The following is a 144179-nucleotide window of genomic DNA, read 5'->3' as shown; positions in this document are numbered from 1 at the left end:
GGCTGATTTCTTATCAGAAACCATGGAGGCCAGAAGACAGTGGTATGATATATTTAAGATACTGCAAGAGAAAAACTACCAGATAAGAATCTTATATCTGGAAAGACTGTCTTTCAAAAATGAGGGTGAGTTTAGAATATTCACAGAGAAACAAAAACAGAGAGTTTGTCAACAAGAGATTAGCTTTACAGGAAACACTAAAGGGTGTGCTACATCCTGAAAAGAAATGACAGGAGAGAGAGGCTTGTAAGAGAGACTAAAAATGAAAATATAGAATATATCAGTAAAAGTAACTAAGAGTGTCAAAAGAGTGGTAAAAAAAATATATGACAGATAAAACCCAAAGATCAAAATGGGTGAAGTAAGAGCTGCCTTTACAGTAATAGCTTTGAATGTTAATGGATTAAACTCCCCGATCAAAAGACATAGACTGGAGGAATGGATAAGAAAATATGAGCCATGTATATACTGTCTACAAGAGAGTCACCTTAGACCCAAGGATGCCAATAGATTGAAAGCAGAAGAATGGAAAAAGATATTCCATGCATGCAGTAACCAAAAAAAAAGCTGTAGTGCCTATACTTATATCAGATGAAAGACTTTAAAAGCAAAACTGTTATTAGAGACAAGGAAAAACATAATATATTAATAAAAGGGGCAATTTACAAGGGAGAAATAACAATCATAAATATATGCACACTTAGCCAGGATGCCCAAAATTACATGAGGCATATACTGGCAAAACTGAAGGGAGGGAAGTGGATATGGTTCAACTGATAGAGCACCCACCTACCATATAGAAGGTCCAGAGTTCAAACCCAGGGCCTCCTGGCCCATGTGGTGAGCTGGCCTATGCGCAGTGCTGCTGCACACAAGGAGTGCCATGTCACACAGAGGTGCCCCATGCATAGGGAGCCCCACGTGCAAAGAGTGCACCCCATAAAGAGAGCCACACCATGCAAAAAAAAACCACAGCCTGCCTAGGAGTGGTGCCACACACACGAAGAGCTGACACAGCAAGATGATGCGACAAAAAGAGACACAGATTCCTGGTGCTGCTGAGAATGCAAGCAGACAAAGAAGAATACACATCAAATGGACACAGAGAGCAGACAACTGGGGGGGAAAGATAGAGAAATAAATCAAAATAAAATCTAAAAAAAAAACTGAAGGGAGAAATAAATCTCTCTACAATAATAGTTGGAGATTTCAATATACCACTTTCAGCATTGAATAGAACATCTGGGCAGAAGATCAATAAAGAAACAGAGAGCTTGAAAAATATGATAAATGGCCTAAACCTAACAGAAATACACAGGACACTGCCCCCAAAAAACAACAGGATATACATTCTTCTAAAGTGCTTGTGTATCTTTTTCCAGGATAGACCACATTTTGGGTCACATAGCAGATCTCAGTAAATTCAACAAGATCAAAATTATACTAAACACTTTCTCTGATCATAATGGAATAAAGTTGGAAATCAAGAGGCAGAAAAAGAGGAAATTCACAAATATATTGGAGATTAAATAACACATTCAATCAATGGATCAAAGAAGAAATTGAGAGAGAAATCAATAAATATCTCAAGACGAATGAAAAAGAGAACACAGCATAGCAGAACTATAGGATGCAGTGAAGGTAGAGCTGAGAGGGAAATTTATAGCCCTCAATGCTTACATTAAAAAAAAAAGAAAGAACTAAAATCAATGACCTAACTATACAACTGGAGAAATTAGAAAAAGAACAGTAAACGATTCCCAAGGTAAGCAGAAGGAATGAAATAACAAAGATCCAAGCAGAAATAAATGAAATTGAAAACAAGAAAAAGAATAGAGAATTAACAAAAACAAAAGTTGTTTCTTCAAGAAGATTAACAAATTTGACAAACCCTTAGCAAGATTGACTAAGAAAAAAGGAGAAAAAATACAAATAAATAAAATTTTAAAATGAAAAAGAGGACATTACTACTGACCCTACAAAATAAAAGGTATCATAAGTGGATACTATGAACAGCTGCATGTGAACAAACGAGACAATGTAGATGAAACAGAAAATTCCTGGGAACGTACAAACAAACTTCAGTGGCCTTGAAAGAATAGAAGACCTCAATAAACCAATCTCAAGTAAAGAGATTGAAACAATCTTCAAACTACTACCAAAAATTAATGTGCAAGACCAGATGGTTCCACAGGTGAGTTTTACCATGCATTCAAAGAAGAATTTAATACCAATCTTACTCAAACTCTTCCAAAAAATTCAATAAGAAGAAACTCTACCAAACTCTTTCTATGAAGCCAATATCACCCTAATATTAAAACCAGATGAAGATATTACAAAAAAAGAAAATTACAGACTCATATCCCTAAAGAATACAAATGCAAAAATCCTTGATTCCAACAACACATTAAAAGAATCATTCATCATGGTCCAATGGGTTTTATTTAAAAAATGCAGGAGTGTTTCAACACAAGAAAATCAGTCATTATAATACGCCACATTAATAAATCAAAGAAGAAAAATCACATGATTCTATTGATTGAAACAGAAAAGGCATTTGACAAAATACAGAATACTTTCTTGATAAAAGTAATGCAAAAGATAGGAATTGAAGGAAACTTTCTCAACATGATAAAGGCCATATATGAAAAAGCCATAGCTGATGTACTCAATGGTGAAAGAATGAAAGCTTTCTGGTTGAGTTCAGGAACAAGACGAGGATGCCCACTGTTACCACTATTGTCAGTATAGTGCTAAAGGCTCTAGCTAGAGCAATCAGGCAAGAAAAATAAAGAAAATGCATCCATACCAGAAAGGAAGAAGTAAAACTTTTGCTATTCACAGATGGAATACCTAGAAAGTCCCAAAAAAAATCTACAAAAAAACTCTTAGTTCTAAAAAACAATTTCAACAGAGTGGCAAGATATAAGATCAGTATGCTAAAAATCAGTAGTGTTTCTATACACTTGTATGATCTGAGGAGGAAGTCAGGAGAAATTTTCATTTACGGTAATGACTAAAAGAATCAAATATTTAGGAATGAACTTAACCAAGGATGTAAGAAAACTTCTATTCTGGAAACTAAAATGCATTGCTAAAAGAAATCAAAAAAGACCAAAATAAATGGAAGAACATCCCATGCTCATGAATTGGAAGACTAAATATCATTAAGATGTCAATTCTACCTAAATTGATATACAGATTCAAAGCAATCCCAATAAAAATTCCACAGGCATTTTTTAAACAAATGGAAAACACAATTATCAAATATCTTGGAAGGGTAAGGGGCCCTGAATAGCCAGAAATATCTTGAAAAGGAAGAGTGAAGTTGGAAGACTCTCATATCTGGACTTTAAGTCATGCTACCTAGCAATAGTGGTAAAAAAAAAAAAAAAAACAGCATTGTATTGGAATAAAGATGGACACATAGATGTATGGAACTGAAATGATAGCTCAGAAACAGACCTTCACCTCTATGGTAAAGTGATTTTTGCCAAGACTGTCAAACCCACCCAGCTGGACCAGAACTTGATATCCATATCCAAAAGAAAGAAGGATGGCCCCTATTGCACACCTTATATAAAAATTAACACAAAATGGATAAAGACCTAAATATAAAAGCTAGAATCATAAAACTCCTAGAAGAAAATGTCAGAAAACATCTTCAAGACCTGGTGGTAGGTGATGAATTCTTAAACTTTACACCCAAAGCATGAACAATGAAGGAAAACAATGGATAGTTGGGGCCTTTCTCAAACTTAATTTTTGTGATTCAAAGGACTTCATCAAGAAGGTTAAAAGACAGCACACACAATGGGAGAAAATATTTGGAAACCACATATCTGATAAAGGTTTGGTTTCCATTCTATTTGAAGAGATCATACAACTCACCAATAAAAGAGCAAGAAATCCAATTTAAATTTTATTATAGAAGTTGTGGGTTTACAGAAAAATCATGCATAAAATACAGGATTCCCATACACCACCCTAATAGTAACACCTTGCCTTGGTGTGGTACATTTGTTACAACTGATTAAAGAATGTGCACTAATCTTAAGTGTACACCTTAATAACTTTAAAAAAAAAAAAACTTTATAGACCTGGGTAAATAATACCTAATTCAGGATATACAATATTTCTAGTACCTCATAAGATTCTCTCACCCCATCCCAATCTATCATACACTGTCTCAAGTTAGTCAATATTCTCATCTCTGTCAACACTGATTTGTTCTGGAACTTACAAATTTGTGTTGCCTTCTTTCATGCACAATATCTTTGATATTTATCTATGTCATTGCATGTATTGGCAGTTTCTTTCTTATAGTTTTTTTTTGTATTTTATTGTATAAACATGCCAAAATGCATTTATTCACTCTTCTTTTGATGAGCATTTGGGCTGTTGCCAGTTTTTAAAAAAATATATAGATTTTACAGATACATATTAATAAAGCATACAATTCATCCAAAGTGTACAATCAATGGTATTTGATTGTAATCACATAGTTGAGCATTCATCACTTCAGTCATTATTAGAGCATTTTTATCATTTCAATAATAATAATAATAATAAACAAAAATCAGACAAGCAAGAAAATTCCTCACCTCTCAATCTCTCTATGCTTTCCCCACTGTACATAGGTGCTGTTTCTGGCTATTCTATCCAAACTGTATAATCAGTGGCTTTTAGTAGAATCACAATGTTGTACATTCATCATCTCAAAAATTTTAGAACAATTTCATTAATCCAAAAAGAAAGACTCTACACCCCTTAGCATTCCTTCTTCAGTCCTACATAACCACTAATTTCATTTCATCTTTATAAATTGATTTATATTTACATTTTATATAAATGGAATCATACAATACATACTACTTTATGTCTGGTCTCTTTCACTTAGTATGGTTTTTTTGGCCTGACTTAACATTTTATAGTATTAATTTATTTTTGTTCAGCTTCAAAGAAAAATGGTCTTACATATGCAATTCTATCCATATTCATATTTCACATAATATGTTTAGCTCATGATAGGGCAATCATACAGTATTTTTCCTTTTGTGTCTGACTTGCTTCACTCAACATAATGTCCTCCAGGTTCATCCATGTTGTCATATGTTTCACTACTTCCTTTTTTTTACTGCTGCATAATATTCCCTCGTGTATATATTCCACAATTTGTTTATCCATTTATCAGCTGATGGATATCTGCGTTGTTTCCAGCTTTTGGCTGTTGTGAATAATGCTGCTAAGAACATCTGTGTGCAGATATCTATTTGTGTCACTGCTCTCAGTTTTTCTGGGATATACCTAGCAATGGTATTGCCAATTCCCATTTATCTGTTTTTTTCTTTTTGTGGTTCGTGCTTTAGATGTAAGGTTTAAGAAACTGTTACCTACCATAAGATCTTGAAGATGTTTTCCTACATTTTCTTCTATGAGTTTTATAGTTGTTGCCTTTATATTTAGGCCCTTGATCCATTTTGAGTTAATTTTTCTATAAGGTATGAGATAGGGGTCTTCTTTCTTTCTTTTGCATATGGGTATACAGTTCTCCCAGGACTATTTGAATAGAATCTTCTGGCAAAACTGGGAAGGTTTGACTGCCTCATCAAAAATCACTTGACTGTTGATGTGAGGGTCAATTTCTCAAATAGGTGCTATTGGTCCATATGTCGGTCTTTATGCCAGTACCATGCTGTTTTTACAACCGTAGCTAAGTACTATGATTTAAAGTCTGGAAATGAGCCCTCCATCTTCATTCTTTTTTGTAAAGATCTTTTTGGCTGTTTGGGGACCCTTTTCCTAGGAGTTAAAATTGAAGCTCTAACTGCACATCTGTAGGAACTAGAAAAAGTACAGCAAACTAATCCCAAACTAAGCCAAAAAAAAAAAAAAAAAGAAATAGTAAAGATCAGAGCAGAAATGAATGAAATCAAGAACAAAAAAATAATCAGCAGAATATCCCTGTCTACATAAAATAACATGACTTTAAAATGCTGTTTGACCTAATGTAAGGGGGAAATGGAAAGGAGAAATGAGTTTATATGGCTACGAGTCTCTAAAAAAGAGTCTGGAGGCTGTCAGAAGGATTGCCCTTATGCACAACTGAGCAGAGTCTAAGAGACAGATAAAGTAGATACAACCCCCAGGTATTGGTTCCTTTGAGGGCTAAAGAGATCCATGGGTGCTATGGTCATGGCAGATGGGGTTAACTGCCATGTCAGATGGCCCTTCTTTGGAGCTGGTGTTTATGCGTGATGAATCTGGACTCAGATGGGATCTCTCTTCATAAGACTTTCATGCTACTGTGCTGGAGTTGTAGTTGGTGTTGGGGTTTAAGATATATTTAGGGGATCTGAATCTCTGGACTGACAATGTGATAGCCAGGCCCTGAGCCTCAACAGACTCCAGCACCTACAATCTGATTTATTGGACTCATCTCACTCAGCTAAGATGGAGTTGAAGAAGGACAATCACCACACCATGGAGCCTAGAGTGCCTACAACTGAAAGCGGGAGGATTGCATCCAGTATCCATGTGGAATCTGAGCCTCCTCTTGACATAGAGGTGCAATGGACACAACCAATCCAAGGTCCACAGAGAAAAGGTGGCATTGGAGTGGGAAAAGTGGACATGGTGGCTAATGGGTATGGGGAATGGCAGGAAGAGACGAGATGTGGAGGCGTCTTTGGGACTTGGAGCTGCCCTGGATGGTGCTTCAGGGGCAATCACTGGACATTGTAAATCCTCACAGGGCCCACTGGATGGAATGGGGGAGAGTATGGGCCATGATGTGGACCATTGACCATGAGGTGCAGAGGTGCCCAGAGATGTACTTACCAAATGCAATGGATGTGTCATGATGATGGGAATGAGTGTTGCTGGGGGGGGGAGTGGTGGGGTGGGGGTGGTGGGGTTGAATGGGTCCTCATATATTTTTTTTAATGTAATATTTTTACAGAATAAAAAAAAAAAAAGAACAAAAAAATAACAATCAACAAAACCAAGTTGGTTCTTTGAGAAGATCAACATAATTGACAAACCCTTAGCTAGACTGACACACAAAAAAAAACAGAGAAGAGGCAAATAAATAAAATCAGAAATGAGAAGGGGACATCACACTGGCCCCACAGAAATAAGAGCAATGATAAGAGGATACTCTGAACAACTGGATGCCAAAAAAAAAAAAAACTAGACAATGTAGAGGAGATGGACAAATGCCTAGAAACACACAAACCACCTACACTGACCCTGGAAGAAAGAGAAGACCTCCACAAACCGATCACAAGTAAAGAGATTGAAACAGTCTCAAAATCTCCCAAAGATGAAAAGCCCAGGACCAGATGGCTTCACAGTTGACTTTTACCAATCACTCAAAGATGATCTAATACCAATCTTTTTCAATCTCTTCCCAAAAAATTGAACAGGGTGGAACACGACCAAACTCATTCCATGAAGCCAAAATCACCCTAATACCAAAACCAGATAACAATACTACAGAAAAAAAAAGAAAAAAAACACCAATATCTCTAAAGACGATAGATGCAAAAATCCTCAGCAAAACACTTGCAAACAGAATCCAAACTCACATTAAAAGAATTATACATCACAATTAGGTGGGTTTTATCCCAGGTACGCAAGGGTAGTTCAACACAAGAAAATCAATTAGTATGATAAACCACATTGATAAATTGAAGAAGAAAAGCACATGATCCTCTCAATTGATGCAGAAAAGGCATTTGACAAAATACAGCACCCTTTCTTGATAAAAAACTCCAAAAAGATAGGAATAGAAGGAAGCTTTCTCAATATGGTAAAGTGCATGTATGAAAAACCTACAGCTAGTATAGTACTCAATGGTGAAAGACTGAAGTTTTTCCCGCTGTGATCAAGAACAAGACAAGGAGGTCCACTGTCACCACTGTTATTCAAAGTTCTATCTAGAGTAATTAGGCTAGATAAAGAAATAAAAAGCACCTAAGTAGGAAAGGAAGAAGTAAAATTTTCATTATTTGCTGATAATATGATCCTATATCTAGAACCTCCTGGAAAATCCACAACAAAGCTACTATAACTAATAGACAAGTTCAGCAAAGTGGAGGGATACAAGATTAATATGCAAAAATAATAGCATTTCTATACACTACTGATGTGCAATCTGAGGAAGAAATCAGAAAAAAATTCCATTTATGATAGCAACTAAAACAATCAAATATTTAGGAATAAACGTAACCAAGGACATAAAGGACCTGTATTCAGAAAACTACTAAACATTGTTAAAAGAAACTGAAGAAGACTTAAATAAATGAAAAGGCATTGCATGTTCATGGATTAGAAGACTAGATGTTGTTAAGAGGGCAATTCTACCCAAGTTGATTTACAGATTCAATGCAATCCCAATAAAAATCCCAACAGCCTTTTTTGCAGAAGTGGAAAAACAATCATCAAATGTATTTGGAAGGGTAAGGGTCCCCAAATAACTAAATATTTTTTTTAAGGTTACAGATAGGCAGTAGGACCTTGTGGAGCCCTGTCTGGCCCCTTCACCACCCCCCCTTTGTATTTTCGATTTGTTACCCCACTTTTTCTTCCTAAAGGATCTGAAAGGCAAATGCATAAAATGCAATGATAAATCAATAGTTTGGGGCTTATAATATATAAATATGTAATTTGTAAGAACTACATAAAGATGGTGGGACAAAGGTATATAGGAACATAATTTATGTATGCTAATAAAGCTGTTAAGATGGTATCAGAGCAAACAAGACTGTTACAGATTTAGGTTGTTACATTTAAAATCCATGGTAACCACCAAGAAAATAACAGAGAATATGCAAACTCACAGAGGAAGAAAGTATAATACAGGTTATTACTCTTACCAGGGGTGGGGGACAAGGGCAATGGGGAATTAATGCAAAATTAGTGTAGGGTTTCTGCTTGGGGTGAAGGGAAATTTCTAGAATGGGTTGTGATGAGGATACTGCCACATTGTGAACATGATTAATATCAGAGTGGTTATGCTTGCAAGACGTGGGGACTGGAAGATTTATGTTGTATATAAGTTTCCATAATTTTTTAAATGGTAAACTAAAGAAATAATTATAATTAAATGCAATACATGATCCTGGAAGGCATCCAGTAACATCAAAAGGACATTATATCAATGTTAAATTTCTTGAACTCAATAACTGCACTTAAGTGATTCCATAAGTGAATATCTTTGTTTGCAGGAAATTTACAGGGAAGTATTATGTGTTCAAGAATTATGATATGTACAACCTTCTGTCAAATGTTCAGAAAATGAATGACAGGTAGATGGGTGGATAGATAGATGATAGATAGATAGATAGATAGATAGATAGATAGATAGATAGATAGATAGATAGATAGATAGATACTGCAATGGTGGCAAAATGTTAAAATTGGTGAGGTCTGGGTATCTGGGGGTGGAGGTTGGGGTACGTTGAAGTTCTCTATATGAGGTTTTTATTATTTTTGCAACTGTCCTGTAAGTTTGAAATTATTTCAAAATAAAAAGTTGAAAAAAAAAACACTAAAGGGAGCAGATGAGGCTCATGAGGTTGAGCGCCTGCTTCCCACATAGGAGGTTCAGGATTTAATCCCTGACCCCAGTACCTCAAAAACTGAGGAGGTTCAACAACAGCAGATCAGCACAACATAAAATAATAAAGAAAACTCTTAAGACTAGAAAATAATTATTTCAGATGAAAGTCTGGAAATGTAACAAGGAATGAAGAGTCCTGAAAAGAGTAAATATGAGGAGAAACACAAAACAATTCAACTATTCCTAACATTAATTATAATATCTTATGGGATTTATAACATATATAGAAGTAAAATATTATGAGTAAAGGGATTTAAACCATTATTAGGCTAGTGCAGTGTTGGGATATGGTTAAAGTATTAATTTGAGATACAGACTATAATAAATGAAGCATGCATATTTTTATCACCTGAAAAATTACCTAAGAGTGTATAACTTAAAATCTACTTATTTAACTAAATCTATGAATAAAAATGCTTGAATAATCCAAAAGAAAACAAGAAAGAAGGAATAAAGGAAAAAAGAACAGAAAGAGAAAAATAGAAAACAGTCCATCAACAAACTATGAATAAAAATGCTTGAATAATCCAAAAGAAAACAAGAAAGAAGGAATAAAGGAAAAAAGAACAGAAAGAGAAAAATAGAAAACAGTCCATCAACAAAAATTTAAAGATATCAATAGTGTGGAGAAAACACTCCCAGAAAGTGTAAACAATGTACATTTTAAGCATTTTCTACTTTTCCCAATGAAAACCCTTTTCCGGAAAACAAGTGCTATGGAAAGCTACACAATCATCTCACCATTGATTTTTGTTGATTTTTTTTTAGATTTATTTTCATTTATTTCTTTCCCTCCCGCCCCCGCTCCCGCTCCCGCTCCCGCTGTCTGTTCTCTGTGTCCATTTGCTGCGTTTTCTTCTTTTTGTCCACTTCTGTTATTGTCAGTGGCATGGGAATCTGTGTTTCTTTTTTTGTTTTGTCATCTCTCCATGAGTGCAGCGCCATTCCTGGGCAGGCTGCACTTTCTTTTGCACTGGGTGGCTCTCCTTACGAGGCGCACTCCTTGTGCATGGGGCTCCCCTACATGGGGGGCACCCCTTGCGTACATCAGCACCGCACGTTGGCCAGCTCCACACGGGTCAAGGAGGCCCGGGGTTTGAACCACGGACCTCCCATGTGGTAGACAGATGCCCTATCCACTGGGCCAAGTCTGCGTCCCTCACCATTGCTTTTTTAAGACATTCTTTATAGCTTCTCTCTGAGGGCCCGTTTACCCTAAACCATAGGAAAACTGGAGTAGAAGAAAAGATGCTACACCCAGGGCTCTTGAGAGTTACAAATCAGCCCAAGGGAGGATTGAAGACCTCACAATAATCTCCAAAATGCAACTTTAATTATGCCCCTTGAGAGTCTCAACACACTCCCTTATCCTTCCTTCATCTGTACCCACTTTTTGAAATCTCATGAGATTTCTACTCCAGTGCTTTCAGCTATGGGGCAGCAAAAGTAATAAGTGTATAAAACACATCCAAGAAACGTTCTCTGCTGGGTCAGAGAGGTGAAAGTTCCAGGTATCTGGCGATAATTGAGGTCTATTATGTGGCCCTTGATGACAACCCCAAACTGTCAATTGAGGCCTACACCACAGGGTCTGATTATAAAGCCGTGCTTCTTTCCCCAGCTAGCACTACTACCAACAGAAATATTCTATTGCTCTAACTGTTGCTTTTGAGCTCCTCAGGAAGGAAGAAAAGAGTTTTAGTAGTTGGCTTTGTATATTCTGTGATTCTCAGGGTTCAGATCCCTAGGATTTGCTCCTTGTAAGGGAAAGAAAGACATTAATGAGATACAGACTCTTTGTTCCCAGTTCTACGCACACTTAGTCCTATCATGAAGGGTAAGTAACTTTTCTACTTATCTCACCTTCACTGGGTTTTTCTAAGACATCCACACATACATGTCAGCTCCAATGGAATCCTTTTTTAATAATGATATATTTTTAAATCTTTTGTGTGTTTTGTGTTTCTGGATATGCGTTTTCATCAGCAATATCCTCCCAAAACATAAGTTATGTTGTAATGGGCTGATGATTCCAATGCTCAGCTACCCAGATATTCCGCAGATTATGAACCCCTTAAACTTTCTTGCCTAAAAACTCACAAATAAATGCTTCATTATTCATAAACTGGATAAATTACATACTTCGGTATTAGAAGACTGTTTAGTGTGGTGCTTAATAATTCACTTTCTACAATGTTCCAGTTAAATATAACATATTCCCTGTTACTTTTATGAGTATCCCAGGTAATGTAATGACCTTCCTTTAATCATTTATTTTCTGCATCTTGAATTGTGAACACGACTGTGGTTTGTTTTTTTTAATCTTCTTCCTTTATATCAGCTCAAACTGTATGTCTTTAAGTGCTGGAATATACAAGAAGGTTGGTAAAAACAAATCTGAGCAATCAGAGAGTCCACCGCCCATACCTTTGCGTGTGATACAGTGGAACTTTTTCGTTCAGTCTGTTAGGTTCACGTAAAACCGGTTTTTCATTTAGGTTTAAAAGTGATTATGCTAAATATTATCTGAGTTACTATGTAATCATATATGTTAATAGCAGCATTATTAATGCTAACAGCTACAAATTTTTTTCAGATACTAGTATATTCTAGGCACCAGCCTAAGCATATGTATTTAACACTATTTTCACAAGAGCTCTGTAAGAGAAGAATTAATTTGCCCATGGGAAAACAGTACATCACACAGTATTTGAACCCAAATGAGTTTTTTATCATTTATTTTCCTTTAATATATGATAGAACTGCTGAGTAAAGGACTACTGAATTGAGTCCATCAGTTGTGAACCCAACCCAGGTCTTGTATGTCATATCATAGATTGACAGAGTGAATATTCTCTTTCTTTCTCACCAAACCATATGCTTTCTTTCCTTCTACAACTACATTTTCAATTATTTCTAAAGGGCAGCCCATTTTTTTCTACGTTATATGTGTGATTGCTATACACCACTACTCAACCAACCAATGAAGGAAAGCTTTTACTTCAGTCTTTTTTGAGCTCTATACAGACTTGAGAAACATTTGGGAAAGAAAATCAATGGAATTGATTGATTGCATATGGGAGGTGATAGAATTAGAAGGTACCTCAAATGACTTTCGAGTTTCTGGCTTTAACAAACTGCTAAATAGATTGGTGAATGGAGAGTCAGCCATTCACCAAAAAGCAAGTACAAAAGGGACAGTCCTTGCCAAGGGAAAGACGGAATAAGAAGATGAAATACTGAGCAGAATGGGGATTTTAGAGTTGAAAATTCAAAAGAGGGTAAATGATTGGAGAGGCTTACATTTAGAGAGGACGCTCAAGGATGATAGAGATATGTCGCCCATACTATGGAAATATTAAACAGGAAATTTACCTTATCTGTAATAGGGTTTTGCCTTGCTAGTTTCATTTATGAAAGGTACCAAAAGTATATCTAAAAGCATTACCATCAAAAACTAGGGTGTTCTAGAATAAATAATCATTAATTTTTTTAGTCATTATAAGTTCACTTTATGGGTTATATGTACTAAGATATATGATAGTTATGTTATAGTATTGATTATAATAGCAAAACATTGATAACAATCTAAATCCATCATTAGGGATTCATTAAATCTATAGAATAGAGAACAATTAGCCATCAAATTGATTTTTATTTTTTATTAAAGAAGTTGAAGGTTTACAGAAAAATCATGCATGAAGCACAGATATCCCGTATACCACCCTATTATTAACACCTTGCATTAATGTGGTACATTTGTTACAATTGATGAAAAAACATTTTCATAATTGTACTATTAACTATAGCATCATCCACTGTTTGTGTTGCTCAGTCCTATGGGTGTTTTTTTTAAATTCTAGTAATATGTACACAACCAAAATTTCTGTTAACTACGTTCACATTATCGTGTTATCCTCACAATGCAGGCACAGAATTGATTTTATAGAGCTATATTTTTGATTAACAAAACTGGTTATAAAACTGCATTTTGAAAAATGTTATTTTTTAAAGAAAAGAGGAAAGTCATACTACAACGAGTTAAAAATTGTTTTCTATGGGAGATAGGATTATTTTTTGTTTTATTTTGTCCATTTCTTTATTTTTGATGTTCTTAATTGTCCAAAAAAAGGTGTTTCTATTTTGAAATACTAAATTTTAATCATTTAGCATTCACAAATTGAAATAAGCCATAAGCATTTTAGATCATTTAAAATTTTATACTGAATAACAATAATTAATAAATATCCTGACATTTGGATGAGGCATGTTGAATATCTTTTACATACATATTTTGTGTAATAACAAAATGAAAGAAAATAAAATATCATTTGTGCTAAGCAAGAAGAGCTGGCCTTTCACTCTGTAAGCCAAACTCAGTACGTAAATGCATTACCTTCCCCCCAATGTGGGACATGACTCCTGGGGATGAGCCTCCCTAGCACCACGAGATTACTACCAATCATTAACTGGAGAAGCAACTAGAAAGAGACCTCAAATGAAAGGGTAAACTCAGACCAGCAGAATATCTCAGCTTACATGCTGAATCAAGTGTTAAAAACTGCTCTTTGACCTTGAATAAAAGGGGGAAATGGCAAAGACAAATGAGGTGATATGGCTAAGAGTCTTCCAAAAAGAGTCAGGAGGTCATCAGAGAGGTCGTGCTTACGCACACCTCAGCAGGACCCCAGAAAAAGTCAAAATAGATATAACCCTAGGTACTGGTTCTCCTGAAGCCTATGGAGATCCATATAGTCATGGCAGATGGATTTGAGATCTGTGCCATGTCAGAAGGCCTTACTTTGGAATTTATGCTCCTGAGTGTGATGGAGCTGGACTCAGATATGACTTTTCTACACATGCCTCCTCTGTCACTTTTACTGAACCTGTGGTTGGCACTAGGGATGGTCCATATTCAGGAGACTTGAATCTCTGGACTGCCCATGTGCCAGCTGGGTCCTGAGCCTCAGCAGAGTGGCAACTCCTACTCTCTGGTTAGTTGGTCTTACCCAGGTCAGCTAACAGGGAGGTGAAGATGGTCAACCACCACACCAGGGAATCAAGAGTGCCTACAACTGTAAGCAGAGGAATTGCATCTATCCTCCATGTGGAATCTAAGCCCCATCTTGATCTAGAGATGGAATGGACATCGCCATCCCAGGGTCCACAGAATGGAGGAATAAAATATGGACTAGAGTGGACTTAACTGATATTCTACTATAAAACTATTGTGATGAGTAATAGAATAAATTTTTGCAAGGAGATGGAGAAAGTGGCTACAGTAGTTGCTGAGGGCAGGGAGAGGGTAGAAGAGATGTGATGTAGGGGCATTTTTGGGATTTTGAGTTGCCTTAATGATACTGCAGGGTCAGATGCTGGACTTTATATATCCTGCCATAACCCACTGAATGTACTGGGGGAGAGTGTGAAGTACAGGGTAAACTATTATCTGCGTAGTGCAGCAGTGCCCCAAAATGTGTTCACTGAGTGCAATGAGGGTGCCACAATGATGAGGGAGGTTGTTGGTGTGGGAGGAGTGGGGGGGGGGGCTATAGAGGAACCTCATATTTTTTAGTGTAATTTTTTTTGTGTTGTATATATCTTCAAAACAATACAATTTATAAAAATGATGTGGGGAGTAGGTTATATGGGAACCCCTTTATGTTTTTTGTTTATGTTTTTTAATCTAACATTCCTTGTGATCTATTAATTTTTTAAAAATTAAAAAATAAATAAAAATAAATTTTAAAAAAGAACTGGCCTTTAATGACATTTAGAGATATACTATCTTTGTTTACTTATTGGTTTGCTGTTTGTTTTTTGATAATTAACCTTTCTGAGGTTATTATCAGTTTTCTGCAGGTGGCATTGCAGTCAGAAAAGTGGAAACCTATCATCTGCAATATGTGGATAGCACAAAAATGAATTCTTGTAAGTAGTTGAATCATATTTTTTGAAACAAGTTGTTTTTAATGAAAGGTTTTTGATAAAATGATTTAAAACACTGCATTTGTGGAGATTCAAATTAGGAGTTGACAAATTAGGAGCTGACAAATTTGTGGAGTTGACAAATTAGGAGAGTTTAAAACAAAAACTTTAAGTAAAGTTAATTCAAAGAATATTCCAATTTAGCTATTAACTCTCTAATATCCAGAAAAATATTATTATGACGTTCATTTTGGTTTTTATGCTGAGACTTATACTTCATTAATATGATATGAGAGAAAATAATTCTGATGCGAACGAACCAGAGAAACAAGTGAATAATGGCCATTCACAGCTCTACAGATGCCAAAATAAGTCAAGTACTTTCTATTTGGTAAAAGACAAAAATTTTTTTTAAATATCCCTAATTCTTATCCAAAAAGTTAGCTCAGACTAAAAGCTATTCTATCAGAAATAAAAAACAATGGATGGGGAAAATATATACAAACTGAAAACCGCTTTGCTTCCTTTAACAGAAGTGAGAAAGAAAGACTGTTTTGAGCTTTCAAATTTCAAAGGGATTTTTTACCTAACCATTGTTATATCGGTATATACCCAAGTAAAATAAAGGTTCTACTGTTATGAACCCAAATTTACTGAAATTTAGTATCAGTAGGATCATAGATAGTTGGAAGTTAAATAAGAGCAAGGAGACAATGGGTGGGTTCCAAACTAATTGCCAAATGGCCAACATGAGAATCTTGCATAAGGTTCCTACAGATTTCTCAGGAAGCAAAACAATTTACATAATGGTTTTCTCTGTCTTCCCTGCAGCACTAGCATTCATGAACAATTCAGAGACAAGCACTGTGACCGCCTTTGTCCTCCTAGGCTTCCCTGGTTGTCATGAGATGCAAATTTTCCTCTTCTCATTGTTCTTTGGAGTCTATATATTTACTATGATGGGAAATGGGACCATTGTCTGTGCTGTGAAATGGGATCAACAGCTCCATACTCCAATGTATATTCTCCTAGGGAATTTTGCTTTCCTTGAAATTTGGTACATTACCTCCACTGTGCCCAGTATGCTGGTAAATTTCCTATCAGAGACAAAAACCATCCCTTTTGTTGGCTGTTTCCTGCAGTTCTATTTTTTTACTTCCATTGGCACAACTGAAGCATATTTCCTCTGTATAATGGCATATGATCGCTACCTTGCAATCTGCCGTCCATTGCACTACCCAACCATCATGACCCCAAGATTCTGCTATATCCTGATGTCTCTTTGCTGGGTGCTTGGGTTCCTTAGTTACTCTGTCTCCACTGTGCAACTCTCTCAATTACCTTTCTGCGGTCCCAATATCATCGATCACTATTTGTGTGACATGGAACCATTAATGGCTTTGTCCTGTGCCCCAGCTCCTGTCACTGAGATCGTCTTCTATATCCTGAGCTCCCTTATTATCATCCTCACTCTTCTGTACATCCTTGGATCCTATACCCTTCTACTAATAGCTGTGTTAAAAGTCCCTTCAGCAGCTGGCCGAAGGAAGGCCTTTTCCACCTGCGGATCACATTTGACAGTGGTATGTTTATTCTTTGGAGCCCTCTTAGCAATGTATGTGAGCCCCACATCTGATAACCCAGCTGCAACTCAGAAGATTATAACTTTATTCTATTCTGTAGTGACTCCCTTCTTAAACCCCATGATTTATAGCTTACGAAACAAGGACATGAAGGCTGCATTGAAGAAAGTCTTGAGGATAGAATGAGCATAAAGTAATTGACATGAGACCAAGCAGACCACTGTCCATACATAAAGGCTCAATTAAGAAAGACTTGACTTTCTGCTGCTATTTCTCTAATGTATACTTTATCTTTTTTGTCTTTTTTTTAATGTTACATTTAAAAATTATGAGGTCCCCATATACCCTGCACCCCCTTCACCCCACTCCTTCCCCCATAACAACAACCTCCTCCATCATCATGAGACATTCATTGCATTTGAGAATACATCTCTGAGCACCGCTGTACCTCATTGTCAATGGTCCACATCATAGCCCACACTCTGCCACTGTCCATCCAGTGGGCCATGGGAGGACATATAATGTCTGGTAACTGTTCCTGCAGCACCACCCAGGACAACTCCAAGTCCCAAAAATGCCCCCACATCACATCTCTTCCTCCCACTCCCTACCCCCAGCAGCCACCATGACCACTTTCTCCACACCAATGCCACATTTTCTTCAATTACTAATCACAATATCTAGTGTATACTTTAAAGAAGATCTTTTCTCACTGGAGTCCTTCACTAATTCCTCAACTAATCTAGCAGAGCAAATTATAACCTAATCATGTCACATTCCAAATGTAACAACTACATGTTCAACATGGGTAACTCCAGTAAAAAGTCATATGAGGGCATAATATCTGTGATTTCTTACACTTAGTTTTTATTACTGGGGAATGGGAGTCAAAAGTAGAAGAATAGTTTTCCCAGATCATTGGTATACTCAAGACATTGGTATATTCAAGACATTTCTTAAGACAAGCCAATATTTTTAAAAGTGAATAAAGAATTGATTTTAAATGCCTAATGGATACAAGCCTGAAGGATTTAGTAACTGAACAACTGTCTTTTATTCTTGATGGTTGAGAGTCTTCCAGACCAGAGACAGACTGAACATTTCATGCTTATATGCATGTTAAATGTTTTAACATTAGGTAAAAGTAGTCATTCTTTCACTCAACAAATATTTATTGAGAACCTACTATGTTCTAGGCCTTCTTCTAAGCACTAGAGATGCACAGTGACCAAAACATTCAAGAACCACTACCGACATGGAGTTTACATTCTAGTGGGGAAAGACAAACAACAAACAGATAAATAAATATATACAGCATGTGCAAGGGTGGGTAGTGCCAGGGAGAAAGGAGGAAAAGGATAGGAAATATAGGAGAGAGGGATGAAATTTTTAAATAGGGTAATCGGAAAGTATACACAGAGGAGGCAACATTTAAGCAAATACGTGAAGAAGATGGAGTATATCATGTAAACACCTGAGGAAACTGCATTCCAAGCAGAGGGAATCTAAAAGATCCTGAGACAGGAGTGTATTCAAGTAGTAGTAAGGATGTTGGATGGGTTGGAGTAGAGAGGATAAGTGGAAGAGTATTGGAGATGAAATCCAAGAGAGTGAACAGGGGACCAGACTGTGTAGAGTCTTGTAAAACATTCTAAGAACTTATATTTCTGCGTGAGACTGTTGGAGGGATTTGAGCAGAGGAATAACATAATCATATCTACATTATACAAAATACAACCCCTGACTGTGTTCCCAAGAATAGACTGCAAGTGGACAGTGGTTGAAACCAAAAACCAGTTAGGAAGTTACTATGGGATTGAGTCCGAGATGGAACCCATATAAGATCTTTACCTTGCACACATATATTAGCATTCTATTTTACTATTATTTTTACTGTTAAATTGACTAAGCCCAAATATCCTGCTAGTAGGATTATGCAGTATATAAAAAATCATAGAAGATGAACATAATGTAATAATTTTACTATTTAAATATATTTTACTTTAAGTCCACTAAAATTGCAACATGGAACTGTGCAATTAGGATGGATTTCAAACAGAAATTTGATATGAATAAAGCTTTTGTGTGTATATTGTTCGCATTTAACCAGATGTATTTGTGTGCCTGAGCAATAAATCCAATTGAATACCCTCTCCATTATTCCTATCATTTTTTAAAATCATGTGACCCATACACATGGGATTTCTGACTATGATGAGTTCTACTGTAGAAAAATCCTGGATGACACTGACCCAGATGTTGAGTAGTTCCTAAAGACTCTGCCTACTGTTCAAGAAGTTTCCATCTGATGCAGGTTGAAGCCAGGCACAGTAACATAGTCTTCAGCAATAATCTAAATGTAAAAGTTAGATATAAATATATAATAGAGTTGTCTAATTTTGCTTTTTCTACAAAATAAGCTCTGTTAGAATAGTAGTATGAAACATATTTTAAAAGCATTGCAACATTTGAAGTTCTACCCTTTCATTCTTCTTGTCCTACATAGATAATTATTATGATGTAGTGTGATTTAAGAGCGTCAACGAGGGCGGTGGACTTGGCCCAGTGGTTAGGGCGTCCGTCTACCACATGGGAGGTCTGCAGTTCAAACCTCGGGCCTCCTTGACCGTGTGGAGCCGGCCCATGCGCAGCGCTGATGCGCACAAGGAGTGCCCTGCCATGCAGGGTGCCCCCCCCCCTACGCTCAAGGAGTGCACCCTGTAAGGAGAGCCGCCCAGCGTGAAAGAAAGTGCAACCTGTCCAGAAATGGTGCCTCACACACGGAGAGCTGACACAACAAGATGACACAACAGAGAGAAACACAGATTCCTGTGCCTCTGACAATAGCAGAAGCGGACAAAGAAGCCATAGCAAATAGACATAGAGAACAGACAACCTGGGTGGGGTGGGGAATAAATAAATAAATAAATCTTTAAAAAAAAAAAGAGTGTCAAGGAGAGATTCCTAACTACCTATTATCTTTCTTAAAATCATCATGGAAACATCATTCCTGAATTACAACTTCCTTCCGTAGGGTCTGAGAGGACTTTCCACGCCTCTACCTATCCAGTCCCTCCAGATGCTTAAATCTGTCCTACTTTTTCAAATACCTACATCTTAATCTCACATATCATCACATGTAACTCAGCTCTAAATGCCATCCCTACAAATATCATTCTTAACCTTCTCTCCATACCACGATCAACTGATTCCTCATCCTACTAAAATCCTTCCCAAACTCTGAAGCCTGCTTCAAACACACCCATTCTTAACCCAAACTCTAATTCTCTATCATCTACCACAGCAGTTCAGGTGCATCGAAATACCTAAGTTTGTTTAAACAGATTGTTGAGCCCCACCCCCAGAATTTCTGATGTAGTAGGTCAGGGTGGGGCCTGAGAACACACATTTCTAACAAGTTCTCGACTGATGTGAATAACTGCTGGTGCAGGGACTGCATTGTGAAAACCTGCTCTCTTCTTACACAGCCTCACGTCTCAAATAGACTACGCCTGATACGTGAGTTCTTGCTATGATTGCATTCATCTCCACCTCAGGTTCTCCAGCTCATACTTGCTCTCCTTTTCCTGATATCATTGAAAGAATTTCCCACCTCTGAACCATTTAGAGTGTCAAACTGTCATTTTCTCTAGTATTGGATCACGTCAGTCTACAGCATTACAATCTACATTTATAGACTAATTTTTTTTCAAACATATGAGTACAAGCTACATTCAAAATTGAAAAAGGAGATCCTTTATTTTATGTTGAATATAACAATATATAAGCTATGTATAGATAAAGAGGTTGTTTGGGGTTTTTGGGGTTTTTTTTTTCAATTTAAGTGCTTATTAGATAACCACCAAGAATGAAGCAAATTTATTTTGGAGAAAACACACACACACACACACACACACACTCTCTCTCTTCCCTTTTTTCCTCTCTCTCCCCCTCTCCCTCTCTTTCTCTCTCTTTTCCCCTATCTCAATCCCCCACCAGGCAGATAAGTTCCTTGGAGGAATGATAGCTTTACAAAGAAAAGTTTTCAAACCACTGGGGGAAATATACACAAATACAAATAAGATTAGATATATGCACAGGATGTCTGCACCTAGAAGTAGTTATCTCCCAAGGAGCACAGTAGGGAACTATGGATTCTATTCAAGGGAGACTTGTAAACTGTTAATAATCACTGACACGGAAAACACATTTCATTTGATTCAGAGTACTAAAGACTCTATACTTTATGGAAGCAAGTCTCTGGAGCCACAACTAATGCTCCCTGTCCACAACTCAGCTTTTAGATTGTATAAATGAGGAGAGTCTTGTGGCTGGAGTTTCTCTCACATCTTCTTAGAGCCAGAAATGCCACCAGGTTTGTAAGAAGAATCTATATGCATCAGTGTGATAACTGCTCATGTGCACCTGCTGCTCTAATAGAGCATGCTGGCTTTTCCGTGAATCTGCTCATTCTTTGTCCTTTTCTCTTTTATAGAAAAACAGTGTCGTGTTCTGCAGTTCTCTTCTCCCAACATGCTTCTAAGAAGGGCTCAGGGTGATATATTCACATTTAGGGACCACTCTCCTATCACAGGACTCCCACAACACATGTCATTTAGGCAAGGTGGTGCTCTTATGTCTTGGACATATTATATTTCAAGACCACTAAATTTCTTTCAATTAGAATGTTCCTGGAGTCTTGTATCACTTAGGTTTTAATGTTGCTTCAATGAAGTTTTAATTAGTAGAATATCCTTCAGCAAGAGCAATTAAGGCAAGCCATTCTTATTTTTTCAGAGTTCTTGGGCAAGTAGCATGTGGAAACTAAGCAAGATGTAGGCCAACAGAATCTCTTGACCTTTGGATTTCTCTACAGATCAAATATAAATAAATCCATAAATATTTAAAAGAAAAAGAACCCTTTTCCTTATGAATTAAAAAAGTGATTGCTATTACCTGGGCAAGCAGCTTAAATTCCCACCAAGTGGTGGGGGTTATCAAGTCGGATCCGGCTCCCACATCAGGTCATACACAATGGATTGCCCTGGCTCATTGTTGCTCCCCTTCTTCCCAACTGCCCAGACATACTATCACTTGAGGTGAATAGAAAACTGAAAGAGGTGAATTTAAATTTACCATTTGAGTTACTAATAAATGTACTTTGGAAGTGGGGGCAGTAAAAATGGGTGCTGCGAGGTTTCAGATTATCTGTGAAGTTCACTTATCCACCTGTACTCTATAGATATTTAAGATTTCACTGAAGCACAAATCATGTCGACAAGATCTTGTATATCACGAAATCGAGTGACCAGTTGGAAGTCAAGACTCATGAAATCTGGCTCAAGGTCAAGGACTATAAATTAGGATTATATTCCCATTCTTGGTGCCAAGAACTGACAGGTGAGAACGGTAAGTTCATTCAGGTCTCACGTCTCTGTCTACTATCAGAAAAGACCAAAATATCCATTTCATACTCTCCTCGCTATATGTATTAATATGTTATTCTCACTGAAAAAATATTATTTTTTTCATGCCCACAGCATACAATTGGGCATGCTATGAAACACACAGCTCCCTGAAGCCCCATTCTCATGGATTCATGACCGTCCAGATGTGAGTGGCAGCCCTAATCATTTTTACAAACCATAGGTTCTGAAAGGGGAGGAATTATATTTTTCATATTCACCATTGTATCCTAGAAATTAGCATTCTACTAGGAATATAATGAACAGTATTCTGTTTTGTTTTTTAAAGATTCATTTTTTATTTATTTATCTCCCCTTTCCCCCCCTGTTATCTGCTCTCTATGTCCATTCACTGTGTGTTCTTCTGTGTCCACATGCATTATCCAGTGGCACCTTGCTGCGTCACCTCTCTGTGTGTGTGGCACCACTCCTGGAACCACATCCACTTCCCCTGTTTTTTTTTTTAGAGAAACCTTTTCTCATCGTTCTAAAATCATTGTTAATTCAAATATTCAAGTAACCTTGGCAATAAAATGTTTATCCTCTGATTTGCTCCAGATTTGATCAAGTACTTACCCTCTGAAGACTGTGTAAATGGCATAAGGATGGAATATTGTGAGTATCTTAATAATGACATTAATAAATAATATGGTCAATTATCCTACTTTTAAAGACATCATTTGCTAAATTTAAAATATTCAAGATGGTTTTCACAGTCAAATATACTGAATTGTAACTGAAAAATGTTAAGATGTAGAAATCAGTCTTGACCAATAATTTCAAGAAAATTGTAAGCAAAATATTCAAGTTAATGCTGTCTCAACTCCTCACTCAGACAATAGTGCAAAGAACTTTCTGGTCTCTGCACATCCTCAGGGAACTCCACTACTTGTCATTTAATTTAAGTAGGAGCAAGATGATGAAGGGAACATTTAGAATTTAGGGCTTAATTCCTAGCAAAAATGTAGGTACATAATATTCTATATACTAGAGAAAATTATTTATCCAGCAGCAAAACACCAGGGTACCGCAGGTGACCAGCCATGACTGTGGAAGAGTGCAGCTTGTGGGAAAACAGGCCAGGGAAGACCATGGCCCACAAAAGAAATTATTTGTAAGGGACATAACAGCCGTCTTCAGTTATTTAAACCTTTCCCCTCTCCCATGAAAAAGGAATTAGACTTTATTTTATGCAGCTACAAAGGAAAGTTCCAGAATCAATTAGGGAGACAGATTTGCTCAACTGAGGAAGCACTTTGAAAGAACCAGGGCTCCTAAACAAGGAAATAGGCTGTAATATTCAGAAAATCTAAATGCCACCTGAGAGGTATGATCTAGAGGAAACTAGATAGGTGGTTTACAGACCATTTTACATAACGATTAGGGTTCTGCAACATCTCCTTGGAAGCAGCGAAAACAAAAGGGGCTCAATGCTCCTACCAACTCCATTCTCACCTGTTTCTCATTGGGTTTCTACGAATGAACCTCTTACTAAGAAGCCAATTTAACAACTATTTTTCTTTCAGATTTATACTCACTTTTGAGTCAAAGTAAAATAATATGTCCGAAGTTTATACTTGTATGTAGGGTATCAAGAAGGCAGTGATTCTACCATTCTTCGATCTACTGAGATGAAACTTTCTGAAACTTAAGGTTATGGGAACATTTGAAATGAAGTGATGCTTGTTCCAAACCATTCTATGATTGTGCCGGTCTATTTAGGAGTTACCAGCTTTGCATATTTAGGTAAACTCCTTACCCTCTCTGAGCTTCAGTTTTCTTACTAGTAAAATGAAAAAAAAAAAAAAAAAGATAAGTCACATCTTCCCTACAGGTCAAAGCATCATTGGGAGGACCAAATGAGAAAATGTATGTGAAAATATGAAATTTTTAAAGAAATTTGTTAGTAAAACCTACACATGTTTATTATTATTCATTCCTTGGTCACTTCTGTTCCTTTAATAGCTTTGGAACCCCAGAACAGAACCATGCATATTGTGACTGAGTTTGTCCTTCTGGGTTTCCCTGGTCAAAGAGAGCTGCAGAATGTCCTCTTCTCATTAATCCTGATGGTCTACCTCCTGACCCTTTTGGGGAATGGAGCTATTGTCTGTGCAGTGAAATGGGACAGGCATCTCCACACACCCATGTACATCCTCTTGGGAAATTTCGCCTTCCTAGAGATCTGGTACATTTCCTCCACTGTCCCAAACTTGCTGGTCAACATCCTCTCTGAGACTAAGACCATCTCCTTCTCTGGTTGCTTCACTCAGTTTTACTTCTTCTTCTCTCTGGGTACAACTGAGTGTTTCTTCTTATCAGTTATGGCCTATGATCGGTACCTAGCCATCTGCCGCCCACTTCATTACCCCTCCATCATGACTGGACAGTTCTGTGTGAGCCTGGTCTGTATTTGCTGGGTGAGTGGATTTCTCTGCTATCCAGTCCCCATTGTTCTGATCTCCCAACTTCCCTTCTGTGGACCCAACATTATTGACCATATTGTGTGTGACCCAGGCCCATTATTTGCACTGGCCTGTGTCCATGCTCCTTCCACTGAGCTTATCTGTTACACCATCAACTCCATGATTATCTTTGGGCCCTTCCTCTCCATTTTGGGATCTTATACTATGGTTCTCAGAGCTGTGCTTCGTATTCCCTCTCGTGCTGGTCGAACTAAAGCTTTCTCCACATGTGGGTCTCACCTAATGGTGGTGTCTCTATTCTATGGAACACTTATGGTGATGTATGTGAGCCCAACATCAGGGAACCCAGCAGGGATGCAGAAGATCGTTACTTTGATATACTCAGCAGTGACTCCATTCTTAAATCCTCTCATCTATAGTCTCCGAAACAAGGACATGAAAGATGCCCTAAAGAAAGTTCTAGGATTAATAATTAGCCAAAACTGAGATATCATTGAAAGAAAAGGCTGAATTAGTCACTTCTGACCTTCATTATTTATAATAACAATAGAGAATGTCTTCAGTAAGTTCTGGTTCCCACTTAAGTGGAGGGAGATAATTATCTTTTAGCGTTCCTTAACAGTTCATGTTCAGTTCATTGATGATAAATGTTCAATAAATTATTTTAAGTATGCATGGCATCACTGAGTAATTATATGGGGTTGTTATACATATATATTCTTTCCTTGTGATGGATCTTTGCTGGATTTAATCTTGGCTGATGGAAGTAATCAACAGCACGTGTACCTGAAGCCTCAAGAAGGAGAATTCTTCTGAATTCAGAAAATAAGTATTCCTTAAAATAATAGGTCAAAGTGCCTCAAAAAAAAAAAAAAAAAAAAAAACTAGTAATGGACATCTTTCATTAGAGGCTGTCTTTCACACCAAAAACTGAGTGTGCTTCCTGCCTCTATCATTTAGAAATGACACACAAAGTCTTCTTTCTGCCATTCAGTCCTTTCTCAATAGACATCTCCATTCAGTCTTCTATTCTACTCATCTACTATATAAGCCCTATTGTGCATGATAACCAGTCTTTGTTTCTTATCCCAAACATATTTATTCACTTCCTCTGACCATGTCCTATTGCCCTGCCTATCTACTGAAGCATGTCTTCATCATACCTCAACCTTTTCTCTGAGATGATACCTGATATCTCCCTGAATTCTCCTTTCCCTGAAACCCCAGAGCAACTTGTCTTTATCCTTACTTTTGCACTTATTTATATATTATTTTGTAGGGATGCTCAGCTGTTCTTTAATAGCAAGACTAAAACTTAAATATCTTTTGTCTCCTCCTCAACGCTCAAATCAGGGCAATATACATAACAGGCACAAACCAAATAGCGATCATATAAATTGATTAACAAGGATGCTGGCCTTAGATAACATAAAACTAGACAAGTATATATCTGAATTCCTCTATGTATTTTCTAGTCCTGCAAGTTATTTAGGAAGAATATAGCCCTATAAATGAACATTAATTTATTTTTCATATACACTTAATTGGATGCTGACTGCAGTGGAAACTTTTTACATGATCCTGGTACCTCCAGGAGAAGAGAACTTAATAAGTCATATTTGAATTTGTCCATGGGAATGGGGGAATCTAAAATAGATTTGTCAAGGGAAAATATTCAGCAGTGAAAAGAATAACATAAAAGCAGGTAGGTGTAGCTCAGGGCTTTGAGTGCCTGCTTCCCATGTATGACATCCTAGGTTCATTCCCTGGTACCTCAAAAAAAAAAAAAAAACCTAATACTCAATTCTACTATATTCAACCTTTTACTGATTCTTTTTTGTAAGATTTATTTATTTTATTTTATTTTTATTCCCTCCCTGCCCCCCCCCCCCCGTTGTCTGTTCTCTGTATCTATTTGCTGCATGTTCTTCTTTTGTCTGCTTCTGTTGTTGTCAGTGGCATGGGAATCTGTGTTTCTTTTTGTTGCGTCATCTTGTGTCAGCTCTCTGTGTGTGTGGTGCCATTCTTGGGCAGGCTGAACTTTCTTTCATGCTGGGCAGCTCTCCTTACGGGGCGCACTCCTTGTGCATGGGGCTCCCCTACGCGGGGACACCCCTGCGTGGCACGGCACTCTGTACACATCAGCACTGCACATGGGCCAGCTCCACATGGGTCAAGGAGGCCCAGGGTTTGAACCGCGGACCTCCCATGTGGTAGACAGACACCCTAACCACTGGGCCAAGTCGGCTTCCCTGATTCCTAACTGGCTATGGAAATATACCTTGGATTATAAACTATGTGTGGGTGCAACCTATATCTTCTAAATCAATAATAATCTCCCAAGTGCTTGGCTCATACTGGTTCTTCAAAAGAAGCTTAATTATTATTGTGATACATGTGGCAAAATTCTACTAGACTGCTGATTTAACATGATAGTTGAAGCAAAGTTTTACTTCTGATGGGGTATTGACCCATCCCTTGGAGACTTACAGTACTTATGAATTGCAGACAAAAATGAAAATTCACTTTAAGTATACTAGCCCCAGACTGAGTTCTATATTCCATATATCTTAGGAATATTTTAAAATCTATAATAATTTACAACTAATATAATGTTATAAAAAATTGATAAGCTTTACTAATTCCTGAGTCCTACCTATCTGATTCTTGTAGGTTGCTGCTAACTAAATGCTACATATAAACAGAGATTACTTCTATGTTCCCAGACATGAAAATTGCTGTCTGCCTTTTTAATGATAGTCCACTTCCACAGAACAGAAACATATGCGAAATTAATTTTGGTAGGGAGGATTTTAAGCTGTGTCTGACAATGAAAACCAACTGAAACTAAAAGCAAATGCATCAGACTGCAACCATGTATTCATTCTTAAAAAGAACCCCCTTTTTCGGTAGTCCATGAGACCTCTCACACAGTTCTTTCCTACATGTGTCAGGAAATATACAGAGCTCCATTCTCTCCAAGTCAACTTGAAATACAGAATAACAATGCCCTAGACATATTTTATTCATATACAGCAGTTTCTGTTTCAGCCGCAGAGTAACATGTGCCTCTCAGAAGACTATGGGGCAAAGTTCCAGTTAGAAAAATATTCAAAAAAGATTATGCCTAGTACAAATTCCATGTTTGTGGCTAAACCTCATGCTGAAACAGGAAGGCCATCAGCTAAGAGACCAATCAACATAAAATGAGAATAGACCCGTCTAGTTTTGGCATACCGGGAATGAAATTATGAGTGTGAACAGGATAGGCTTGCCAGGTGCTAGATGATGAAATGCTCTACCACAGTTTTTTAAACCTTTTCACCAAAGCTCATTTGACACATTCATTTGGAAGCAATATTTCTTTGAAATTCAAAGCTTTATTTTAAAAGTTGTACTTTCTACCCTATGGCATATACATATCTGACATATATAAAATTATCTTCTCTAAGTAGAATTGATACTTCAGGAAGACATTTAACTGGGCATTTTTAACTCTCCCATGGCAAAAACCACATACTCTTTTTGAGAAGTGCAAGCTTAAAAGGGCTATGAGGTCTTCCCAGAGCTAATGTAGCCCATTATTTTTAATAATCTCCGGGGGTTATTTTGTCAAAAAGTCAATAAAACCCCTAAGCAAGAAGTAAGAAGGTCCCTAGGGAAAGCATGGAAAATTACATGATCATGTGAAGAGAGACCCAGTAATCTTCAACAGTGGCTAAAATGAAGCATAAATTAAGACTAGATTCTAGTTTCAACACACTCTGTGGAAAATAAGCTACCAGAATCTCAGGATGCAAGGGAAGTGAAATAAGCCATGCACAGAGTTCTCACATAGGGTTTCACATTAGAGACCAGGAAGCCAGCGACGATCTCCATGATCCTTCTCAGGATTCTCTCCAGGCTGACCTAGGGAAGCTTCATAGTGTGTCGGAGAACACTGTCTCTGATAAGTTTTGCCGTTGATATACACCACAGATGGGCTTATTCACTTGTACATTTGTTCATTCAATATGCTTAAGATCTCGAGCATCAAAGATTATTGGTTTCCCTTTTCAGCTCAAGGAAAACAACCAAAAAAAATCTGTTTTTTTAAAGATTTATTTTTTATTTTATTTCTCTCCCCTTCCCCCCTCACTTGTCTGTTTTCTGTGTCCATTCACTGTGTGTTCTTTTGTGTCCGCTTACATTCTTGCCAGTGGCACCAGGAATCTGTGTCTCTTTTTTGTTGCATGTGTGCAGCGCCACTCCTGGGCAGGCTGCAATTTTTTTGCACAGAGTGGCTCTCCTTGTGGGGTGCACTCCTTGTTCGTGGGGCTCCCCTACACAAGGGACACCCCTGTGTGGAACAGCACTCCTTGCATTAGCACTGCGCGTGGGCAATGACCAGGAGGCCCTGGGTTTGAACCCTGGACTTCTCAAGTGGTAGGCAGATGCTCTATCAGTTGAGCCAAATCCGCTTCCCTCTCTCAGTGTGTTTAAATCTCCATGGAACTCACATTCTCTAAAATAAGTACACTAAATGGTGCCAAAGTCATTCATGGATTTTCCCCTTCTCAGGGAATGGCTAAGGTCACAGGAATCATCTGACTCTTGTAGAGTTTTGAGCCAAAGAATATGACACTAGCTCTACCCACTTGGACTGAAACCAAGAGAAAAATGGGACTTTAGGGGGCGTCTCCCTCCATTTCCCCTTCTTTGTTCATTTCATTACTCGTTTGCACCTTTAGAAGTAGCAGGAAAAAAATAAGAAAGGATGAAATCAAATCTGTCTGCCTGAGTACTAAGATCTTACATAGTTTAGTAGTAAATATATTGGGAAATGCTTCCTACAATTATGTTTGAAATTATCTGTGAAATTAATTTATCATGCTTTCCCAAGGCTAATAGTTTTTCTGCAAAGTTTTTTTATATCAACCAGAGAAGACTATAACTCAAATATATGGAACTTAGTCTTCTGCATTTTGGGTCCAAGTCTGTGAATCTGAACAGTCATAGTTGCTTCCTACTCTTTAGTTTCAGGGATAAGGGGTTACCCTATATATCATATTTTCTAGTCTTGTTAAAAAGAGGAGTCTCTTCCTTGGAAAGACAGAGAATATGTAGAGTCCCACCATGAACAATTTTTTCATGATTTCAAACAACAATGACCATTGATGCAGGTTATTTTACCTCTTCATAATCACCTTAGTTTTAAACAAAAATTTTAAATGATCAATCCAATCATTCCATTTCCTTCTTTTCTTTGTTTTCTGTCCACAAGTCTACAATCTGCTTTGAAATGATCAGCTCAGTAGAAAGATTATATTTGTTTCTAGATATATAGATTCAGTTTACTTTATGCATTACTAATTTGGTGAGACTGCAACAGCTGCATCATTATACACATACTTATCTTATTTAATATAACCTTTCCAAAAAGCAGGTTTTACTCAATTTTATTACAGTCAGAAAGTACTATTATATAGTCTTTATTCACTACAGAAACTATTAAATTAAACCTACTCAATAAATACTCCACTTCCATGACAAAGCATTTTTAGGCAAATTCTTCTCATATCAATCAAAACATCTTATTACAAATTTTCTGGAGATTCCATTATGTTAGAGCTATTGTGCTCTTCTCTATGACTTGTATGTGATTCTTAAAAAGATCTCTTCTTTGGTTGTGGTATGGTAAAGGGCTCAATGACAAATTTTGGAATGTGGATGAATAATGTTTCTTTGAAAATACCATCTTTGATTCTCTTGTATTCTGCTATTTTGTCCATTTGAAGACTATATTTTAAGGGGACTAAAGCAAAATTTTCCAAATAGTGAATTTGAAGGGAAACTTGTAGCAGCTGCAGTAAGAAGAGTTTTAGAACAGAAACACTTGGTGACTGTAATTTCTTCCCCAATACATCATATATGTTATATTCATCTTTAATGATACAGCTTTCTAAATGTATATGAAGGATGATAAATTAGCATGCAATGTTAATAACCAGACTTTGGGGAGTGAAAAATATTCACTTTATTAATTGCTAAAATCAAAAGAATGTCAAGTTGTAAATTGGTTGGAGTACAATTTAAATGTCTTTAAATGAAAAATAAAAACAAAATACATAGAGTTTTATAATCTGAATAACCTTATTGATTTTCTTCTATCACTAAAAAAAAATAGGTACAAATAAATTCTCCTAATATAAGCAGCTCCAAGAAAGAAAGAACCTGAAATAATGTGAAAGCACAAATAATTCAAACCTGTAAAAAAAAACCAAAAAACCTCAAACATGCATTTTTTAGAAAATGATGGCATATGTGTCTCACACTCTGAAATGAATAGCACTAGTACTTACTATATATGAAAAACTTTTACTGAAAAATTACATAAAAGATAAATCATTTTACTCTATTTCAAAATTTCTTTATATCAAAAGAAGATGAAATTTAAATAATTTTGTACACTGCCACAGAAAACTCAAATAGACTAGACTTGTATAATTACAAAGAATCAGGGCCAAAGGACTCGTTCAGAATAGAGCAGGATTTGTTCAAGACTTGTTTCAGAATATCCAATACATTTGCCTTCATGAATCAAACTTGCTGTTTCAAGAAGAGCTTCAGGATACCTCAACAGTAAAGTAAATTGTTATTATCTATCTATCTCTCTTTCCACAGTCCTGGGCCATGAATAAGTCAGGGATATCTACTGTGACAGTTTGTCTTGTTGGGCTTTCCTCATCCCTGGAAAATGCCAGTCATCCTTTTCTCAATGATTTTGTTGGTGTACATATTGACTTTGACTGGCAATATGGCCATCATTTGTGCAGTGAAGTGGGACCACTGATTCCATATTCCTATATATATTGTACATGCTCTTGGCCAATTTCTCCTTCCTAGAGATCTTGTATGTGACCTGCACTGTCCCCAACATGCTGGTCAATTTTCTTTCCAAAGCCAAGACCATCTCCTTCTGTGGCTGCTTCACTCAGTTCTACTTCTTTTCCCTGGGTACAACTGAATGCTTCTACCTCTGTGTAATGGCATACGATCGGTGCCTAGCTATCTGTCACCCCCTGCACTATTTCTTCATCATGACTAGGCAGCTCTGTGGAATTCTGGTATCACTTTGTTGGCTCATTGGTTTCCTTGGACATTCAGTTCCCATTTTTTTCATTTCCCAACTACCCTTCTGCAGTCCCAACATCACTGATCACTTCATGTGTGATGTGGATCCACTGATGACCCCACCCTGTGCTTCCACACTCATCATAGAGCATGTATTCCATTTTGTGAGGTCTTTTATCATCATTCTCACCATTTTGTATATCCTTGGGCCTTATATCCTGGTGCTCAGAGCTGTGCATCAAGTACCTTCATCAGCTGGTCAGAGAAAGCCCTTCTCTACCTGTGGATCCCACTTAGTTGTGGTGTCTCTGTTCTATGGAGCCATCATGGTGATGTATGTGAGCCCCACATCTGGCAATTCAGTTGCTATGCAGAAAATCATCACACTGATATACTCTGTAGTGACACCAGGCTTAAACCCCCTCATCTATAGCCTACACAACAAGGACATGAAATATGCTCTTCATCATGTCCTTTGTGGAGTGAGAATTATTCAGTACTTATGAATAGGTTGTCTATAAATGAATTACTCTATATTTTTCCATGAATGGGAAAATAATCCCTTCTTTCAATCAAAACTGACTCAACTTTATTCATAATGATCACAGTTCTTTTTATCCATGGTTGGATTTTTATATTTTATTTTTGGTTTGTTTATAATTACCTGTATCATAAGAGTGTGAGTGAGGGAAGTGGATGTGGCTTAAGTGATCGAGCTCCCGCCTACCACATAGGAGTTCCCTGGTTTGGTTCACAGTGCCTCCTAAGGAAGACAGCAAGCTGGCACAACAGATGGGTGTGGCAAGCTGACACAACAAGAGGCAAGAAGAAAAAACATAATGAGAGACACAACAAAGCAGGGAGCAGAGTTTCCCAGTGCCTCATAAAGAAGACAACAAGCTGATATGACTGGAAAGCAGCAAGTTGACACAAGAAGATGACACAACAAGAGACACATGAAGAAAAACATAATGTGAGACACAACAAAGCAGGGAGCAGAGGTGGCTCAAGGGATGAGGTACCTCCCTCCCACATCAGAGGTCCCACGTTCAGTTCCTGGTGCCTCCTAAAGAAACAAGGCAGATGAACAGTATACACAGCAAGTGCAAACAACAAGGGGGTGAGAGAAATAAATAAGTAAAATAAATCTTTTTTTTTTTTAATTAAAAATAAGAGTGAGAAGGGCATACAGAGGTTCCAAGAATGGCAGATTTGGTAGTAAACTGTAGTTCTATTCTGTTTGAAGGGCTGGGCCTCCTAAACCCTCATCACATCACCATCTTCCACTACAATGTCAATCTCCCTCACGTCCCAGAGGTCCCTCATCTGGCCAGGCTGCCAATGAAGAATTTAGCCCCTAACACTTTTTATAATGTCCAGCGGATCTATCAAGGACATATTAATACCAAGGGCTTCCCCACTGGATGGAGTTCTCATTGTTATCAATCGTTTCCTGTTGCAATGGGACCTTCTAAGTGTAAAAACAGCTTCACCTCATCTGCACCAAGCCATCAGTCCTTTTGTGCAAAGCAAAACTAGTCAAGCAACTTATCTTTTTTTTTATTCTCTTCTAGTTTCAGAAATGTGTTTCTATGGAAAAAAGATAGACCTCCAATACATAGTAAAAATAACTCTTAAAATTCTTAGTATTTACTTCTACGAGGTTTTTACTTTTTCAAGTGAATCTCTGTCCACACAACTTTGGAAAGTTGAATCAAATTGGCTGTTTGCTTACATGATATTCTATAGTTTTTTGAAAAAAGATTTAACAACATACCTGTTGTCCTAGATTTCAGACAGAAACCCCAAACATTAATGATGAACATACAGTGGAAGCCAATTTCACAATCTTAGCTCACCATTCTTATCAGCAATTTACACGGGGAGGCTAGAAGTTTGATGAAGACCATTGGTGAGAATCTCTAGTTAGAGTTGTTAGTGTGAGATTCCCCTAAACAAAGTAAGAGGTGCATCAAGAGAACCACTCAGAGGACTTATCCTTATTCCCCTGAAGTATAAGGGACACCAGGACTATCCCTGACTCACATCTGGAAAGAAAAAAAAAAACATGTAAAGGTTGTGGAGGAGCTGTCCTTGAGAGTAGAGTGGGAGAGAGGCACTATAATGAGAGCATACTGAATTCTCATTAATAATAGAGAAAATATAGAATATCCACATTTGGCCTAGTTAGAACCCATGGAAGGTAACCAACTTAAGCCAACTCCAAAGTACTACCTGGAGAAAATAAGGCAGCTGCAAAAGAGAGTCTGTGTGGAGTGGGTCACCAGAATCGAGGGGTAAGGAGAAAGTAGTCAGTAACCAGTCAGTGATGCCTGGTTCACATCAGTGAACTGCAGTTGGTAAAGTCCTCACACACACACATACACACACACACGCACACACACTAAAGCTCTCTGTGAGAGAAAAATCAACATTCAGCCTTTTGCCATATCAGGAAAGCAATAATACTTGATTATATCTATACCAATCAAGGAAGAGCCTTTCTGACCTTAACTTCTCTCCTGCCTCATACCTAGAGCAATCAGAGGCAGCCTAGTGATTCCTAGTGGAAAAGAAGGAGTGGAAGGGCAGGTAGGAAGAAGCAGATCAAGCCTGAGTGAGTCAAACCCAGTCATTTTAATTTGGGTTAAAAAAAATTTTTTTTAATTTTGGTTATAGACTATGCTGGACTTTCTAACATCTTCATAAGGAGACCAGGTAGTAATACAAAGCATAATCAGAAAAGCTATCATAACCCAAGATTTTATCCAGAGGTGGAGACAAATAGGACACCAGAAAGTGTTTGAAGTAGGCATGGTGAGAAAAAATTAACTTTCCTTCTGTTTGCACCCTACAAATCCAAATCATCCAAAAAATAGTTACAGACACAAATGTTTAACCATTGCTGTAGCCTAAGAAAGGAAGAAAACCTTTACCTGGAAAAACCAAGAGGTGCCTCCTTGGGAGTCCCCTTGGGCAACTGGAGAATACTACACTTCAGAGTGGGTAGAAGGACCTAGAAAATGTGGGACAAAAGAAACAGAACTGCTTAGGAAGATCCTGAAGACAAGCTTGAACTATTCATCTAAGTTTTACCTTAGGTAAATCCTTAATTAAGTCATTCAACTAAGCACAACTGAAAGGACAGGAAGTACTTTGTACAAAACTCTGTAACTCACAAGTATCCTTGTACTACAATTTATTCAAACTGAAATGCATTTTCACCTATCAATACCTATTCTTCATTAGATTCAACTCAGGGAAGCAGTGTGGCTCAACTGATAAAGCATCTACCTACCATATGGATGGTCCAGTGTTTGATACCCAGGGCCTCCTGACCTGTGTGGTGAGCTGCCCAGATGCAATGCTGATGCATACAAGGAGTGCACTGCCACACAGAGGTGTCCCCCACGTAGGGGTACCCCATGCACAAGGAGTGCACCCCACAAGGAGAGCCGCCCAACATGACAAAAGCACAGTCCGCCCAGGAGTGGCACCACACACATGGAGAGGTGAAGCAGCAAGGTGACACAACAAAAAGAGACACAGATTCCCGGTGCCACTGACAAGAATGTGAGTGGACACAGAATACACAGTGAATGGACACAGAGAACAGACAATGGGGGAGAAGGGGAAATAAATAAATAAAATAAATCTTAAAAAAAAAAAGATTCAACTTAGACATTGCTTACACCTGAAAGCCCCCCTAATATACTCAGACTGGACTAGGTGTCTCTCCTTAACGCATCTACAATACACCAGGTGCATATTCCAAATCACTGTACTTATAGACTCTTTAAGGTGGGTCTATTAAGTGTCCATGTCTCTTCTTCCAAACAATGAGCCCTTTGAGGACAGAGACAGTATTTTATCTCATTATCTCCAGAAACTAGCCTGAATCTGATGCATAGTAAACAAATGGAAAAAGAACAATTAGTAGAATTGGATGAATGAGTTAGTTCTTGAATTAACTCTCACTAGATTTAAATATATTTTAGTCACAAAACCTATTAAACGATAGTTTAGTTTTTTTCAGGAAACATGTTTTTAACCTACATTTTATATGTACTTTATAACAAAAGTAATATATGCTTTTTATAAAATTGAAAATAGAGAAAAGTATAAAGCTAAAGGTAAAAAATTCCCACTGTCCCTCTCTGTGATCTCACTTCTCACAAGTAAAGTTTCTTAGCAATCTAAATTTGTATGCATATACAAGCATGTAAATGCATACACATATGTTTTACTTTTGTTAAATTGATTGTAGACTATTCTGTAGCTTTATTTATTCTCTTAAAATTATGTGGACTTCTTTCCAGGTCAATACAAATAGATGTACCTCATTCTTTTTCCTGTTGCACGACTGTACCATAACTTATTTAGGTATTCCCCTATTGCTATACACACGTTTTAAAGTACTTTCTTCTCACAGAGATTCAAGGTATTTTTTTAACTACTAAGAAAGGTCTTGTTAAGACAACAACAAATACATCACAAATGCTTTTAAAATTTTTGAAATATCCTATACATAAAGAAAAGTCTGAGAAGCGGATTTGGCTCAACTGATAGAGCATCTGTCTACCATAAACAAGGTCCAGGGCACAAACTCAGGGCCTCCTGACCCATGTGGTGACCTGGCCCACACACAGTGCTGATGTGCACAAGGTGTGCTGTGCCATAGAGGGGTGTTCCCCACGTAGGGGAGCCCCATGCACCAGGAGTGTTCCCTGCAAGGAGAGCCACCTCGTGTGGGAAAAAAAAGCACAGCCTGCCAGGAGTGGCACTGCACACACAGAGAGCTGGTGTAGCAAGATGATGCAACAAAAAGAGACACAGAATCCCTGTGCTGCTGACAAGAATGCAAGCAGACACAGAAGAACACACAGCAAATAGAAACAGAGAACAGACAACAGGGGGTGGGGGGAAGGAGAAGGGGAGAGAAAAAAAAAAAGAAATCTATATATAATATATATGTAAATTTAACAAAAATAATTTTTTTTTAATTCCTGTATCCTTCTTTACTCAAGAAGAAAAATATGGAATGTTATCAACACTTCAGAAGCTCTCAGTGAGTATGTTCCCAACTAATCCCTCTCCCTGTGCCCCAGAGTGTTAACTTTTGTGTTAATTATTTCCTTGTTTTTGTTCAATTTTACCACTTAAGTATGTATCTCTTTTTAAAAATTATATTAACATGTTATGTCTGAATTTAAAAGCTGAGTAGCAAGTAGATATCTCATTACATAAGAATAAGGAAAGGAGAATACTACCACTATTAAAGGTTCCTAAGAGAAGATAGCTAAACAAAGTCTCTGAAGCATGGTCTACTTCAGCTTTAGTCCAGGCAAGCCATGTACAGATAAGAATCTGGAATATATTTACTTGAGCACTCTGGTCTCAATTTAAAAGGATGGTTCAATGGCAGCTGTATTTGGAAATGGCTGTATTGAATTTTCTGTGTTCCACATTCCATGTTGTCTTAGTTGTTCATTTATTCCCTTATTTTAGTGAGACACACCTTCTAGGAGCTTCTTGAGAATGGGTACCTGAGAGGTAAATTTTTCAAGATCTTGAATGTCTGAAATGTCTTTATTCTACCCTCACAATCAGTCTGAGCTGGTCATAGAACTCAAGATTGGAAACCATTTTCCATCAGAATTTAAAGGCATTGTTCCATTATCTTTTTGCTTCCATTGTCACCCTTCAGAATTCCAAAGCCACTCTGATTCCTAATTCTCTGAATATGGCCAATGTCTTATCTTAAAATAATAAAGAATAATCCCTTTCAACCATTAATTCCTTTGTCTATCCAAGAGCTGCAGCTAGGAATTAGAACCAATTAAACCAAATAATTCAGAAGCGAATGCCACACAATAATTTTTCTCCTGGAAAAATTTCTTCTATATGAAATTCCTTGACTCAAAAGAGCTAGAGTCCTGACCTCTCTGACTCATCACTGCCTAAAAATTTTTAACTGCTAAAATAAAAAATCCTTGAGTTTTTCAGTTCCCCTTTTGTTCAGAAGCAGAGTCTGCCCACCTTATATTAAATATATGTAAATGTCTAAATGATAAAAGGACATAAACATAAGTTAGCATTAACATACAAGTAGAATCATAATGCTCTGGTGCTCTTTATTCTAAATAACTTTTTAATTTATTTAAATAACTTTATTCTATTAACTTTTATGATTGATCGATACCAGTCACCTGTCTTTAATAACCTTCGCTAGTCACTGAATCAGGCCATCCCCTGTCCTGTATGAGACTTACTACTCAAAGTGTGGACTGTGAGATAGCAGCTGCAGCATTGTGAGGAATCTAGTTATAAGTCCAGAATTGCAGATAATGGTCCAGAGCTGCCATATCAGAATCTGTGGTTTTAGCAAGATTTACCAGGTGATTCATATATACATTAAAGTTTGAGGCACACTGGTCTCTTGAGGAGCTGTAAAAAAAATTACTGATGCCTGGTCCTAACCCAGAGATTCTGATTTAATTTTTCTTTTTTAAACTTTGAATATCAGATGTTTTCAACATTCTCCACTTCTAACACATAGACAAGGTTGAAAACCATTAGCCTATTCCATTGCTAGTCATTGTGGTTCTGTGAACAAGCAATGTCAACATCGACTGAGAGCTTGTTAGAAAATCAGACTCTCAAGTCCCACTGCAGACCTACTGTCTCAGACTCTACATTTTAACAAGATGACCAGGTGATTTATATGCACATAAAATTTTGAGAGCCACTGGCCTAGACTCTCTTTGAATATCCATATCATTTATAAGCTGCCCCAACAACCATCAGTAAAGATTTTCTCCTTACTCATCATTGTCACCCTTCCCTAGAGGTCATGTTTTAGAGAAGTGGACTAAGACAAAGAAACCCCAAATTTTCAGAAGACAAACAAAGGACAAAGGATATAATATTGAAGCTAAGTCTCCTCTCATATTAGCACTGGCTTCAAATTCCCTACTTTTAGAGAATGAACTCAGAGATGAAACTGGCAATTCGACGAAATTAGACAATTAAATGGTTTCTGTATATAGACAATCTTGGAATTCCTTCCACAGCAATTCATTATTCATTATCAGGTCACTCAAGGCAGTTTCCACTGAGTACCAATCACCTGGTCATTTCATTGGAAAATTCCAGGAAAATTTAGTGGAATAACCAACATAGTATAGTTTCCTTCTTCTCCATATTGTAGCATTACTTTTAAGCAAGAGAGGAAAGATTTGTTCACAAATGGATCTGTTTCAGTGTTAGCATCATGGACAAAGCTATCATTTATGTCACTGATTCCCAGAGAAATGATTCCTTATATAATGGAATGTAATCTTTCTGCATTAGAAAGACTCCTGATATTTACTTTGTATTTCCCCCAGCTTCTCTGTTTCCTTAACTCTATCACACCCTGGGAGCTAATTCACTAAAATCTGGGTGAGCCCCAAGGGTTGGAAAGAGGTTGCACTCCAGGGGAAATTTGGGGGAGCCATTAAAACCACTCGGAGAAAAACATAGGGCTTTACAGTAATCCCTGAGAGGAAACAGATTTAAAACTGCTTCATATGGTAAGGATCTCAGCAATCTCCTAGAAAACAAGCCTCTGGAGTCTCCAGAAATGAAGGAGCTGCAATAAACTATATACAACATCCTCACCTGGGGTTCTCCTCGTCAGAGCCAGTGAAGAGAAGATGCTTGATGCTGAGCTCATATTCAACTCCACCGTGCCCACCCCTCTCTCCAAGCTGTGCCAGGAAAGCCATTGTGTGTAAGACAAAAGAACCGATGGTCTATATTACAATCACTACTGTGATAAACCACAGAGTGCCTTTTACTATATAAATCTGACTAGTCACTTTTTTTCAAAAGCAGGAAAACAGACTCAAAGGAGGCTGTGTACTACAGTATAATATTTCCGTATATGAATATATGACACATGTTTATTGAATAACCTTAGAAAAGCCTTGTCCCTTCTCTGAGCCTAACCTGTAAAATGAAGAGTTAGAATAGATCAGCAATACCATTTCTTTCAATTCTATGATTTTATAATTATTGAGGACCATCTTTCTGGAAACTAGTTGGCTTTCTAGGAGTAAACAGGTGGTATGGTCCTTGTCTCAGACTACCTGAGCAGACCAAGTGAGAGGCATTTAGAAGACTATTTAACTAGCTGTCACCCATGGGAGGGTGGATTGATGGGTTGACAGGTTGGTTGGTTGGTTTCTAGTAATGGAAAAGCATATATGAAAAAGCTGGTTCCTAGTTTTGTAACTCACTACAGTGATTTATTAATCAAAAAACATGAAAAACAGTATATGAATGGCATGAAATGGTGAATATCCCATTCTAATAACCTAACTATTCCCACAAAACAATTTTGGAGGTTTTGAAGAATGAGTGTTATACTTAACTTTGTGGAGTCATTTTATTACATAAACTTTGAAACTCTTAAAATTTATTACTTGGGCTCTTCCTTTCAGCTCCCCACATTTAATCATTCCATTACCTATTTACACTTTCACCAAACACCACAAGAAAAATAATATTGTTAACAGATCTCTTACAGAGTGTGGTGGTAGAAAAGTTGAAATGAAATTTTAAGTTGTTAGCATATAATGGAGTGTCCTGAACTACTACTCACATTAAATAGGCATGGTGAATATCTCAGAACAAGGAAAGGAAGCTCAGATCTCATGATTCTGTTCCTGGTTTAAATCTATAAGCTCAGATTTGTTTCCTGACCTGTAGCAGGGAAAATAACTTACTTGTGCTTCATAAGCAACAATCAGGAACTATCTGTTAAGCACCTTGTTTAGAGAAGATGATAAACAAATGTCTTTTGTTTTTATTTTCTTTTCTCTCCCCCACCCCTCGTCTACTCTCTGTGTGTTCTTCTGTGTCTGCTAGCATTCTTGTCAGTGGCATGGGGAATCTATGTCTCTTTTTGTTCTGTCATCTTGCTACCTCAGCTCTCCATGTGTGTGGCACTACTCCTGGACAGGCTGCGCTTTTTTTTCACATGGGGCGGCTCTCCTTGCAGGGTACACTCCATGCATGTGGGGCTTCCCTACACAGGGGACACCCCTGCATGGCAGGGCGCTCACGAGGGACACCCCTGTGTGGCAGGGCACTCATTGCATGCATCAGCCCTGCCTATGGGCCAGCTCACCACACGGGTCAGGAGGCCCTGAGTTTTAACCCTGGACCTCCCATGTGGTAGGCGGACACTCTATCAGTTGAGCCAAATCCGCTTCCCAACAAATGTCTTTTGAATTCATTATTGATTGGAAAACTGGACAGCTTTAGAACCAGTGTGATAAAAGTTCCTTTTCTATGCTTCTTTATAAAAACTACCTCCAACAGGGGACTAGTGATATTGAAGTTCAGATCTTCATTCCCAAGGATCATATATGATTCTCCCTTTAAATTCTCTCTTATTTACCTTTGAAATGTCTTTCTCTTCCATTCCTGACACAGCTATAATTAGTGACCTCCAAAGCACAAGGCAAGAGATCTGATCTCAGCGTTAAAACTACCATAAATACTCTTAAATCAGTGTTTTTTAAATTTTTTTAAAGATTTATTTATTTATTTATTCCCCTCCCCCACCACCACCGTTGTCTGTTCTCTGTGTCCATTTGGTGCATGTTCTTTTTTGTCCACTTCTGTTGTTGTCAGCGGCATGGGAATCTGGTCTTTTAGTTGCGTCATCTTGCTGCATCAATTCTCCGTTTGTGCGGCGCCATTCCTGGGCAGGCTGAACTTTCTTTCATCCTGGGCAGCTCTCCTTACGGAGCACACTACTTGCGCGTTGGGCTCCCCTACACGGGGGACACCCCTGCATGGCACGACACTCCTTGCCCACATCAGCACTGCACGTGGGCCAGCTCCACATGGGTAAAGGAGGTCCAGGGTTTGAACCACAGACCTCCCATGTGGTAGGCAGACACCCTAACCACTGGGCCAAGTCCTCTTCCCAGTGTTTTGTTAATATTGATTAGTTACAAGATTGCTGTCTCAATGTGTTGTATTTGTGCATTTCATTTGTTCAATTCTTAAATACATAAATTTGTTGTTCCCCAAAATACGTACTGTCCAAATATTTGAAAATTTCCTCACTTCCCTTTCAAAGAACAAAATTAATTCTACCAGATAAAACTACCACACCATTTGTTCTCAGATCCCTTTAGAAACCTCCTTTGTTTTGTTTTTTTTTTATTTTTTTTAAAGATTTATTTATTTATTTCTCTCCCTTCCCCTTCTCCCCCACCCCAGTTTTCTGTTCTCTGTGTCTATTTGCTGCGTGTTCTTCTTTGTCCGCTTCTGTTGTTGTCAGCAGCATGGGAATCTGTGTCTCTTTTTGTTGCGTCATCTTGTTGTGTCACCTCTCTCTGTGTGCGGCAGCATTCCTGGGCAGGCTGAACTTTCTTTCACACTGGGCAGCTCCCCTTATGGGGCACACTCCTTGCACATGGGGCTCCCCTATGTGGGGACACCCCTGCATGGCACTCCTTGCACGCGTCAGCATTGCTTCCTTTGTTTTTATCACCCTCAAAAGACTCACTTAATAAACTAAACATTTGTATTGAAAACATCATTTTCTTTCTTTCATCTAAATAGGATCTGAATATGAAAAGTAAGCTAGTTCCTTTTTGTATAGTACATAAAAGGCACTTGAAAATAAACATTTGCAAATAGAGATATTAGAAATTAATATTCTCACTTGCCTTATTTAGAGCAAAAATATTTGATATGCTGGGTTTTCCAGGTGCCACTCAACTAATCAGAATGAGATTTTTTTAATCTTTAAAGGAAATTTTAAGAAGAGCCCTGATTCTTGGATATAGTGTTATCTGTGACAATTAATTCAGCTGGTTAAACTATTCTGAAAAGCCAATGTGCTGGTGTGAGTTTTATCTCCATGCATCAGCCAACTAATACTGTTCTGTTGCCAAAGGATTACCCCAACTAAAAGTTTTCTGGTTACACTGTTGGTGTGAAAAATTCTAGCTGCATTGGATTCTGTCAAAATAATATTGAAATTTAGAGTCAATTCATATAAGGTAAGATTTGTTCCCAAATGGTCTCTAAACAATTTTATGTATTTTCCTGCATAATTCAAGTTTTCTTCTCAATAAAGTTCTTAAAAGATGTAGGAAGCAAAGCAGCTTGAGTTACATTCATATCTCTCTCCTTCATAGGTTTAACTCACATGAACAGGTCAGCAACACCGATTGTGACTGAGTTTGTTCTCCTGGGATTCCCTGGTTGCTGGAAGATACAGATTTTCCTCTTCTCCTTATTTCTGGTGGTTTATGTCCTCACTCTGCTAGGGAATGGAGCCATCATCTGTGCAGTAAGATGGGATCCACAACTCCACACCCCTATGTACTTTCTACTGGGAAATTTTGCCTTCCTTGAGATCTGGTATGTTTCCTCCACTGTTCCCAACATGCTATCCAACATTCTCTCCAAAACCAAAGCCATTTCATTTTATGGTTGCTTCCTCCAGTTCTATTTATTCTTTTCCCTGGGTACCACAGAATGTCTCTTCCTGGCAGTAATGGCATATGATAGGTACCTGGCCATCTGCCACCCACTGCACTACCCCACCATCATGACGGAACAGCTCTGTGGCACACTGGTGTCTCTCTGCTGGCTCACTGGATTCCTTGGCTATCCAATCCCCATTTTCTTCATCTCCCAACTTCCTTTCTGTGGTCCCAATATCATTGATCACTTCTTGTGTGACATGGACCCTCTGATGGCTCTGTCTTGTGCCCCAGCCCCTATTACTGAATTTATTTTCTATACTCAGAGTTCCCTTGTCCTATTTTTCACTATTATGTACATTCTTCGATCTTACAGCCTGCTGCTTAAAGCTGTTTTTCAGGTCCCTTCCGCAGCTGGCCGGCAAAAGGCCTTTTCCACCTGTGGTTCTCATTTAACTATGGTGTCTCTTTTCTATGGGACAGTCATGGTAATGTATGTGAGTCCTACATATGGAATTTCAACTTTGATGCAGAAATGCCTCACATTGGTATATTCAGTAATGATTCCTCTCTTTAATCCCCTTATTTATAGTCTTCGTAATAAGGACATGAAACTTGCCCTAAGAAAATTCCTATGTAGAATAAGGATTAGTCAAAATTCATGAGCCAGAGATGTGCCATACTTCCATGTTCTAATGAAGTACAGGTAGAAATGTATCAGTTCTTTCCATGTCTTTTAGTCCTCACTCTAAGGAGTCAGAGGTACTTTATCTGAAAGTGTGCCTAGCTTTAAATACCTTTCCTATACTAATCTATTTAATCTTTAATTCACTGGTCTTCACCACCCAGTGGAATTTTTCCTTTTTGGAATGATAAAATGTGATTGCTCTATGACAGAAGCCAGACTTTCCTGCATGATTTACCATCAGTTTGAGGACAAATCTAAAATCCTTTACAAAATACTTAGACACAATAACTATTATAACTCTATAACTTTTAACAGACACTCCTTTCTTGAGCCAATCTAACAATCTTATCTAATTATACTTTATTTCTGTTTAAATAACGGAAAAAAAAAATGTCTCAACCAGAAAGAATTCTTTGAACAGATTTTCTTAAAGGTATATTTTCCACATGGTGAGTTTGAAATAAAACTTTGATACATGCTAAATTTGTTTAAGCTAGACCAGTATTCTCTAATTAACATAATTTCACAGAACACCAACATCAGACAAAGCCATTCTGTGACCATCATGAAGCAAAACAAAAACAAGTCCACTCCATAACCACATCTGAGCCCAGACATAAACAAATATACTATCCAAATTCCCCAAAAATGATTAAACTTTCCCCTTCTTTAGCCAGTATAAGTGACTGCTGCTTCATCAACTTTATTCTTCTTGCCTTCTAGATAAAAATTGATACTCCATCACAGAATTTTTTATACTTTCTGACATAATCCAGAGAAAATCCCCACTTCCTTAAACTCTCCCCAAAACCACCAATAAAAGTCCGAGTCATATAATCCTGTCTATCACCCTCCTAAAGAGATGCCCCACAGTTCCTCACGGCATAAGTTCTTCCTCATTGCAACAAGCCAATAAACCCAATTTCAGCCATGTTCTACTACAGGTATGTTCTTGATGCTCTTTGCATGACTGGAACAACAGTAGTACAACACCCAGCATACAGTAAGAGTTCAAAAATGTTTGTTGAACATATTTTATCTCAATTTTTCACTTACAAGAATAATATGTGGTTGTCATAACAAATTCAATCAATGCAGAAGTGTATAAAGATACATTTCCCATCTTCACTCCCATCACCCCCCCACATGCACAATTCTTTCTGCTCCCAGAGTCAATATATCTAAATTCCTTCGTCTGGCATTCAACAATCTTCATAATATTACCCCACAAGCCCTACTATATTTGTTTTCCACTGCTTTCCAACAAAACTCTCAGCTCTAGTCAGGCCAGTCACTTTACTACTTCACTCCTGACCACCTCTGCAACTTTGCTTAGGCTGGTCTTTTTTTTCATACTTTTTTTAATTTTTATTTTTTAAATACTTTAGAATACATAAATGCCACATAAAAAATATAGAGAATTCCCATATGCCCCACTCCCTACCCCTCCGACACTTTCCCACATTAATGACATCCTTCATTAGTGTGGTATATTTGTTACAATTGATGAACACATATTGAAGCATTGTTAGCCTGGTCTTTTTATCCAGAAAACATCACCTCTTCTGTTATGCAACTTGAGAAATATAGTTATACTTATGATTTTTAGGATGTTATTTTATAAAAATGGGTATAATTTATATCTTTTAAGAATGTTATAAGGAATTAATAAGATAATTTATGTAAGGGTGATAGCACAGAAAGAACCACATACAAAGCCCTCTGTACATTCCTTCCTGTCTTTCTAACATGACCATGGATAATTGTCTGGTGTAGTAGTTTGGTATTATTTATGAATTCCAAAAATAGATATCGGATTATGTTTGTGAACTGGTCTGTTCCTCTGGACATATTAGATTATATTATCTTCAGAGGTTTCACTTTTACTTGATTAAATTATGATTAGGGCTTTGATTGGGCCACATCAGCAGGACATTGAGTCTGCACCCCCTTGTTGGGCAGGTACTCACAGAGAAAACTGCACGGCAGAGGAGTTAGTTGTAGTTTTGGATGCTGGAATCCCGGGAAGTAAACACACAGTAGAAGAACACAGAGGAACAGAGACAGTGCCATAGACACGGCAGAGGCCCCAAGAGAGAGTCTGGTAGCCTACAGCTGACCTTGTAGAGAGAACAGAGCAACTGAGCCAAGAGACAAACAAGCCCTGGGAGACAGAGACAAGCCTTAACACAGCCTACAGCTGATATTGGAAGGAGCTGGGACCACAGAGCCTTAAGAGGAAGAGGAAGGCTGAACCCTTGCTGATGTCAACAGCCATCTTGCTCCAACACATGGCAACAGACTTTGGTGAGGGAAGTAAGTTACACTTCATGGCCTGTTAACTGTAAGCTTCTACCCCAAATAAATACCCTTTATAAAAGCCAACAGATTTCTGGTATTTTGTATCAGCAACCCTTTGACTGACTAACACAGCTGGTTAATCTTTCAGATTTTCTCTATACTCACCCAAACCAATTTACTTAAAGATGATTTATTTAAAAACCAAATTGACACTACCATATTTCTAAATATTGTTAGGCAACAAAAGGGACTGTGAAAAGTACAAGCTGTGGAATCAAACTACCTAGGTTCATATCCTAGCTTTTCTATTTACTGTGTAACATTGGGCAAGCTGCATTTACACTATGAACCTCAGTTACTTCATCTCTAAAATGGAGTAACAGTAGCACCTATCTCTTAGGGTTGTAATGAGTCAGTCAATTCTTATAAAGCACTGACTTATTAACAGTTTTCTAGACTGCTATAACAATTACCATACAATGGCTTAGCTTAAACAACAGGAATTTATTGGCTCACAGTTTCAGAAGCCAGAAATCCAAATCAAGGTGTTGGCTCAAAGGCTAGCTTCCTCCCAGAATCAATAGCTGTGGTGGTTTGAAGATATATGTACCCCCAGAAAATCATGTTCTTAAATCTAATCCATTCCTGTGAATTTAAACCCATTGTAAATAGGAAGTTTTGGTGAGGCTACTTCAGTCAAGGTGTGACCCACCTCATTCAGAATGTGTCTTAATCCCATTACTGGAGTCCTCTATAAATGGAATGAACACAGAGAAAGACAAACCACAGAAGTAAGAAGCTGAAAGCAACAAAACTCAGAAAACAAGGGAGAGACCAGCAGACACGGCCATGTGCCTTGCCATGTGACAAAGGAGCCAAGGGTCATTGGCAGCTGGTCTTCAGGAAGAAAATATTGCCTGGATGATGTCTTGATTTGGACATTTTCTTGGTCTCAAACTGTAAGCTAATAAATTCCCATTTAGCCAACCCATTTCATGGCATCTGCTTTAAGCAGCCTAAGAAACTAAAACAATAGCATTCTGTCTGGCCAGCAATCCTTTCCTTTCCTTTCCTTTCTCTTCCAAATTCCCATAGACTTCCTGTTCCAGCTCCTCCCTGTGGCATTCCAGTTTCTTTCTCTTTACAAAACCTCCAGTAATCAGAATTAAGATTCAACCTCATTCAGCCTGGCCACGCCATAATTTAGAATAACATCTTCAAGAGGTCTTATTTCCAATGGGTTCACATCACAGAGATGCAGATTAAGAACATGGGGGGAAGCAGACTTGGCTCAATGGATAGAGCACCCACCTACCACATGGGAGGTCCACAGTTCAAACCCAGGGCCTCCTTGACCCATGTGGAGCTGGCCCACATGCAGAGCTGATGGGTGCAAGGAGGGCTGTGCCACGCAGGGGTGTCCCTCACATAAGAGAGCCCCACGTGCAAGGAATGCAATCCCATAAAGAGAGTTGCCTAGCACAAAAGAAAGTCCAGCCTGCTCAGGAGTGACACCACACACACGGAGGGGTGATGCAGCAAGATGATGCAACAGAGAGAGACACAGATTCCCAGTGCCGCTGACAAGAATATAAGTGGACACAGAGAACAGACAACTGGGGTGGGGGGGGTGGGGGGGGAGGGAGGGAGAAAGGGAGAGAAATAAATAAAAATAAATCCTTAAAAAAAAAAAAAGAACATGGGGAAGCAGATGTGACTAAGTGATAGAGCTTCTGCCTACCATATGGGAGGATCTGGGTTCAATCCCTGAGGCCTTCTGGTAAAAAAAGAAGAAGAGAAAGCATGCCCACATGGTGAGCTGATGAGCGTGAGTGCCCCCGTAGTGAGTGCAAGTGTCCACATGGTGTGCCAGTGCCTGCACAAGTGAGTCATGCAGCAAGATGATGACACAACAAAAGAGAGACAAGGGGAGAGTCAAGGTGAAGCACAACAGAAACCAGGAACTGAGGTGGTAGAATTGACAGGGAGCTTCTCTCCACTTCAGGAATCTCTAGGATCGAATCCTGGTGAATGCTAGAAGAGAGAAAAATTAGAAGACAACACAGACAGCAAAAACAGCAGGGTAGGAGGAAGGGAAGAGGGGGTAATATATAAATAAATAAATCTTTTTTAAAAATAATAGAAAATAAAAAAGAACATGACTGCACAGATGCAGTTTAAAAAAAAAGATTAAGAACATGTACAAACTGGGGTACTAATTCAATCTACCACAAGCATTTAGCATTGTGCTGGCGAACAGTAGCACTCAAAAAATATCAACTGGGAAGCAGACTTGGCCCAATGGATAGGGTGTCCACCTACCACATGGGAGGTCCACGGTTCAAACCCCGGGCCTCCTTGACCCATGTGGAGCTGGCCCACGCGCAGTGCTGATGCGTGCCAGGAGTGCCCTGCCACGCTGGGGTGCCCCCCCCCATGTAGGGGAGCCCACGCGCAAGGAGTGCGCCCCGTAAGGAGAGCTGCCCAGCTTGAAAGAAAGTTCAGCCTGCCCAAGAATGGCGCCGCATACACGGAGGGCTGACACAGCAAGACGACGCAACAAAAAGAAACAGGTTCCAGTGCCGCTGACAACAACAGAAGCAGACAAAGAAGAATATGCAGCAAATGAATACAGGGAACAGACAACTGGGGTGGGGGGGGATATAAATAAAATAAATCTTTAAAAAATATATATCAACTAAATTTTTTATTTTTTAGATGGTACCAGGGATTAAACCCAGGACCTCGTACATGGGAAGCAGGTGCTCAGCCACTGAGCTACATCTGCTCCCAAAGAATAAATATTTTTTAAGTCAACAAAATATGATATCTTTCAAAGTCAGTAACAGGTACAATGTGTTTTATCATATTTTCCATCATTGTAGGGCCAAACATGATTTTACCTATCCACTTGTGTTATGCTGCCCTCTAACGGTCATTATGCTTTAATCGTATTGCCTAAGTGCAAACAAGCGTAAAACAGCAAAATCCTCAACTCACTCAAAGGTGGAAAATTATACAGTATATTCCTTAATTGACTTTTCCAGTCTGGTTATAGGGGTTTCGATCTCCTCTACCCCAACTAGCTATGTGTCTGTCCTTACATAAGTCACTTCATCTCTCTGACCTCAGCTCCTTTATCTATAAGACAAGAAAGTTAAACTGAGTGAAATTTCTTTCATTCTTTTTTCCATCAAAATATTTAACAGGTCTCAAGGCCCTCATAGTGTATGGGGAAGGGAAGAGGTAGGTGAAGAGCCTATTTTAATTTAGTGTAAGAAATGCTATAGTGGAGTAAACACAAGATGCTATCAGAGTACATGGGAGGAGCATATAACTCACCCAGTGCCAAAGAGTGTATAAGAGGTGGCAGGGAAATCTTCAGGAAGAAATAATGTCTACACTCACACCCAATGGCTAAATAAGAATTATCCAAAGAGCAGGGATGGATAATACAGAACAATATGTGCAAAGGGTCTGCAATGAGACTAAGTAAGCATTAGGAAACCAAAAATAGTTTATTTTGGCTGTAAGGGGGATATGTCAAAAGATGAGAAGAGAGTTAAGCATAGACCAGATCATTCAAGATCTTGTAAATCAAGGTGCGAAGTTTGGACTTTAGCCTAAGATCAGTGGGAAATGTCTGAAGAGTCTGAATCATTATATGATCACATCTATACTTCTGAAAAATTAATATAACTGCACAATGAAGAACGTACTAGAGAGAAGTCAAGATTAAAGGGAGAGAATAAATTACAAGAATGTTGCTATAATCCAGGCAACCTGGTGACCTGATATAGGACAGTGATTCTCAAAATATGGTTTGCAACGAGAAAAGAATAGAAATTGAGAGAAAGCTTTAGGAAATATTCCAAGTCAATTTTGTTGTAACATTCAAATATGATTGATGGACTCACCTTCTTGAACAGGATATAGACTAGTTTGGTTGTTGTGGTACTGCCTGTATATACTAGTATATAAAAATTAATAAAACACACGCATTTATTTTTATAAGTTTTTACAATTATTTTAATTTATAGTTTAATATTATAAATTAAAATGTATATTATTTCTTTTTAACCCTCATTTATTTATGGCAAAACAAGCTTTACTGGGCTCTTTGTCAAGAAAAAACGCATCCTTTCTGAATGTGGCCACAGTAATAAATAAAATAAGTGACTCCAAAGAAATGAAGGCCGAAAGAGTTCAGACTAGTTTTACCCAGTATTATTCTCTCACATACTGAGTTTACAAGATGGTAGTTGTCCCTGCATGATCCAGCCCAAAAACGATAACTTTGTGCTCCTGGTCATTGAGTCTCCATATCCTGGTGAAGAGAATTTCCATTCTCAGAAAGCGGACACCCCTCGAGCCACCTGGGTGGCCTGGCCTCCCCATCTCAGCCTGAGGAGAGAGACACCAGAGCCGTAGCCTCTTCTGCTGCTGCCGCTGCCGCTGCTCCCGGGCTTGCTGCCCGCCCGCTTGACGGGAACCAGAGAGAAACCAAAGCCCAGGCCGCGCTGCCGGCGCCACGCCTCGCCGCCGCCGCGCACTGGCCTGGCCACGCCGCCGCGTAGTCTACCACGAGCCTCGCGGGCCACCGTCCTCTCCCCACCCCACCCCACCCCAGCCTCGCTTCCTCTCCGGTGGCTGCGGTGGTGGCTCCCGTGCGGGCGGGGCAAGCAAAATTTTTAACTTCAAAGGTTTTGACAGGACTGGGGCCTAAACTTTATGCCGCTGAAAAAAGTAAAAAGAGATGAAAATCCGCTGGTGTTGTAACACTAATGTAATAAATAAAACCCAAACTTTCTGTGGTTTAATACTGTGGAAGTGACTCCTCACTCACCTAACAGAGCTGTTTCCTTCCACAGTTTCATACTACAATCCCTGTGCTAAAAGTCTGTCATGAGGTTATGAGATGAAATGATAATTGAAAAAATGCAAATGATTCTCACTTTAAATATTTATAAAAGATTTTAACTTTTAAAAAACCCTCAAAAATCAATATTAAGAAAACAACCAAATTTAAAATGGGCAAAAGATCTGAACAGACACTTCACCAAAAAAGGTATGTGTATAAATGGCAAATAAACACATGAAAAGATGCGCAACATCATGTCATTAAAGAAATGCAAATTAAAACCACAATTAGATAACACTACAGACCTATTAAAATGGCTAAAATCCAAAACCCTGGCAATAACAAATGCTGACAAGGATGCAGAACTTTCATTCATGGTTGGTGGGAATAAGGTGGTACAGCCACTTTGGAAGGCACTTTAGCAGTTTCTTATATAGCTAAATATAGACTTATCGTATGACCCAATAATCAAACTCCTAAGTCAAGTGATCTGAAAACTTATGTTCACTCAAAAATCTCTACACAGGTATTTATTCATAGTTGCTATCTTAGTTTGTCAGGGCTGCTATAGCAAAATACCACAGAATGGTTCACTTTAACAAGGAAAGTTTTCTTGCTCATAATTTGAAGGCTATGCCTTCTCCAAAGTCTGTAGTGTTTTGGTGGTGCTTTGCTAGCAATTAATCTCTGCCTCTGTCATGTGATGATCTGTGTCTTTCTGTTTCCTCCTGTGGTCTATACTTCTTGTCCAAATTGCCTATGCTTATAAGGCCTCCAGTCATACCAGCTTAAGGCCAACTCTGATTCAGTTTGGCCTCACTTTTATAAGATTTTCAATGATCTCAATCATATACCCACATGACCAGAGGTTAGGACTTGAACATGTCTTTGTGGGAGACATGATACGATCTACCACAGTCACTATAAACTAAGATGTCCTTCAATAGGGGAATGAAATAACAAACTGTGGTAAATCCATAAGATGGAATATTACTCAGCAATAAAAAGGAGTGGGCTATGAATCACAAACCAATATGAATGATCTTAAATGCATTTCAGAAAGTGAGAAAAGAAAGACCCAAAAGACTGTATGGTGTATGCTTCCACTTATATTACATTCCAGAAAAGGCAAAACTACAGAGATGAAAAACATATTAATGATTGCCAGGAGATGGAGGAGAGGGAAGTGATTGACTACAAAGGGAATGTATGGAGGAATTTTGGGGGTAGAGGAACTTTCAGGGTGAAGGAGTTGTTTGTATAGTACTCATGGATATATAACTCTTTGCATGTATGAAAATCCATAAATCTAAACATTACAAAAAGTGAACATTAACATACGTAAACTTAAGAGAAAAAAATGATAAACCAGGATTATGATGCAGGGGAATCCCAAAATAGGATGCAGACTGTGACAAATTTATCTAACTGTATTACAAATGTATGGTATGGCTACACTTAAAGAGATCAGGGGGGAAAAAGAGCTTACTTAAGTAATTTTGGAAAATACTATTTTACACTGGAAACTATAAGCCTAAAGACAAAAGCAACTGTGCATAAACTCTGTACTCTATTGGTAAAGTTGTTTTTTTCAGGGGTGTGGATTAACAATTCTGAAACTGCTATATTTGTATACAGGTGTTGCACAAATAAAGTAAATGGTGGATGGTGAGAACCAGATTTCTCACTATCTGTATTAGTCTACTTTTGCTGCTATAACAAATTATCACAGCTGTGGTGACTTAAAACAACATGAATTTATTCTTACAGTCTGGAAGTAAAAGTCTAAACTTCGTCTTGTTAGTCTAAAATCAAGGTGTCAGCAGGGCTGGTAGCTTCTGGAAGCTCTAAGGAAGACTCCGTTTCAACTGATGTTGCCAGTTTCTAGAGGCCACTAAATTACTTGACTAATGGCCCCTTCCTCTAATTTCAAATCTAGCAGCATAGCTGCTAGCATGCGGATATTGCGTACTCCTGATATGATATGATGAGAAGAGCACTCCACGTCTGTGGTATTCTTTCCCAAAACCTATAACCACAGTCTAACTGTGAGGGAAAACATCAAATCCATATTGAGGGGCATTATACAAGATAAATGGCCACTATTCTTCAAGACTATCAAGGTCATGAAAAGCAAGGAAAGACTTAGAAACTTCTACAGACCCAGACAAGACTGGGAGACATGACAACTAAATGCAAGTGGCACCCTGGATTGGAGTATGGAAGAGAAAAAGGACATCATTGGAAAAACCTGTTGAAATCCAAATAAAATCTAGAGTTCAGCTACTGGCAACATACTAATGTTGATTTCTTAGATTTAACAAATGTACCATGGAAATGATGATAAAAAATGTTAATGATGATGAGGAAAATTAGGAGGAGAATGTGTGGCAATTCTGTCTACTATCTTTGAAACTTGCCTGTAAATCTAAAATTATTCCAAAAATTTTTTTAAATCTAAATGACTTACCTAATATTACTGACTACCTGAATAAACTAATCCAAAAATTCAAGGCACATTTGAAAATACATAATGTACTAAAAGCATGTATGTATTCAAATCAAGAGACTCAAATTCAAAAAACATTAAGGTTGAAAGTGGTTCTCTTAATTTTATTATTTAAATCCTGAGAAGGATTTATTAAAACTAGTAGAGCAATATCAGTGTGTTTGAGGAAAATATTAAGCATTTTTTAAATACTTGATATGAGAAAGTTTGATTAATGTTAATATAATATTAAGTTTCCCCTCAAGAGCTTTCAATATTACCTTTGTCAATGACAGAAATGGAAGAGCTGTGACATTTTAAAATAATAATAATAATAATAACCACACTCCTAGTTTCATCCAAAAGATTGAATTATTCAAATTCTGGTAAATAGCCAGAAAGGTGAAAATGCAATATATACTTTCTGCCATTTGCTATCATGTGCTTATGCAAAGAAAATTTCTCATCAATGATGATTATTGAGAATTTGAAGAGTTCATTTAAATTCTTGAGCAGAAATTGCATGAACCATCCAAGCTTAAAAACTGATAGTTAAAAAGTTATATATTTAAAATGTATATTCACAGAAACAAGCCCAAAGTTTTCATTGAAAATTTGGAAAAGATTTTCTTTAGAAATTTTATACAAATTCGTTATTTACTGTATGTGGGAAACCAGGGCCCAGGCTTCCCCTAGGCCCACAGTCTGTAGCCGCCTACTTGACCCAGACATGAGTTAAAGGTTAACAAACTTCCCGGGAGGGGAAATAATGTATAGATGGTATCACAAACCATAATCTCCTCAGAGCAGTAAAACTTCATTCCTCCGTACATAGTGATAGCCTCACCAGACCCCATATGTGCATGTCACGGGACCCTAGCAGAAACTCTGTTCTCATACCCTATGGAATGTCTTTGTTCTGAAACCTTCATATCACCCCTCATTTTCCTGCCTCTTTGCAGAACACTACCTTCATTCTCTGGACTGCTGCCACTGGAGAGAACCTCTTCTATTTGTAAGTCCAAATAAAGCTTATGTCTGATTCAGTGTCAGGTGTGTTCTTTGGCATAGTTGCCACTCCCTTCAGGAGTTGGGTTGGGACACTGTATTTTAATTTTTCTTTATTATACATTATAAGCATATTATGTTACTTAAATGTTATTTTTTCTTATAACAATATAAAGAAAACATAATGAATTTATTGGCCAAACTCTTACAGCTATGCCTTCACATCTCTTCAAGTTTGTCCTACTGGGTCAGATAAATATTATTTTCTTAGTGCACATTTACTAAGCATTGCCTGAAGAGACAGCAAGCGCATTCAACCAGTAGTTCTCCATAATACTCTAGGAGAATTATTACTCTGAGTTACTCTGATTCATTTCCTCCTTCCCAAAGTGTTCCTTTTCTTTTTATCCCAGATTTCAAAGGTTTTCCAGTATAATGGATGATGCGGACATGGCCCAATGTTTCGTATTGTTTTTAATTTAGCCATGTACTCTCCACATCCAAAGGTGCCATACCCTGAAATCCCAGTACCCTTCATCTACTTCTACATTTATCTGATACAGTTCTATAGCCATCCTGCCCTGACTAAAGATAAAGAAGACTATGAAGCCATTTTGTTTCTCTCAGTAGAAACATGTAAAATACATGAAAAATAAATATAAAAACCTCATCTTCTAAATCTAAGATAAGCAAGGATAGAAAAACTTGTGTTCATAGAACTGTAATGAATGCAGTTCTGAATGAATACTCATGGGACTACGTACATATAGACTGAGAGTTCTGTGTCTTTCCTGATTGTGTCCCAAGACTTAGCCTTTTAAGCAAGTTCATATGTAGATTACACTAAACCCTATCATTTACTGTAAAGATCACAACTCAATCCTCAGGCAAAGGTCCTCCATCTTAAACCTTGGATGTGGCCTGGCCAAATAATATTGGTAATAAAGCATTCAAAGTCAAAATCTACTGCCCAGCTTCTCCAAGGATGAATTATGTACCAGGACAATTTACTTTGGTACTCTTTGTCCAAAAAAAGGTCACACATTTTGCCTGTGTATACCAGGAAGATGTTTGTTTATTCTCTAATGTATTCTTAAAACCATGCACTATACTAACAATTATTTTTTAAATGTCATTTAAAAATGTAACACAGTAATGATTACTGACGAAAACTGCACAATGAGTGTTTACTCTCCTTTGGGCAGTAACATACAGGAGACTACGTTTTCTAGAAGACCTTTTGCTATAGAGAATCAGTCTATGGACCAAACTACTGAGGCTCACTCTCCCCAAATGATATGCTTTTTCATCTACCAATGTTAGTACTTGTTTCTCCCAACATTCAACAGGTCCTATATGGGCACCTCAACCAGACACCTTTTCCTCTCCCCTCTCTGCTTGTAGGAAAAAGAAAAGTTCAGGCCAGACACAGTAGTTGGCAAAGTCAAGATGAGGTTGGCACTGTTCAAGCTGCCTCTGCGAAAGCAGTGCCCAAAGGATTCCTATTCCCCCAGGCCTAATCCAGAAACAAAGATGTTTTAACCAATTAAAAAAGAAAGTTGAAGAACCAAAAAATCATAGAAGAAACTGCCATTCCCAGATGCCATTTGGAGCTCTGTGCAGCAACTCTGCCCTGGTTGATTAGCAGGAGTTGGAGGCCCATGAGAGCCAATTAGAGAAGGAAGTCGTTATGAGGGAGACAGAAGTGATTCCAGCAACTGCCTATTAACAGTGAGTGGATCCCACAACACCAAGGGACCAAGACTCAAACTGTTACATCAGCCAAGTGTCTGCACCAACTCCCTAAACAAGGAGAGCAAAGCAGAGGGGTGAGAGAGGGAGGCAGAGGTATCCCATACCCTGGAACGCTTCCACTTCTTATCCCAAGTGAACATATACCTGATAATTAAGGTGCAAGCAGTACCTCCTGATAGATTTGTAAAAACCCCAACAGCCTTGCTATGAGAGAAACAGGACAATGTAGGCTGGGAAGCATACCCAACAGAATAAAGGAGGGGCTGCTGACCCAACAGCCCTGCTACCAATTCAGAATCAGTGCCGTCAAATCAGATGACATGTGACTCATTGCCCTTGGTGTGGAACAATACTACTTCCAGAACTACTCTCCCCTTCACCCTATATTTGTAAAATTGCTAATGATTTACAAAGCATGTTCACAAACACTACTTTGATTTTTCACAAAATTCCTATGAGTTCTTTTAGGTGCATATTAGTATTCCCATTTAAGAATTTAAGAATTTAAAGAAGTTAAGGCTGAAACTCAAGGGATTTGCCTCAGATCACATAGACAATATTATTTGTATTTTTAAGCAATATACCGCTATGCTTATAAAAACAATGTCTCTGGAAGAAATCATAAGAAACTGGAAACTCTGGACTGGGAGGGGACAAGGGTCAAGAATGTATATGAAACTTTCTTTTCTCTTTATACTCCTTGTAACTTTTCACTTTTACAGTATTTTTTATATAATTTTCTGAAATTAAATTTAAAAATCACAATTAGGAAGCAGAAGACTATAATCTAATTCTTTTTTCCACTGTACAACACTGCTCCCATGTGCAGTAAAAGGCCAGAGCAATTTTCTTTCTCCTATCTCTTCACACTTAGTGCCTCAATTCTTCACCCCCATGCACATATAAACATGCACAACCTTTTAAGGTTTGCCTGCTCTATGCAAATCCTCCGGGAGTTGAGAGTGTGCTGAAAACCAGCCAAGTGATGGGGGAAATGAAACTGTGATTGTAGCTTATAGGTAGAGTAATCCTAATAACTCAGTTTCCATTGGGAAAATAAAAAGAAGCATCTTTGTACAAACAGCTAAAAAAAATAGAAAAATTAGCTACAACTGCAGCACAAAGTGTAATACTGCAGAATGAAGACTGGAAAACCTGCCAGTACTAGGTATTTTGCTTCCACAATAAATACTCAATGCGCTGGCCAGTCACCAATGGGAGTGGAAGAACTTCCTTTTCTGAATATCATCGAGGGAGATTTCTTGGTCTTTCAGAGACAGGAAAGTGACAAAAGAAGAAAAGTAAAAAAAAAATTAACACTAAGAGAAGTGCAGTTAGACATTTGTAGAGATAAAATAAAGAAAATTGATAGAGTATTGGAAAAATTGCTTCTTGGGTCACTTTCAATACTAACAGACTATGAGGGAAACGGACTTTGGCCCAGTGGTTAGGGCATCCGTCTACCATATGGGAGGTCCGCGGTTCAAACCCCGGGCCTCCTTGACCCGTGTGGAGCTGGCCCATGAGCAGCGCTGATGCGCGCAAGGAGTGCCGCGCCACGCAAGGGTGTCCCCCGCGTGGGGGAGCCCCACGCACAAGGAGTGCACCGGTAAGGAGAGCCGCCCAGGGTGAAAAGAAAGAGCAGCCTGCCCAGGAATGGCGCTGCCCACACTTCCCGTGCCGCTGACGACAACAGAAGCGGACAAAGAAACAAGACGCAGCAAATAGACACAGAGAACAGACAACCAGGGGAGGGGGGATATTAAATAAATAAATAAATCTTTAAAAAAAAAAAAAACAACTAACAGACTATAAGTCTACAAGTCTGATCATACAGATGGTAGATCAACACACAAGGAAGGAAAGCGCTAACAGAATCCTGACACCTAAGGGCAGTCATTACTATGGACTAAGTTAGACTACTCCTATGGAAACAACATAGGGAATTTTTAAAAATTAATTTACTGGTTTCATGTAAACTTATTAAGCATTTGTGTCAAATACTGAATTAGGAGCTGTATTAGTTAGGGTTCTCTATAAGAGTCTCTCATGCAGCTGTGGGGATGCACAAGTCCAGGTTCCACAGGCAGGATGGAACCAAGGACTACAATGAAAATCCAGTGAAGGTTCTTGATGAGTTCTGGGAGATGTTGGGCTGTCCAAAGATGAGCTGGGAAATTCCCTTTCAATGCTGGAATCACTTCCCCTTTTAAGGCATTCAACTGATTGGGTTAAGCATAACTCATTGCTGATGGAATCTCCCTGATTGATGTAATTATAACCAGCTATCTATGTGGGAAGCTGCCTCTGCCCATCTTGTTGCTAAACGCTACCTGAGATACTAACCCGGTTAAGTTTCTATTTCCCCACCCTCGCTGAAGTAATTAAGTTTCTATCCTCACGCCACTCCCCCGGGCTCCGATTGGGCACTCCCTAAAGAGCGTGAAAGTCTTTCCACAGATGTTGCCAAACAACCATCTGCGCGTGCATGTGGCGCGAAAATCAAAAATCTAGTTACCCAATCATTTACCGACACATGCATTGTCATCAGTATGTACCACCTCCTTCATCCCTGGCTATAAATACCCCTGATTGACCCTCAGTAAATGAGACTTGATCAGAATCCTGTCTTGTCTCCATTCTTTGTGTCTCTTGTCCCTTTCATTCCCGCTCCCTCCCTCAGGTCTTGGTTCGACTGATCCGCGGGTCGGGTCATATGTATGATTTACCAATGCAGTAAAGTCAATGGTGACTAAAGGCCATAAATGCCCTTGTATTACAGTTAGCCCAGTGCTTGCTTGACCAAACAAACGGGCACAATTATCTGGCCAGGTTGACACAATAGCCTAACCATCACAGGAGCTATGATCTCAAAGATGACATAGTGGATTGAATCATGTACCCCTAAAAAATACATGTTCTTAATCCATGTTCCTGTGGGTGTGAGCCCATTTATAAATAGGACCTTTTGAAGATTTACTATTAGTGAAGTTGTGGCCAAATTTAATCACTGTGGGTCTTAATCCATATAACTGGAGGTCTTATAAAGAAAGGAAATTTTGACAAAATCAGATAAAGTTACAGGAGATCAAGGACATCACCATGTGACCAAGGACTGTCATCACCAAAACACTACCAACTCCCAGAGAAAGGGTGGCCTTGCCAAAACCTTGAATTTGGACTTCTAGCCTTCAAAACTGTAAGACAATAAATCCTTGTTGTTTAAGCCAAGAAAGTGTGGTATTTGTCGTAGCAGCCTGGCAAACTAAGACAGATGAGTATCTTCAGAGAGTTCACTGCCTATAGGAGACAGGTAAATAATTAAAGTGCAGTATAATAAGAAGACCACCTTTTAAAGACAGGTTGAGGAGGTAACTGTTTTAGTCTGCCAAAGCAGTGCCAATGCAAAGTACCAGAAATCTGTTGAGTTTTATAATGGGAATTAGTTTGGACTAAAATCTTACATTCCCAAGGCCATGAAAAGTCCAACTCAAGACACCATAAGAGGTGCTTTCTCACCAAAGTCAGCTGGCACATATTGAAGCAAGATGGCCACCAATCTCTGCCTGGTTTCTCTTTCCCCTCAGGGCGTCCCCTCTCAGGCTCAGCTGCTCCACTTTCTTCCCAAATTTAGCTGCAAGCTGTCACAAGACTTGTCTCTTAGGGCTTCCTATATCAGTCTCGGCTGTTCATTCTCTTCCCAAATTCAACTGTAAGCTATCAGGCAAATGGCTCATCTCTCCCTGGGGCCTCAACTGTTTGAGACTTCTCCTTTCTGCACATAGCAGGATCAAAAATAACAGAGCTCTCTCTTCCTGTGTCTGTCTGTCCTTATGAGTCCATCTATATCAGACCCAGCAAAGGGGCAGGAATTCAACTTGAGTCAAGCCTTACTGACATAGTCCAATCAGAAGGCCTAAGGCAATCTTAACAGGTAAATCAAATCAAAGGAACCTCATCCAGAGTAATAGATTAGTTTATAAACATAATCTTTCTCTTTTTGGGATTCATAAAATAATCTAAACTACACTGTAACCAGTACTCAATAAGATTCTGACCATCAGGCCCCTGCAGCCCTGCCACCAACCACCTTCTGCCAGCAGCTCTGGCTCCTCCTCCAGCTGTTGGTCCTTTGGTCAGAGGGAGTGAGGCTTGCGGAGGCAGCATGCGCTGCGGCACCTCCTCGGGGCCGGTCACCATTACTCAGAGAAAGTTTCCACTGCTGCACCAATGATACAAGTTTTATTATTCAACGGGATTTGGAATTCCTGGAGAATTGCCTTCATGGAAACCTGGAAATAATCTCTTTAAATTCCATCTCTTAGTGTTCCATTTTGTTGCATTTTAGAGGAACATCAAGAAACCATAAGAAATTTCAGTAATGGGAGCTTGGCTGCCATTTCCTTGATGAAGGTTTTACCACCAAGGACATTCTGGACCAAAAAAGTAATGAAGTCTCCTCTGATGATGATAAGGCTGCCTCCTAAGTTGTGGACCCTGGAGAACGTCTAAAAAACATCTGAGATGGTTAAAAGCTCTTCCTCACATCTGCTCCTTCTATGCAGGCAAATGTAATGACAGTATAGCCATAGCGAAGAACTTTACTGTCATAGGGACAGGATTTGACTGTGCTAGGAAGACTGAAATCCATTTGTTACAGAGTCTTGGGGTGCATAATCTATGCAAACCCTTGTTAATAAGTGTCTCAGATTAGGTATGCTGCCAATAATGGAGTTGAGATGATGACTTTTGACAGCAAAGTTGAGTTGATGACAGTGGCCAGAACACATCTAAAGGCAAAGAGGTTTTGCAGATTGCCACTGATGTCTCCAAAGCAGTCTGTAACCTCAGTGTTAAATTTGGAGCCACACGCAAAACCATTAGGCTAAAGAGCTCAATATTGATGTCATTGGTGTCACTTTCATGTGGGAAGTGGCTGTACTCATCCTGAAACCTTCTCGCACGTCATCTTTGATGCCTGCTGTGCCTGACATGGGAGCTGAGGTTGGTTTCAGCACGTATCTGCTTGATATTGTTGGTGGCTTTCCTGGATCTGACTATGTGAAGCTTAAATTTGAAGAAATCACCAGTGTCATCAATCCAGCATTGGACAAGTATTTTCCATCAGACTCTAGAGTGAAAATCATAGCCAAGTCAGGAAAATATTATGCTGCATCAGCTTTCACACTTGGAGTGAACATTATTGCCCAAAAAAATTGTACGAAAGGAAGAGACAGGCTCTGAGGATGAAGAATAAAGTAAACAAACCTTTATGCATTACGTGAATGATGGAGTATATGGGTCACTTAATTGCATCCTTTATGATCACACACAAAAGCCCCTTCTGCAAAGGAGACCCAAACCAATGAGAATTATTATTCATCTAGCATATGAGCACCGTGTGTGATGGCCTTGATCTGATTGTTGAGCACTCTGACCTGCCAGAGATGAAAGTGGGTGGATTGGATACTGTTTGAAAACATGGGCGCTTACATTGTTGCTGCTGCTTCTAATTTCAATGGGTTCCAGAGACCAGCTATCTACTACGGGATGTCAGAGCAAGCACGGCCGGTCAAGCAGCAAATCAAGAGCCACAAGTTTCAGTCCTAAGCAGAGGAGCAGGATGGTGGCGCTCTGCCGGTGTTCTGTGCTCAGGAAAGTGGGATAAAGTAACACCCAGCCATTTGTGCTCCAACTAGTATTAATTTTTTTGTAGCTGTTAACTGTGAGTTTGGCTTGAACAGAGAAATTTCAATGAAGTGAATAAAAAACGTCATTAGTTGTTTTATATGGATTTTGATTCACTTGCAAACATGATCCTAAAGCAGGGGTTCTTAACCTTTTTTGTTCTAAGGACCCCTTTCCCAGTCAGGTGAAAACCACGGGCCTCTTACTAAGTCCACACTATAATTTGTATTATTTAATAAATATATCACACCCACACCAACATGTCCCCACAAGAGTGTTTTTTTTACTTTCAATTCAAGCTCACAGACCCCTTGTTAAGAACCCCTGGCCTAAAAGATGCCCTCAGCTGCTGAGCAAGCATTTGTAGCGTTTATAATGGCAGAATGGGCCAAAAGCTTAGTGTTGTGGCCTGTTTTTTAAATAAAATATCTTGAAATTTAAAGAAAAAAAGTTTCTGACTTATCCACCAGGGCCATCATAACCATAGCTCGGAAATATTCTGTGCTTTTGCACTTACCTGAGTCCGCTATGTTCATGACTCCCCTCTTAGATCCAGCACCCCAGGGTTTTCTCCCTTCAGTTTCTCCTCTAACCTCTGTAATTAGGACTCCTTTCCTCCCCCTGAGAACCTGGTTATATACATTACATTCTGCTCTTTCCTTGGAACATCCTCCTAGAAGTTCCATGTGGTGGTTGCTGTACATACACAAAAGGAGTGAAAGCAAGGAATTAAACAGACAATTTTCACGCTGATAATCAGCAGCATTATTCACAATCACCAAAAGATGGAAGAAATACAAGTGTCCATCAATAGATGAATGAAAAAGAATGAAGTTTTGACACATGCTACAATATGAATGAGCCTTGAAGACATCATGTTGAGTGAAATAAGCCAGACACAAAGGGACAAATAGTATGCGATCTCACTTATATGAAATAATTAAAATAGGTACATTCATAGAGTCATAAACTAGAATACAAGTTACCAGAGGCTTGGATGGAGGTATGGAAAGGGGAATTAATGCATAATTGGTGTAGTGCTTCTGTTTGGGGTGATGGAAAAATTTTGGTAATGGATAGTGATGATGGTGGCTCAACCTTGTGAATATAATTAACACCACTGAATTGTATATTTGAGCATAGTTAAAGGGGGAAATTTAGATTGTATATATGTCACTAGAATATTTTTTAATTACAGCAGATATTAATCTTAAATCAACTGTTTCCAAATTCAAGAAACTTTATTCAGTGTCCTCAGTAACATATATAGCAATCTTTACTTGAGAAAGAATTCATGCCTCCTAGGGCAGCCCAGTTCAATTTTGATAGCTTCAGCAATAACCTTCTTATATACCATGTCAAGCAGCATGGCAGACTAGTTACTATAAGTGACACAATTAAAACAACAAAAATGCTGGATAACTGCTATTTAACATTGTGCTGGAATTCCTTGTCAGAGCAGTTAAGAAAAAAAGAAAAAAGAAATAAAATGTCTCCAAATTGGAAAGGAAGAAGTAAAATGATCTTATTTGTAGGTGACTTGATGCTTTATATAGAAAAGTCCAAAGAATCTATAAGAAAACTACTAGAATTAGTATTAAAAGTTCAGCAAAATTGCAGGCTACAAGATTAACATTCAAAAATCAGTTGTGTGTCTATATACTACCAAAGATTATTCTGAAATGGAAAGTCATAAAAAACAATTCCATTCATAATAGCTCCTAAAAAAAATAAAATACCTAGAAATAAATTTCATCAAAGAGGTAAACGACTTGTACACTAAAACTACAAAACTCTGCTGAAAGAAATTAAAGAAGACCTAAATAATTGGCAAGATATCCTATATTCATGAATAGGAAGACAATATTAATAAGATGTCAATACTACCCAAAGCAAACTACAGATTCAATACAATGCCTACTAAAATCCTAGCAGTCTTCCTGGAGAAATGGAAAAGCTTTTTCTTAAATTTATATAGAATCACAAGCATCCCAGAATAGCCAAATCAATATTGCAAAGGAAGAACAAAGTTAGACATCTCATACTTTCTGATTTCAAAACTTATTACAGTAATGCTGCTCATGTGCTCATACTGTATGGACCTGGTACCTCTTTTGTGAAGCAGCAGCTGAGGAGACTCTGGCTCTCACCATGAACAATGAAAAACTCAAGGAAGGAATCAAGACTGAAAACAATGATCATTGATCATATTAATTTGAAGGTGGTGGGGCAGGATGGTTCTGTGATGCAGTTTAAGATTAAGAGGCATTCATTACTTAGTAAACTGATGAAATCCTATTGTGAACGACAGGGTTTGTCAATGAGGCAGATCAGATTTCAGTTTGACAGGCAGCCAATCAATGAAACAGACACACCTGCACAGTTGGAAATAGAGGATGATGATATACTTGATATGTTCCAGTAGCAGACAGGTGGAATCTATTGAAAAAGAATCCTGCTACTCCAGAACTCTGTTGCTCCAGACTAAGAAAACATTCTCAAGTAGAAAAACCGTGATATGTTTCCACCACATCCTGACTACTACAGTATAGTTTTCTCTATTCTTTCATTTTACCCTTCCCCGTTCCTTTTTTGTACATAAAGTAACTGGTGTATGTGCACAAGCATATTGCTTTGTTTTTTAAACTAAATGAACAATGAAATTTTTGATCGACATCAAATGGAGATGGGATGGGGAAAAATACTGGGTCTGTGAAAATACCCTTTCTCCTCATTCAGCTCTTTATATTCCAGTAAGTTATTTTGTTCTCACTGTTTAACAAAAACCAACAACATAAAATATCCTTGTATACCTTGTTTAACTGGAGAATTTTAATATTTTTTATTTGTTATTGTAAAACCAAGGACAATTTTATAACTTTTTCATACATAGCTGTTACCTGTAGGGCAATCTGTCTAAGTAGGGATAAGTTACTCTAAAAGAAATGAATCTAGTTAGTCCTCCCTTCAAGTCAAGCATATTGTTGTTTACATAAACTTCTTGTTTAAAGAATAAAACTTATTACAAAGCTACAGTAATCAAAACAGTATGGTGCTGGCATAAAGATAGCCATATATACCAATGAAATAGAATTGAGAGTTCAGAAATAAACCCAAACATCTATAGCCAACTACTTACAACAAAGGGACCAAATACATTAATTGGGGAAAGGACAATCACTTCAACAAATAATGTGGGGGAAAATGGATATTCACTTGCAAAAGAATGAAGTTAGATCCCTACCTCATACCATATACAAAAATTAAATGGAGTTCATAGCACAAGACCTAAAACCATAAAACTCCTAGGAAAAAACATAGGGGGAAAACTTTATAACCCCAGATTTAGTAGTGCTTTCTTAGACATCATACCAAAAGCATGAGCAGTAAAGAAAAAAATAGATAAATCAAACTTCATCAAAATGAAAAACATTTGTACATCAAAGGATACAACCGAGAAAGCGAGAAAACAACCTACAGAATGGGAGAAAATAATTGCTTACCGTATATTTAAGAAGGCCTTAATATCAAGAATATATAAAAAACTGCTCCAACACAATAAAAAAAGAGTTAAAATATGGACAAAGGATTTGAATAGATATTTCTCCAAAGAATATTTACAAAATGCCAATAAGCACATGAAAAGCTGCTCAACATCATTGGTCATCAGGGAAATGCAAATGAAAACCACAATGAGATACCACTTAATATTATTAAAAGTAGAAAATAATAAGAGTTGGTAAGGATGCAGAGAAGTAGAGACACTTATACATTGCTGGTAGCATTTTAAAATGGTGCAGAAACTGTGAAAACCAGTTTGGCAGTTCTTCAGAAAGGTGAAAATAGATCTCATTTATATGAAACAGCTAAAAAAATAAAGTTTCATAGAGACAGATAGTAGATTATGTGTTACCAGGGGGTGAAGAAAAAGAAAATTTCTGCTTAGTAAGTGCAAAGTTTCTGTTTGAGGTGGTAAGAAAACTGGGGTGATGGATATTTAGTCATATAGTACAATAATATGAATGTAATTAACATTCCTGAATTGTACACTAGAGAGTGGTTAAATGGAAAATTTTGAATTATATATATGTTAATACTATAAAGTAGTTTTTATTCTTACTTGGACAAGTTGTGGGTTTATACAACAATCATGTATAAAATACAGGATTCCCATATATGCCCTATTATTAATACCTTGCATTAGTGTATAACATTCGTTACTGTTGATGATACCATGTTTTTATAATTGTACAATTATTTTAAAAATTGTATAATTGTTTTTATAATTTATAACAGTAGCCCACTGTTCAACTTAGGGCTCACTGTTCATGTGGTGCAGTTCCATAGATTTTTTAAAATTTTATTTCTATGGTCATGGCAGATGGGGTTCACTGCCATGCCAGTTGGCCCTTCTTTGGAGCTGGTGTTTCTGCGTGATGGAGCTGGACTCAGATGGGATCCCTTTTCACAAGACTTTCATGCTACTTTACTGGAATTGTAGTTGGTGCTGGGGCTTAAGATATATCTAGGGGATTTGAATCTCTGGACTGACAATATGATAGCCAGGCCCTGACCTCAACAGACTTCAGCTCCTACACTCTGATTTACTGGACTTACTCCACTCAGCTAACATGGAGATGAAGAATGTCAACCACCACACCATGGAGCCTAGAGTGCCTACAACTGAAAGCAGGAGGATTGCATCCAATATCCATGTGGAATCTAAATCCCCTCTTGATATAGATGTAGAATGGACACAACCAAGCCAAGGTCCACAGGAAGGAGGAATACAGTAAGGATCAGAGTGGACTTAATGATATTCTATTCATGAACTATTGTGGTTAATAATCGAGAAAATGTGGCATTGATGTGGAAAAAGTGGTCATGGTGGCTGCTGGGTACGGGGAAGGGGAGGAAGAGAAGAGATGTGGAGGCATTCTCGAGACTTGGAGTTGTCCTGGGTGGTGCCCCAGGGATAACTGCCGGATGTTGTATGTCCTCCCATGGCCCACTGGATGGAACATGGGAAAGTGTGGGCTATGGTGTCAAACACGGGACATGGGGTGTAGCGATGCCCGGAGATGTACTCACCAGACGCAATGGATGTGACATGATGATGGGGGAGAGTGTTATTGGGGGGGGAGTGGTGGGGTGGGGGCGGTGGGGGCAAATGGGGACCTCATATTTTTTTAATGTAATATCTTTTTTAAAAATGAATAAATTGAGTAGAATTTGGGAAAAAAATTTTATTCTATTACATTGTAACCTAACATATCCAGCTTTAACCACATTCGATATATATTTCAATGTCATTAATTAAATTCACAATATTGTGCTACCATCCCCACCATGCATTACCAATAATTTCCATTGTTCCAATCCCTGTATATTCTAAACCTTAACTACCCATTCCCTATCCCCACCCCAACCCCTTAACCCATATTCTAGATTCTGACTCAGTGAGTTTGCTTATTCTAATTATTTCATATCACCTAGACCATACAATATTTCTCTTTTTGTGTCTGGCTTATTTCACTCAACATGATGTCTACAAGTTTCATCCATGTTGTCACATGTATCAGAATTTCATTCCTTTTTACAGCTGAATAATATTCCATTTTGTGCATATTACTGAATTTTGTTTGATCATTCATCAGAAGATGGACACTTAGGTTACTTCCATCTTTTAGCAAATGCTGCTATGAACATCAAGGCACAAATATCTGTTGGAGTCCCTGCCTTCAATTTATTTGGGTATATTCAAGTGGGATTGCTGTGTCATATGGTAATTCTATTCTTAACTTTCTGAGGAACCACCAAACTGTCTTCCACAGAAGCTGCACCATTTTAAATTGCCACAAACAATGAATGAGTGTTCCTACTTGTCTGCATCCTCTCCATCACTTGTAATTTTCCATTTTTTAAAATAGCAGCCATTCTAATAGGTATGAAATGCTATCTTATTGTGGTTCTGATTTGCATTTCCCAGGCGGCTAATGAGCATCTTTTCATGTATTTTCTGGCCATTTTTATATCTTCTTTGGAGAAATGTCTGTTCAATCACCTGTCCATTTTTCAATTGGGTTGTTTGTCTTTTCGTTAAGATGAATTACTTGTTTACATATTCTTAATATTAAGCCAGTACTAGGGGGGCGGAGCGGGGGAAGCGGGGAACGGGCCTCCCCATCCCGGGCACCCAGCAGGCCATCCAGGGCGCCACTCGGGGCGGGAGAGAGAGGGGCGGCGGGGGCGGCGGCGGCGGCGGGGGCGGCGGGGGCGGCGGGGCTCCTGCTGGCGCAGCTGCTGCAAGGGCGGCTGCTCCTGGTGAGTGCGAGGGGCGGGCCGACCGGCAGGCGGGAGGTGCCCTGCGTCCCGCTCGCCGCGCCCGCCAACTGGGCCTGGACACGCTCGAGGCTGCGAGGCCGGAGGCTGCGCGGCCGGGATTTCAGTCCGGGGTCCCTGGCGGGCACCGTGGTCTCGGGCTGTCTCAGGCCGGCGCCACGCCGTACCATGGGGCTGTCTCGAGCGGCGGTCGGGGGCACCTTGCGTGGGGCTGGGGCCGGGCTGGCCCGCGCAGGAGCCCGTGGGTCGTCCGGCCACGTTGCCGAGTCTCCAAGTGGCTCTGGGCATGGCCTGGCCTGCCATTCCTGGGGACCAGAAACTTCCAGCAGGGTGGGAACTTGGCAAGACCGGGATGCCCCTTTCTGTGCCATCTTGGCAGAAGGGGCACTCAGTGGTAATGGGGACCCTATCACAATCCTACCTGGAAACTTTGCAGCCGACTCTCTCCTTACGGAGCCCTGCGATTTACCTGCCCTTTGGGACCTAACTGAGGCTTGTATGGGACACCCACATCCCTCTAGTCATGAACCCAGGAGTTGAATCACTGCCTTTCACTGAATAGCTGTGTGACCTTAGGCAAGCTAATTAACCTGTCTGAAGCCAGCCCACCTCTAAGCGCAGGGCAGCAGTGTGGTTGGGAGGACTGGATGGCATGTGCATGAAAGTGCCTGTTGGGGGCCTGTTGTGTAGTGGACACTCAGTGGGTCTGAGTTTCCCCAGCATTCCTCTTCCAGGTGTGCATGGGCAGGGGAGGCCTGCCTCTAAAGCCCAGCCTCCTGCTAGGGGCTTGCTTTGGCCCATTTGGAAGCAAAGAATTCCTGAGGCCTACCCAGAATGCATTTGGCCTGGAGAGGTACACGGAGCTGAGTGAACTCCAGGAGGGCTGGGCAGGGTCAGTGGGCAGGGAGCTGGTGGCAGGTGTGGGTGGGGGCGCATGTCAGGGGGATATGGGCCTGCCTGTCGCCGTGAGCCACAGAACCACCCCCGCCCTTGAGGTGGTCCTGGGTGGACCCTGCCACTACCTTGCTGTTCTCAGAGCCAAGTCCCTAACCCAGCCAGTGTTTACCTAATAACCGGGTCGCTCCACTACCAGTGACTCCCTGCCCTTGTCTTCTGGCTTCCTTTCATCTCTGCCCTCCTGAGTCACGCCTTAAGCCCCCAACCAGGCTGACCTCCTCACCCCTCTTGCCCGCCCACCCAGCACCTCTTCTCCCTCACTCCCCATGTGGGTAGCCTCCTAAACCTCCGTCTCACCTACCCTGACATCCGGTAGGATCCAACCCTTTGCTCCCCAGTCTGGATTTGAACTTGCAGCCCCTAACGCTGATTTTTGCTTTAACCAAGGTCCCCTGGTACCCTCAACCCACCGAGCGCATGGGATGTCGTTAGCAGCCATCCCTTCTTCCTTCCCTGACCTTCCCCAGGCATTCTGCCCCTGATGAGGGACTCTTGGTGGAATGGGCTTTACAGTGGAGGCGGGGGGGAAGGGGGGGAAAGGGGGGAGATTGGGGCTTCTGCTTACTGCATGCATGAGGAATTCCCCCACAGTTCCTGCACTGCAGCCAACCACCTCATTCACTTCTTCAACAAATAGTCATTGAGCAGCATTCCAGACAGTCCCTGGGAATACAGCGGTTCATCCATTCAGACACATTTGCCAAGTACCTACTGTGCACCAGGCACCATGCTAGGGGCTGGGGCTGTGCTGGTGAGCAAGAACAGGCCCTGTCTGTGCTTTCCCACAACTCACAGGCTGGTGGGCTCTGATTCAGATGGGGGGACCGGCAGCTTGGGTCTTGTGGGATTTCAGAGCCTCCTAGCACCACACCATAGCCTGCATTTTCTCCCACCCCAGGCTGCTGGTGGTGGACTGGAAAGAGCTTTTGGAGTCTAACAAAACTGGGTTGGAATCCCAGCTCTGCCATTTACCAGCCGTGTGATCTGGGGCAGGTTTCTCTCTCTGGCCTCAGTTTCCTCGTCTGTAAAATGGGGGTGAGTAGCTTATTGTGAGCCTTAAATGAGATTGGGTTCTGATTCCTGTGCCCCAAGCCTTGGGCTCCTTCTCACCTGCTGCACTTTATGTCTTCTGGCATCCAGTTCATGTCCCACAGCCGAGAGAGTGGGGCAGGGTAGGATGCAAGAGGATGGTAAGTGGTCCTTAGGGAGCTCAAGACCTCACTGGGGGCAGGAGGCAGGACTGCAGGAAGCTGTGGTCTGTGAGTAAGTGTAGGAGTGATTCCAGGGCAGGGAAGGTGGGGAGGCTTGCTGGGGGAGTGGGCCGGCCTCGGTGACTCGGGGCCTGCCTTGGCCTGCTGACCCCTCTTGTTCCTGCTGGGGCCTTAGCCCTTCCTCTCCTGGGCCAGCCCTGCCAGCAGATAGGAATCTCGAGGGGCCACAGTGATTACAGTGTTTTCCACGGCCAAGGAGAGAAGTCGCTGAGATACCCGTTTCCTGCCTCAGCTGGGCTTCCTAACTGGAGAGGCTGTGGGCAGGGACTGGAGGAGCCTCCCCTCCCTGGCTGCTCCTGAGGCCTTACCTCAGCCCTTCCCTCCACAATGCCCCTTTGCTCCAGACCTGCCACTGGGACCACTCGAGTGTGGCCAGCTTGCAGAGCAGGGCAGAGGCTGGAAGGGGGAGAGCTGGAACCCTCTTAGCTGAGCTCCCTGTGTCTGGGGGGGTCTTGGCCCTGGCCTGTTACCAGGCTGAGCACAAGCAAGTTGGGGCCTATGGTCTAAGGCCCAGCCCAGAAAGGTGGTGGAAGGAGGGTGACAGGTGACTGGGTTCAAGGCTTGGAAGCTAGGTGAACAGAATGGGGGCGGGGAGGTATTAGGGTGCTGGGGTCAGAGGATGACAAAGTAATATGGGAAAGTCACATTTATCAAGTAGCCATGATGTGCCTGGTGCCAAGTTTCTCAGTGAACGTTCCCATTAACCTGTGTCGTTCCCTGCCCAGAACCTCCGTGCACTCCCCACATTGCTCAGAATCAGACTCAAACGCCTAACTTAATCTGGCCCTTGGGCCCTAAGAGATCTCCCCCCTCCCTTTCTGTTCTCACCTCCTGCTATATTTCCCCTTGCACCTTTTCTTCCAGCTACCCTGCTGTTTGTTTCTTGAACACACTCCCACCCCAGGGCCTTTGCACCTGCTGTTCCTTCTGCCTGGAATGCTTGTCCCACAGATACCAGCATGACCTGCTGCCTCACTTCTGCCAGGTCCCCGACTACTCTGTCCATCGCTCTCTGTTCTCTTAAACTGCTTTATTTTCCTTCTTGTCACTCTGTGACATCATCTTTTTACTTGTTTATTATCTCTCTCCCCACCATTTACACTCCCGAGAGCAGGCCTTTTCTGTTCTGGTTCACTGCTGTGTGAGTACACAGGGGCAATAAGTTCTCAATAAATATGTTGATTGACTGTTTGAAGCTATAGCTACTACTGTGATCCCCAGCCTGTGAGCTGAGGAAATTGAGGCACAGGGAGGTTAAGTCACTTGCCTCGTTACTTACACATCGTGGTTGGTACTGCAAGCTGAGTTTGGAAGCTGGATGAAGCTCTCCGTGCCTTGCCTTTAGTAGAGGTTAGCTGCTGTCCTTATGTTGATACAAGTGGGAACTCAAATTCCAGGAAAAACAGCGTATGCCCAGGGCAGGGAATAGGGGGACGGGCTGCGGGGACAGGAGCACAAGGATGGGTATGCCATGGTGCCCGAGGGGCCTCCTGGAGAGCCATGAACTCTTGGGCAGCCGTTTGTGGGATTACCCGTTCATTGTAGGTGTGTTAGTTAATCCCCACTCCGCGAGTCTTTATAGACAGTTGAGTTAACCCAGGGCTTGAAGGCCTAGGCGTGGATAGTAGGCGGCCCTCTGCCCCTGCCGTGCTGTTGCAGGGAGAGGAAGAAGGCGCTGCCAGGGAGGGTGCAGCCCCCTGCAAGGGCCTTTCACGGGTTTCCCTGGCTGGTCCCTGAGGGAAAAAAAAAAACCCTATTATTTTGGTCTTTATATATTTTCTCCCATTCTATAATTTGGCATTTTACTTTCATGATAAAATCCTTTGAGGCTTTTATTTTTGTTGAGATCACATGTATCTGTTTTGTTTTGTTGCTGTGCTTTGGGTCTAAAGTCTAAGAAGGGAGTGGATGCGACTCAAGCAGTTGAGCACCTGACTCCCACATGGGAAGTTCTGGGTTCAGTTCCTGGTGCCTCCTAAAGAAAAAACCAACAGTGAGCCAACAATGAGCAAAAAGCAACGATCAGACAACAAATAAAAACAATGAGCAACAACAGGCACAATCAACAAGCAAAAAAAAATGAGCAAACAGATAAGGGAGCCATTTCAGTGGGGAAAAAAATAAAAAAAGTCTAAGAAATCATTGCCCAATACAAGGTCTTGAAGAGCTTCCCTACATTTTCTTCTAGTGTTTCATACTTCTGGCTCTTATATTTAGATCTTTGATCCATCTTGAGTTGATTTTTTTGTATTAGGTATGAAGTAGGGATCCTCCTTTTTTTTTTCTTTTTCTTTATTAGCAAATCGAGAGCCTATTTTTCCCAGCACCGTTTGTTAAAGACTATTTTTTCCCAGTTGAGTGGTCTGAGCTCCCTTGTCAAAAATCAGTTGGCAGTGGTGAAGTCATCAACATGGTCATTTAAGACATGCCCTGAAAAAGTCACCTCTCAGAATCAACAAATAAAAGGACAAATCCCATTTACTTAAAACTCTGGAGGATAATGGAGACTGGAGAAAGATTCCACAAACACTAAATAGAAAAGGAAAGGAAGGAAAGGGGAAATGGAAAGGAAAAGGAAAAGAGAAAGGGAAAGGGAAGAAAAGAAAAATATAATCTACAAGATCAAATATAAAATTTCTGTCCCTGACACAAGTCTGGATACCTCCCTCTCACTTGGTCTCATGCAGCTTGGGAGTTGCAGAGTCAACACAGCCTGGGTCCCTTCTGCTGCAGCTGCAGACTAAAAAGCAACTCAAAGCAGCAAGTAAGAACCCCACTCATATCAAGTCAACAGAGACCCAGGTCAGAAGACAAGCCACTTGGGCATGCTGCACACAAAAGAGACCACAGAGGAAAAGTATATAGAGAAATGGAAAGACCATGGCAGAAATGTTGGCAAGAGATGCACACACTCAATCCAATTTCTGTTGGTTGGACCATCTGTATTAGTCAAGGATCTCTAGGAAAACAGAACCAACAGGAGATAGCTGTAAATAGTATGAGATTTTATTAAAATTGTCTCACACAACCATGGGAATGCACAAGTCAAAATACCATTCAGCAGGCTACAAACCAGGGACTCCGATGAAGGTCCTTCCCAGGAGATGCTGGCTGTCCAAAATAGAAATGGGAATTCTCTCTCTGAATGCTGAGATCGTTTCCCCTTTTAAGGCCTTCAACCTATTGGATGAGACATCACTCACTGCTGACAGCAATCTCATCAATTGATTGTAGAGGTAATCAGCCATCTATCCAATCAATTCACTGGTAATTGAAGTTCATGAAATGCTCTTGTAATACAATTAGCCTAGTGCTTGCTTGACCAAATGACTGGACACCATACCTGGCTGAGTTGACACATTAGCTGTGGGGGTTTTTTCTGTATGCCTTGTTTGAGTTTGCTAAAGGTTGTCAAAGCAATATACCAGAAATGGGTTGGCTTTTACAATGGGAATTTATTAGCCTACAGCTTTGAGGCTATGAAAATGTTCAGATCAAGGCATAATCAGAGATGCTGTCTCACCAAGGGCCAGATGCTGGAGATCCTGGACTCCTGCCACATGGCAAGGCACAATGGCAGTTCTGCTGGTTTCTGCCTTCTCTTCCAGGCTCACTTTTTTCTTGAGCTCAGCATCGGCTATCAGACACATGCCAGTGTCCACTCATCTCTCCATCCCCTTCAGGCCTCATTGCTTCAGCTTCTGGCTGCCCCATCTGTGGCTTTTCTCTCTCCAGGGTTCCTTGATTTCAACTTCTGGAGGCTTCCCTCTTGTCTCTGCAGCTTTTCTTTGTGTCTGGGGCTTTTTATTCCTCCATTTATAAAGGACTCCAGTAAGAATATTAAGACCCACCCAGGGTCCTGAAATCTAATGAAAAATCCTTAATTGAAGGTCCCACCTATAATAGGTTTACATGCACAGGAATGGATTACCTTTAAGAATATGATTTTCTGGGATCCACCCAGCTTCAACCTGTCACTTACCCTTTATTGTGTTAAGGAATTTTCCTTCAGTTTTCTTAGTGTTTTTATCAAAAAGTGGTACTGGAAATAACCCAGATGTCTGTCAACTGATTAAGGGATAACAAAACTGATATATATACCTGATGGAGTATTATACAGCTGTAAGAAGAAATGAAGTCATGAAGCATATGACATTGATTAGACTGGAGGACATTACATTGAACGAAGCAAGCCAGGCACAAAAGGACAAATACTGTATGATTTTGCTATTATTAACTAAACAAAATGAGCAAAGTCATGGAGTTAACAGTTAGCAAATAAGTCGCCAATGAATAGAATATGGTTAGAATAGAAAGAATAGAAAGTTGAGGTTTTATCTGTGCAGAATTGGTAAACTGTTTGTTTGTAAATGTTTGGAAATGAATAGAAATGGTGAAAGCACATCATAGAATTTATAATTAGTAGTGCTAACATATGGGTATAATAGTGGCTTGCTTGTTTTTTTTTTTATTTGGAGTAATGAAAATGCTCTAGTATTGAAGTGATGAATGCACAACTTGGTGATTATACCAAATGCCACTGATTGTACACTTTAGGTAAATTATATGGTTTATGAACAAAAGAAAATAATAGGGTGGGTTGGGGAGAAAATACAACAAATGTAAGATATGAACTATAGTTAGTAATACTTTGATGGTGCTCTTTCATAATTTGTTAGAAATGTTTCACAGCAATGCAAAGTATTTGTGGTTGAGTGATATATGGGAGCCCTGTATGATGTTATGCATGATTGTTTTCTAAGTCACAACTTTTACTATACACTTACTGTTTATGTATGTTCATGTATGAATGATATACTTCAATAAATTGTTTTTAAAATGAAAAAAAAAGAAGGGTATTGGATTTTGTCACACGCCTTTTCTCCATGAGAGGATCATGTGTTCCTTTTTCCTTCATTCTGTTAATGTGGTGTATTACAATAACTGATTTTCTTATGTTAAAACATCCTTGCATACCAGGGATAAATCCCACTTGACCGTGGTGTATAATTCTTTTAATATTCTGTTGGATTTGGTCTGCTAGTATTTTGTTGAGGATTTTTGCATCTATATTCCTAGGAGAAAATGGTTTGCAGTTTTCTGTTCTTGTGGTATTATCTGGCTTTGAAATTAGGGTGCCGTTGACCTCAAAGAATGAGTCAGGTAGTGTTCCCTCCTGTTCAAATTTTTGGAAGACTTTGATCAGAATTAGACTTAAGTCTTCTTGGAATGTTTGGTAAAATTCCCCTGTGATGCCATCTAGTCCTGGACTTTTCTTTATTGGGTGGTTTTTTATGACTGATTCAATCTCTTTACTAATTACTGGTCTGTTGAGAGCTACTGTTTCTTCTTGAGTCAGCGTAGGTGTTTCTAAGAAGTTATCCATTTTACCTAAGTTACCTAATTTATTGGCATACTGTTGTTCATAGTAGCCTCTTATAGTCCTTTTTATTTAATCAGAGCAGCAGTAATGTTTCTCTTTTCATTTCTGATTTTTGTTATTTGTATACTTTTTTGTCAGTCTAGCTAAAACTTTATCAATTTTAATTAGCTTTTCAAACAACCAACTGTTGATTTTGTTGATTACTGGTTTTTTTTTATCACTATTTCATTTCTCTCTCATCTAATCTTTGTTATTTCCTCCCTTCTGCTTGCTTAGGGTTAGTTTGCTCTTCTTTTTCTAGTTCTTCCAGTTTTGAAGTTAGGTCTCTGATTTTAGCTTTCTCCTTTTTTAACGTAAACATTTAGAACTCTAAATTTCCTTTCAGCACTGCCTTTGCTACATTGCATAAGTTTTGGTATGTTGTATTTTCATTTTCATTTGCCTAAAGGTATTTCTTAATTTCCTTTGTGATTTCTTCCTCAACCCATGGGTTGTTCAAAAGTAAGTGGTTTAATTTCCACATTATTTGTGAATTTTCCATTTCTCCCTGTACTAGCTTCATTCCATTGTGTTCAGAGAGTATACATTGTATGATTTCAATATTTTCAAATTTGAGACTTGTTTTGTAACCTAACACATGGTCTGTCCTAGAGAATGATCCACATGCCCTAGAGAATGTTTCTTCTATTTTTGTTGGGTGAAGTGTTCTGTACATATGTATCTGTTAGGTCTAGTTAGAGTGTTAAGTCTTGTATTTCTTTATTGATTGGAAATTGGTAACTAGATGCTCTATCCATTATTGAAAGTGATGTAGTAAAGTCTCCACTATTAATGGAGAACTGTCAATCTGTATTTGATGCATATATTTTGGGGTACTGCTATTTGTATCTTTGAATTTAAAGTGAGTCTCTTGCAGACAGCATATATTTGATTGTGCTTTTTATATCCATTCTGCCAAGCTCTACCTTTTAACTGGAAAGTTTAATCCATTTACATTTAAAGTAACTACTGATAATGCAGGACTTTTTCTGCCTTACTGCTATTTAATCTTTGTAAGTCTTATACCTTTTATGTCCCTCAGTTCTTCTATTAATGCCTACTTTTCCCCCCTCCCTCTCTCCCTGCCCTCCTGTTTTTTGCTGTCTGTGTGCATTTGCTGTGTGATCTTCTGTATCTATTTCCCTTTTTGTCTTCTCTTCTCATTTTTCTCCTCTAAGATTCACTGGGATTCAATCCAGGGGACCTCTGATGTGGAAAGAGGTTCCCTGTCACTTGCGCCACCTCAGTTCCTGGTTTCTGTTGCACCTTGCCTTGACTCTCCCCTTCATCTCTTTTGTTGCATCACCGTCTTGCTATGTGACTCACTTGTGCAGGCACTAGCTCTCCACACAGGCACTCACGCAGGCACTCGGCTTGCCAGGTATAAATGCCTATTTTGATAATTGTTTGCTTTTTGTGTTGTACCATATTGAGTGCCTTCTATTTTCTATCTGGTCATATTTTTCATATATTTTCCTTGTGGTTACTATGGGGTTGAAATTTAACATCTTAAATATATAATAACCATATTCAGTTTGATATCAACTTTACCTCCATATCATAAACATATACTTTTCCTATTCCCCTCCATCACCCACCTATTTTTGTACTTGTTACCACTTATATCTTTGTACATTGTATGGTATATCTAAAACCATAGATTGATAATTACTTTTAATGCATCAAACAATAAAATACAATAAAATCAAACAATAAAATACAATAATACTGGCATTTATAATTACCAAAAGTGTTACTTTTACCAGAGGTCTTTATTTTTTAATGCCACTCTTTGAGCCATTGTTTAATGTCCTTTTCTTTCAATCTGAAGAACTTTCTTTAGTATTTCTTGTAAGCCTGATCTAGTAGTGATGAACTCCCTCAGCTTTTGTTTATCTGGGAATATCTTAATCTGTCCCTCATTTTTGAAAGGAAGTCTAGCCAGATATAAAATTCTTGATTAGCAGTTTTCTTTGAGCATAAGTATTTCAACACAGTACCTCCTTGCCTCCATGGTTGCTGATGAGAAATTGGCACTGTCTAACTGGGACTCCCTCATACATAACACATTGCTTTTCTCTTGCAGCTCTTCAAACTCTCTCCTTGTCCTTTGCATTCAATAATGTGATCAATATATGACAGGGTGGATTTTTCTTCGTGTTCATCCTCTTTGGTGTTCTCTGGGCTTCTTGGATATACATATTTATGACTTTTGCTGTTTGGGAAGTTCTCTTTTATTATTTCTTTGAATATCCCTTCTGCCCCTTTTTCACTTTCTTCTCCTTCTGGGACATCCATAATGCACATATTTGATATGTTTGATGGTATTCCAGAGGTGTTTTGGGCTATTTTCACTTTTTATAATTATTTCTCCTTTCTGCTCCTCAGCCTGACTCATTTTAATTGTCTTGCTTTTTAAGTTCACTCATTCTTTCAACTGCCAGCTTCCATCTGCTCTTAAAACCCTCCTGGATCTCTGGACTGACAATGTGATAGCCAGATCCTGAGCCTCAACAGACTCCAGCACCTACAATCTGATTTATTGGACTTACCACACTCAGCTAAGATGGAGTTGAAGAAGGACAACCACCACACCATGGAGCCTAGAGTGATTACAACTGAAAATGGGAGGATTGCATCCAGCATCCAGGTGGAATCTGAGCCTCCTCTTGACATAGAGGTGCAATGGACACAACCAATCCAATGTCCACATAGAAGAGGTGGCATTGGATTGGGAAAAGTGGACATAATGGACAAAGGGTATGGGGAAAGGCAGGAAGAGATGAGAGGTGGAGGCGTCTTCGGGACATGGAGCTGCCCTGGATGGTGCTTCAGAGGTAATCACCGGACATTGTAAATCCTCACAGGGCCCACTTGATGGAATAGAGGAGAGTATGGGCCATGATGTGAACCAATGTATATGAGGTGCAGAGGTGCCCAAAGATGTACTTACCAAATCCAATGGATGTGTCATGATGATGGGAACGAGTGTTGTTGGGGGGGGGGGAGAGGGGGGGTGGGGGGGTGGGGTTGAATGGGACCTCACATATATATTTTTAATGTAATATTATTACAAAGTCAATAAAAAATAAAAAAATTAAAAAAAAAAAAAAAACACACAATAACCTTATGAACCAGATAGTTCATGTATTATTTGGGGAAATAAATGAGTATCAAAAGATTGTAAAAAAAAAAAAAAAAACCCTCCTGGGCATCTTTTATTTCAGTTATTTTAGTCTTCGACCCCAGTATTTCTGTTGGGTTCCTCTTTAAAATTTTTTTTCTTTTTACTAAGATTCTCATATTACTCATTGTTTTCCTGATAGCCTTTAGTTCTTTCTATTTTCCTTCATCTTCTTGAGCATTTTTAAGATCTTTCTTCAAATGTTTTTATTCAGTCCATCCACATTCCGGTCTTTTTCATTGGTGTCTTCTGGATTTTTATCCTCTCCCTTTTGATGAGCCATCATTTCCTATTTCTTTGTCTTGTACTCTTATTGCACACTGTGCGTTTTAATATCTTAAAACATTAACCCTGGGATTTATTCCTTGAGATATCTTTATAACCAGCTGGTGGTAGGAGATTTTCTTGCGCTTCAGTCCTCCCATTAGAAAAGTCCACCCAAGAGAAGACTCTGTCATTTTGGGGCTTGTGTCTTGCCTTGGGTTTGGGCTTGTCAGTTGTTTTGGAGTTCCCATTTATAGGAGTTTGAATGACCACTCTATTTCCCAGGAGACTGACACCCTCTCCCTTGTGTTTAAAGCAAGCAAGTCTGAATAAAAGGGGGAAATGAAACGGACAAATGAGTTTATATGGCTATGAGTCTCCAAAAAGAGCCGGGAGGTTATCAGAGGGGTTGCCCTTATGCATACCTGAGCAGAGTCCCAGAGACAGATAAAGTAGATACAACCCCAGGTATTGGTTTTTCTGAGGGCTACAGAGACCTACAGGTTCTATGGTCATGGCAGATGGAGTTCAGTGCCATGTCAGTTGGCCCTACTTTGGAGTTTGTGTTTCTGTGTGATGGAGTTGGACTCAGATGTGATCTTTGTTCACAAGCCTCTCCTGTTACTTCCACTGGAACTGCAGTTGGTGTTGAGGTTTAATGTATACCCGGGGGACCTGAATCTCTGGACTGACCATGTGATAGCCAGGCCCTGAGCCTCAACAGACTTGCAACTCCTACACTCTAGTTTATTGGACTTACCCGACTCAGCTAACATGGAGGTGAAGAAGGTCAATCACGACACCAGGAAGCCAAGAGTGCCTACAACTGAAAGCAGGAGAACTGCATCCAGCATCCATGTGGAATCTCAGCCCCTCTTGATATAGATGTGGAGTGGACACAACCAATCCAAGGTCCACAGGATGGAGGAATAGAGTATGGAGGAATAGAGTATGGATTACAGTGGACTTATTGAGATTCTATTCATGAACTATTGTGATTAGTAATCCAAGAAAATGTGGCATTGGTGTGGAGAAAGCCATGGTGGCTGCTGGGGGTAGGGAGTGGGAAGAAGAGATGAGATGTGGGGGCGTTTTCGGGACTTGGAGTTGTCCTGGGTGGTGCTGCAGGGACAGTTACCGGACATTGTATGTCCTCCCATTGCCCACTGGGTGGACTATCGGAGAGTGTGGGCTATGATGTGGACCACTAACCATGAGGTGCAGCGGTACTCAGAGATGTATTCACCAAATGCAATGAATGTCTCATGATGATGGAGGAGATTGTTGTTATGGGGGGAGGAGTGGGGTGAGGGGGGTGGGGGGTTTATGGGGACCTCATATTTTTTTTAATGTAACATTAAAAAATAAAGACAAAAATAAAAAATTGAAATTAAAAAATAAAGCAAGCAAGTCTTTGCCCCAGGCTGTCTGCCTCTATAGTTTCTTATATTCCTTGAGTTGGTTCAAGCTGCCTGGTGGTCAAATTCTAGGAGAGAATGGCACACTAGAGAAGAGTCTCCCAAATCAGTCATTTCCAGCCAAAACAAGGCAAGGGACCCACAAAAGGGGCACAGACTGACTCCAAACTACCCTGGGGAGGTGTCAGGAAGGGTGCCAGGAGCTTCTTTCATGGCTCCCCAACGCTGAGTTTTCTTGACCTGCCCAGCAAATGCAGCCCTTGAACTTGTCTCTCGCAGCCCTGAGGAAGCCCTGCACCTCTAAGTCTCTGCAGCCACTACCTTGTCCTAGGACAGTTGGAACAATGGCTACCCTCAGAGCCACAGCCAAAGTCTCTAATCAAAAGTTGTGATCAGCAATTGGCCATGTCCACCCCAGAAGTTGGGGAGGAGGATTTTTATGTCCCTTTCTGTCACCTGCTGCAAGAGTGGTGGATGGGTACCAGTAGCCACCACACAGAGAAAGCAATTTACTAGTGTTTACTGTAATATACCAGGCTATTCTTCCTGTCTTCCCTCAATGCTGTAAAGTGTTCTACTTTACAGAGTTTCAAAACAGTTGTTCAAACAGTTCCTGCCTGCTTAATAGCTGTTGTGGGAAGCAGACTTTGGCCCAGTGGTTAGGGCGTCCGTCTACCACATGGGAGGTCCGCGGTTCAAACCCCGGGCCTCCTTGACCCATGTGGAGCTGGCCCACGCGCAGTGTTGATGCGCGCAAGGAGTCCCCTGCCACGCAGGGGTGTCCCCCCATGTAGGGGAGCCCCACGCACAAGGAGTGCGCCCCATAAGGAGAGCCACCCAGCATGAAAGAAAGTGCAGCCTGCCTAAGAATGGCGCCGCTCACACAGAGAGCTGACACAACAAGATGACGCAACAAAAAAGAGACAGATTCCCGTGCCGCTGACAACAACAGAAGCAAACAAAGAAGACACAGCAAATGGACACAGAGAACAGACAACTGGGGTGGGTCGGGGGGGGTAGGGGAGAGAAATAAGTAAATAAATCTTTAAAAAAAACCAAAACAACAGAATAGTTGTTGTGATGGAAGGATTAAATCCTGGAGCTTCCTTCTCCACCATCTTCCCACATTCCTCTCTGAAAATGTTTATTTAAAATGCTGGGGGGAAAACATTTAATGTTAAATCTGTTGCTGAGTTAGAAAATGAATAGCTGCACAAGGGCCAAAAGTGAAGCAAAAGAATGTACCCTAGGCCTAGGAGATAAGCAACAATTAAAAATGGCTTTCACTTTGATAGAAGAAAAGGGAGAATAGCAATGGAAGGAGAAAGAAAGGAGGAGGAAAAGAAAGAGCCTAAGGGAAGCAGAAGAAAGGATAGAATGAAGATAAAAATTACTGAGCTAGAAAAAAAACTCCTGAAAAAGATAAGAATAATAGTCAGGTTCTTTTAAGACTTAAAAAGAGACAAATCACTGAAAGAAAGAAGGTACAAATAAACAAAATCAGTGAAGGAAAAGGGGACAAAATTATAGATACTACAGAGATTTAATAAAAAAGGAACATATTACAATTAATTGAGGAGTATATTTTAAAACTTCAATGAAATGGCTAGATTACTACAAAAATACAAACCATCAAAACTGACTCACAATGAAACTGGAATAATCCAATAAACCTTAAAGAAGATAAATCAGCAGTTAATCTTCCCATAAAGAAAATACCAGATACTGATGACTTTACAGGCAAGTTCTACCAAGAAAAAGATAATCCAATTTAATAAAACTTTTCAAAAATACAAGAAGAAACACTCCTTACTTACTCCATGAGGCTTCTATAGCTCTGATACCAAATATAGACTTGAATAGATTGAGAAATAAAATTATAGGCTAATAAACTAATAACATTTGCAACCAACCAATACAAAATCCTTAATATTACGAAGGTGAATCCGGCAATTTATTAAAAAGGTAATATATCCTGACTGTTTTAGTTTCCTAGGCTGCTCAGAGCAGACACCATGAAATGGGTTGGCTTTTAACAATGGGAATTTATTAGCTTACAAGCTTACAGTTTTGAGGTCATGAGAATACCCAAATCAAGGCATCATCAAGGCGATGCTTTCTTCCTGAAGACTGGTTGCTGACAATCCTTGGGTCCTCTGCCACATGGCAAGGCATATGATGGCAACTGTTGGTCTATCCCTTCTTTTTCAGGTTTTGCTGATTTCAGCTTCTTGTTTCCATGGCTTTTTCTCTTTCTCTGTATTCATCCCATTTATAAAGGACTCCAGTAAGAGGATTAAGACCCATCCTGATGGAGGTGGATCACACCTTAAATGAAATAACCTCATCAAAAGATCCTACTTACTCTGGATCCACACCCACAAGAATGGATTAAGAACATGCTTTTCTGGGGTACATACAGTTTCAAACCCCCACAAAGGAAAGGTAAGGTTTGAACTAAGTATTCAAGTGCTTGTAAGTTCACAACTATTACTATACACTTATTGTTTATGTATGTTTATGTATGAGTGATATACTTCAATAAATTAATTTTCTTAAAAAAGCTAACTGCTCTGTAATTGGCCACACTAACAGATTAGAGGAAAATCATTTGCCACAATGAATGCAGAAAAAGCACTCGATAAATTTAACACTTTTTTATGACCAAAACTCAAAACAAACTTGGAATCTAAGGGCAAGAATATATGAAAAAGAGATAGCATTTTTATTTAATGATGAAATGTTGAAAATATTTCCTTTAAGTACTGGAACAAGACAAGGATGCTTGCTGTTGCCACTTCTATTCAACACACTAGAGGTATTAACAAGTACAGAAAAGGTAAGGAAATAAAAAGTAAAAGAATTGGTAACAAAGATACATAAAGGAATCTACAAACATTTAGAAATCTCGTTCTAAATATTAACACCTACAAAAAGTACATAAAATCATCAGTTGCATTTCTATTCACAAGCGCAATTAGCAAATGTAACTTTTAAAATGATACCATTTACAAAAGCATTATAAAATATGAAGTAGCTAGGAATAAATCTAATAAAAGATATATAAGACTTTCTGGAAAAACTATACAATTATATTCAGTGAAAGACACTGAAGAAGACCTAAATAAATGAGGAAAATTAAGGATAAAAAGATTCAATATCATGAAGATGTCTTTTCTTAAACTGACCTATAAATTCAATGTAACAAAATCAAAATTCCAAAGGAGTTTTTTTTTGTGAAATTTAAAACCGATTGTAAAATGGAAATGAGCCACTTATGAAGAGCATGAAAGACCCTTGACTTACTAGATACCAACTTTTTATAAAACCATAAGACAATGTGAGACTGGCATAGATACAGATAAATAAGATAGAAGAATACAGAGCTCAGAAATACAGCCACACATATATGAAAAGTTGTTAAGGACAGACCAGGCTTTAAAGGAGAAAACACAGATTCTTTAACAGAAGGTGCTGGGACAATTTATTGTTCATTAGGAAAAAATGGCTAGGTATATCACAACATAAAGAAAAGTAATAGTATGTCAATTTATAAGATGTTACTATCTGGCGAAAAAAAAAACAAAACCACATTATGTAAGTGAAAGAAACCAGACACAAATACTACATATTGTATGATTCCATCTATATAAAAGGTAAATATAAATCAATTTATAAAGATGGAGTTAAATTAGTGGTTATGTAGGTCTGGGGAAGGATAGAGGGATTGAGAGGTGATTGCTAAGGGGTGTGGAATTTTTCTTTTTGGAGTAATGACATTGTTCTAAAATTTTTTGTGGTGATGAAAGCACAACACTGTGACTATACCAAAAGCCATTGATTGTACACTTTGGCTAAAGTGTATGGTATGTGAATATATCTCAATAAAACAGTTCTTTTTTAAAAAGTAAAGTGATAATGTAAGAAATAAATGATAAAACTTCATAAAATAGAGGGGAATGTCTTTAACAGTTCATAATAGGAAAGGACTTCTTAAAACACAAAAAAGCACTATCCATAAAAGAAAAGACTGATAAATGCAATGACATTGAAATTAAGAACTTCTGTTCAGCAAAGGATCCAATAAAGAAAGTAAATGTGAAGCTAAAAACTGCTAGATGTTTGCAGCACATAAACTGCCAAAAAATAGTCCAGGGGGCAGAAAAAAAAGACTCTTACAAATCAATTTAGAAATCCAATACAATAGAGGCAAAGATATGAATAGGCATTTTACCAAAGAAATATTAGTGGCTTGTAAATACACGAAAATATACTCAACCACATTAATAGGAAAATACAAATTAAGGCCACAAGGAGAGATATGTACCTATTTTCTTTGCAACACCTATAAAATAAGGCAACACCAAGTATAGAAAGGTGGGGGAGCATTATAAAGGCTCATCCAATAATAGCAGAAACATAAAGTGGTACACTCACTTTGGAAGTGTCTGGCATATCTCAAAAATGTTAAGCACGCGTATATTCTATGACCCAGCAATTCCGTTTTTTGAAACAATACTGAAATAGTGGTTTTCAAACTTTAATGTGCATCAGAATCACCTGAAGCATTTGCTGAACCTCATTACCGGTCTCCTCCTCCAGTTCCTGATTCAGGAAGTCTGGGTTGGGAGCTGAGAATATGCATTTTTGATGCTGTCAGTCTGGGGATCATTCTTTGAGAACCACTGCTGTAAAAGAAACTCTTAGACTTGCACATCAGGAACATGTACAAGAATATTGATAATATACTGTCTTGATAACAAAGAAACTGGAAACAACCCAATTATTCTTTAACAGTAGGATGAATAAATTACGACATAATCATACAATGAGATATTGTACCACTGTGAAAGCAAATAAGACAAGATCATGTAGAGGCACATGAAGGCTTCTAAGATACCATGGGTGTTTAGTTTTTAAGCCAGTGGACATGTCATAATAGCTAATCTTTAAAATGTACATAAATATCTTGCATACTTTTTTGTATATATATTTCATCATAAAATGTTTAATGTTACTCACTAGCTTTCACCCACAGTCATTTTTCTGCCCTCTGGCCCTGCACAGAACATGCCAGAATTTCTCAAGACTAGAATAAGAGGAGAACAGGTACTGGGTCTCTTACTACCTCTAACACTCACAGACACCCATCTTCTCATTACTTTAGCCATTTCTGGAGATGTTTTTACACTCCACCTAACCCACACCCAGCTCTTGATTACTCTTCTAGCACTACAGGATTCAAAACCTGATACTACAAGTGACTACAAGGCTCCATGTGTGGTCTGACAACTGTATTAAAACATCTCTCTCTGGCTACCATAGACTGATTGATCCAGTCACAGAAGTGGAGTGTTTCTTGCAACTCTATCACACTGGTTATGCATATTGACCTAATCTAATCTACTAAAATCCCTAGTATTTTTCATACATGACATTGAAAATAAACCTTAGAAAATTAGCTTTTGAGATCAAATGAAGAGACTCCAAAATTTCATCTTATTAAGATTCTTTAGATGGAATAAATCCTTTTTCTATCATCCATCCACTGAGGAGTCCACTGAGCTTTACATTCTTTATAAGTTTAGTGAGTCATCAATGATACTCAAAAGTAGTTGAACAGGGCTGGACCAAGGACAAAGACCTAAGCCACATCAATGTAAGTCTTCCAAATTAATCTGCATACATTCATATACTCTCTAGTGTTAGCTACTCAATTGGTTATTAGTCCTACCTCACACTTCTCCATATTTTCCACAGGGATATTAAGAGAAACTGTTGTCAAACATATTGCTAGAATGTAATGAAACGGAATATCTAGCTTTCTCTGGTCTTTCCCTTAGTAACAGTATTATAATAGTACAGCTCTGTCATTTTAGACTGTGACAAGGGCCAACCTAGGGATAACAAAATGGGGAAATAGAAGGAAGCTGGTCCCCAACAATTTTGGCAGAGCTGCTGTTCCTGCCCCGGGCTGTCTACTGCCAGAAGTCTTTTAACTGGAAGAGAAATAACCGATTTTGTGTAGGGAAAAAAAGAGGGTTATTACTCTAATAGATTGAAGTAACCTTAAAACTAAAAATCCAAGCCTGGAGAAGAACAAAGAAGGCCAAATGACAGGTTTTTTTTTTTCCAAATGAATTTAATTCAGTTAATGCCCCAGAGAAGGGAAAGGATCTAAATTTTTAAAATAAACAATAAAAATTGCTCAAAAACCAGACCACTGAAAAATTAAAACTCCCTCCCTTAGCAATAAATACTGAACTGATATATACAGATAAGGCTCAGGAATGAGGCAAGAACAAGAATCTTGGGGACTTTGTTCCATGACAAGGTCCCAATTCTTCTACCAATTCAATACTCTTTGTCTAAAACATCATAAAGAGCAGTGAAAGAGGCAGAAGAGATATACCAAGGGAATGTGCGGTCCAGGAGAGAGCTCAAACACGGTGACAGAAGGAGAGAAAGAAAGGACACAAAGTGTCTTACAGGGCAGAGGAAGGGAGAATATTCATGTAAAATATCTCCCATCCCACCCCACCCATGCAACTCCAATTAAGTTGCTGGATTTGGCTTGTCTAGCTGCCAAGTCCTTGAGCTTATCTTCTCGCCTCCATTCCCTCTTTAGCTTGCAATCAGGACAGGTCATTCACACTGTGGCCGTGAAGCCACTGTGGCAGCAGCCTGGCTGCTGGAGCCCTGGGGCTTCCCATTCACCACCAGCAGGAGGGGCGTCTCCACGCGAACACTGGAAAAGGAATAGTCCTAAAAAGAGAGACATACAGAGATTCAAACAGATTCTAAGTTGGAAGCAACTCCTACACAATAATATAACACTTTTGACTTCCTCCCTCCCCTACCCTGTATATACATCCCTTAAGCCTTGGTCTCATGTTAGACAAATATGAGCTAACAAAGGGGAGGGGATTTTCCCAAAGTTATCAATCTTCAGAAGGAAAATCTGTGACAGATAAGGTGCCAGTAGTGTCATAAAGAGAATGGGGCAGTTCTCCGATTCAAAAAAGCGACCTTCCTAGCATTGCCTAGCTATAGGATGCTACCAGTTCTCCCAGACTCTGTCCTTCCACAGCGTTCACTGGCAATTAAGTAGAAACCAGCAGAGGTCAGGGAAATTCTAAGAAACTCCTAGTCTAAGTATTTGTGAGATTCTAATCTGCCAAAAATAAGTCAGTTATTTCTCTCTTTTATATCAAGAGGAAAAAACAGACTGAGTGGTTATAGACATTATCCTAATTAAAGAAAAGGTATCAGTTCACTTTGCCAGTTCAAATTTATTTTAAGTTGCAAAACATGTAGCTGAAAGATCTTCATCAAAAAATTCTATCACTCCACTGGGAGAGTAAAGGAAGCTAAACTTTTAGGTCAAAGTAAGAATACAAAGTAGAAGTCCCATAAATATACTTTTTAAAAAATCCCTAATAGGAATATGAACAAATGATAAAAACTGGCAATTTATAAAAGGAATAGAAATAGCCAATAAACACATTTTTTAAAAGTTCAGCCTTACTAATAATTAAGAAACCAAATTAAAACAGTATTGACACTGTATTTTTCATAGGAACTTAGCAAATAATTTTTTAAAATTTCTACCCAGAGTTGAAATAACTACAGGGAAACAATTACTCAATCCACTATTAGTTATTAGTAACCAGAGAATAATTTGATGATATGTCTCAAAAGCCTTAGAATTTTAGATACCCTTTGGACCCAAGAATTCTATTTTAGAAATTCACTTAAGGAAATAGTCATGGATATGGGCAAAGATACAGAAAAGGTGACTGTAGTACTTATAACAGGGAAAAATTGGAAATAATCTAGATCTGAGGTCATCAAACTTTTCTGTAAAGGGCCAGAGAATAAATATTTGAGGCTTTGTGGTCCATATTGTCTCAGCAATGAACAATTCAACTTTGACAAGATAATGCAAAAACAGGCACTGGCTACTGTATACAAATAAGTGTGGCTGTGTTCCAATAAAACTTTATTTTTGGACAACGATATTTGAGTTGCCCCTAATTTTCATGTCACAAAATATTATTTTTCTTTTGATTTCCATCAATTATATAAAAATGTAAAAACCATTTCTTAACTCACATGCCATACATAAACAGGCAGTAGGCCACAGTTGGCCAAATCCCTATGTAGAAGGTAAAAGAGGGGTTAGATACCTACCCTCATAAAGTTTTAGTGGGGATGAAATAAGCCAGCGAAGGTAGTAAAGCTCTTAGCAAAATGACTAGCACTCAGATAAGTATTCAGTAAATGTTAACTATCATCACCAACATCATCACCACCACCAATAGTAACACTATGTGTCAATTCAAAACAATGTTGTGCAATATGTAAAATGAAATGTTCATAAACACTTGGATAAAATATTCCACTCATGATTAAAAATTTTCTTACTAGTAGTTCCCCACAATGCACTACTTCTACACCTACTGTTTTTTAAAGAGTTAAACTTGATTCTACTTTCAGAGCCCATAAGCAGATAAAGAATCCTAGCCATCACTCACCTTCCCCTTGTGCTGAATCTGATGAAACCGAAGGTTGGGCTCGGGGATAGCCACAGAGTCCCCGATAAGCACTCCCCAGCTCTGCACCATATTATACACCATTACTGCATAGCAAGGGCCATCTGAATCTACTAGGCCAAATGTACTGCCAAGTTAAGAAGGTTTAAGAAGGAGGGAAAAAACGGAATGTGGGCAGGAAAGAAGAGCACAAAAAAAAAGTTTTAGAACACTAGCAAAATAAGCAAATGCTTTCTCAGTTACTTATTGAGAAAACCCATGGCAGGCACTATCATTATGTACATCTGTGTCAATTTGTCATATAGCCTTAGAGAATAAGCACAAGACTCAGCAATCTGTCACTTTGCCAAGAACTTGGGACATACCCACAATGAGGCCATTCAACAAATACTAATGATGAACTCTCCCAAAATGTTGCAGATGAGGCATTCCTGGTCTATCAATTCCACTGTCACATCCTTCACCAAACCCTGTATCATTGTCAATTTCATTTAATTCTATAAACTTTCAGTGAATACCCACTATGGGTCAAGTATTGTGCTTTACAATAATAGATTGATCCAGCTATAAATGAGCTTACGGTCCAGCATGGTCAGACAATTAAACTATAAAATACTTACAGTGCAGTGTGATAGGTGCTAGAATAGCTTTTCCCTTGCAGTAAAGGTTAAGATATGGCTGTGGGAACCGGGAGTAGAAATGTTTAAATCAAAACTGGGAAGCAGGAAAGATTTCTCTGAGGAAGTAAACTTCATAGTGAAGCTTAAAGGATAAAAAAGTAGCTGGTTTAAAAGAGGAAAATGAATCCTCAGTGAAAATAAAAAGCCTCTGGAGGTTTGGGGGCAGAGATGATGGGAAAGGGGCAGGAGGACTACCTCAGCTGACAGCACTGCCCTCTATCCTGATACGGGTTAGGGTCACTCAGGTGTTTGCAGTTGCCAAAACTCAGTAAATGTACATTTAAGATGTGAATATTTCATTATATAAAAAATTTATGCCAAAAGAAAACAATTATAAACAGATACTAAACTCTAGTTAGGGATTGCATGCTTTGAAGTATTTAGAGGAAAATATACGGATTTCTGCAGTTTACTCTGAAATGCACTAAACATAAGATGGATTAATGGATGAATAGCAGGAGACAGATATGTGATAAACTAAGTATAATAAAATGTTAATGTTAGAATCTAGGTGGTAGGTGCATAGGTACTGTAAAATTCTTCTAACCTTGCTCTAAGAGATTTTTTATAATAAAATGGGGGGCGGGAGGGAGATAGTTAGCCATGTCAAGAAGGAAGCAAAAGGACTATCCAGGCAGAGTAATTGTGCCTAAAGGTATAGAGGCATGACAGTAGTTATTCAGAGATCTATAAAATAGTCCCCTGGTTGGGAAAAAAAAAAGGTACATGTGGGAAAGTGAAAAAAGATGATGTAAACTGAACACAAATCAAAAAGAGCTTTGTGGCAGCGGACTTGGCCCAGTGGTTAGCGTGTCTGTCTACCACATGGGAGGTCCGCAGTTCAAACCCAGGGCCTCCCTGACCCGTGTGGAGCTGGCCCATGCGCAGTGCTGAGGCGCGCAAGGAGTGCCATGACACACAGGGGTGTCCCCCACATAGGGGAGCCCCACGCACAAGGAGTGCGCTCCGTAAGGAAAGCCGCCCAGCGCGAAAGAAAGTGCAGCCTGCTCAGAATGGCGCCGCCCACACGGAGAAGTGACACAACAAGATGACGCAACAAAAAGAAACACAGACAACGACAAAAGCGGGCAAAGAAGATGCAGCAAACAGACACAGAGAACAGACAAGGGGGGGGAAGGGGAGAGAAATAAATAAATAAATCTTTAAAAAAATAAAAAAGAGCTTTGTATGCTAAGTTAAGGAGTTCAAACTTTAGCCTAAAAGCTACAAAGTGCTAATAAGGGTTTGCATTTTGTAAAGATTTCTCCCGCAGCTCTGTGGAACACTGGAGGGAAAACAGGGAAGAGTCACAGAGAATGGTTTGGAGAAGTGATGAGGGTCTGAATTAAGGCAGCAGAGACAGAGATGGGGACTAAAAGATTATCCATAGGGTTGGTGATTGCCTTGATGCAGAAGAATGGAGAAGTCCAGAATGACTTCTAAAAGTCTTAAATAAGGGACAGAGTAGAGGTGGTGCTATTCACTGACAGGGAATGAAGGAAGGAGAAACAGGTTTAGAAGGAAAGATGAGAAGATCAATTTTGAATATATGAGTTAGAGATGTCTGATTAGAGCCCACAGGCAGTTAGATATAGGAATGCAAAAATTGGAAATGAGACCTGGGCTGGAGATACACCTGTGAACATTAGTAAGTAGCCAAAGCCTTGGACTTATATATCACATCACCAAGGTAGAAGGTCTACAGAGGAGATGACAAAGAATCAGTGTTCATGCCATCACTCTGCACCTGAATTCACAGCAGACATTACAATCAGGCTGAGCACTCTCCTGGCGAATTCAGTCAGAGCATCTGACTCCTTCAGTATACAATATGTCTAGCAGTCACTGCCAACTAATCCAAGTTGGTACCTATCTGCCATCCTAATATAGGGACAAAAGAGGAGAGGGACAAAAACAGAGTACTAGGAACCAAACACTTAGAAATTGGATTTAAAAAAAAAAAAAGATAAACCAAAAAGAGGCAAAAGACTTCTTTGTTCCTGAGGACCCCTAAAATCTACCTTGGTCTACACCCCTTTCTCATTTATCTTAGCTCTGATGTCTGCTCCAGTTAACTAAATTTTTTTCAACTATCTTCTTATTCTTCAACTCATCAAATACACACACCACTAGAAAAATGCCAAGAAGAAAGCTCAGGAATGTAATGGAATTGTGATTATTTCAGTTTGGATGAAGCAAAAGGAATATGAGAGGAAACAATAACAGATAAACCAGAATGCTATGGTGCTATGTACTGGAAGTCACTAGATCATGTACTTAGAAAAGACCCTAGTGATCCTAGAAATAAACATTTCTATAAAAAACAGAAGAAACCAGTCAGCCAGAAATAGGAAGCAGTAAGGGACCAAAGAGTGAAGACACTGGCCATATCCTAGTTTTTCAAGATTTAAACATATTTCTAAATAAATTTTCTTAACTCATTTCCTCTGCTAGACTATAAGTACCCTTTACCTTTATGTTTCTTTTTTCCCTCCCTACAACATGTGGCACATATAGCAGATGCTCAAATATTTGTTAATGAGAGAAAAACTCAACCAGGCCATAAATCCTAACTCAAAGCTCACCTACCAGAGCTGCCTTACATATAACCAAGTCCAAACAGGACTGAAAATTCTCCCTCCTTCAACTTCAATGATTATGAAAACACCAAAGGGCAGGTGATCTATAAAATAGAGAATTTCAAGGCTTCCTTCTATCTTACTAAAAACACAGCCTGTAGGAATCCACAAACCATCAGGCTCAGGATAATATTGGCCAGGACAGGATCCACAAAGTCCTCTGATCAAAAGACTGTTAGAGGGGCTGCGCAATGCTGTACCCATTACACTTCCTGGCTCAGCAGGCCAGCCAGACTGCATGGCAGACTCCGGCTTTCTCTTAACCGTGTCCACCCTCACCCCCTTGCATGCTGCTCGTGCCCCACTGCCTGTCTCCCTCACCAATCATGCTGGAGCATCTGGGCTCTCTGCCCAAGAAAAGAGATTACAAAGGTCAGAAGCTGGCTGAACAGATTTCTCAGGGAATTATTCTTCTTTCTGTAAGAGTTGGATTTATCTACAGGTACGTGGCTGAACAGTTTGGATGAACTATCTATATAGTGATGGCTGGATTTCCTTTCTCATGTTTGCTGACACTTCCTCCACAGCCTCACTGGCCTCACTGGCCTCCACTCCACTCAAGACCCAGGAAGAGAAGATAAGAAACCAGGAGGGAAAATTAAGGGCATGGTAAAAATAATTGATTGGAGTTTTCATGGGTCTGCTTTACTATAGCACCTGCTTTTGTTTCTTGAGATGAGCTAAATTGCTTTTTTTTCTTTTAAATATTTATTTTTTTCTCCCCTCCCACCCCCTCATTGTTTTGGGCTCGCTCTCTGTTCTCTATGTCCATTTGCTGTGTCTTCTTCTGTGTCGGCTTGTCTTTAGGCAGCACTGGGAACCTATCCTGGGACCTACTGCAGTGGGAAAGACGTGATCATTCTCTTGCACCATCTCACCTCCCTGATGTACTGCATCTCTTATTATTCTCCTTTGTGTCTCTTTTTGTTGCAACATTTTGCTGCACCAGCTCTCCACACAGACCAGCACTCCTGCGCGGGCCAGCATGCTATGCAGGTCTACACATTATGCAGGTCAGCATTTCGCATGGATCAGGACTTTGTGTGGGCCAGCTCTCCACTAAGGCCAGCTCGCCATGTGGGCCAGCTTGCCTTCACCAGGAGGCCCCAGAAATCGAACCCTGGATTTCCTATTCGGGAGATGGAAGCCCAAATGCTTAAGCCACATCCGCTTCCCTAAATTGCTTTCATACCCAAAACATAAGCTAAAAACCACCTATACTTTTACAGCCCAGCTGTGTATAGACTTAGGTCTCTTTATATTTCATTTCTAACCCAGCTGGGTTTTTCTGTTTGGTTGGTTTTTGTTTTTGTTTTAGGAGGTATCAGGGATTGAACCCAAGATCTTGTACATGGAAGCAAGAGCTCAACCACTGAGCTACATCTGTTCCCAAATGAGAGCTGGTTTTTTCACTTGTTTGTTTATTGTTTGTTTTTAGGAGATACAAGGGACTGAACCCAGAACCTCGTATATGGGAAGCAGGCGCTCAAACACTTGAGCAACATCCGCTCCCACCCAGCTGGTTTTTTGTCGTTGTTGTTATTGTTGTTGTTTCCTTTTTAAGGTCTTTGAATTTTAATTTTTAATATGAGATATGTTTCCTACATGGTTTGTCTCCTCAGGCATTGTCCATAGGACTGAGAAGCTGTAGGAATATGTAGGTGCAGGCATGAGGCCCGGCTTCCTCTCCAACGTCATGGAATGGGACTGTACATCACTGGGCAGAACCCTATGCTCCCCTACGCCACCAGGACAGAGCCCGGGGAGAGTGACTTCCCAGGGTATTCACGTTGGAAAGTTGGGTTTTGATTTGTAAGCATTTAGACCTTCTCTTCATAAATTTTGCTCTGAACTGAAGAACAGAAAACATAAGTATACAAAGTTTCCTTCAAGTCTATATAAATATTAAGAATAAATGCTTCCTAAATGACAGTACAATTTAACTATCAAAGATTTATCATTCATTATAAGTAATGAAACTGTTTTAAATTAAAACTCAAAAAAAAAAAAAAAGAGGGTTGGGCATTACCTGCACATGGGGCAGTCACTGAAAGAGGTACTAACAATGTCCTCAGATGTCAGAGAAAGGCTAGGAAGCGAGGGCAATTAGTTCAAAAGTGTAAAAAAAGAGGAAAGGAAAGAGACACTTACAAGGGGACTTTCTCTTCTGTGGTAAGACTAAACACCACCTTTCCCAGTACCACAGCACCACTGTTCATGCCAGGCTGCAGAGCACTCAGTGGCTTTTGCTCCAGGGTCACCTTCTGCCCAGAGGCTGACTGATAGCGCCCATCACCACAAGGGCCTAGGTGGGCTGGGCGCAAGCTTCCCAGCATGTTCTGCAATTTTTTAGTCTTCACCTTTCCCTGCAAAGGAAGGGGCAATAGATAAGAAGCTAGAAACTAGTCACTCTTCTTGAGAAACTAGTCCTTCCATCCCACTGACTACTTTATCAGGTCACTACCACCTAAGCCTATTCTATTTTTATTTTATTACCAACCCAGAATAGCAGCAGCATTCAGCCCTTTAAATACCTTTACCTTGCTCTGAAGGAGGCTGGTTAGTCTATCCAGGAATTCCAGGAGTTGTTGCTCTCGTTGCAGGGGCTCTGGCCAGGAAGGGTCCAGCATTGCAGCCCGAGAGAAGCCCTCCAGGGCCTCCCCATAATTTTCTTCATATTTATGCAACTGCACAAGAATTAACAAAAACCTCCCAATTGTAAGTGTATCCAACACAAATTATGCCAGAGGGAGCAAAGACAGAGGGCTAGGAATCTAGAGAAGCAAGCTGTTTTCCTTCCCATTTATTTTTCTTGTCCTACCATAAGCAGCTGAAAGACCTGGTAACACCTTACATCCTTCTGCTGGGCCAAGGTGATGAAAACCCCAAAGCTTTCAAAGATACTAACTTCCTTTCCTTTCAAATATGCTAACTTCCAAAATCTAAAACAACCAAGTTGCATATTCTGGGTCACTTTTTTAATATATAAATAGATTTCAGAGAAGTCTTCTAAACTATCCCCTACTTCTCTATGTACCCTCCCACCTGCATAGTCACTTCTCCTTCCAGTGACCACGCCAGATACTGAAGTCAAAATGAGCTAGTTCATCCTAAAAATAATTTGGCTTTCCTCTGGTAGTTTTTAACCAACCTTGTCTTTACATATACTCAGTTCTCCTCACAGGGTAAGGCCCCAGTGGTTTCTTTATTAAACCTTGAGGTGATCCCCCCCGCCAACCCCAAATCTTACCGTTGCCCTGTTCAGATGAAGGTCAGGATTGCTGGAAGCCATCCTGTCAACCTTCTCCTAGAGTGGGATGAAGTGATAATCAGTACATCCTATCTCAATTTTTAAATATGTCCAACATGTTCTGGATTCCTCCCTAGAAAAATTTAGTTTCTTTCTTGTTAAAATATTACCCCTATAACCCACTCTGTTACATAAAACTGTGTGATATAAAGCTACCAACAACCATATATACCAAAATAGCACCCAAAGATTTATATTCAGTCCCTAAAACCTCAGTTATATAATAGTTTTTGTACGTGTGAGACTTTAAAATATGATTACAACCTATCCATGCAATATTATAAAGATAGAGGAGTGGATGTGGCTCAAGCAGTTGAGTGCCCACATGGGAGATCCCGGGTACCTCCTAAAGAAAAAACAGAATAGGAGAAAATAATGAGCAAACAACCAGCAAAAACAACTAGCAAACAGATGAGGGAGCCATCTCAGGGGGGTAAAAAAAAAAAAAAAAAGAAGAAATATGTGAAAGCATTCTGATAATTTTTTTAAAATAGTGAGATGTTGGTATGAGGAATTCCTAGAACAGAAATGTCAATTTAATGCATTTCCTGTGCCCATAAGCCTACCTTCAGACACATGCAGAATCATGTTTCTACATCTAAGTCTCCTTAAAACACTCACTGAAAGTCAAATTCTAATTCTCCAATTTTAATGGATGGTCAGAAACTACGAGGCAGTATAGACAAATGTGCTATTGAAGAAACTTTTAGCTACCTTCATTTTATTTTCTTTACTTCTCTTTACTGCCTGACACACTGCAACATCACAAACAATATGAGTTAAAATTGTTTAAATTGGGAAGCGGATTTGGCCCAACAGATAGAGTGTCTGCCTACCACATAGGAGGTCCGAGGTTCAAACCCAGGGCCTACTGACCCGTGTGATGAGCTGGCCCATGCGCAGTGCTGGTGCGCACAAAGTGTGCTGTGCCACACAGGGGTGTTACTCATGTAGGGGAGCCCCACGCACAAGGAGTGCACCCCATAAGGAAAGTCGCCCAGCATGATAAAAGTGCAGGTTGCCCAGGAGTGGAACCACACACATGGAGAACTGACAAAGCAAGATGACGCAGCAAAAATGAGACACAGGGAAGCAGACTTGGCCCAGTGGTTAGGGCGTCCGTCTACCACATGGGAGGTCCACAGTTCAAAGCCGGGGCCTCCTTGACCTGTGTGGAGCTGGCCGACGCACAGTGCTGATGCACGCATGGAGTGCCAGGCCACGCAGGGGTGTCCCCGCATAGGGGAGCCCCACGTGCAAGGAGTGCACCCTGTAAGGAGAGCCACCCAGCACAAAAGAAAGTTCAGCCTGCCCAGGAATGGCACCGCACACACGGAGAGCCGACACAAGATGATGCAACAAAAAGAAACACAGATTCCCGTGCCGCTGACAACAACAGAAACGGACAAAGAAGAACACATGGCATATAGACACAGAGAACAGACAACTGGGGCAGGGGGGAAGGGGAGAGAAATAAATAAATAAATCTTTAAAAAAACAAAACAAAATGAGACACAGATTCCGGGTGCTGCTGACAAGAATACAAGCAGACACAGAAGAACACATAGTGAATGGACACAGAGAGCAGACAACTGGGGTGGGGGAAGGAGAGAGAAATAAATAAAAAATAAAATAAAATAGTTTAAATTGATTGCTTCAAATGTTTAAAAATCCAGTTTGCGTGAAGAATTTAAGAGCTAAAATCTTAAAGGAGCATACCATATTATTTCTTAAAATATAAACATTCATCACGTTAACAAATGAAACTATACTTCCTCTACTTAAAAGTTCCTGACTAAAAAAAAAGGATAGTCCCTGAACTGTAAACATGAATATTGGGTGTTTGTAACTTATTCTACCACACAGAGTAAAATAAGTATGGCAATTTAAAACCAATTCTCTGAATAGGAGGCTAAATAAAAAGTGCTCTGAAGGCCAATGTGAATCTTATAAGGAGTAATCCAGCAGTGAAAGTCTAAAGGAAACCATCATACAAGTGACTATCAACATAAAAATGGCCTAAAAACCTAAGTAAAAATGAGCACCAGTGAATTAATTCCTACAGGAGACGCAGAATGGGCTACACGTTATTTTCTATTTGAGAATGAGAGAAATCCAGAGCCATATTATCTAATGGTTAATTTGGTGATAACACTCAATTAACATTAAATCAGTATCTTTTTAAATGTACACAAATAGGAATAAGCATTATTTTAATATAATTTTTCCCATTAACAAACATGAATTTGTTGAGGTGGGCTCTGTGATTTGGTTATATATGCCTGTAAGGAATCTAGACAGCTCAACAAGCTGCCTAGCACTGAAGCATCACACTGCAAGTAGTTGCTACTACTCAGTTTAAAGAAGAAACGTCACCTCTGCAGACAAAGCTTTGCAAACCTGCACATGTTGAATGCCAGCAAACACTACGCAGGCTGCTTGCATAAAGGTCCACAGAAGGACTTTTTTTTTTCTCTCCCCTTCCCTCCCCCCTCCCCCAGCTGTCTGCTCCCTGTGTCCACTCACTGCACACTCCTCCGTGACTACTTCTATCCCCATCAGCGGCACCAGGAATCTATGTTTCTTTTTGTTGCATCATCTTGCCGTGTCAGCTCTCCGCGTGTGCAGCACCATTCTTGGGCAGGCTACATCTTCTTTCTTGCTGGGTGGCTCTCCCTATGGGGCGCACTCCCTGTGCGTGGGACTCCCCTATGCGGGGGGCACTCCTGCATGGCAGGGCACTCCTTGCGCACATCAGCACTGTGCATGGGCCAGCTCCACACGGGTCAAGGAGGCCCAGGGTCTGAACCATGGACCTCCCATGTGGTAGATGGCCCTATCCATTGGGCCGAGTCCACTTCCCTCACAGAAGGACTTAATGGCACAACTGCTTCTGTTGCTGCCTCCTTTCATAAGGCCTGGGTGACCTAAGTACTTACCGCTTGGGCATAGGCACTAAGGGCTTGCTGGGAGATCTTAGGGTTCTGGCCAGTACTGAAGTAGAGAGAGAGATATGCATTCCCCAGAATATCTGAAAGAGAAACACAGAGATGGATCACCTCAGAGACCAAGGTCAAGATGTGACCTATTTTGGTCACCCTTGAAGGTCCATGTGAGGAATATTACTTAGCCATCAAAAGGAATGAAGTTCTACAACAACATGGATGAGCCTTGAAGACATCATATTGAGTGAAATAAGCCGGACATAAAAGGACAAATATTGTATAAGCTCACTGATTTGAAATAATTAGAATAAACAAATTCAGAGTCAGAAACTAGAACATACCGGGGGCCAGTGTGGAAGTAGGAAATGGAGAGTTAATGCTTAATTGATACAGAATTTCTCTTTGGGGTGATAGAAATGTTTTGGTAATGGATGGTGGTTATTATAGTACAACATGTGTACTGTAGTACACACCAGTGAACTGTGTATATGAATGTGGTTAAAAGTAGAAATTTTAGGTTGTATATGTTATTATAATAAAAAAATTTTTCAAGAAAACCATAGGACTGTACAACACAATGAACCCTAAGTACACTATGGACTACAGCTAATAATACAAATATAATAATATTCTTACATCAACTGTAACATTAATAGCACACTAATGCAAAGTGTTAAAAAAAAAAAGGGGGAGTATATGGGAACTTTGTAGTTTCCTCATAATTTTTTTTATTAGAGAAAAAAAATTTTTCTAACTTAAAAAAAAAAAGAGTCTGTGTAAAAAGCACCACATTTGACACAAAACAATGACAACCCTACATTTGCTATATTCAAAGTTCTTCTAGGATAGAGACAAACATCGACCCCAAGAAGAAACCTGAACAGACTGTAAAAAGCCCTGCCTTACTTATGTGGAAATTTTAAGTGGTGGCTATCACTCAAGTTATAAAAAGAAATGGAGAAGAAAACATAAACTTTCTCTCTTGGATCAAGGTATCCAAGAGTTCCTAGAATAGTGGTTTACCAAAATACCTTTGGGGCTTATGATGGTTAAATGCATGTGTCACCTTGGCCAGGTAATGATGCCAAGTTGTTGGTCATGCAAGCACTGGTCTAATTGTTACCCTGAGGGTATTTTATGGATTTAAATCATCGGAAAATTGACTGTACCTATGGCTGATTACATCTACAATCAACTAACGAAACTGTCTTCAACAATAAGAGAAGTCTCATCCAATCAGCAGAAGACCTTAAAAGAAGAACGGATGATTTCAGCAGTTAGAAAGAAGCATTTCTTTCTCTACTTAAGCCAGCCACTTTCTCCTGGGGAATTCACTGAAGATCCCAACTTGCAGCCTTCCTACAGATTTTGGACCTACCCATCCCCACAGCTACATGAGCCAATTCTTGTAGTAAGTCTCATTAACATATACATCCTTTGTACAACAAAAATATTAAATATTTTTTTCTTCCTCAGTAAAAAACAAAACAAAACATATATATCCTGTCAGTTCTATTTCCCTGGAGAACCTTGACTGATACAAGGCTTCTTCAAAAAACAAAGATGCACCGGTTTCACCCTAAGAGTTAGACTCAGTAAATGGGCTCCAAATGCTTCCAGTGTATGGCCATGGCTGAGAACCACTGCTCTAAAACTTGGAGATCTTCTGAAAGCACTCACACCAAGAGCGACCATCATGGACATCCATCTGCACAGCCAACTTGGCCTGTCGGACACTGTCCATGACATGGTGAGAATGTTCATCTCCACTGTCAGTCCGCAACTGGCGAAGCACCATTGACAGGTTTTGCAGGGAGACTTTGTTCTTACACTGCAAATAGAAACAACATATACTCAACTTTCCTGATTTGACTTTGCCTTTCCAGGAGTATTCTGATCTCAGTCTTCTTCTAAATCTAGTTTTTCCTCTTAATTCTTACTGTCATCTGCATCTTGGACGCCCATCTACAAGGATCAGTTTGTTGGCTAACTTTTCTTCACTTCCTATCTACCCCTAAGCCTGACCCAGTCACTTTCTCTCTTTCTCTGGCCCCTGTCCCTATCTTCTTCATCCAGGTCTGCTCCCCCACCCTGCCTCCCTTCTGAGTCTGCTCTTTTAGGTCCATCCTAGCTCTACTCTGGCCATCATGTCATAGAGCACTTCATAGGACCAGATGGCATCCTTCCCATCTGTGTTTTCTGAGAAGACAGTGGGCAGCTCACATGGGTGAGGGCTCCTGAGAAGCAGGTATGGGCAGCTGCAACATCCCCTTTCTTCCAGTACACCTCACCCAGCTGGTTCCAGGCTTCCACCAGCTCGGGATCCAGCTTCACAGCCTTTGAAAGAAGCTCCTCTGCCCGAAGGCTATAATCAGGAGTCACATTCAGTGCCTTCCCAGTTAGCATCAGGACTTGAGCCCCACCCTGGATAGAACCTAGAAGGAAGAGAAAAAGATAAAGAAAAGTGGAAAAACCTAGACAGTATCACAGATAAGAAAAGGGCACTTTCTCTCAAGAAATAACTCCATGCCAGATGTAGGAATAAAAGAGTTGAAGGAAATCTTTAACAACAAACAATTTATTTAAAGCCTACTATGTGCAGAGTACTATGTTAGCTAGCGGGTTAACAAAGAAAGCATTATCACCAGCCTTCATGGGTTTACAGTCTGGCAGAGATGACAAAGTATGTGCATAAAAACTTAAAACAATAGTGGAAAAGAGATTAGGATATACTGCCAACAAACCAGCTTAAAATGGACCAGCTTTAAAAGGTCAAGAGGAGAAGAGAGAAGACCAGACCCTCCAGGTTATAAAATGATAAAAATGAAAACACAAAGGCAGAAACCTATATGACATGTTCATGGGAGAATGGATGGACCAATCTAGATGAAACAAAGGTTCATCTGTAAGTACACACTCAGAGGATGAGGATAGGGAAAAAAGTGAAATGGTGGAGACTTGACTACCAGGTTAAGAGGCTTAAACTTCAGCCAGTAGAAATCTTTGAAGACACTTGGGCAAAGAGGCAGAGAAAAGGATAAGAATAAATTTGTAAAGTAATATTTCAGAAAGACAGCCGTGGCCATGGTCATTATAGAAGTTGATTTGGAGGTGAAAGAAATTAGAGGCAGAAAGGTCAATTAAGATTACTGCAAAAGGCAATATATATGCTCTTTTATTCCACAGAATTTGCCATAATCAAACTTTAGGAAAAGTAATTTAAAGAACTGAAAGGTCACCATCCCAAAAGGGGCCCTTAGAAGAAATATTCTGTTGTACCACCTTGTAACAAACACAAGTAGCATCTCAAAGAGGCAAAAGAGAGACAGCAAAACTCTATCACATTTCAGTGAAGGACAAGGAGACAGCATGGTCTCTTGAGACTCATACCCACTACTTCCTCCATCTGCTGCAGAGTCTTCTCCATCTCTTCCTGCACATCTTGCTGCTTTCTCCCAGCATCCTCAACACTATGTGTCTCAAAATAGCAGTCTCGAAATGAATAGAGCTGATCCACCAGTTCCTAGGAAGTGTAAGGATGGTAACATTAGAAGGAGAGAACACCAGGCAACGAAATTTGAGACTGACTAGTCATACCAGATCTTGGCCTAAAAATACCGATTCCCTCTCTCACCTAGAATAGCACAATAGGCAGGTGGTCTGATCTATCAAAATGCCACAGATCATGAGGGAAGCTGCCACTGGCCCAGGCCCATTCTCAGGTCGTCCCATACCAGCCTGGGCTTCATAATATAGTTCTCTTTCCCCCAGCCCCAGCAAGACTTTCAGTATGACTAAACACTTCACATGCCATGGCACTTCACATGCCATGGTCAGGAGGGGGAGAGCACTTAACCAAAAATTAGTAAGATTATCCTATCTGATATTGGTGCCCAAAGGATAAAAACTTTTAATTTTACCCTTAAACCTGACTTCCTAATGAAAACAAATTTAGCCCTGACTTTTCCTATGTTGATGTCAAAAAATACATGACCTTTGTGAATATGATAAACATGTTGAGAAAGTCATTCTTTTCCACAATGAGCAGATCAATTTTAACTTGATAACCTTGGTATATTTTCAGAGTTTTTGTTTTGATTTTTTTTTCCCCTAGCTCTCCTGCATTCTTTGCAAGTAAACGTTCTCATTCTCTTTTAAAAGGCTTTAAGTCTTCCTATGACACCAAAGTTTTTCCATGATCTCTTCTTTCCTGAAACCACACAGCAGCAAAAACATAATTAAACCCATCTGATTTTACCAACTACCTCCACAGCACATCCCAAATCCATCCTGCTGTCTCCATCCCACTATGTCTTTGTCTAAAGCAGCCTTATTACTTGTGTGGACTATTACAGTAGCTTCCCAACTGTTCACCTTGCTTCTACTCTGTCCCATTCTACTCACTGCAGTCAGAACTGCCTCATTAAAATGTACATCATATCACAAGCCCTCCAATAGTTTCCCATTGCAGTTAGAATAAGATCCAACTCTTTTCCATGGCCTAGAAGGCCCTGTACGCGAGCTGACCCCTCACTACCCACCCTGCCACAAACTTCACTCCTTACCATTCTCCCTCTAACACCATTCCCGCCACCCTGTCCTGTATTTAGTTCCTCCAACCCACCAAGCTCAATCCTACCCTGGGGCCCTTACACATGCCTGAAATACTCTTCCCCAGTTCTCTACATGGTTCATTCCTCATCATCATTTAGATCTATCAGCTCAAACATCAACTTTGATCAGAGAGGCTTTCCCTAGCTACCCAGTCTAAAGTATTGAGGACCTGGCTGTCTGTCAGGGTTATGACCCGCCTAGGGCTTCATGCCAGACCTGACAAACTCCCGATGGACCACTCCTATGACCCAGATTTCAATCAGCGGGATGGTCCTACCTGCATCATTGTGTCATTTGTGACCTGTGGGGACCTGAACTCCTTTGGTTCAGACAGTTACCCACTCGACCTAGAAGGCGGCTCAAGAGTACAAATATTCTCCACACACGCAGGCCCCCATCTGTCCAACACACCAGGAGGCCTGCACGCTGAAGAAGGGATGGCTGGCCAAGGAGAGCTGGCCCCAGGTCTGTCCCCTCACCATCGTGGACACATTGCCCCAGCCCATGGACATCCCACAGTGCCACACTCTGCTGACCTCTGAGGTGGAAGACTGTGATATCAATTGTTCAGCTTAACACATCTGTTCTTAATACAGATTTCTACAACCCAGAAGCCATCAAGGAAGCTGGAACTTGCACTGATGAACAGTTTTCAGATATTATTATTTGACAACACAGCCTAAACATACATGCCCCAGGTAGGAATCTCCTACAACAACCATGAAAACAATGAGGAAAGAAGCATTGCAGAATGTCCATCCTCACTGCAGGGGAAATTTCTAAAATGAGGTCTGGCCTCCAGGGGTGTCCTGAATTTACCCATTAAGCTGGGGTTCCTAACCTGGATAGAAGACAGAGGTATCTGTAAATGTAATGGAGGAAAATATTGCATCTTTATTTTCATGAATATAACTGAAATTTAGCTTTACTCCCTATTATGAATGCTGGCAACAAATCACAACAGTAAAAGCAGTACCTGTGACTCTCTCACCAATACAAATTACAGTGACTTTTTATGGTATATTACAGTGCTACAGGTATCCTGAAATACTGTTCATAGCTACTAGATCTTGCAATTTGATATACTAACAAAGAAGTACATGTATTACTGTAAGAACAAATAAATAAATAAAGCTATGAGATCCTAAATTGCTTGAAAAGTTTTTCTTTTATTAGTGGGAACATAAAAAGGTACAGACACTATGGAGAACAGTTTCACAGTTCCTCAAAAGGGTCAACATAGAGTTACCATATGGCCCGCAATTCTATTCCTAGATACATACCCAGAGAATTGAAAACATATCTCTACATAAAACTTCTACATGAACATGCATAGCAGCATTATTCATAATAGCCAAATAGTGGAAACTACAAAAATGGCTATCAATGGATGAGTGGATAAATAATATGTGGTCTAGCCAAACAGAATATCATTCAGCCATGAAAAGGAATAAAGTGGAGCAGATGTGGCTCAAGCAACTGGGCATCTGCCTACCACATGAGAGATCCCAGGTTCAGTTCCCAGTGCCTCCTAAAGAAGATGAGCAAGACAGCAAGCTGATGCAACAGGCTGGTGCTGAAAGCTGATGAAACAAGATGATGCAAGGATACATAATGAGGAGACACAACAAGATACACAACAAGCAGGGAGAGGATGTGGCTCAAGCAACTGGGCACCTTCTTCCTATATGGGAGGTCTGGAGTTTGGTTCCCAGGGTTTCCTAAAAGAAGACAAGTAGACACAAAGAGCACACAACAAACAGACATAGAGAGCAGATTGCGAGCACAAACAACAAGGGGGGGAGAAATAAATAAATCTAAAAATAAATAAATAAATACTTGTTTAAAAAAATTTTTTTTTAAAAGGAATGAAGTACTGGTAGATGCTACAACTTGGTTGAACACTGAAACATTATGCATGTGAAATAAGTCAGACACAAAAGACCACATAAGTAATTCCATTCATGTGAAAGTCTAGAATAGGGTAATCTATAGAGACAGAAAGTACATTCATGGTGGCCAGGGACTAAGGGTTGGGGCAGAATGGAGAGTGACTGCTAAAAGGTAAACATTTCTTTTTGGACTGATGAAAACGTTCTAAAATTGAAAGTGATTACGGTTGCACAACTCTGTGAATGTACTAAATACCACCGTTGTATGGTATGACTAAGACCTCAATAAAACTGTCATATTAAACACACACACACAAACTGTACCAAAAAAGAACAGACTAGCACCCTCTGCAGTAGAGCTTTTCAAATTTTACTGTATGGAGTATTTCCAGGCACCAGTCTGCAGAAGTTCTGATTTTAATAGGCTTAGCGAAACTCAAAATTCTTCATTTTTAACAAGCACCCTAGATAAATATAATGAAAGCATCTATAAAACACACATTGAGAAACATCCTTCTATACATCCTTTCTACCCCAAAATGTCTATAACAATGAAATCAAAGTCTACCACTATTCCAGGTATCCCACATCACTAACTACTCCTCACCTCTCCTCCACTCCTTTATTGCATTCCTGTATCTACCTTATCCAACTCAAATGCCCAACTATCTCTACCATGCCACTCAGGGCACTGGCCAGCTAGAAGCCAGGAAGAGACAGTTCTCAGCACAGATTACAACCCACCTCCTTTTGTCCTACAATCAGCCTGTCTGTAAATTGGGTGTTTAGAGACGGTTTTATTGTACTTTTGTTTTTAATTGTTAAAGTTAACATGCACAAAATGGTTTGGTTTTGTCATTTTGTTTTGCTGGAATTGAACAATTTTTAAAACTTTTTCTCATGGCAAAATGAATGTGTGTGTGGTGTTCTTAAAATTCAAATAAGACTATGTAAAAAACATAAAGTAAAACATTTTTCAGAATCACTCCAAACCACCTCAGGGATAATCACTGTTTACTGTACCTTTTCAGAATGTGTTCTATACTTATATACAAACAAACATATATACACAAACAATGTTTCTAACACAGAACCAGGATTGAGAACCTCTCCTTTAGCCTGTCCACACTAGGGAATATAATGAAGTTAATCCAAATTAGATGTAAGAAAAAGCTCTACTTGCTCAAGAAACAAATTTCACCAATGTTAGGCAACTTACAAGGCTTTCATAGGTTTAAATTTAAATGTAAATTCTAGGCTAACTTAGAACACAAAGAATGGAGTTTCAGAGGTTTAAGGAAAACCTTCGATCATTTAAAGAAAGGGAGAGGCAAGCAACTAGCTAAATCCTACTGCCACCACAAAAGACCAGTCCTAGTCTCAACTACAGTCAACTGTGGACTGGTGGAGTCTGCATCAGACCCCAAGTTGGAATTAGAGTGGGTAAAAAACCCACACAACTATTTAAGTCCTAAGGGAAGTCATCAGGATACATGAGATGCAGACCAATACTGTGACTGCTGCCAGTTTCAAAGTGTCGAAAAATCGGTCTTTGTGGAGGTCAAAACAATTTGTGATTAACACCTCATGCAGAACTGCCATACATATATACAGGCTGTTTGTTACGGGTGAATTCAGAAGAAACAAAAAAATTCCTAAGAACGTACAGGAACAAAGCCGGCAGCAACAAATCGTCTCCAACACAGCGCTGAAATAAAGGGTAGGCAGACGAGCAGCAGGAGTGCCTTTCGCACCGGCTGCAACCCTCCCCTGGCGCCCAAGGCTCGCCTCGCTGCCGCGGCTGCACCCGTGGGAGTTGTTATAGTAACCGCCGCACGCTATGCAGCGTCGTAGGTGTGCCAAGGAATTCGCAGGCACTGCGTACACTGGGCTCCCTGCTTCCTCCCAAAGTAGCAAAAGTACATATATAATTTATCTATGATCCGACCTGTAATCTCCGCACGATGTGCTGGACTTCTTCCTCTTCATCAGCCATCATTTCCCAGCCACTCTGAGCATCTCCGCCCCCAACTTTATAACCACAGAGACGCAAACCCACCTCCGTCTTGGAGGCACGGCGACGTCTCGTGGCCTGGAGGCTTACCTGCAGCTGAGTACAGGAGCTTGTTTTCAAGGAAGGACATTGCGCAAGCCAATTTAAGCCAATGCCTACGGTTTAAAAAGGACGGTCTATAAATTGCTTTTAAGTTAATATGTTTCTTCCCCGAATCTTAGAAACAAAATGCTGCCAGCTCAATAACGCACATTTTTTTCTTTAATAGAGAAGTTGTGGCTTTACAGATAATCATGCATAAAATAGAGGATTCCCATTACCACCCTATTACTAACCCATTACATTAGTGTAGAACATGTTAACAATTAATGCTAGCGCACTAATTATAAAACTATTAACTACAGTCCGTGGTTTAATTTAGGCTTCACTGTTTGAGTAGTGTAGTTTCATGGTTTTGTTGTTTTTTTTTAAATTTTATTCTGTTACCATATATTATTATAAAATCTTTCCCCTTTTAATCAAAGATAGATTTCAGGGCGGTTAATTACATTCACAATGTTGTACTACAATCATCACAATCCATTACCAAAACATTTCCATCATTACAAATAAGAACCCTGTACATTTTAAGCCTTAATATTCCATTCCCTGTCTATACCCAGCCCCTAACCTATAGTCTAGGTCAGGGGTTCTTAACCAGAGGTCCATGGACCCCAAGGAGACCCCAAGAGGGGTCTGAAAGATTTCAGGGGGTCCATGAGCTTATATTGAAAAAAATCAACTTATCTTCATTTTCTCTGTCCTCTGATATCTAGCATTTCCTTCACTAATGAAAGTACGCAAAAAATAAATTCCGGTAGTATTCCTTTCTCCTGACTGACAAAGGGGTCCTTGGAGCTAAAAAGGAAACTGGCAGCCATCACAGTATTGACTCTAGATTCTGACTCTATGAATTTGTTTATTCTAATTATTTCATATCAATGAGATCATACAATATTTATCTTTCTGTGTCTGGCTTATTTCACTCAACATGATGTCTTAAAAGTTCATTCATGTTGTCACATATATCAAGACTTCATTCCTGGGAAGCAGATTTGGCTCAACAGATAGAGCGTCCACCTACCACATGGGAGGTTCGGAATTCAAACTCAGGGCCTCCTGACTTGTGTGACGAGCTGGCCCACACGCATCAGCACTGCGCACAAGGAGTGCCCTGCCACACAGGGCTGTCCCCAGCATATGGGAGCCCCACACGCAAGGAGTGCACCCCATAAGGAGAGACACCCAGGGCAAAAAAACGTGTAGCCTGCCCAGGAGTGGCACCGCACACACGGAGAGCTGACTCAGCAAGATGACGCAACAAAAAGAGAGAAATAAATAAATAAATCTTTTAAAAATTGGGGGGGAGGGCAGGGAAAGGGAGAGAAACAAATAAGAAATCTTTAAAAAAAAAAAAAGACTTCATTCCTGTTTATTGTTTAATAACATTCCATTGTAGGTATATACCACATTTTGTTTATCCATTCAATGGTTGATGGACACTTGGGATGCTTCCATCTTTTGGCAATTGTGAATAATGCTGCTATGAACACTGCAAGTATCTGTTTGAGTCCCTACTTTCCATTCTTTGGGGTAAACACCTAGTAGTGGAATTGCCAGATCATATGTTACTTCTCTACTTAGCTTTCTGAGGAACTACTGAACTGTCTTCCACAGCAGCTGCACCATTTACATTGCCACCAGCAATGAATGAGTGTTCCTATTTCTCTGCATCTTCTCCAACACTAGTAATTTTCCATTTTTTAAATAGCAGCCATTCTAATTGGTGTGAAATGGATTATCATTGTGGTTTTGCTTTACAGTTCCCTGAGAGCTAATAATGTTAAGCATCTTTTCATGTGCTTTCTGGTCATTTGTATATCTTCTTTGGAAAGATGTCTACAAAGTCTTTTGCCCATTTTTTAATAAGGTTGTCTTTTTGTTGTTAAATTGAAGGAAGAATTTCTTTATATCTGGTTATTAAACCTTTACTGGATGTGGTTTCCAAATATTTTCTCCCATTACATAGGTTGTCATTTTACTTTCTATGTGTACTTTTTTTCATATTTTCCTATTTATTTATACCAAGATTCTAATACCTGAAAGAAAAGACAAGCCAGTCTCATAAATTTGAAATTAGTGGTAACTACATGTCTGAATCTTTTCCAAACTTTAGTGATTTTCTATATACAAATAATTTTATAATTTTGGACACACTATCCCAATAAATCTACTACACTTGGGATGGTATTATAAAAGCCATCATGTTGTATATTAGTTGTGGTTGCATATTCATAGACTATATATGGGAGGATACATAAAAAGCAATGACGGTTTTTTGAGAGGGAAAGGGAAACTTGGAGTTGTGTGTATTCTTTTTTTAACTTTTACATTTTTTACCACGTACGTGTATTATTTATTCAGAAAAATAAAGAAAAATTTTTAAACAGAAAAGTATTAGCAAAATAAAAAATAATAATGAATAACTAAATACAAAGTATTTGCTTCCACATTTCTCTGGAAAGAAACTTAAAAGTAATTGTTTCCAGAGAGGGGAAGTGAGGAGTGATGAAAGAGAGATTTTTTTCCTGTATGCCTTCTCTGTATCTTTTGAATCTATACCATATAGATGTATTAAAACTCCTCAGTAAATAAATTTTTGAAAAGTTGTAGGTAGTATTACTGAGTTACTCTTTTTTTTTTTTTAAAGATTTATTTATTTATTTATTTCTCTCCCCTCCCCCGGTTGTCCGTTCTGTCTATTTGCTGCGTCTTCTTTGTCCGCTTCTGTTGTTGTCAGCGGCACGGTAATCTGTGTTTCTTTTTCCTTGCGTCATCTTGTTGTGTCAGCTTTCCATGTGTGCAGCACCATTCCTGGGCAGGCTGCACTTTCTTTCGTGCTGGGCGGCTCTCCTTAGGGGGCACACTCCTTGTGCGTGGGGCTCCCCTACGCCAGGGACACCCTGCGTGGCAGGGCACTCCTTGAGCGCATCAGTACTGCGCATGGGCCAGCTCCACACGGGTCAAGGAGGCCCAGGGTTTGAACCGCGGACCTCCCATGTGGTAGATGGACGCCCTAACCACTGGGCCAAGTCCGCCACCTACTGAGTTACTCTTTACTTACTTTTTATTTTTAATTATAGCTAACATGTTTCAAAGTGATTGTGTGAACCTAACAGAGGAAGAACCAAAAGGTTGAAGGCAAAAATCATTAATATCCATAAAATAATTTCCTCAGTTTTCCAACAAAATTCAATACTAAGGAAAATACTATGCACTGTAATCTGTAAAATCTAATTAGCTATGTAATAGTGGGTGATGTTCTTAAAACTTTTGAGTTAAGTCAAGATTTTTCATTTTCTTTCTCAGATGCCATTTTAACTTTGGAGCACAACAAAAATTTCTAAATAGATTTTTATATTCTTAATTAAGGAAACACTATTTTCTTGCTATCCAATTATGTAAAGTAGGGGAATTCACTGTTTTTTCTAAAGTGACTGAAGATAAAACATACTCAATTGATTTCAGTGTGACTTTATTACATAAAACACAGTAAGATTTGGTATATGGGTGATTTTATTGTAATTCCTCCCAAACCAATAAGAACCAATCATAAAATTTAAGAGTTAGAAAAAGCTGAAAGGGTAAAATAATTTAACCCCTCATTTTATAGATATAGAAACTAAGATCCAGGAAATTTAAACTCCAACTCACATACCCAATATATGAAAAAAATCCATACATAGAACACAAATGTTCTGCCTCCCCAACCAGTATGTTTCTAGCCTTGCTTCTAATAGGACATAAAGGTATCAAAAATGCCCTTCAAATTTCTTACTTGACTCTACATTTTGAATAAGTTATCTGTGATAGTAGTCAGAAATGCTCACTATTTAATAAAGGAATACAGGGAATAAATACTTAAAACTTACTTTAATTAATGTAATCTCGAAATCCATAACATATTAGTAAATTTTCCATAATAGAAGTGTATTCTTAAATAAGTAAACCCAAGGCAACAGGTGACAAAGAAGTTAAAGAAGTAATTTTATTTAATATAAATGCCAAAAAATCAATTTTATAAAATAATAACTTGATCAATTTGAATTTTAAAAAATAGAAATAGGAACTGAACATACATGCAACATAATGTACTCTCATTCATTCATATGAGCACAATATCAAACAAGTTAATACAAAAGGAAAAACAAACATACAAATAAACGCATACCTCCAAATAACAAGCCACAGACTCACCCCATTTTTCAGAAAATTATAAATGTGAATGAACACTTTTATATATACATATATATAAAAATGCCAGAACCCAAAGTGACATATAGACATATAATATAGGTGCTTAGATACACAGGCATAAACACAGCTGTCAGAAACATTCCAATAGGAAACAGTGATCTAGGAAACACCCAATAAGGTCAATTTATGTTGTGAATTTTTCACTACTGGTCAAAACTCAACAGTTCACAATGAAACTGAGATTAACAAAACACAATGCTCATACTTTAAATAATAGAAAAAGACTGAAGAACCCAGACTCTAAAGCCACTCTATACTGTAACTGAACTACTTATAAACTGAAAATGTGAAAACAGCTTCACATTTTCTATTTATTTTCACAGGGGAGTTGGCAACTCCTGTCTAGAATGAATTTTATTTGCTAGATGAAATTACTGAGAGTGAACAGAGAAATACTATACAAAAGTTAGCTAAATTCTTTTTACTTTGAAAGCCCTGCTAGAGACTTGCTGTTGCTCTAATTCACGACTTGGGGACGGAAAACTAAAAAAACTGTTATTGGGTTCAGGTGCTGTGGGAGAACCCACAAAAAATGGTCGGAATTGAAAATCTCCATCTCCACCACCACGATTTCGAACCGGTGTATTGTCCAAATGAAACTTGGAGGTGTTCCCTGGGGGGAAAAATTAGGGAAAAATTTAAGTATCTGTTTCCTTACAGATATTTAGGAATAAAAAGACAAAAGCCATTCAAATAAATATTTTTACCTGGACTCACCTCCTATGAAACAGACAAAATATACACCTAATGTTACATAAAGAAAAGGACCATGATTCCCACCCATAACCTCAACCACAGAATATACTTTACCTTCTTCTGTAATGCTCTTTCCAGTGATAGCCAAGACCTCACTATCAAAAGTAATGTGATTTAATGAAATACTTTCTTAATATAATAAACTTTATTTTGAAAGAGTTATTAAATTACAGAAAAGTTACATCAAAAGTATAAGGGATTCCCATATATCCCACTCCCTTCCCTTCCCCACATCTTCCCCTATTAATAACATCTTACATTAGTGTGGTACATTTGTTACAATTAATGAATAAATATTGAAGTATTGCTATTAAACAAAGCCTATAGTTTACATTGTGGTTTACACTTAATTCCAATGCCATAAAGATGCCCTATGTTCCACCTGTTATTCCATCCCCCTCTCCTCAGAACCACTGGTAACCACTAACTTTATATCACTGTTACGTGTTCTTCCATTACTACAATATTAAAAAATTTACTTTGTCCATAGTTGCATTCCCCTTTATCTGTTCATTCCTCAACCTTGAGGATTAGGGATGATGATGCCTGCTCTGCCTCAGATTGAGAGGGGGTGATTTATGTTTTTAATGGATATAGAATTTACATTAGCAAAATTTTATTCACATAACTATTTAAACTACTTCAGAGGGAACATGCAACTATATATATATATATAACCTTTTGGCTCAGGTTCTTTAAGAATAAAGCTTTTAAAATATTTTAATAAGCATTCTCTAAAATATGACAACTATGAAAAATTGGCACATACTCATGGCACAAGATCAATTATTATAGGCTTAAGAAAAATCAGAAAATAGAACTGATTTAAAAGCATCTATTACTGAACACTTAGTTTCTCTACAGGTTTTAATGGAACAAGTAAGTATAGGAAAATGCTGATTACATCTGCTTCAATCTAACAAGAGTAACAAGAATAAAAGGTAAATGTGTACAAAAAAAGGAACAAGAAAGAACTGGTAAATATGAAAAATGTCAAAATGTGGGCAGTGACAAGAAAAAGAATAAGACCATCTACAATGTCTATTTACAACATCACTTTGATGAACTAAATTAAAATATATGATTAACTGAAAGTTAAGCAAAAACTTGTTTTTGTTCCAAGTCTTGTATCTAATACTCCCCATCTCATCACCTCCTACCTTTTCTACGCCTCTGGACCTTCAAGTTCATTTTTCTCCCCTGGTTTCATCTCCTCCCCCCACTAAATCCATCTCAGCCTACAACAAAGATTAAATAAATCATTATCTAGGGAATTCCAGTATAAAAAGCTTCATACTTTTTCGGGATGCCAAAACCAATTTATATTAATAGCATACCAACAACCTACTGGATTTTGTTGTATCACAAGTAGTATAAAAAAAGACATAGTCTATACGATATCAAGAAGAGATATGAGATTCACTGCATTTGCCAAGGCAACTAACACGTAGAGAATGGCTAATATCACACTAGATTGTGAATTTACAGAGTGCAGAAATTCTATCTGCATAATGTTTATACCCTCATAGAGTAGGATCATGCCTAGTAGCCTGGTACATGAAACATGTTTAATAAATACTTGATGAATGAATGAATAAACAAATGATTTAACCAAATAGATAACAATAACTTAAGATCTTATTTATAATAGGTCTACATTCACCAGAATACAGACAAAGACCATGCACATGTCCAAACTGGGGTACACAATTCAATCCACCACAATCTTCCCTCAAGACCCCCAAGAGATATGTTCTTCCCACATGCAAAATATATTCATTACATCACAACATCCCAAATGCCTTAAGTCATTTCTGTAACAATGGTAAGTTCAAAATCTCATCAAAATTAATAAGGATATGGTCCATCCTGGGGCAAAATTCCCCTCTGTCTGTGGAGCTAGAAAATAAGTTATCTGTTTCCAATACACAATGGTGGGACAGCCATAGGATAGCCATTTCCATTCCATAAGGGAGAAATGGGAAGGAAAATAAGAGTCACAGGTGCCAATCAAGTTTGAAACCCAGCAGGGCAAAATCCATTATATTTCAAGGTCTGACAGTCATCTATGGATTGATGTTTTATTCTCCAGCCCTGATGGAGCAGCAGCCCCATCCCTTCCAAGCACTTGGACAGAGTCCATACTCTCCCCAAACACTGGGGTGAAGTCTCTCCCTCTCCTAGCATTGGGATGGCAGCAAGGCTCTCTATAAACACCAGGGCACAGACCCCACCATCTCTGAGAATTGGAGTGGCAGCACTCTCCCTGAAAAAATAGAGGGCAAGGACCACACCTTCCAAGTGCCAAGGCAGATAGCCTGCCCCCTCCAAGCACAGAGGCAGACTCACCCTTTCCAAACATGTGGGTGAGCCCACTCTTTCGGCCTGAGAAAAATTTTGCTTCCATGGTACTGCCCTTGAAGTCATTCCTCCTTCAGTTTGTCCCTTTTCTGTCCCTTTCAGTCAAGGCTTGTAACTGTCCTGATCATAGAAATTTTACAAAATTCTTGTTGGCTTTGCGTGCAGTTTAAGTGGGTCCAAACCATCATAAAATAGAACTTTCCACAGATCCTTCCTGGATAACTGCATTTCCAGTTCTGATTTCCACTGAAATGGCTGACAGAATCCATGTTCAGCCACTCCCACTTTAGCTAAAGGTTATTCAGTTAAACTCTCAGATGTAGTCCTGTTCTTTGGACACTCACCTCCTGGAAGCTCAGAGAGATCTCTGACAGAGTCATTTCTAGCCTTGATCTCAGAGCTGGCTATCTGGATAAACCAAGAATTTTCCAAATTATTAAGTGCTGGTTGCCTTGTACTTAACGGTTCAATCCTCAGTGTAGCTCTTTCCTCTCTCATTTCACTTTAAACTACAAGTAGAAACTAGGCTGCACCTTCCACACTTAGCTTGAAAATCTCCTCAGCTAAATATCCAAATTAACCACTTTCAATCTGATATCAGAACATAATTTTTCCAAGTTCTCTGCCACTTGATAACAAGTACCAATAACACCTCATCTTTCCTTCTTAGGCCTTACCAGAAGTACTTTTAGCATCCATATTTCAGTCTCTTCAAAGCAACCTAGGCTTTTTCTTGCAAGCACTTCACAAGTCTTCCAGACTCTACCCATTACTAAATCCCAATGCTGTATTCACATTTTAGGTATTTGTAATAGCAGCACCCCACTTTATAGTACCAAAAATTGTTTTACTTTCCAAGCTGGTATAACAAATACCCTACAATAGGTTGGCTTAAATATTGGGAATTTCTTGGCTCAGAGTTTTAAGGCTAACAGAAGTCCAAAACTGAGGTATCAACAAAGTTATGCTTTCTACCAGAACTGTGGCATTGTAGAGCTGGCTGCCAGGCAAAATCACTTAGTCCTTGGCTTTTCTGTCACATGTCAATACACAGGGTGGCATCTTCTCCTTTCTCTTCCAGTTTCCATTGACTTCCAGTTTCTCGTTGCTCCCTGTAGAGATTCCTTTTTTTTTAAAGATTTATTTTTTATTTATTTCTCTCCCCTTCTCCCCTCCCCCAGTTGTCTGCCCTCTGTGTCCATTTGCCGTGTGTTCTTCTGCGACTGCTTCTATCCTTATCAGTGGCCCCGGGAACCTGTGTTTCTTTTTGTTGTGTCATCTTGCTGTGTCAGCTCTCTGTGTGTGCTGCGCCTTTCCTGGGCAGGCTGATCTTTCTTTCGTGCTGGGCGGCTCTCCTTACGGGGTGCAGTCCTTGTGTGTGGGGCTCCCCTACACAGGGGACACTCCTGTGTGGCATGGCACTCCTTGCACGCATCAGCACTGCTCATGGGCCAGCTCCACATGGGTCAAGGAGGCCCTGGGTTTGAGCCGCGGACCTCCCATGTGGTAGGCGGACGCCCTATCCGTTGAGCCAAGTCCGCTTCCCCCTGTAGCTTTTCTATCCATTTGCTTATAAAGAACTCCAGTAATCCAGATTAAAGCCAACCTAACACAGTTGGGCCACACCTTAACTGAATTAACACCTTGAAGAGTTCTTATTTACTATAGGTCTACACCCACCAGAATGTGGACCAAGCCCAAGAACATGTCCAAACTGGGGTATACAATCCAATCCACCACATACAGGTTGAGACATAAATGGAGAAATCAAAGCACACCTATACCCTAGGTCCTTGATGACTCCACTGACTGGGTAGAACTCTGCAGAGCACAGTGCAAATCACTGATTAACAGAATAAATATGGCTATCACATGTCCTTACCTAATGGGAAGCCAAAAACACCAGACTGTGTGATCATGGATGGTTCAAGGGCAGCTTCTTGGTTAGCAATAGTGATGTTTCGTAGCCTAAGGCTATCGTAAAGGCCTTGGAGCTTTTGATACTGGCGATTGCGCTCCATAAGTTTCTCAGAGATGTCACTGAACTTTTTCTTGTATTCTTCTAGCACTTTCTTCATGGAAGTAACCTCCCCTTTCATAGAGGTCAATTCTACATCCTTGCTCTGAATTTGCTGAGTATATATCTTCTCCATCTGTTTCAGGTGGCCCTCAGCCTTGCTGAAATTGTATTCTTGATAGAGACGTTCCTGATGTACCTGTCACAAAAGAGAAAAATATTTTTAAGGTAATGAGTAGAGTTATATACTATACAACTTAATATAAACACAAAAAGAAAAGAAAGATGCTTCTTCTAGGATGTTATTACTTTAACATTTTAGAACCAGAACCAGGTTACGAAGCAATCAGAATGTAGAGTAGGATGATTGTTATATAAAGCAATAAGATATATCAGTAAATGCATAGGAAAAATCTGGAGGAATACTCTCAAACCATTAAACCATGAAAAAAATAAGTGATTATTTGGCTTACCTTACCAAATGACATGTACTTCAAAGGTTTTTAAGAAACACAATCCCATTTTTCAAGTAATCCACAATGTGGAGCACAGACTATATACCCCTGCCTTGTGGTACTCACAGCCTGTGTAATACCATCCCCTTGAGATTGGGCAAGACCTGTAACTGGACTGCAACAAAGGTGGTAGGATGTGACTTTGTGATTACACTACATAAGACTGTAAGGTCTGTCTTACTAGGAGATTCTCTTCCTTGCTGGCTTTGAAGATGCAGACAGCCATGCTGGGAAGGCCCACATGGCAGATAACTGAAAGTGACCTCCAGCCAATAGCCAGCAAGAAACTGAAACCCTCAATCTGACAGTCCACTGGACCCTGAATGCTGCCACCATCTTAGCTTGGAAGTGGATTCTTTCCCCGTCAAGCCTCAGGTGAGACCCCAGCCCCAGCCAATACTTTAAGCCATGTGAGACCCTGAACAGAGGTCCCCACTAGGTAATGCATAGACTCCTAACTCCCAGACACTGTATTGTTTTAAGCTAGTAGATTTGTTGTTTAAACCATTAAGTTTGTTGTACAATGGTTGATAACTCCTACAAACAGAAATTAATTTTGGCTTATCTCTGGATTTACTGCCCTATAAATATTTTGACAAATTCCTGTCACTGGATCTGAAAACCTGAATAGACCAATATTAAAAGATGACAAGACCCAGAGGATTCTCCTAAAGGTGCTCCTCTCCCATCACATCAGAAAGCACACCATGTCAGGTACCCTCTGCCAATGATGCCAGTGATGCAACTTTTAATCATTTAATTGAGATCTTAGCATTGTAAAGGCAAGCACTAGAGGCATCCACAAAGGAATGGAACTACATTCATTGAAAAACAATTTAAAGATCTTGTTCAATAAGAATGATACCAAAACCCTAGTTTTCAGGAAAAAATAGACTTTAAAAAGTATATAAATTCAACAGTACTGCAGATTTGGTTCAAGAACCATAGAACAAAACTCAAGAAAGCAAAATACAAGCATATTCAGCAAAAAACAAGAAGCTCAACAACAGTAATTACCTGAGGAAAGGTCAAGACAAGCCCTTCCAAGAGAAATATGGAAACAACACACAGACTCCCTAAGGGTGCTCGTCCTGTTTCCCTAGTTTATACAATTAATTCAGTACCTTCATTCCAACCTAGCATATGTCCCAACTTTAGAGTTCCCACAGATCACTTTGTTGACGACCATTTTAGCTGCTGCCAAGATCCTAACTTATATGGCTTCTATCCAATTTTGGAACCCCAAATTCTTCTCCTAAGCTTAGATTCCAATTCTTTTGTCTCTTCATCTCTACAAAGAACTTAAACAGCATTTTAAGTTCTCTCCATTGCAACTTTTCTGTAAATCTAAAATTATGCCCAAATAGAAAGTTCATCATCTGGCTCTGCTTTCAGGATACTCAAGCTAGAACAAATTCACTATAAGATCATTTTTAAAAGTCATATATCACATGGTATACAGCCTGTTGGAAAATGAATCATGTCCCCTAGAAGACTCAGTTAAGAGACTGAAGAAGACAGATCACCATGTGACAGAGGCAAGAAACCCACTGTCAGAAAACTATAGGGGAGGGTTGATGTGAAGGTGGTTAAAGATGGTGTTTAGGGCACCACTGCTATCAAACGCTGGGATTGTGGGCTGGGGGCCTGGGGAGCTTGAAGAACCTCCTGCTTCGGTAGGCGAAACCCCCCAGGAGAGAAATACAAAGAGCGAATTTTTGCAGAGGCCTGATCTTACTGGAGGGAGGTATTAAAAAAGGGACCATGGGAAGCAGATGTGGCTCAATGGATTGGGTTCTTGTCCACTATATGAGAGGCCCTGGGTTCACTTCCCAGGGCCTCCTTGTGAAGGCAAGCTGGCCCATACCCACGGAGAGCTGACAGCCCACACCCATGGAGAGGTGGCACAGCAAGATGATGCAACAAAGGGAGACAAACAGACACAGAAGAACGTGCAGCAAATGGACAAAAAGAGCTGACAGCAAGCAAGCAGCAAGGGCGGGGGAATAAATAAAATAAATCTTAAAAAAAAAAAAAAAGAAAACTATAGACTTCTGATGAAGCATGGCCTACCAATACCTTGATTTCAGCCTTTCATTTTTCAAGGAGGTACCAGGGAAACCTGGTAGCTTGTCCAAGTGAATCAGGTGCTCAACCACTGAGCTACACTGGCTCCCTAATTTCAGACTTCTAGCCTCCAGAAGTGTGAGACAACAAATTCCTGTTGTTTAAGCCAACCAGTCTGCAGTATTTGTCATAGCAGTCCTGGCAAACTAAAACATAGCCAGGGCCAGGTTTAGAGAACTTTTTAGTCTTAATAGTGTATATTAGAAAAAATAAATGCTGATAAACAATAATATAAGGACAGATCTCAAAAACTTAGGGTGGGGGGAAGCGGATATGGTACAATGGATAGAGCTTCCGCCTACCATATAGGCGGTCCAGGGTTCAATACCCAGGGCTTCCTGGCCCGTGTGGCAAGCTGGCCCACGTGGAGTGCTGCCACGCACAAGGAGTGTCGCCCCACACAGGAAGTGGCCCCCATGCAGGAAAGCAGACCGCGCAGGAGTGGTACCACCCACACACAGAGCTTAAGCAGCAAGATGACACAACAAAAAAAAGAGACAATATGAGACACAGCAAACTAGGGAGCTGAGGTGAAGCAAAAGAATGATCACCTCTCTCCCACTCCAGAAGGTCCCAGGATGGGTTCCCGGAGCTGCCTAATAAGAATACAACAGACACAGAAGAACACACAGTGAATGCACCCAAAAGAGCAGACAACTGGCGGGAAGGAAAAAAATTTAAAAAAAAAAATTAAAAAAAAACTTAGGGTGGGGTTACAGCAATTAAATCCAAAGGAAAAAAAGATGGAGAAGAAAATAACAAAGATCAAAGTAGCATACACCCACCTACCTGGCCCAGCACCCTTGCCTGGTGGGTGATGCTCTGTGCCTGCTATAGCTAGGGATTTCAGGCCACCTATCTATAATACCAGTCAGAGAGGAGTATATCACATGCTTGGAAAATTCCCAAACATCAACACAGTCTGTGAGGTTCAGCAAACCCCCAAGTGAATGTGTTTAAAATAGGAAATGTTATATTATACATATGCTACCACAATAATTTTTTAAAATATGTGCCTTCGTAAGTCATCTTTATCTCCCCAGAAGGAACAACTATTTTGTCTTGTCACCATTTATTAGTTTTGCCTGTTGTTGAACTTCAGAAAAGCAGAATCATAAATTATGAGCTCTTTTGCATTCAACTTCTTTTACCCACCATTTCACTGGTCAGATTCATTCATGTTAAAGTGGGGCTCTCTTTTTTGTTTGTTTGTTTGTTTGTTTTAGAGATGTTATGGGTTTGCAGAACTATCATGCATAAAATACAGGATTTCCATAAACAAAAAATAGAATAAATTTTTAAAATTAAAAGAAAAACTTTGACAGAAAGTGAAATACACATACTTTCCATTTTTCTACCATTTTTAATTTGTCCATTCTATATAGTTTGATGTAACTCCACCACATAGGAGGGTTACTTATCCTTAAAGCATTAATGTATTGTAAATACCTGGGTTGGGTTTTTTATTAGTAATATTCTTTCTCATCCTCTAAACTTTAGCATGAATGACACTAATAAGAAGGTGCATGAGAAATAAATGTTTCCTAGTACTAAATATATATATGTGTGTGTGTGTTGAATAACTAAGTAGGGAAAAATAAGTACGTGTAATAAAGAAAAACTCAGTTTGGGCTACCTTTACTAAGTTATTTGCTGGGTTCCACCATATCTGAACATATAAACGCATCACATGTACATGCTCAATCAATACTATCCCAAATAGGAATCTATTTTAAGATACAGCTTCTATTCATTCGGCCAATAAATATTTAGTAAGACTTAAGACCAGTAACTAGTGTGACGACAAAGGAGCCAGAGATGTGTAAGAATCAAAATCTGACCTTAAAGAACTCTCCTAACTAGAAGAAATATAAAGGATGCAGGTAATCACATAACAGTATAAATGATACACTACAGGTAAGCATGAGAAGATGCAGGGGCATGAAAGTGGGGCACCTTACCCAGAAAAATATAATAAAAATGTTTCCTTTATGTTTGTCAAATACAACTTTTAAAAAGCATTATAAATGGAAAACACATGATAATAAATGCATATGCAGGACATAAAAAGATATTAAAGTACATGATAAAATTTCTTCACAGGAGGGTCTTTCTAAGGAGGTAAGAAAGGCAGAAATCATAAGGGGGGGAAATCGATACATCTAAATACTCAAGATTTTTAAAACTTCTAAATGTCAAAAAAATCAATGAAACTAATAAAAGATAAGTGAAAATGGTGAAAATTTCTTACAATATTTGAAATTATTTATATATAAAGATAAATCTTACAAATCAGTAAGGGGAAAAAATTACAGCAATTGAAACAAGCAGACTGAAGCGGACAATTCATAAAAGAAGAAATGCATGAAAATAAATATAACTAAATCTGTTCATTTTACAAATCATCAAAGAAATGCACATTTAAAGAGGAATGATTCCTCTCTTGATCTAGAGGTGGAGAGGACATCGCCATCCCAGGGTCCATAGAATGGAGAAACAGAATATGGATTAGAGTGGGCTTACTGATATTCTACTATAAAACTATTATGACTACTAATGGAAGAAATTGTAGCACTGAGGTGGAGAAAGTGGCCATGGTAGTTGCTGAGGGCAGGGAGAGGGAAGAAGAGATGTGATGTGGGGGCATTTTTAGGACTTTGGGTTGTCCTGAGTGATACTGCAGGGTCAGATGCTGAGCTTTATACATCCTGCCATAACCCACTGAATGTACTGGGGAAGAGTGTGAACTACAGGGTAAACTATTATCCATGTGGTGCAGCAATGCTCCAAAATGTGTTCACCGAGTGCGATGAATGTGCCACAATGACGGGGGAGTTTGTTGGTGTGGGAGGAGTGGTGGGGGGTTGGGGAGTATACAGGAACCTCTTATGGTTTTTTTTTGTGTAATTGTTTTTGGGTTTTTTTTAAAGATTTTATATTTATTTCTCTCCCCTTACTCCCCCAACCCCCCTGTTGTCTGCTCTCTGTGTCCATTCGCTGTATGTTCTTCTGTGACCACTTCTATCCTTATCCGTGGCACCGGGAATCTGTGTTTCTTTTTGTTGCGTCATCTTGCTCTGTCAGCTCTCCATGTGTGTGGCACCATTCTTGGGCAGGCTGCACTTTCTTTAGCGCTGGGCAGCTCTCCTTACGGGGGGCACTCCTTGCACGTGAGGCTCCCCTACGCAGGGGACACCCCTGCATGGCAGAGCACTCCTTGCGTGCATCAGTGCTGTGCACGGGCCAGCTCCACATGGGTCAAGGAGGCCCGGGGTTTGAACTGCAGATCTCCCATGCGGTAGGCGGACGCCCTATCCATTGGGCCAAGTCTGCTTCCCTCTTATGTTTTTTAATGTAACATTTTTTGTGATGTATATATCTTCAAAAAAAATACAATTTACAAAATTGATGGGGTGGAGGGTGGGGAGTGGGTTATATTGGAACCTCTTATGTTTTTAATGTTTTTTAATGTAGCATTTCTTGTGATCTATTAACTTTAATTTTAAAAAGTATAAAAATCACAATGAGAAAAAATAAATTAATGATAAAAAATAAAATAAACACTTTAAACAATGCTTACACACACACACACACAAAAGAGGAATAAGATTCTATTTTACTGACATCTAATTATTAAGTGGAAGGTGCAGAAAACCAAGGACTACATTTCTTAAGGGGACACAACTGATACAAACTTAATGATGTAAAATTTGGAAATATTGCAATTTTTAAAAATCCTTTAAAATGTGTTTATCCCTCTTAGGAATTTAATCATAGGAAATCATTAAGGATGTGAATTTGACTGTAAGAATGCTCATGAAGGAATTTTTTATAACTTGGAAACAAATTATGACACAAGGCAACCATTAAAAATGTTATAGAATACATAATTTTAAAATATTTAGTAAAACATTCAAAATAAACAGAATAATAAACAGACCTTAATATATTGTTACTATTAACTGGTCTTAAAAACAGTATTATGGTATTATACTATTTTTGTACAGAAAAAATATATTTATGCATAGAAAAAATCTATCGATACACAAACAAAATGGTTATCTCTGAGTGATAAAATTATGTGTGTTTTTTAATGTTTCCTTTTGGATTTTCAATAATAAACATACTACTTTTGTAAAACAGAAAATTATTTATTAAAAAGAAAGTTCTCCATACATTCATAAAAAAATTAAAAATACAAACCCAGTAAAGGGAAAACACTGGAAGTTCCCAAATATGCCCCTAAAATCATACTTTCCAGAAAAACTAGCCTATGCACTAACCTGATATGTCCAGAAGGCCAGAGCTCGGGAGCTAATGTCCAACACAATCTCAGGTCGTAGTCCTGCCAATACCATGGCTTTATATTCCTCTGACGGGCTGAGTTCTGTACGGACAATATCTAGCTTTCCAGAAAGGGTACTGTTGCAAGCAGGGCAGATAGCTGGTGAACGACTAAACTCACCACTGCCATGCTGATCACAGAAGATATGCGAGCAAGCAGTGACCCACGCATAACCAGAGAGTTTGATGCGACACTTACGATAATTACAAAGTAGCATGTCTTCACACAAAGACATAATGGAATAGTGAGGTCTTCCAGATGTAGAAAAGAATCCTAATAAGGTAAATGGAAAGGTCAAATAAGTCAACTTGCAAAGAAAATGAAAGAAGCAGATCTGTGAACCTTTGAAAATAAAACAGGCTTATTTTTATTTTATGATGATAAAATTATACATGTTATGTTGTTTTTATTAAAATCAATATATTATATAGATTTCAGGATCGCAACAATATTGTGCTCCTTCTTCATAAAAACCACTGAAAAGGCTACAAAATTTTATTTAAAGAAAAAGTTAAAAACATAGGTGATTCCAAATCTTATTAAAGTCAAAAATAATAAATCATATGTACTTGGACAAAAGCTTAGGAACATTTACAAAATACAATCAAATCAAAATTAAATCAGTGCTTTCTGCCATTTCTCAATATCTAAACAAAAATCCAAGTTCATTCAAAGTTTGCTAGACTATTTTAGTACCACACTCACAATTGGTAGACATAAATAAATCCAGGCATTGATTTCAACCATTCCTTAGCACAATGTATTTTAAGCTACATTTTTAGGTTTTTCTTTTTTTTTAATTATTTTATTAAAGTTAATAGATCACATAGAATGTTACATTAAAAAAAACATGAGGTTCCCATAGAACCAACATCCCATACACCCACCCCTATTATTTTTGTAAAGTGTATTTTTTGAAGATACATACATCACAAAAAAGGTTACATTATAAAAAACCTAACAGGTTCTTTATACCCACCATCCCCCCAAACTAACAACCTCCCCCATCACTGTGGCACACTCATCGCACTCTATGAACACATTTTGGAGCACTTCTGCACCACATGGATAATAGTTACTCTGTAATTCACACTCTTCCCCCAGCACATTCAGTGGGTTATGGCAGTAGGTTTTTTTGTATTTGCTAATTTCCCAAATTCTTTACCTACAGTTGCCTTGATATAAAAAGAGTAGCAGGCTGTTAGTATTCAATTAAAACTTCCCTAATTCATCCAAAAATTGACTATTAAGTCTAAAAAATCTGTATAAAATAGGATTTTTAACCAGTTTAAAAATACACCTATTAATAAAAATAATCAGTGTTATGCCTCTGTTTTAAATATTTGTAAAAATATTATTTGCTAAGTTACTTTTCAATAAAGGGTCCATCCTTTTTAGAATTTTATTAACTCAGAGAAGCAATTATTCTGAATCTATCAGTCCTATATTGTAATTAATAATAGTGGTACACCCATTAGACACCAAGGAGAAATGTTCACATTTACAATTGACAAAGTCAATGAATATTGCCTTGCACAAAGGGGTTGACAAAGAATGCTCTGACACCTTCATCCCAAATGTACCCACTTGGCAGGTTTCCACAGGTATGTGGCACCCGGCAGTCGGGGTTACAGGGTATATTTGACCTCCAGACTAGTAACGGGGATACAGGAAGTAAAAGACCTGGGAACAGTTTTGAAGGCAGAGACCATTCCCAGTCAGAGCTGGAGGTGCAACTAATTCCAGATTTTTCAGCAAGTAAAGAAAGGAGCCATCTGAGCCCCTGCCCAGGTTACCAAGGTAACTAGATGATTAGACCCACAGAAACTTCACACTGGGATTCTCAGCCTGCTTTCCACGCTCGACAGAAAAAACTAATGTTGATAATAATAATAAAAATATTCAAATAAAAATACTTAACCTGAGGCGTAAAGAAAAAGCGCGGGAAAACGCCTCTGCTGCCTCCCCAACTACAAGACCACAGCTTTCCCGCCAGCACCCACGCCGCCTCAAAGGGCGCATGCGCAGTCTCTTGGGGTCTACTGGGCAGTGCGAGCTGAGACTTGTGCTGCTCAGGATCGGGAAATTGGCCACAGGGTGGCGCAGTTAAGTCGGGTTCGGCTGAGTGGAGTCCACCAGTCAGTCACAAGCCTTTCAGGAGTGCGAGCGAGCGAACGTGGCTGAACCCTTGTAGTCCTCAAGTTACTGTGCCTAAGTGCCGGTGATAGCTGTCGACTGGCACAAAAGTAATATCCTAGCTATCATGATTTAATATTTGAGATGAAAGTTTCATGAAGCAAGAGCAGGGAGGGAAAGATGAGAAAGTAACCCCAGTGGCTTGAGCCCCTGCCACTGTTAAGGGTAGGTGTTCGTCCTGCAAAATTTGGGGGATTTCCCACCAGGCTGCATAGGCTTTCTGAGTTGTTGCATAAGGAATTTCCAGAAACGGAACCTGTCATTAACAGCTCTCGCCTCTTTGTGAGGTAGATTTTTGTCATTTTATTATTTTTGTGTTTTAAATTTTTTCTTGTCATTTTTTCCCTCCATTTTGGAATAGAAATTATTTGTAGATGCTATGCATTCTCCATATACTTTTTTTTTAAGATTTTTTTATTTATTTCTCTCCCCTTCCCTGCCCCCCTACCCAGTTGTCTACTCTCTGTGTTCATTTGCTGTGCGTTCTGTGACCACTTCTACCCTTATCAGCGGCACTGGGAATCTGTTTCTTTTTGTTGCGTCATCTTGTTGTGTCAGCTCTCTGTGTGTGCGGGCGCCATTCCTGGGTAGGCTGCACTTTCTTTCACACTCGGTGGCTCTCCTTACGGGACGCACTCCTTGAGTGTGTGGGGCTCCCCTATGCCGGGGACATCCCTGCATGGCAGGGCACTCCTTGTGCGCATCAGCACTGCGCATGGGCCAGCTCCACGCGGGTCAAGGAGGCCCGGTGTTTGAACCACAGACCTCCCATGTGGTAGACAGATGTCCTAACCACTGGGCCAAGGCCGCTTCCCTTTATATATAACTTTTAAATAAAATACAACTTTCTTGTTTTATAGACTGCATTATAAACATTCATTATCATTCTCTTCAATATAAATGGTGGTTATCAGGTGTCAGGTGATCTGCCTTTTTGCTACCCTGAAGCTGGTGTACTGCTAAATATTTTATGTTTTGCCCTAATGCTATTACCTATCACTTTTCTATTCTGTGCTTACCTGCAGCAACCGTGTACTTTTCCTCTTAATCTATACGGGCCTATTGGAATTTTTATTTTAAAAGAAAATGATCACAGCAGGGCATGAGGGACCCTCAGGATATAAGCCTTAATGCCATCATTTTATTCTTTTTAAAGTTATAAATTAACAGAAAAACCACAGAGTTCCCATATATCACCCCCTCACACATGCAGAAAAAGAGTTCCCATATATCACCCCCTCACACAATTCTCCCTATTAAAATATTATTATGGTACATTTGTTACAATTGACGAAATATTATACTAAAAACTATAGTCCATAATTTACATTAGGCTCACTGTTTGATGCAATGTTTTTTGTTGTTTTATTCTAGTAATATATAAACTACCTAAAGTTTCACTTTTTAACCACATTCAAATATGTAATTCCAGTAATTGACAATGTTTTGCTACCTCACCATGAACCAGTAACAAAATTTTTCCATAAATCCCAAAACTATGTACCAACTAAGCATTGCCTACCCCCACCCATCCCCTGGTCACCTGCAATCCAGTTTCTATCTATAAATTTAAATTTATAAAACACAAAGTATTCAAATTGGCCAGCACCTAACTTTGTGATCCTGCCAAATTATCTTTGTACTACAATATGACCACTTCCTGCTTCAAATCTATCACCCTATTGAATCCCAAAGCCTGTGTTCCCTAACCATTTTCTCTCTATATCAGTTTCCAATTTCTATTCCATTTGGCTAAACACCTGTAGGGTTAGCCACCATGTTTGCCAGGTAGAAAAAAATAGAGAGGTACAAAGTCTTCAAATCCCTGTCCAGTAGCCTGAGTTATGGGGAACTGACCCAACATACTTCTTGATGGCATGTGTTTCATTTTTCCATGGCACAAACCCTTCACTGCCTTTGTTCTAGAGGGTTCCTGGGGATGTGACTGTTGAAATAAATCAAGCCTGGGATCCATTCATAATAAAGAGCTTTTTAAGATTTATCATTAAATATCAAACATATAGAAAAACATAGAATGACCATCACTTAGCTTTCAGTATCCAAAACTTACCGTTGCTTACTTTTTTAAACAAAATAACACTTTACAAATACAACTGGAGCCTCCTCTGTGTATGTCTCAATTCCAATTATCTCCTACCTCTCCAGAAGTTAACAAAGCCAGATTTTAAAGTAGCATTCTCAATATGCTTACACTTTTACTATATGTTGATGCCTCTATAACAAATTTCTTTTACATGTTTTCAGAATACTATATTTTATCATAGAGCACCTATCATTGGGCCACTTTTTTAGTCATTTATCCAAGTTGGTATACATGCTCCCAGTAGTTCACTTTAAAAGCCATACTAGGAATATATAATTTACCCATTCTTCAAATGGATAGTTCCAGGTTTTTGCAATTAAAAATACTATAATCTTTTATATGATCTATTAACTTTAAAAAAAATAATTAAAAAATAAAAGACAACTTATCCTGTTTGATGAAAAAAATACTATAATAAACCTTCTGTATATGTCTCCTTGAGTATACATGCAAGAATGTTTATAGAATATATACACTGATAGGTGAAATTGCTGGGTTACTATATAGGAATCTTTACTGTCCAGATATAAATTTACATTGTCATCAGCAAAGTATGAGAGGCCACAGCTCCAGACTCAGAAACACGTGGAAGTGTCAGGTTGTTTTTTCACTTTTTGTCCATCTGATCAGCAGTGAAATGGTATCTCAATATCGTTTTAATACTTAATTTTCTAATTACATGTAAGGATAAGCATCTGTTCATGTTAATGACAGCTCAGGATCCTCATCTGAGAACTGCCTATTACAGCATTTTCTCATTTTCTTGATTTATATGGAACCCTTTGTCAGTTACATGATATGCAAATACAAATTTGACATTTTAGTGCACACAAATTAATCAACATTTTTGTGCTTATGTCTACTCCAATGTCGTATTTTATATTTTTCTAGTTTTAAAGTTCTGCTTTTGATGTATATAGATCCTTAATCCATTCTCTCTAAAAGAAGAAATAATAAGAGTCACAAGGGGAAAAGTGGCCACATTCATTAAAGCAAACATTCCAAGAGCTTCAATCTTTGATGGAAATGGTACTCCAGTCCCATTTCCAGGTTATATTTAATAGGCCAAGAGGTACAAAATACTGAAATAGTGTACTTCATGCACTTTTAGAATGAGATCTGTATTCCTGGGTCAAAGGTGAGTTTCTTATAAGCAGCATATGGATGGCTCATGTTTTTTTATCCATGTCAAAACAGCATGGTACTGACATAAAGATAGACACATTGATCAGTAGAATAGAATTGAGAATCCAGAAATAAATCCTCACCTATACAGTAAACTGGTTTTTGACAAACTACCAAGTCCATATTAATGGGACAAAACTGTCTCTTCAACAAATGGTGCTGGAAGAACTGGGTATCCATAACCAGAAGAATAAGAGGATCCCTATCTCATCTTACTACCTACACAAGAATCAACTCAAAACAGATCAAAGGCCTAAATATAAAAGTCAGGATCATAGAACTACTAGAATGAAATGTAGGGAAACCTCTTCAAGACCTTGTAGTAGGTGGTAGTTTCTTGGACCTTACACCCAAGGCAAGCACAACAAGGTACATAAATGGTACCTCCTCAAAAGTAAACACTTTTGCACCTTACAGGACTTATCAGAAGGGTGAAAAGGCAACCAACTCAATGGGAGAAAATATTTGGAAATCACATATCCAATGGGGGTTTGATATCCAGGATATATAAGAGATGTTACAACTCAATAAAAAGACAAACAAGGGAAGCAGATGTGGCTCAAGTGATTGGGCTCCTGCTTACCATATTGGGAGGTCCGGATTCAGTTCTCAGTGCCTCCTAGAGAAGGTAAGCTGGTGCAACAGGCAGGCACGGCGAACTGATGCAACAAAGAGACACAGGGAGTAAAGACTATGAGATATTCAACAAACCAGGGAGCTGAGGTGGCTCAAGTGGTTTAGTGCCTCTCCCCCACATGGGAGGTCCCAGGTTCGGTGCCTCCTAAAGAGAAGACGAGCAGACACAGAGGGCACACAGAAAATGGACAGAGAGCAGAGAGTGACAGCAAACAATGGGGGAGGGGGAATAAATAAAATAAATATATTTTTTAAAAAGACCCTATTAAAAAATGGGCAAAAGACCTGAATAGACATTTGCCCAAAGAAGAAATACAAATGACAAAAATACATGAAAAAATGTTCAACATCACTAATGATTAGGGAAATACAAATCAAAACTACTAGGTAATCATTTCAAACCTATCAGAATGGTCACTATTAAAAAGAGAACTACTTATGTTGGAAAGGATGTGGAAAGATAGAAACAATTATTCACTGTTCTTGGGAATGCAGAATGATACAGCCACTGTGGAGGATTGTATGGCAGTTCCTAAAGTTGAATATAGAGTTGCCACATGACCCTGCAATACCACTACTAGGTAAATATCCAGAAGAACTGAAAGCAGTGACACAAATAGACACCTACACACCGATGTTCATAGTGGCGTTATTCACAATTGCCAAAAGTTGAAAACAATCCAGGAGTCCATCAACTGATGAACGAATAACAAATTGTGGTCTGTTCACATGATGGAATATTTGCAGCTTTAAGAAGAAATGAAGTCATAAAGTATATAACATGGATGAACCTGGAGGACATTATGTTGAGTGAAGCAAACCAGACAGAAAAGGACAAAGACTGTATGATCCTCTTACTATGAACCAAATATACTGTGTAACATATTGTATGATTTTTTTAAAAATGTATATGTATCTAGTACATTTAACTGAGAAATGTATGTTTTTGTTCAGCTGTGTATTTTTTATTTAATTATTGTTCATATTTTCAAATATGAATTACAAAAAGTTTAAAAAAAAAAAAGAATGAGATGTTACTAGTGCCTAAAGAGTAGTACCTGGGGATGTTCCTACCTACCTCACCAGCAAAATTATTTGGAATAAGAAACATGACAAAACATTTGCAATCACATATTTATGAAAGCAGCATAGTGATATAATGGAGTAAAAGCATTGAATTTCAAGTGATAGTTGTGCTATACCTGACCACACAAAGTAACTTCATCACTCTTTTGACACCTTGATTGATTTTATAGCCCAAAATTGAGAATTTCAATAGAAAAGTCTGGTACTTTGAAGACCTATCATATTTCTTGTTATTTGTGAAATAGTTTAAAATTCAGCTGTTTTTACGTAACTATGGTACGCTCATGAATTGTGTACTCAATGAAGTGACTTCAAGGGTATTTGACTTCTCTAAATTATGACAGCACAATTTGTGCTCACATATCATTTGTATCATTTAATTACAGACTACTTTTGCCTTTCAAAAAATCATGTCTTTTTTTTGGGGGGGGGCTTCAAACCCAAAACTTCTTTTTTTTTTTTTTTTAAAGATTTATTTTTTTATTTATTTAATTCCCCTCCCCTCCCCCGGTTGTCTGTTTTCTGTGTTTTTGCTGCGTCTTGTTTCTTTGTCCACTTCTGTTGTCGTCAGCGGCATGGGAAGTATGGGCGGCGCCATTCCTCAGCAGGCTGCTCCCTCCTTCGCACTGGGCGGCTCTCCTTATGGGTGCACTCCTTGCTCATGGGGCTCCCCTACGCGGGGGACACCCCTGCGTGGCAGGGCACTCCTTGCACGCATCAGCACTGCGCATGGGCCAGCTCCACACGGGTCAAGGAGGCCCAGGGCTTGAACCGCGGACCTCCCATGTGGTAGACGGATGCCCTAACCACTGGGCCAAAGTCCGTTTCCCCAAACCCAAGACTTCTTACATGGGAAGCAGGCACTCAACCACTTGACCTACATTTGACTTACACTCATTTGACTTAAAAATACACTTGTGTACAATACTTTAAACCCCTATTGCTCCCAAGTGCAACGGCAAAGACCAAAAAAGGTCCAACAATGAGTCCCTGATACTAATGATTATGATTGTGTGCCTGTGCACCTGAAATAAGAACAAGGCCTAGAGCAGCAGTGTGCCTAAGAGTTACCTCCTGAGAGCCTCCGTGTTTCTCAAATGTGGCCAGTCTCGAAGCCAAACTCAGCATGTAAATTTGTTGCCTTCCCCCCCAGCGTGGGACATGACTCCCAGAGATGAGCCTCCCTGGCACCGAGGGATTACTACCAAGTACCAGCTGATGATGTAACTAGAAAATGACCTTGAACAAAAGGCTCAACTTGGACCAGCAGAATATCTCTGTCTACATATAATAACAGGAGTTAAAAATGCTTTTTGACCTAAATCAAGGGGGAAATGGAAAAGACAAATGAGTTTATATGGCTATGAGTCTCTAAAAAAGAGCCGGGAGGTTATCAGAGGGGTTGCCCTTATGCACACCTGAGCAGAGTCCCAGAGACAGATAAAGTAGATACAACCCCAGGTATTGGTTCTTTTGAGGGCTACAGAGACCCTCAGGTTTTATGGTCATGGCAGATGGAGTTCAGTGCATGTCAGTTGGCCCTTCTTTGGAGTTGGTGTTTCTGTGTGATGGAGCTGGACTCAGATGTGATCTCTTTTCAAAAGCCTTTCCTATTACTTTGCCAGAATTGTAGTTGGTGCTGGGGTTTAATATATACCCAGGGGATCTGAATCTCTGGACTGACCATGATAGCCAGGCCCTGAGCCTCAACAGACTTCAGCTCCTACACTCTGGTGTATTGGACTTACCCCACTCGGCTAACATGGAGTTGAAGGTCAACCACCACACCATGGAGCCAAGAGTGGCTACAACTGAAAGCAGGATTGCATCCAGCATCCATGTGGAATCTAAGTCCCCTTTTAACATAGATGTGGACACAACCAAACCAAGGTCCACAGGATGGAGGAACAGAATATGGATTAGAGTGGACTTATTGATATTCTATTCATGAACTATTGTGATTAGTAATCGAAGAAAATGTGGCATTGGTGTGGAGAAAGTGGTCATGGTGGCTGCTGGGTGTGGGGAATGGGAGGAAGAGATGAGATATGGGGGCGTCTTCGGGACTTGGAGTTATCCTGAGTGGTGCTGCAGGGACAATTACAAGACATTGTAGGTCCTCCCATGGCCCACTGGATGGAATGTGGGCGAGTGTGGGCTATGATGTGGACCCTTGACCATGAGGTGCAGCGATGCTCAGAGATGTGTTCGCCAAACGCAATGAATGTCTCATGATAATGGAGAAGAATGTTGCTGTGGGGGGAGTAGTGGGGTGAGGGGGGTAGGAGGTATATGGGGACCTCATATTTTTTTAATGTAATATTAAAAAAATGAATAAAGACAAAAATATATATATATAAAATATAAATATATAATAAACTCCTATTGCTGAGTATTTATGTACCACAATTCTCTAGTAGTTTCTGATACTAATCTTCCCTCCTGTTATCTTTGAATCTTAAGATTTTAGCTTCATCTATGCTCAAACTCACTGATAATTTTATATTTGTTTTAATAAATGGGTTTTATGTTTTGGCTAAGAGAAGTTATAGTTGCATATCACTCATGTAATTGATATACACATGGCTAAGTTCTAAATCTCATTCTAAAAACACATGATGTACACCAGACATCCAATATTTTGAAGTGTATTTTTTTACCCCTTGCATGTTAAATATACCCTCATGGAGGGAAGCGGCTGTGGCTCAATCAGGCTCCCATCGACCATATGGGAGGCCTGGGTTCGCATTCCAGGGCCTCCTTGTGAAGGCACGCTGGCCCATGCACCACAGAGAACTGACTGGCCGTACGGCACGGAGAGCTGATGTAGCAAGATGACACAACAAAGGGAGACAAGCAGACACAGGAAAAATGCGCAGCAAACGGACACAGAGAACAGACAGCAAAAAAAACAAGCCGCAAGGCGGGGGAAATAAAAAATAAATAAATCTTTTAAAAATATACATATATATACCCTCATGGAGTTTCACAACAATGCAAGGTATTTATGTTGGGGTGATGTTTGTTTTACTACTTATTACTTATGTACACTCATGTATAAATTGTTTTTAAAATAAATATACCCACATGGATATAAATAACAGTATAGGGCAGAAAATTCCCTGAAGTATAATTTTAGCCAAAACAATTGAGAATATTATGATATTAACTAACATTAATCAAGCAGAAATAACTTCTGAACCATACCAAAATGGTATGTACCAAACCATATCAAAAATCAATGATAAAGGGAAACGACTTGGCCCAGTGGTTAGGGCATCCATCTACCACATGGGAGGTCCGCGGTTCAAACCCCGGGCCTTCTTGACCCGTGAGGAGCTGGCCCACGTGCAGTGCTGATGCGCGCAAGGAGGGCTGTGCCATGCAGGGGTGTCCCGCGTAGGGGAGCCCCACGCACAAGGAGTGCGCCCTGTAAGGAGAGCCGCCCAGCGTGAAAGAAAGTGCAGCCTGCCCAGGAATGGCGCCGCCCACACTTCCTGTGCCGCTGACGACAACAGAAGCGGACAAAGAAACAAGACGCAGCAAATAGACACAGAGAACAGACAACCGGGGGAGAGGGGGAACTAAAAAAAAAAAAAAAAACAATGATAAATATCCAGGAAGGCTATAAATAAAATGTTCATAGTAAAGGATTTCCTACTAGTAAGCTTTTATGTATCTGTTCCTCACATACATAGTTTGGTTTTTGGCAATCATTCTTCATTATCTCATAGAAGGGTTAAGACTTAAAATAATCAGATACTAAGACTCATAGGTACCCAAATAGTTTAATATACCTATATATACATTTTACATTAGAACTTAAGTCCCAGTTATTCCATCTAAGTGTCTTACTGAAACAAAAGTAAAATGGTTTTCCAGGAATTTTTAAATATATAGATATATATCAATAGAAGAATTCCATTCACTTCAAATATTTTTTGAAGATTTATTCTGGGTCAGGCATTTGGGAAAAGAAAGGCACCCTGCTTTCATGGAGCTTATAATCTAGGAGGGGATCTAAGAATAACAGAAGAAATAGTATTTTACTTTCCTTTGCAAGTTTTACTTTTACAAGTTGATTCTAGAAGACCACTTTTAGTGAGAAAAGTCAGTTTCCATCTTTAATTTGAAGAATCATCTACTTTCATCCTGCAAAGAAAACGATATTTTAAAAATTCCCCTGAATTATGAACAAACACATGGGGGAAGGGGTAGAAACAGAGTAAAACATTTGCATGTGAATGACTTCACAGTACAGTGTTTCAGGAACTCCCAGAATCTATTTACCACAGCTCTTTCTTTCACAGCCCTTAGGTCAGAGTCACCACAATGAAAAGACTCTCTATTAACTATATCCCCATGTTTTAAAATTAGGGTTTTTTTCCCCCTCACAGATACATTTTCTTAATTTGGAATCACCAGCTGCTTTGTAACTATTTGGCTCCACAAAAATCAGAAGGCACTAACGGACAGCCAACGCATCCCCATGGTGCCCTGAGTGAAGAAAAGCCACTTTTGATATATGATGGACTAAAATCCCACTGCCTAAAGCTCCGAGCAATGAGAGGAACAGCCATCAAAGTATATCTTCAACGTCATTATTTTAAGAAACATTTAACAAAACTAAAGACACCAAGTGACTTTGAGATAGGAATCATTAGATTTAAAATTTTAAAGAGTCAAAAACTAGAAGAGACCATTAAAGAAAGATCAACTGGTTCAGCTAAACAAAGCAAGGAATTTGACAAGTTAGTACTAGAACCAAGATCAGTCAAAGAAAACTCTATTGAAACAACTATATAGGAATGCATATTCTAGTCCTTGCTACCATACTTTGCTTAATTCTAGAACTAAATTAGGGTTTGGCTACTTCAGGGTAAAGTTAAGAGATAGGCAACTGGCAGAAAGACACACAAACATCACAGAAATGTTAAAACATGCCGAAGTTATAAAGCTAGTTAAGTGACAGTACATGAGTTTGAACCCAATCTGACTCCAGAACCCATAACTATATACCATGCAACCTCTCTATATCTTTAGATGCATTTGGCCTTACCATAAACGATAAATGCAGCCATCTTGAGTTGTACATCCAAGACTTATAGAAACCAAGATTTCCAGCCTGAGAAAGACAACTTAAATTCAGTTTCAGTCTCTTGAAATTTCATTTCTGCAAAAGACATAGCCAAAAGCTAAAAAATTATTTCAAGTGCTAAAGTTCCTTGGAATTATTTTTACTTCCTGCAAGGTGCCATTTTAGACCTACAATTGTAAAGGTCTTTAAATCACTCTTACATGTACTCCCATTTCCTGTTGAAGGAAACAAGTCTGTCCAACCTAGGGTGCTTAACATTTAAATTATACAATACATGAATATAATGAAGTTAGGAAACATGTTAGCAAAAGTAACAAGATCACCCACAGAATCCAATTCCAGAGACAATAACTTCTAGTATTTGAATTCATCCTCAGATGATTTCTTAAATAGACATATACATATAAAAATGTTCAAGTAGGATTATACATAATTTCTCTATAACTTTTACTTTAATATATCATGAAAACCCTTCAGTATCAAGAAACAAACCTACAGCATAACATTTAAACAAGTGTTATATAGTCTTAACAAAATTGACTTAACTCTGGGATTCCCTTAATCCTATATATAAATTCTATTTGTTAAAAACTATTTAGCTACAAGCTGGTATATTTACACCAATCAACAATGCTTTTTCTGTAGTGTTTGAATTTTTAGACTAAGAATTTCTGACCTGTGGCATATATGACTGCATTTTCTCCTAACCCTTCCAGTTGCAGCAACATTCCATTCCTAAAGTCTCTGGAACTAGTTGTGAACTGATGATTGATCAGTAAATCTTTCAACACTGCATTCTTTACAAGGCCTATTGCCCCTCACACGTGTTCCCCCATCTGGACATCGACATGCATTATATTAAAGACACTTCACCCCATCCATGCGACAAGCATGGATGACTGAGCTCAGATAATTCTTTCCTCCCACTGCTGAGGATGAGGACCCCCATGTAAGTTGCCTAAATAAATGCTCATTACTAGCCAAGCTGGACCTATCCGAGTCTTTAGTCTGACTTATTCATGCTCAGTTCAGCGGGAAGCTGTAATTTACAAAGCACCTTGCCATACTCAGGACATGACTACAGAGCTGTTTACCTCAAAGAAATACTACAAATTATCAAAACAAAACAAAAAGTATCTGTTGTAGTATCAGAATCATCAATCAGAGATTTATGAATTACCTGGGATCACTGGCAAGACCCCAGTAAGAATTCTAAGAATTCAATTCCAGATCTTTGCCCCTAGCTTTAGTCTGCTCAGAGCATGTGTTTAATCAGGGTATCAGCTGAAACACGGACTTCAACATGCATTTCATCATGGCAAACTGTAAATTACTGGTGAAGGGCAAATTACCACTGCCCCTCAACCTCAAACCAGTGAAACCCTGTTAAGCTGGAACTAAATTTCTTCATCTACCAAATTTCAGCCACTAATAACGCTGAGCCCTAAGTCTTACTGATAAATGATTAGAAATCCAAATGAGATAAAAATGGTTCTCATTTACACTTACCTCTGGTATCAAATGACCAGCTTCTATTTAGGAATCATGTTGAGTTACATCATCTATAGAAAATTAAAATTAATTTAAAAATTTAAAGACACACAAAGGTTATGATGCAGCATACTACCCACAAAGCCTCAAGGAAAACTAGAGTAACTGGCCATTCTTTATTTGAATCTCTATTCAGTAAAAAAATTAGTGACCCATTCATATCAAGAAAGTTATCAAATGCCCAAGCTCAGTATCAAATTAGGTATCTAAATTTTGTGTAAACTTAAAAGTTTGGATAAAATTGCACAGTAAGGCTTACCAACTTCTAAAAGGTTAGAAAATTGAACAGCCTCACCATAGGAGAAGATGTATGCAAAAGTAGCCAACAACGTGTTAAGATTCAGATAAATGTAAAGATAATCCAACAATAAATAATAAAAATATAAAAGTAAAAAACACACACAAAAAGACAATAAAGATCATCCAAAGTCATATTTCAATGTCATTGAGTCAATGGTATATAACCTTTACTCTTGGAAATCCTTTTTCACTGAAGAAAACCTTCCCTTGACATAGGAAAATTGAATTAGCATTATCTGGAGCCCATATTGGCCACAAGATGGCAATATAAGAAAGAAGCTTTTTGTGTGTGATTTATGGATCTTAAAAAAAAAAAAAAAAAAAAATTAAAAAAGAAAGAAAGAAGCTTTAACTTCTTCCAGAGTTTAAGTATAATCTGAACTTTCAGATAAACCAAACTGGACATGCAGTTTATCACTACAGGCAAACTTCCTTTAGACTATTTCCTGAAAAGGTAGTCTTAACCCAATTACCAGCTTAAAAAAATTTTATATTTAATGATCTTCTAAAACTCACCATTTAAAAATAGAATTTACAAAAGAAATAGTACAATTACATTTTCATCATCATCCTTTTCATGCAGTAATGAGGATTAAAAACTTCCTAACCTCAAATACAATCTAGCTGGAAAGATAAGACTCGTGAATATTAATGTCTATGATACATACCAAATAAGAGGTAGAGAGAGCCAGGAACGTTAAGAATCATTGGTCAAGGAAGGCTTCATAAAGGAAAAAAATAGGGCTAAGGCTGGGCCTTACTTATCATTACACTATCCAATAGGTAAGCACTTTTTAAAATTAATTGGAAGTAAATAAAATTAAAAATTCAATTCCTCAGTCATACTAGTCACATTTTAATTGCTCAAGAGCCACATGTGGCTAATGGCTACCACACTCTACAATACATCATCACAGGAAGTTCTGTTGGACAGCCCTGCCTTAAATAGGCATGACTGAAATAAGCAAACAGAGAGGAAGCAGTGGCTATGATTCTTTAAAATTGCTACTATCCACCAAGCACTATAAAAATTGTTTCAATCCCTACAACCCCATATTTATACTATTAGATACATTCAAAAACTTCTTCAGGCTCAGATTAGTTAAATAAATTTCCTATGGACACCTAGCTAGTAAGTGAAGGAGCTAGGATTTCTCACTTCACCATACCACTACCTATATTAAATAAACAGCTGGGCTACAGAAGATGGTTTCCTTTATGTAATGAAGATGGCCTACTGGCTCAAGTATTTTAGAAACCTGAGGACTAGAAGTCTTATTTTACAATTTCCTTGTCCTATACTTGCATAATGCATGTTTTAAGATCAGCGGCAAGACTGACTAAAGAAGTACAGACAGGAGGCAAGACAGCAAGGCAGAATTTTCTACAGTTTTAACAATGTCTACCCCTAAATTCTGGGATCCAAGTACTTCTTACTGGATAATAATTTTAGGCGCTCCCTACAGAATTCTAGTCACATCTCAACAAGTATCTTGTAATTGCTCTTACGGTACCATCAGCTTTTAACCTTCCTATTGAGAAATGTCTAACTCGATTTTTAGAGAGGGTTGTAGCAGATGTTATGGAGGTTTTTACAGTGCCACTTATGGTCTGGCACACAGGCTGCTGAAGACCCATGCATTCCCTCCTCGGTGGATTCCATCTTCAACCTGAAGCAAAAGGAAAATACAAAATATTATATAAAAAGTAAATGCATAACTGTTCACTCAGCTTGGACTCCTTTCAAGATGGTTCTGTAAATCACTGCTATCAAAACATTCCAATTTTTGTTTCCACTCACTTAGCTTTAGCTAAGAATCCTGGATTGTTTTAACCTCCCAAGTGCAGGAGGAACCCGCACAGAGCATATATGAAATTAAAGTGGGCAGATCAGAAACAGACTGACCATGCAGCTAACAGACCACCACTTCATCCCTCCCAATCCTATTACTGGTAGAGCAAATAAAATTAAATGAGAATGCAGTCCCTGAAGGCTTTGGGTCATGACAGCAGGACGGAATAATTTAAAGTCGCATGAAGCAATAAAATCTTCCCTACTCTGTTATCTTGCTATTTTATCTAGTTCATAATACCTTGCATATCTTAGAACTTATAAAGTACTCCCCACACTTTACCTCATTTTTCAAGTACTTTGTTATATCCATTTTATACATATGCAAACATGGCAGTTTTTTCTTTTTGTTTTCTTTTCCTTAGCTTAATAGTTTAAAAATTTAATTAAGTCAGACAGAACTTAATTTGAAATATGGCTCCCCCACTGATTTGCTAACTGACCTTTAGTCAAGTTTTATAACTTCTCTAAATCTCAACTGTTCCTTCTGTAAAATGAGGACAAATATCACCTAAATAGAACTGTTCTGAGGATTAAATGATAACTTATTTTATACAGTAGCTGTCCCGAATGCTTAACAGGGTGTTTTCATTATTAAGTGTTCAAGATCAATGAGCTAGTAAGTTGATTCCACCTACATATTTCACACACTGTTCAAAATAACTCTGAAGCCAGAAGTTACACATATAGGGAAGCAGCTGTGGCTCAATCAGTTGGGCTCCCATCTACCATATGGGAGGCTCTGGGTTCGTGTCCCAGGACCTTCTTGTGAAGGCAAAGCTGGCCAGAGCGCCTTGGAGAGCTGAAGGCCCATGCACAGGGGAGAGCTGGCGCAGCAAGATGACCCAACAAAAGGGAGACAAGCAGCTACAGGAAAAAAGCACAGCGAATGCACACAGAGACAGCAAAAGAAAAGGAACAAGCTGTGTGTATGGGGGGAGAGGTAAATAAATAAATAAATCTTAAAAAAAAAAGTTACACAAAGATTCATAAGAGCCCCCACCCCAACTGGTCCTTAAAAAGAGAAAAAAGCTTGCTTCTCCCTCTCCCTCATCCCCAACTTAACATCCCCCTCATCCCCAACTTAACAAAGATTTTGATGTATCCTAAATAGTTACATCTTAACAAAAAATGCAGACTTCCACTGGAAATAATCCATTTTTCTTCCCAACTCGCAAAACTTCTAACTAGGAAACTAGTTGTTTCACAAAACATGAATTTAGCCTTTTAATATAAACAGCTTAGGAAGAATTCCCAGAGGCTTCCTATACATCCTAAATAACATTTCAGTTTTTCCAAATTTAATGTTAAAATGAGTTTACTCAACACCATACATATTTTGCTAAGTGAACAATGCACGTGTGCCCCTTCTGCCCTTGTGATTACAAAGACCACGTGGTTTTTCTGGTTAACTGCTGTCATTCCTTCCCAACACTGGATATGTGCTTAAAACAAGATAAGCCAAACCCTAATTAAAGTGGGCAAAGTTATATCCACATAAAGGCCATCAGCATAGTTTTGCCTTTGGTGAAAAATCCTTTATTGCCCTATCAAGATTATTTAGGATGTTGGTTAGTTTCTAATTACTGATGTGTACAGAACAAATATAAGTAATAGGAAGCACTTCATAATACCTAGAGTCCTTAAAAATAGAAAACTAATATCAAAACCCAATTGAAATGTCACATTGCCAACCATCTTATGTGCAAGGTTATTCACTGGAGCATTTGGGGGGAGCTCTAAGACAATAAACTACTTAAATCCAATGTTAAATAAATTATAATATATCCATATAGCATAGTACTATGTAAAATACTATGTAACCATTATAAAGATCTTGGAATTGTTTATTCACACGGTACTACTAAGTGGGAAAAGTAAGTACATGGTACAGTATGCATAGAAGAGAAAAGGGCTAAATACACATATTTGCTTATATCTGCATAAAATATCTCTGGAAGTTTAAACAAAAACTGTTAACACAGAGTGGGGAGGGGATTTGGGTGGCTCAGGGAAAGGAATAGGAAACTTCTCTGTAAATACTTTGATTCCTTTTGAATTTTGAACCATGTTAAAATATTCTGTTCAAAAAATAAATAATAGTAATAATAATAATAAAGCTTGAGAATTCTAAATATTATGGGAGAGCTACAAATAGCTACTACTCCAGTCCATCAACTGTTCTATTACTTCTCTCATACTTTCTGTCCATAATAACCAACACAATACATTCTATATGAATTAATATACATATATATCAGAAAAATAGAGATGGGATGAAATTAGACTCAGGGTATGAGAGGAAAAAATAGCCATAATTTATCACTTCTAAAAAGCATCTAACACTTAATTCTACACCTCCTGTCTAGTGCCTGACATGGATATATTTCACTTCATCTTCTCAAACTGTTTTACCCAAGGTCACCAGAGTAGTAAGCTATGGCACTGTAATTTGAATTTAGGCTTGCTAGGCCCCTGATCTCTTTCAGTATATCTGACGCTGTTTAAAACACCCTCACCACAGTACCGACATTAAAATTAGGGGCGCCTCTTAATGTTCTGTAAAATCACTCCAGTATTTGCTGCCTGGTGTCACCAAGAAAGTCAGAATGCCCTGAGCAAAGACCAGGAAAAAGACAATGTCTGCTGCGGCTCCACAAACCCAATAAGGACCTGGATCCTGAAGAAATGCACTGGAGAATTAAAATGTTCAGGGCTGAACTCCCTCCAAGATCTACTCTCTCATCCAGGGAGATACAAATCAAAACAGCATTGAGATGATAAAAATACCTTTTTCGCCAAGCAAAATGAATCCGGGCGTTTTGGGGGAATACATTAATCTGTACCTGATTCAGAGTCTATTGTTTTAGGTCACCAGGTCTCGGGGAAGACAGGCAGACGCGGTGCTGCAGAGGCCCACGTGGAAACAAGCCAAGCCGAGCATTTCATTTGCTTCCCCAACCTGCACACAGCCGAAATTTATAGCCCTGCAATTCACACTTTCCAGGGGTGGTTTAATAAAGGCCTTGCCACCAGGGTATGTAGGCCCAATGGATTAGAAATCCAAAAAGGATAGAGAACAAAGTACGGTGCATACTCACCAGCCCACCAAAACCGAGAGAGAAAGTGGAGAGACAGGAAGTGGCCTAGGTTAGTAGTCTCAGAACCTGATTGGCTAGTGAGTAAAAGGCGGATTCCCTCCTTCTTTACCTTAAAAGGTGCTGAAACGTCGCAGTCACTCTTTCGCCTACCTATCTATTCATATACCAGCGATGCTTCTTGCGCTGTTTCTAGACAGAACTTTATAAACCTAATTTCTTTTGGGGTCCGTGTACTTAGTAAGCAAACACAGACTAATTCAAATTATTTATATACGTTCTTTTTTAGGTGGCCCGGTTGCATTCTATTCCAATTTTCAGCGCTTTAGGATGACTCATGATTCATTTATCCAGGGTATGGGTTCCATAATAAAGTCTAGATCCACTCAATTTAGAATTTACTTCAGGTTAGTATTCGAGCTAAGCGGCTTCGTTTCCTCAACCAAGAAAAGAGAAAAAATGATGAGATCTACGTCTTATGATTGCTGTAATAAAGTAAAATAACTTATACAATTTGCTCAGTACAAGGTCTGCTGCATAATAGTACTCAACTATGTGCTGCTTATTATTTAGTTTCACTTTTAGATTTATCTTCCCAATAAACTGTAAACAACTAGAAGGGAAAGTGTGTTTTAAACATCTCGGGATCTAAAACAATGAAC

The 144179-nt window shown here is 39.1% G+C and overlaps 5 protein-coding genes, 3 non-coding genes and 1 pseudogene across 18 annotated transcripts; 4 read left to right on the top strand and 5 right to left on the bottom strand.

Annotated features, from left to right (window-relative positions):
• The first annotated feature begins 16359 nt into the window (after nucleotides 1-16359).
• LOC101444319 (olfactory receptor 11H4-like) lies at nucleotides 16360-17322 on the top strand. The gene has a single exon (XM_012521283.2). It carries the CDS (start codon nucleotides 16360-16362, stop codon nucleotides 17320-17322), a length of 963 nt encoding a protein of 320 aa, XP_012376737.2.
• Nucleotides 17323-24520: 7198 nt separating this feature from the next.
• On the top strand, nucleotides 24521-25513 carry LOC101415318 (olfactory receptor 11H6). The gene has a single exon (XM_004482679.2). It carries the CDS (start codon nucleotides 24521-24523, stop codon nucleotides 25511-25513), a length of 993 nt encoding a protein of 330 aa, XP_004482736.2.
• Nucleotides 25514-31699: 6186 nt separating this feature from the next.
• Nucleotides 31700-32646, top strand: LOC101444776 (olfactory receptor 11H7-like; annotated as a pseudogene).
• A 10688-nt stretch (nucleotides 32647-43334) lies between these two features.
• Nucleotides 43335-44303, top strand: LOC101415752 (olfactory receptor 11H4). The gene has a single exon (XM_023585829.1). The coding sequence runs from the start codon at nucleotides 43359-43361 to the stop codon at nucleotides 44301-44303; it is 945 nt and encodes a 314-aa protein (XP_023441597.1). The 5' UTR covers nucleotides 43335-43358.
• Nucleotides 44304-83987: 39684 nt separating this feature from the next.
• Nucleotides 83988-107949, bottom strand: TTC5 (tetratricopeptide repeat domain 5). 2 transcript variants are annotated; one of them, XM_004482681.4, is made up of 10 exons: nucleotides 107869-107949; nucleotides 102805-102937; nucleotides 101638-101849; nucleotides 101095-101245; nucleotides 99409-99500; nucleotides 96410-96466; nucleotides 95700-95846; nucleotides 95311-95525; nucleotides 89823-89967; nucleotides 83988-88050 (listed from the first exon to the last, which is right to left on the bottom strand). In XM_004482681.4, exons 1-10 carry the CDS (start codon nucleotides 107917-107919, stop codon nucleotides 87931-87933), a joined length of 1323 nt encoding a protein of 440 aa, XP_004482738.2. In that variant the 5' UTR covers nucleotides 107920-107949; the 3' UTR covers nucleotides 83988-87930. The 2 variants fall into 2 exon arrangements, with proteins under 2 accessions (XP_004482738.2, XP_058149824.1); XM_058293841.2 differs by lacking the exons at nucleotides 83988-88050; nucleotides 89823-89967 and adding an exon at nucleotides 93710-93995 and having other exon boundaries at nucleotides 107869-107947.
• On the bottom strand, nucleotides 94752-94953 carry LOC111761713 (small nucleolar RNA SNORA73 family). Its single transcript, XR_002794991.1, has one exon. It is a non-coding gene; the product is annotated as a small nucleolar RNA SNORA73 family (small nucleolar RNA).
• A 4058-nt stretch (nucleotides 107950-112007) lies between the features above and the next one.
• CCNB1IP1 (cyclin B1 interacting protein 1) lies at nucleotides 112008-143587 on the bottom strand. Of its 10 annotated transcripts, none has more exons than XM_058293839.2 (8): nucleotides 143521-143587; nucleotides 140077-140237; nucleotides 139236-139288; nucleotides 138226-138278; nucleotides 136678-136743; nucleotides 124350-124684; nucleotides 117290-117623; nucleotides 112008-112903 (listed from the first exon to the last, which is right to left on the bottom strand). In XM_058293839.2, the coding sequence occupies exons 5-8, from the start codon at nucleotides 136697-136699 to the stop codon at nucleotides 112701-112703; spliced, it is 894 nt and encodes a 297-aa protein (XP_058149822.1). In that variant the 5' UTR covers nucleotides 136700-136743; nucleotides 138226-138278; nucleotides 139236-139288; nucleotides 140077-140237; nucleotides 143521-143587; the 3' UTR covers nucleotides 112008-112700. The 10 variants fall into 10 exon arrangements, 8 of the variants coding, with proteins under 8 accessions (XP_058149822.1, XP_012376745.1, XP_071070188.1 ...); XM_012521291.4 differs by having other exon boundaries at nucleotides 140082-140237; XM_071214087.1 differs by having other exon boundaries at nucleotides 136678-136791; nucleotides 140164-140237.
• Nucleotides 136053-136200, bottom strand: LOC111761714 (small nucleolar RNA SNORA79). Its single transcript, XR_002794992.1, has one exon. It is a non-coding gene; the product is annotated as a small nucleolar RNA SNORA79 (small nucleolar RNA).
• Nucleotides 137965-138041, bottom strand: LOC111761715 (small nucleolar RNA SNORD126). The gene has a single exon (XR_002794993.1). It is a non-coding gene; the product is annotated as a small nucleolar RNA SNORD126 (small nucleolar RNA).
• Nucleotides 143588-144179: the final 592 nt, after the last annotated feature.

The sequence above is a fragment of the Dasypus novemcinctus genome, chromosome 3 (assembly GCF_030445035.2).
Source record: "Dasypus novemcinctus isolate mDasNov1 chromosome 3, mDasNov1.1.hap2, whole genome shotgun sequence".
Classification (NCBI taxonomy): domain Eukaryota; kingdom Metazoa; phylum Chordata; class Mammalia; order Cingulata; family Dasypodidae; genus Dasypus; species Dasypus novemcinctus.
Note: the sequence above shows the minus strand (reverse complement) of the source record. Positions and strands in the feature narration are given on the sequence as shown.

Excerpts from the sequence above, each read along its gene's own strand:
- LOC101415318 (XM_004482679.2), top strand. The coding sequence starts at position 24,521 with ATGTTTATTATTATTCATTCCTTGGTCACTTCTGTTCCTTTAATAGCT.
- LOC101415752 (XM_023585829.1), top strand. The coding sequence starts at position 43,359 with ATGAACAGGTCAGCAACACCGATTGTGACTGAGTTTGTTCTCCTGGGA.
- TTC5 (XM_004482681.4), bottom strand. The coding sequence starts at position 107,919 with ATGATGGCTGATGAAGAGGAAGAAGTCCAGCACATCGTGCGGAGATTA. Across the intron at positions 95,847-96,409 it reads TTCATCTGAACAGGGCAACG|TTGCATAAATATGAAGAAAA; the intron begins GTAAGATTTGGG and ends ATTCTTGTGCAG. Across the intron at positions 88,051-89,822 it reads AGATTCAGCACAAGGGGAAG|GACTATTCCTTTTCCAGTGT; the intron begins GTGAGTGATGGC and ends CTCTCTTTTTAG.
- CCNB1IP1 (XM_012521290.4), bottom strand. The coding sequence starts at position 136,699 with ATGGCTGCATTTATCGTTTATG. Across the intron at positions 117,624-124,349 it reads TGGCCTTCTGGACATATCAG|GTACATCAGGAACGTCTCTA; the intron begins GTTAGTGCATAG and ends CTTTTGTGACAG. Across the intron at positions 112,904-117,289 it reads TGTTTTTGGCTTCCCATTAG|GGAACACCTCCAAGTTTCAT; the intron begins GTAAGGACATGT and ends TTTTCCCCCCAG.
- LOC101444319 (XM_012521283.2), top strand. The coding sequence starts at position 16,360 with ATGGTTTTCTCTGTCTTCCCTGCAGCACTAGCATTCATGAACAATTCA.